The 144179-nt window shown below is 35.7% G+C and overlaps 1 protein-coding gene across 1 annotated transcript; it reads right to left on the reverse strand.

Moving 5' to 3' along the window:
* Nucleotides 1–43639: 43639 nt before the first annotated feature.
* Nucleotides 43640–46170, reverse strand: LOC131876122 (S-norcoclaurine synthase 1-like). Its single transcript, XM_059220911.1, has 5 exons — nucleotides 46093–46170; nucleotides 45603–45699; nucleotides 44154–44340; nucleotides 44063–44072; nucleotides 43640–43885 (listed from the first exon to the last, which is right to left on the reverse strand). The coding sequence occupies exons 1-5, from the start codon at nucleotides 46168–46170 to the stop codon at nucleotides 43640–43642; spliced, it is 618 nt and encodes a 205-aa protein (XP_059076894.1).
* Nucleotides 46171–144179: the final 98009 nt, after the last annotated feature.

Consider the following 144179-nt stretch of genomic DNA (forward strand, 5'->3'; position numbering starts at 1 on the left):
AAACAAAAAAATTGTTAATGATGGGGTAGTTGATGCCAACAATGTAAAGTCTAAACAACCAGTGTTGACTTTATTAGGAAACCCACCATCCAATAATAATCAAAGAAGTGCCAATCAAGGCATTAACACTTATCAATGTAGTACCAACCAAGGAAATTCAATGTCAAACAACAACAACCAAATGGGTAACGTGAACACTCCACCTCCCCCATATTGAAGAACATACACACCATTAGAACAAACCTTGGAATCAACATTTTGAGAACTATTGGCAAATAAGATCATCACATTGCTAGCCACAAGCCACTTTGAACCCCAAGTCAAGCCACCATGGTGGAATGACTCACATTTTTGTGATTATCATCAAAAATAGAGTCATAGAGCCAATGATTGCATGCGATTGAAAAATCTAGTTCAAGATATTATAGACAAGGGAGACTTAACGGTCGATGGTCATAAGAATACTGGTGATCATGAGGTTTTCAAAAATTCTCTTTCAAATTATGATAAGGGAGGAGCATCAACATCAAACAACAACAAAGGAGCCCACATCAATTACCTATACGACAATGCCATCAATCATATATCGACATGTGACAATCAAGTGAATATCATAAAAATCAAAGACAAATAGGAACATGTGCCGGTAAATGTGACAACACAGGCTCAAAAATATGTTTTGAAGGGGAGCACATCAAAAACAACCGCTATCCCTAAGATTCATTATAACTTGGTTGACCAATTACAAAGAACACCCACTCACATATCCATACTTGAGTTGCCCAAAGTTTCACCTAAACACAAGGATATCTTGGAGCAAGCTCTCATCGAAACAACTATTCCAAATGATCTAGATATTAGTCAGTTCGAAGCCATGGTGGCCCATATGATGGAGCCACATAACATATCTTTTTCTGAACATGATGATGTCTCCTCAAGTCATCCACATAACACGCTGCTACCTATTGAAGTCTTAGTCTATAAACATCAGGTAAAAGAGTATTAATAGATGGAGGAGTTGGTCTCAATATATGTACTTTGAAGCTTATCTGTGCATTGGGCTTCTTTGAGCAAGCAATTGATCCTAGAAATAAAATCACTATCAAAGCCTATGATGATGAAGAAAGATCATCTAAAGGAACTATGATACTACCCATTCGGGTAGGTCTTGTGCAAAGAGACATGATGTGCCAAGTCTTGGACATAGACTTGACATACAACATACTTTTGGTTCATCCTTGGATCCATGAAATGAAAGCAGTACCTTCTATGTACCATCAATGTCTCAAGTTCCCCTATAATGGGCAAGAAATTTCAATATCAACAGATACTAACCCTTTTCAATACTACAATACTATGGGGGCAACACAAAATGTCCTAGTTTCGTGCAATAGGGAGGCCAAAGCTTCCTCATCATCCAATCATCAAGAAGACCTCAAGTCCCTATCTATGAAATTCAATCAAAAAATGAAGATAAAGGACCAAGGCATTGGGGAATACTCTTTTGAACCCCTGTGTCTATCTAAGTTACCAGCTTCACCAAGGTCTCATGGACAACCTTCCACATTAAGACATCAGGTATTACAACCCATCAAGAAGTTTGATGCTAGATTTATCCAAATAGGCACACTGGTTGACGAGTCAGACAACAAAGACATCCTCAACTAGCTATACAAGGATGATGAACAAGTCAAAGTTGTTGCCTTAGAAGTAGTCGTACCAACAGAACAATATGACAATGGGTTCATAATCATACAATGCATGGGATACAAAGGAAAAGGTTCTATTGGTAAGCAACAAGAAGGCATCATAGAACCCATATAACCTCACTCACAACTGGCAAAAGACAAATGAGGACTTAGATATAGCCAAAGTATTCAACCTATGCAAAAGAGAAATGATCATCAAAAACCCCAATGGAAAGAAAAGGTGACACATAACAAAGACTCATGGTGAGAAGTGCTACACCATGCAGCAGAAAAGACAAAAAGAGAACCAAAGCATGAAGAAAAAGAGCAACAACAAGAAAAGATTGCTATCCAAAGGGAGGAAGCCTCTTGTAAGAAAATAGATCATGTACAAGAACCTTATCAAACCAAGTCAGAACCACAACCCAAGGATATTTCTCCTCACAGAAGAGAAACTGTGTATAAAAAAATTTAAAGAGTACAAGAAAGCATTGATCCTGAATCAAAACAAGCCACCAAAATTGTGTCAATTATCAGTGACCTGTTCTCAGCATACAACATACCTATCAGATTTAGTGACACAACCTAGGATAGTGATTCTAAAACTGATTCCAATGAGTATGAGTGGGACACTTGTTCAGATGTTATAGAGGACATTGAGGTGGACACAATCCATCCATACACACCCATTCCTTACGAATGACAAGGCTCGAACTCTAGATCATCCTAATTCGGACAATAACATATCTATGAGGCTAGTGAGAATGAGAAGATTCAATACAAAAGAGACAATATCAATGAGAGTACCATTGCAGACCTTGAGAATTTCATAAACGTCACTGATATTCCAGACAACTATGACAATATTTCTATCATGACACTTATAGAATCTGATCTTGACCCACCTAATGATCCCCTACCACTCATATATCCCAGCCTCATAGACTGGGAAGAACTCAAGCACCATAATATACCTATATTCCCAAATTATGAGACCATTGTTCAATATCTTTGCTCAGTTAACTTGGGAGATTGCTCCACTAGCAAATCACATAAGAATATTTGCAATCAGGAGAGTGCCAAGTCTCTCAGTTGCAAAATGGATAAAATTGAAAATTGATCTAATGGTGAAAACCATCTAATGATAGTATTAGATCACAAAAATGTAAAAACAAAGGACACATCTAATGGTGAAAACCTCTTTGAGGAACTTGAAGATGGGAGACTTGACACTCTTCCTTAACATTACTAGGAGAGATCACCCATTTTGATTGAGCCAACTCAATAAATAATATTTGCATTGAAATAGCAACCAAAACCATACATCTGGCAGGAATCATTGACAAATCAAGAAAGGCTAGACTACATCCAGTTCTTCAAGGAAAAGCAAATCAACTTTGCTTGGTGATGCAGGGCACCTAACACTCCTAGCATGCAATTTTGTTTTCTTTCAATTTTTGTCTATTGTCTTTTATGATGTAATCATGGGCCAACTATCTGGGACTCAATAGAGCCATGGTTGAGTTGTCCAACTTTTGGATTGTGTCATTTGTGTTCAGGATGCTGTCATCCTGAGAAGTGAAATGCTAAGGTAGATCACAAGAGTAATACTCCAGATGATTATTATCATGTAATAGGGGTCTATTGTATTGTGTTTAGGTCTTATAGGGTGTTTGAGGACCTTCAGGAGCCTTGTAATGCATTAGAGTGAAAGTTGCATTTTAGGAGTCAAAAGATGTAAAAAGTTGTTGAGCAACATTTTGCAATTTTAGCAAAAGTTGCATTTTTGGATGATGGAATTGCAAAGTTTATTGAACCAATTGAGCCATCAAAATATAAGCCAAAAAATACTTCATTGTATGGGTTGGATAATTGGTAATTCAAGAACAAGTTTTTTAGTTGCAAGTAAACCATATTTTCTTCACCATTTAATAGTTTTATTGAGTTTTCATTGCTTTGTATGGTCCAGTACGGACTTGATTGTAGAATATCATTGTTGGGAATGAGTGCTAACTAAATTTACTTTTGAATAAGTCTTATTTGGAGGACTGTTTGTCTTTAGTTGTAGAGATATCATCCATTCTTTGCAACTTGGTGTAAAACCCTTGCAAGTAGGGTTTAAGAGAAAAAATGGCTCTAACCTAAGAATTCATTAATGAAACCCATTGAAATCAAGTGTAATGCTATTTTAAGGTTTGTACATAGGTTTAGAATAATTTTTTTTATTTTTCAGGTCTTTGTGGAGGAGAAACAGTGAAGCCCTAGACTCACCGCTGGGAGTTGGTGAGTTAAGACAATGGGAGATGTGCAAATTCTGAGCACATGTGGATTGCTGCAAGACAAAATGTCACATGGCTGGAAATCTCTCTGAGTGCCCTTGAAGAATCCCTAATTTGTTTGAGCAGGTGTTTTGATTGGTGAAGGGTTTTAGAACCATATTTCCAAGTCACACGGGTAGGCCTAAACCCTTGAAATTAGTGCAGTATTGGAAACCCTATGTGTATGGATAACCTAGATGCAATTTTCCAATATTATTTGTAACTTGAACAAGGGTACTCGAATCCATAATTTATTTGTGGCCTTGTTTGGGAAGTTTCCAAATTAAGTCCCTAAAATTGCTAAGGGTGGGCTAATCCAATTAGGCCTATTTGAGCCCAGTAGAGACCAAGAAAGGCTAGGAAACCATTCCGATAGGTTTGGAGATGCTAAAATCCTCAAAAGATTTCAAAGACACTATGTAGATGTATTTTGAGTCCATTGAAGGAGGTTGGAGTGTTGTGATCCTTGCACGAGTTGTTGGAGCGTAGGAGTGGTGTGTGGAGATTGAGGTGGCGACCTCAATAGGAGGAGTTGATTGTCCAAGATTAGTGGCTACACCTTGGAGGCAAGACAAATTGGTTCAAACCTTGGAGGTCTCAATAGAAAAACCCCTACTAAGTGCCATTGGATGGGCTTTATTAGTTGAAGGGTTGAGTAAGACACGTTAATCCATAAGGTTAATTGTATCAAGCTTCAAGACTCTTTGCATCAGAGTGGTGTATGTTAAATTGTGAAGAATCAGAAGAAAGTTCAATGCCTCCAAAGGAAATGACTCCAAAAGCTATCTGACAGATGGTGGCAGAGGTGATAGAAGGATTGAAGGATGCAGAAGGAAGTAGAGGAACGTGAGACGTTAAGAAGGAAAAAGGAAAGGTTAAGACAAAATGGGGAGATGAGACTGATGAAGAAGTGGAAGATGGAGAGGAACAAGCAGTAGTAGCAATGCCTCAAGACCAAAAGCTATTTTTGGATGCAGTCAAATCCATCTCTGAAGATAACTTGGATGGATTACCCACCTATGGAGGAAATATCAATGGAGAAGAGTTGTTAGATTGCATAGAGGCTCTAAATAATCACTTTGATTATAAGGAGGTAGTAGAGGAGAAAAGAGTCAATGTGGCCAAGTCAAGATTGAGAGGATCAACATTAGTTTGGTGGAACATGATGCAAGAAGAAAGGATACAAGAAGGTAAGAAGAAGATAACCTCATGGGAGCGTATGAAGATAAGGCTTAAGGCTCAATTCTTACCAAGGGATTATGAGGTTCAAATCCACAAGAAATTGAAAAGTCTTAAACAAAGGGAGTTAGATGTCAACGCATACACTAAGGAATTCCACAAACTTAGTTTGAGGGTTAGGAAGCATGAGAATGAAGTGGAGAAACTGGCTAGGTACATGAATGGCCTTAGACAAAATGTACAAGATGAGATAAGTATCCTCACACTAGACACTGTCCATAAGTGTTTTTAGTTGGCATTAAGGGCAATGGAGAAGATCAAGACGAGAAGTGAACAAAATCAGAAACATAGAGGTGGTAAGAATTTCAGAGGTAGAGGAACCTTTGGTAGAGGGCAAAAAACATCAAGAAATAAAGAGCAGCAAAGCCAAGAAGGCAGTGGGGACTCACAAAGAGGAACATTTAGAGGATCCCTTAGAGGAATGAGAAATTTTAGGGGCAGGTTTCAAAACTTAGGAAGAGGGAATACAGTCTTCACTGGTAGGTGTTACCATTGCAATCAAGTTGGTCATACCATGAGTAGGTGCCTGGGAAAAGCCTCAAGTTCAACAAGCTCATAAATGGGGGAAAGAAGGACTCAATTGGTGCAAGAGGAGGACACTCAAAGTGAGACCTCTCTAATCAGCAAGGTAGGGCCAGTGACAGATAGAGAAAACTTAATGATGAGGAAAATAATGCTCAAGATACCCCAAGCTCAAGAGCCACCACATAGGAAAATTTTGTTTAGGACCACTTGTAAGTCACATGGGAAAATGTGTAAGGTGATTGTGGATTCACGTTCCATAGAGAATATTGTCTCAATTGAAATGGTGGATAAACTCAAACTGAAAAGGTTACCTCATCTCACTCCTTACAAGGTATCATGGGTCAACCAGTGTCAACATGTCTTAGTTGATGAACAAGCATGGGTGGAATTTGAAATTGGTGAGTATAAAGACAAACTTTTATGTGACATTTTGCCTATGGATGCTTGTCATTTGTTGTTGGGCCCTCCATGGCAATATGATGTGAGAGCTAGTCATGATGGAGAAGAGAACAACTATCTTATCACCAAGAATGGGATGAAGTACCAAATGGATCCATTGCCTGATCCAAAGGAAGAAAATAAAATAGGATCAAGTGTGATGTTGATGAGAGGTAAAGAGTTTCTCAAAGTATTAAAGTAAGAAGGTCATCATGGCCATGCTATAGTGTTGAAGCCTAGAGATGAAGCTAAGGTAGATCCAAAGAGTGAAGTGCCTCATGAGGTGCAAGGTCTACTAAAACAATATGTAGAAGTTGTAGGAGATGATATGCCTAATTCTTTTCCTCCAATGAGAGATGTAAACCATCAAATAGACTTAATACCAAGGGCAAATCTACCTAACAAAGCCGCCTATAAAATGACACCTAGTCAAAATGAAGAGATCGCCAAACAAGTGCAAGAACTCATAGACAAAGGGTTTATCAAGAAGAGTTTGAGTCCATGTGTTATTCCTACTGTGTTAGTTCCTAAAAAAGGAGGAAAAAGGAGAATGTGCACTGAATCAAGAGCAATCAATAAGATCACTATAAGATACCGGTTTCCCATGCCAAGAATTAAGGACCTATTAGACAATCTAGGAGGTGCAAGCTACTTCACAAAGGTGGACTTGAAGTCTAGTTATCATCATATTAGAATCAAAGTTGGAGATGAATGGAAGACAACCTTTAGAACCAATGCAGACCTATATGAGTGGTTGGTGATGCCATTTGGCCTGACCAATGCACCTAGTACCCTCCAAAGGCTTGTGAATGAAGTCTTAGTTGAGTTTATTGGTAGATTTGTTATTGTGTATCTTGATGACATTTTGATCTTCAGTAGGTCCAAGGAGTAACACCTCAAGCATATGGAGATGGTCTTGAAGAAGTTAAAGGAGGCTCAACTCAAAATCAACCTTGAAAAATGCAAGTTTTTGAAAACAGAGCTAATATACCTTGGTTTTGTTATTTCTCAAGGATGTTTAAAGATAGATCCAAGTAAGGTAGAAGCAATAATTAATTGGCCTATACCTAGGAGCATAAGTGATGTTAGAATTTTTCATGGAATGGCATCTTTTTATAGGAAGTTTGTGAGAAACTTTAGCCATGTTTGTGCTCCTATACTCAACACCATTAAAGGAGAGATTAAGTGGACAGAGGAATCCAATAAGGGGTTTGAAATGTTGAAAGATAAGATAGCAGAGCTTCCAACCTTTAGATTTCCTGATTTCAATTAGTTTTTTACAGTAGAATGTCATGCTAGCCAAAGGGTAATAGGAGCAGTTTTAAGCCAAGAGGGTCATCCTATAGCCTTCTTCTTAGAGAAGTTGAATGAAGCTAAGCAAAGGTACTCCACATATGACTTGGAGTTGTATGAAATGGTACAAGCATTGAAGAAGTGGTGTCATTACTTTCTACCCAAAGAATTTGTCGTTTTCACTAACAACCATGCCCTTAGTCTCCTCAATGGGCAAGAGAAATTGAACTAGAGACACCTAAAGTGGGTTGAATACCTACAATCCTATACCTTCACTATTAAACACAAGAAGGGAACATCAAACAAGGTAGATGATGCACTAAGTAGGAGAGTCATGACTATGCAGAAGATACAATTGCAAAGTGTGGGTTTGAGTGAGTTAAAAGACCTCTACAAGGATGATAAGGATTTTGTAGAGATATATAGTGATTGTTCTGATTTTTCTAACACCTCACATGTCTCTTATTCTGAATATATGATACAGGAGGGTTTTTTGTTCAAAGGTCATCTTCTTTGCATACCTCAAGGTTCATTGAGGCAATATTATCCAAGAGAAGCATCAAGGAGGTCCAGGAGGTCATTTTGGCATAGATAAGACTTTGGAGAAAGTAGGTAGGTTTTACTATTGGCCCAAGTTGCAATCGGAAGTGAGATGGTTTGTACAGAAATGTACAATCTGCCAAAAAGAGCAAAAGGATAATCAAGTAATGCAAGTCTATATCAACTCTTGGTCATACCTCAGAGACCTTGGGAATGTTTGAGCATGGATTTTGTGTTAGGCTTGCCAAGAACTCCAAGGGGATTTGATAGTGTGTATGTGGTGGTAGATAGGCTCAAAAAATGGCACATTTCATCCCTTGCAAGAGCACCAATGATGCCACCTATATTGTAGGCCTCTTCTTCAAGGAGATAGTCAGAATTCATGGTCTTCCAATCAACATTGTTAGGGATAGAGATGTGAAGTTTTTAAGCCACTTTTGGAGGACACTTTGGAGGAAGTTGGACACCAAGTTATCCTTTTCATCTACCTATCATCCTCAATCATATGGTCAGACAGAGGTAGTTAACAAATCATTGGGTAACTTGCTAAGATGTCTCACAAAACAACAAGGGAAGACTTGGGATTTAGTACTCGGTCAAGCAGAATATGCATACAATGACTCAATGAACTGAAGCACAGGTAAAAGTCAATTTGAGATAGTGTATGGATTTCATCCTAGAGGCATATTAGAGCTCAAAGATCTCAGTTCTATGGCACCTAAGAGTACACAAGGTGAGAAAATTTTCAAAGGTATTAAAGAAGTGCATGACAAGGTAAGGCAGTCCTTACAACAAAATTTCAAGCAGTATAAGGTGCAAGCTAATAAAACAAGAAGGAATGTGAAATTTAAATTTGGAGACTTAGTGTTTTCATATCTTAGGAAGGAGAGACTTCCACAAGGGTAGCCTACCAAGATAATGATGAAGAAGATTGGACCTCTCAAGGTGGTGCACAAATATGGACAAAATGTATATGAAGTTGAACTTCCTCTCACCTTGGGTATTTCTCCTATCTTTAATGTATGTGATCTCTATCCATGCAAGGGAGAGTCACCAATAAATGAGTTGGACATTCATCATAGGTTAATGAAGATTGGGTGAGAGATTTGCCACCAAGCCAACTAGTCAAGTTGGAGAGTATCTTGGACACCAAGGTAGTAAAGAAGACAAGGAAAGGAGTCCACAAGCACTATATTGTCAAGTGGGAAGAGATACTTGATTAAAATGCCATGTGGATGTCAGAATCAAATATACTTTAGCATGGAGTGGAGATTGTAGACCTCTTAACTCAAGGGACTTGAGTTCTTTGTCCCAAGGGAGTATGGTATAGGGAACCTAACACTCCAAGCATTCAATTTTGTTTTCTTTAAAGTTTTTTTTTTGTCTTTTATGATGTAATCATAGACCAAACATTTGGGACTCAGTAGAGCCATGGTTGAGTTGTCCAAGTTTTGGGTTGTGTCATTTGTGTTTAGGATGTTGTCAGCCTGAGAAGTGAAATGCTAAGGTAGATCACAAGAGTAGTAATTCAAATGATTGTTATCATGTAATAGGGGTCTATTGTATTGTGTTTAGGTCTTATAGGGTTTTTGAGGACCTTCAAGAGCCTTGGAATCAATTAGAGTGAAAGTTGCATCTTAGGAGTCAAAAGATATAAAAAGTTGTTGAGCAACATTTTGTAATTTTTGCAAAACTTACATTTTTGGATGATGGTGTTGCAAAGCTAGTTGAACCAAATGAATCATCAGCATATAAGCCAAAAAAAAACTTCATTGTACGGGTTGGAGAATCGGGAATTCAAGAACAAGTTTTTGAGTTGCAAGTAAACCTTGTTTTCTTCACCGTTTAACAGTTTTATTGAGTTTTCATTACTTTGTACGGTCCAATGTGGAATTGATTGTAGAATCTCATTATTGGGCATGAGTTTTCACTGAATTCACTTTTCAATAAGTCTTATTTGTAGGATTTATTTTCTTTAGTTGTAGAGATATCATCCATTCTTTGCAACTTGGTGTAAAACCCTTGCAAGTAGGGTTTAAGAGAAAAAGTGGCTCTAACCTCATAATTCATTGATGAAAACTATTGAAATAAAGTGGAATTATAGGTTGGGGTCTATACATAGGTTTAGAATAAGTTTTTTTGTTTTGCAGGTCTTTGTGGAGGGGAAACAATGAAGCCCTAGGCTCACCACTGGGAGTTGGTGAGTTAGGATAGTAGGAGATGTGCAAATTCTGAGCACATGTGGATTGGTGCAAGACAAAATGTCACATGGTTGGAAATCCCTCTGAGTACCCTTGAATAATCCCTAATTTTTTTGAGCAGGTGTTTTGACTAATGAAGGATTTTAGAACCATCTTTCCAAGTCACCCAGGTAGGCCTAAACCCTTGAAATTAGTGCAGTATTGGAAACCCTATGTGTACGGATAACCTAGATTCAATTTTGTAGTATTATCTATAACGCGGAAAAGGGTACTCAAATCCATAATTTATTTGTGGCCTTGGTTGGGAATTTTTCAAACTAAGTCCCTAAAATTGCCAAGGGAGGGCTAATCCAATTAGGCCTATTTGAACCCAGTAGAGACCAAGAAAGGATAGGAAACCATGGCAATGGGTTTGGAGATTCTAAAAGCTTAAAAAGACTTCAAAGACACTATGTAGATGTATTTGGAGTCCATTGAAGGAGGTTGGAGTGTTGTGATCCTTTCAGGAGTTGTTGGAGCCTAGGAGTGGTGTGTGGAGATTGAGGTGACAACCTCAATAGGAGGAGTTGATTGTCTAAGACTAGTGGCTACACCTTGGATTCAAAGCAATGTGGTTTAGACCTTAGAGGTCTCAATAGAAAAACCCCTACTAAGTTCCATTGGATGGGCTTGAGTAGTTGAAGGGTTGAGTAAGACACGTTAATCTAGAAGGTGAATTGTATCAAGCTTCAAGACTCTTTATATCACTTGGTCTTATGCAGATATGCTAGGAGTTGATCCAAACCTCATTATGCATCACCTATAAATTGTTCTAGGAGCTAAGCCTATCAAATGGAAGCTCAGAAAAATGAATCCACACGTGGCACTACAAGTCAACTTAGTTGAATTAAAGAAACTACTAGACGTCGGATTTATTTGACCTATAGACTATGCAGAGTGGATCTCAAACATTGTACCTATCTCCAAGCACAATAAGAGCATCAAGAATTGTACTGATTTCAAAGATGTAAACAAATCTTGTTCAAAGGATGACTTTCCTTTACCAAGTATTGATGTTATAGTAGACCTCATAGCAGGACATGCCATGTTATCACTAATGGATGTTTTCTTCGGTTATACTCAAATCAAGATATCCCCCAAAGATCAAGACAATACTATATTCACGTATCCATGGGGAACCTATTGTTGGAACGTCATGCCTTTCAGCCTTAAGAATGCAAGAGCCACCTATCAAAGAGCAGTGACCACTATTTTTCATGACATGATACACACATTCATGGAGGACTATGTAAATGACCTACTAGCTAAATCTTCCACAAGGGAAGGCCATATAGTGATTTTGGAGAAGATATTCACAAGGTTAGAATAGTTTAATGTCAGATTAAATCCTAAAAAGTGTGTCTTTGGTGTTACCTTAGGCAAGCTATTGGGATACAACATATCTGAAAAAGGGCATAGAGGTTGATCAAGCAAAGGTCCAAGCAATCATGGAGATGCCACCTCATAGCAATATCAACCAACTTAGATCACTACAAGGGCGGTTGCAATCCATTCAAAGATTCATAGCTTAGCTGGCAAATAAATGTCTTTCGTTCACACATCTATTGCATAAACATGTAGCTTTCAGGTGGGAAGACAAGTGTGCAAACGCCTTTCATCAACTCAAGCAATATTTAATGAATCCACCCATTTTGGTGCCACCAATAGTAGGAAAACCTCTCACCCTCTACATATCAGCAACAAAAGTATCATTGGGGGCAGTCTTAGCCCAAGAGGATTTAGTAGGAAAGGAACAGGCCATTTACTACATCAGCGGGACATTGAATGGCTATGAACTTAATTATACCTTCATCGATAAAGCATGCTTAGTTATGGTGTTTTCTTCCCAAAAAGTATGAGACTACATGTTAGCACATACCATCAAGCTAGTAGCGAAAATTGATCCATTAAAGTACATACTGAGCAAAGCTGCTCTCATAAGAAGGTTGGCAAAATCGGTTATGATCTTGAGTGAATTCAAAATTTAGTACTCTGAGCGAAGAGCCATCAAAGGACAAGTGATTTACGATCAAATGGCTGAGGCACCACTACAAGACCATCATCTAATCCAAGTAGAATTTTTGGACATAGATATTCTTAACATCAGTACCAAGTAGTGGATTCTTTACTTTGATGGATCTTTTACTCAGCATGGATCCAGAGTTGGCATTCTCTTTGTCACTCCCAAAGGAAATACCATCCCAAGATCATATAGATTGATGTTCCCCTACACCAATAATGTGGTAGAATATGAGGCACTTGTGACTAGCATCAAAGTGGCTATTGAATGGAAGATCACAAAACTAAAAGTCTATATAGATTCACAATTAGTCATCAATTAGGTCAACAATGATTATCAAATAAAGGATGGCAAGTTGATGCCTTACAAGTACATGGTGGATGATTTCAAAAAGTATTTTGTGGACATAACCTTTGAACATATTCCAAGGTTGGATAATAGAGTTGTCGATGCAATGGCCACTATCGCCTCGCTCCTGCAAATTCCAGATAAACATAATTGTAATGAATTCCTGGTGGAGCACTTATTTTTCCCATCCTATAACAACTTGGAATCCTAAGTTATCTATGACCTGATTAGTTCTGATTCCACTATATATGGGAAGGTTTATGCCTACTTAAAAGACAATACCCTCCCACCCAACCTATCTCAAAACTAAAAATGCATCTTTATCTAACAAGCAGCCCGCTACACCTTAACCGCTAACACACTTTATCATTGAGGTCTTGATGGTACTCTCCTTTGATTTCTTGATCGTAATGAATCTAACTTCACCTTACATGAGCTTCATCAAGGTATTTGTGGTATACATTCAAGTGGTCCTACACTTGCAAAGAAACTTCTAAGAATGGGATATTACTAGCTGATAATGGAAAGAGAGTCCTATCAATTTTCTAGGAAATATCCTAAGTGCCAAATTTATGGTAACCTTATACATGCACCAGCACAGGAGCCAAAACCATTTTGTACATCTTGGCCCTTTTGTTAATGGGGACTCAATCTTGTAGGAAAGATTCATCCTTTCTCTTCAAATGGACACAAGTTCAGTATCACCACTGGAGAATACTTCACCAAGTGGATCGAAGCAGTCCCAATGATCACTGTGACTGGAAAGAAGATCTCATCATTCATCCTCAACGATATCATTTGTAGATATGGCATCCCTAGTTCCATCATCATGGATAATGGACGTCCTTCCCAGAATCAGGATGTATAAGAGCTATGCGAGTGATTCAATATCCAATGTCACTTTTCCACACCATACTATGCTCAAGGAAATGGCCAAGCAGAAACCTCAAACAAAAAAATCCTGAAGATTCTCAAGAAAACAGTGAATGATGGTGGCAAATATTGGCATGTACAACTCAATCTGGCACTTTGGGTATATAGGAAAGTCTCATGAGCAATTTCCCATCGCGACCTAGCGACCATTGTAAGATCTTCTGCGGTCACCGTCTGCTCATTTCGATATGCTTGGCCTTTAATTCTTCTTAGCTGCTCTCCTACTAGGTCCCACCACTTGGTCGCCATGTCACGAGGAATATACTAACAAGAATTTTCCCATCGTGATATAATGACCACCGTTGGATCACCCTTGATCGTCGTTCGATCATCTCCGATCTGTGCCACCCTTATCTCACCTTGACCACTCACTTATGTCAGGTCCCCCCATGGTCTCCAAGTCGCAGGAAATAACATACGTGCATCTTTCCATAGCGGTAAAGTGATGACCGTTGGATTGGGATCTAAAATGCAAGTCTTTTATCCTTTCATCCATCTAATAATCGATGCTACTCCGATGACCAAAGATGACTTCATTGAGTCATCGGGATGAATTCAAACCTACTACTCTGAGCTCCGATATGTCAAGTTCATCGGCAAAGGATATACCGATAGAGTTCACAGATTTTCTTCACACTGTTTCATCGGCCAGAGTTAACCTGATCGGTATGAACAAAGGTCAAGTGAATTAGAGGCATAATTCCAACAAACTCCCACTTGATGAGGAATTCACTGGACTGCTTGGGCACTTTCCAAACATTATAGAGAGGCATGGGTACTGAGACCCATCGAGTTAGAACACCACCTAAACTTGTGAGTGCTCACCAATTTTGTTAATGCATCTGCTACATTTTCCTGAGTGTCTACGTTGTTCAGATTAACCTTTCCATATTCTTCCATGTCACACACAAAATGGAATTGTACATCTATATGTTTAGACCTAGCATGGCATGTATGATTATTCTCTAAACATATAGCACTCTGACTGTCACTTCGCACTTCAACCTGCCCTGCGTCAAAACCAATATTTGTATTGAAACACTTGAGCCAAATAGCTTCTTTACAAGCATGTGTGGCTGCCATGTACTCTGCCTCTGTAGTGGACAAAGCGACTACAAAGTGTTGCTTGCTTATCCAACTAATTGCTCCATCATTCAGAACAAAAACGCATCCACTGGTGGACCTTCTACTGTCAATGTCCCCTGCCCAATCAGAATTTGCATAACCACAAAAGCTGAGAGCTCTCTTTGAATCATTTAGATTACCATGATAACATAATGCAAAGTCTTAAGTATCCTTCAGATATCTAAAAACTCTCTTTATAGCATCTCAATGTGGTCTTCCCGGGTTTGACATAAATCTGCTTAATACTCCCACTAGTTGGGCAATGTTTGGCCTTGTACAAACCATTACATATATCAAGCTGCCAATAGCACTTGCATAACATATACTCTTCATGTCATCTATCTCCTCTAGAGATTTTAGACTGTCATGTATAGACAATTTGGTTCCCTGCAAAATAGGAACAACCTATTGTTTATAGTCAGACATATTAAACTTATCAAGAACACTAGTGATGTACTTTCTCTGGCTAAGCCAAAGTTTTCTCTGAGATTTTTCCCTCTTGATTTCCATTCCCAGAATGTAGTTTGTTGGCCCCAAATCTTTCATTTTGAACTTCAAGGATAATTGGGACTTCAAGTCTAAGATCGTACCTTTGTTATTTCCAAGGAACAACATGTTGTCAACATACAAAGCAACAATAAAGATCTTATCATCTTCAACCTTGTAGTACACACAATGATCAACTTTTGATCGCACAAAACCCAAGGAAAACAAAAATGTATCATATTTTGATACCACATTCTAGGAGACTATTTCAAACCACAAAGAGACTTCTTTAGTTTACATACCAAATGTTCTTTACCATTTTTTACAAAGTGCTCAGGCTGGGACATATAGATTTCTTCTTCAAGGTCCCCATGAAGAAATGTTGTTATCACATCCATTTTCTTGACTTTCCAATCATATGCAAATACAAGTGACAAAAGAAATCTAATAAATGTCAGCTTAGCTACATGAGAGAAAATTTCTCCATAGTCAATACCTTCCTTTTGAGAATACCCCTTCGCGACCAATATGGCCTTGTACTTGTCAATGCTGCCATCTGGACCATACTACCTTTTGAAAACCCATTTACAGCCCACTAGCTTTCTACCTTTAGGCAAGGATACCAGATTCCATGTTCCATTCTTCTTCAAAGATTTCATTTCATCATTCATGGCTTCCAGCCAAGAATCTGAATCTGACATATCCATGGCTTCTTTTATAGTCCTAGGCTCATCAGTATCAACAAGTAAAGCATAGGCACAATTTACATTCAACATTGAAAAATTATACCTATCTAGGGTAAACCTATCAGGTTCTCACCTCTCTCGTGTGGATCTTCTTATCACTTATGGTGAGGCTTTATTTTGTTCTTCTTCTGAACATTTAGAGCTATTTGAACTCTCTTCATTCTCATCTTCAGGTACATCTGGAGTTGTCACTTCTTCTCCTAGTGGAAATTCAACCACATCCTTCTCTTTTTCTTTCTCTGTTGGTTTATCGATAGACATAGGTTTCAGCTCTAGGAAGATGACACTTCTACTATACACAACCTTACCAGTATCAGGATTCCAAAGCTTGTATCCTTTAACTCCAACTCCATATCCAATGAAAAAATACATTTGACTGCTTTGTTATATAATTTAGATCTTTTAACATTAGGCACAAGTGCATATGCCTCTGAACCAAACACACGAATGTGTCTTAGAGAAGGTTTCTTACCAGACCATGCTTCCATAGATGTCTTGTCTACTAATGTTGTTGTAGGTGACCGGTTCAATAGGTAACATGTTGTAGCAACTGCTTCTGCCCAAAACTTCTATTCCAATCTAGCACTACTCAACATGCTTCTTGCTTTCTCCATCAGAGACTGATTCAACCTTTCAACAACTCCATTTTGTTGTGGAGTATAAGGTGTAGTTCTATGTCTTTTAATTCCATAGTCTACACAATACTTATCAAAATCTGTATTGCAATACTCACCACCATTATCAGTTCTTAAATGTTTTATTCTCCTTCCAGTCTGATTTTCAACCAAGTTTTTAAATTCCTTAAACCAACTGAACACTTCTAACTTACTGTTCATAAAGTAAACAAATGTCCTTCTCGAATAATCATCAACAAAGGATACATAGTACTTTGATTTAGACAAAGAAGGTACATTCACTAGACCAAACACATCAGAATGTACATAGTCTAGAATGTTAGAAGATTTATGAGGACTTGAATAAAATTGAACATGGTTTTGTTTTCTGTATATGCAATGTTCATCGAAATCAAACTCAAGGTTACAATCAGTAAGTCCTTCTACCATATTTTTACTCTTTAAAATTTTCAAAACCATTTTCACCAATGTGACCAAGCCTATAATACCAGAGCATTCTCTTTTTTGTAGGAAGTTTAGCTTCCATAGAATTTACATCATATGTCAACTCGATAGTTCTATCAGATTTCTTAGTGACTATATTACAACACAGAGGTTCAACATTTAACTTATACAATGTAACAATGCATTCACCCTTAGCTAAACTAATAGACCCTCTAGTCATCTTACAACCACTAGACACAAATGTTACCTGGACTCCAACATCATTCAGCTTGCTTACAGAAAGTAGGTTTCTTGCCAAACCTAGTATGTGCAGAACTCCATTGATTTTCTTTATTCTCCCATCAGGAAATTGGATTTTAATTCTTCCTCTCCCAACAATCTCCAGCGTTGAGTCACTTGCTAAGAACACATTCCCACCAACATATGGTTCATACTTTGAGAACCACTCCTTGTGAGATGTCATATGGAAAGATGCCCCTGAGTCAATCAACCACACATTTTTAGAAGCAAGCACTGCTAGAGATGCTACAAAGGCGTCTGCATCACTATGAGAAGATTCATTATTAGAAGAGTTCTTTCTCTTCTTCTCCTCTTTACAGTCTTTTCGAATATGACCCTTTTGTCCACAGTTCCAACATTTCACCTTAGACTTCTTTCCAGGAGACTTGGACCTCTCTTAAGACTTGGACTTGGACTTCTTCCCTTTCTTCTTGTCTTTGTCCTTTGGTTTATCTCGAACAGAGAGTGCATTTTTTATCATCTTGAAAGACCTCTTTTTTCATTTCTTCTGCTAAAAGAGTATTGACCACAGTATCCATCTTGAACTGGGTCGTAGTACTACCAATGGCCATCACCAAATGTTCCCAAGAATCTGACAATGAGCATAGTAGCAACATGCAACATTCTTCTTCTTGAATAGCCACACTGATTGATGTCAATTGAGCAAGAACCATGTTAAACCCATTCAAATGATCTACCAAGGGTGTTCCTGCATCCATTTTTAGAGAATATAACTTATTCCTAAGGAAGAGTTTATTCAGCATGGTTTTGCCCTGATAGATGTCTCCTAACTTCTTCCATAAATCACTTGCAGTCTTCTCCTCATGTACGTTCAATAGAACTGAGTCAGCAAGGCTTAGTCTTATAAATCCTCTTTCTTTCCGGTTTGCTAAATCCCAATCTTCTTGCCTCATGCTTGAAGGTTTCGATCCACTCACTGGAATCCAAAAATATCAGTCAAGCAGCCGATCCTCAATTTTAAGTTTCCATAACTCAAAATTGGAGCCATTGAACTTCTCAATATCCATTCTTCCAGAAGTGCTTGCCATCTTAATCTATAAACAAGTAGACACACTAACAGACTCCCACTGAAAAAAATTAACACAAAAAACCAACCCTACCCATAAGGATAACACAACTGGCCAGGCTCTGATACCACTTGTAAGGAAAGCACAGTCCGAAAAAATGCTTCCCTAATGTCAATTTGCAGGAGAAACAAGACTAGCATGTTTTATAAATTTACAAAATACTAAGATTAGCATATACGAAATAGAGACAATGTCAGAATTCAAACATACATAGAGATAAACACCATGAATTTACATGGGAAACCCTTTCGGGAAAAAACCCACCACCGACAACAAGATCACTTTATTCTCATCAAAGAAACTTTACAATAAAGTCTATTATCACAACACAAATGTTCACTTTGATCACTTCGGTTACACACCACAGTGTATGGCTTATCATCAGAACAATCACCATATTCAAGTCTCCTCTTGGCTTCATATACATTTTCATGTCGACCGTTCAATTGTTAGTTTGCACCAATCGGTTAGACATCTAACTATCTTCATCAGTCTGCATTCGTGAGAAAACAATTATTTCACATGCGTCTAGGAATTGAACTAGTTCATATTCAAAAAACCCCAGCTCAGACAAGTCGACTCCATCAGGTATTGGGAACACAAACAATCAGCTATGATAAATGTCTGATCGTTCTCTCTGTGCTCTGCCATGTGGCACTCCCTGATTGGTTTCAAGTCCCTGCTCTGACATCTTAGCACGACCTCACTATCCACCTAGAATTCTTCTTTTTCACTGAGTCGCGATGGAAAGTATCACGAGCAATTTCCCATCGTGACCTAGCAACCACCGTCAGATCTTTTGTAGTCACCTTTTGATCATTTTGATCTGCTCGACCTTTAATTTGCCTTAGCCACTCTCTTGTCGGGTCCCACCACTTGCTCGCCATGTCGTGACGAATATACTAACGACCAGTTTCCCATCGTTACATAATGACCACCATTGGATCAACCTTGATCGTCATTCGATCATCTCCGATTTGCATGACCCTTATCTCTCCTAGACCGCTCACTTTTCCTGGGCCCCACCATGGTCACCAAGTTGCAGGAAATAACATACGTGCATCTTTCCATAGTGGTAAAGCGATGACCATTGGATCAGGATCTAAACTGCAAGTCTTTTATCATTTCATCCATCTGATAACCGATGCTACCTCGATGACTGAAGATGACTTCGTCGGGTCATCAGGATGACTTCAAACCTACTACTCCGAGCTCTAATATGTCAAGTTCATCGGCAAAGGATATACCGATAGAGTTCACTGATTTTCTTCACACTGTTTTATCGGCCAGAGTTAACCCGATCAGTATGAACAAAGGTCAAGTGAATTAGAGGCATAATTCCAACACTCACAACATATCTTTGATCCATCTGATCTAAACCCACAACCATCACATAACACTTATCCATGCCACATCATCCTGGACATACTTAGCATAGTCATTGTCCTTAATAATATAAATCATAACCCGCCATGAATTGGTGATCACTGTATATATCCATATCAAATTAGTATTGACAGCAAGGGGCAAAATCCTGACCTCGCTGGGGGCATTTTTCTAGGCATTTGACCAAACACATAACAAAACAATAAAGATCAAGACAACCAATCAGTGACCATAGCAAAGCAAAAGGCTGAACATCAAGGATTGAACTGATTTGAGCTAAACAAAAGGATCTATTTGCAAGATGTTTTACTTGACAAGAATACTTTTCAGATAGCATGCATGCTTACATATGGTTATTGATCTTTTTGCTTATCATATCTTCTAAGTGACTCAAGGATGTCTTACGACTAGGGAAGAAAGGAAGGAATGTAATGTTTTTTCTATCTGTTGTTTGGGAGTAAAGTCTTCTACTATGCAAATTTGTCTCACGATGTGATTGGGTAACATATCACTGAAGACATTTCGGATTTGTATAGGAAAAAGGTTAACTCTTGTTTGTCTTATGCAAGTAACACTCAAGTCATCTTGGTTCAATTATACCTCAATGCTTGTGTCATCTTGCAATATCAAAAATGTATGTAAGTTATACTCAGGTCATTATGGTTTAATTTACCATGACACTTGTATCAACTTTCAACAAATCAAGGCCCGATGATGAAAACAATTGAAGCACTACCACTTTGATCACAACAGATGGCAACATTTGGGAATGAGAATGCATTAGTATTATTTCATTATCATTATCATATTAATCTATCATTTGGTTGTATATCATTTCATTTTGCACTAAGTATTACCATGTTAATATTGCATTTAGGTACATTCGCATTATCATTTTAAAATTGCATTCGATTGCATTATCATTTTCACATCTCACATCATGCATCCCATTTTCAAGATACATCTCATCATCATCATCTAATCACATTCATCATGGCATCCCTCGCATGCATATCTATCACATCATCATGCAATATTTCTTCACTTTCATATCTTCATCATTCATCCAACTCTCATCTATTGTGTCTTATATAGGATGTATCATTCCTGAAACTAGACATTTTGATCATCTTTGTCTTATACAAGAGGTGTCATTCCTAAAACTAGACTTGATCTCATTCTTATTAATCTGATTAATCTTATAAATCCAATCAATATGATCAATCTTATCAAACCCATGCAATCATCAAATCCACCCATCATTTGCATGTCACCTTCTAAACATATAGTATCATTATAATCATCATATAAGCATGTAAATCATAAAAATAAAAAACACACATCACACCATCTGCAAAAGTCAAATAGATCAAAAGAATATCATATAGCTCATCGAAATCAAAATACTTGCATATCATATCATATCATCATGCATATATGGGACCACGAACTGATCCAAAGGAAAAACAATAATACAAGTCATAACCAATTGTCGGTCAAAACAAATAAATGTCCAAAGTCCCTGGATATCATATCAATAACAAAGTCTATGAATACAGCAACATCAAAGAGAATCAATCAATCCAAGTTCCCTATCAAGAATCAATCAATCCAAGTTCCATAGCAAAAATCAATCAACCAAAGTTCCATATCAAAATCAAGAAACATATCAAAGTTCAGTATCATATCGCAATCAGTCAATCAAGGACATAGATCATGCATCCTATCAACAATTGACCCATATTGACAATCAAGACCCATATTGAATCAGGACTCATATCTAATTAAGACCCATATCGACCTTTGACCCATATCAACACGTTTGACCTATATCGACAATTTGTTTGACCCATATCGACCTTTGAAACCTATCAGAGCCTGACCCATCATAACAATCAAGATTCATACCAACACAACCTTGGTGGACGTGTGGGGCATGTATGCACTATCCACACATAATTCTACCCCCAATTTTAAATATCATTTTTACATAAAATCTATTTTGGGCAAAAAATTTCAAAAAAACCAAAAGATCATTAATTTTAAAAATCCAAAAAACATAAAAAATTTCAAAAAATCCAAAAAACATCAAAAATTTCAAAAAATTGTCCAATTTCGAAAATCGTCCTACTTCATGCTGCTCCCTCACAACACACATTTTTTTCTCAATTTATCGCCCAAGGGGGCATATCATCATTACCATACCAAATATTAGCTTCATATCAACTTGACAATATCATCAGTCTCATATCCTCATCGGTTTCATACTAGCATATCAAAATCAATATCTATGGAATCATATTGATAATTTTGGCGACAACATGATATCAAAATTTTTTGATGACAAATTAAATGTTTTTCCTTGAATCAACATGTGGTCACACATTGACTCAAAGAGGGGCAAAATGTAGACACCTTAAATCTTGCACAACTAATTAAATGCATTTTATTCATTTAATCGTCATTTATTCGTCTATTAATTAAACAGGTATAGTTAATATCCCTATCAACCTATTAATCAAATTAAACACTTGATTAAAATTCATTTCTTCTAACCTAACCTATTAATTAAACTAAGGTTTGATTAAATCCCTTTGGGACATTTAATTAAATAAATAACTTTATTTAATTAATTCTCCTTTCTCCATTTTTAATTAATTTTACATTTAATTAAATTGACCTTTACACATAAATAAATCTAATTTATTTATTAAATCCCCCACTTGTATTTATGGAAGTTGCATCTATTTTAGTTGAAATAAATTAATTTTATTTTAATTAAATCTTATTTCTCCCACTTGCCCTCTCCTAACAAATCCACTTGCATGATTAATCTTCTTCTAGAGCTTTTTAGATTCATCTAATCCTAATCAATTAGTCTTAACCCACTTATTCATATCCTTTCCCCAAATTTGAGGAGGTCACTTCTCAAATTTGGAGGGAAGTCTTTTAAATGAATTAAAGATTTCATTTATCCAACAAGGTTCCCCAAATTTGGAAAAGGTTCTTCAAATTTGTCCCCCACTAATGGTTAACTCAACCTTACCCCCTAAGGTAACCAACATCTTCTCTCAAGGCCTCTCAAGGTGACATTTGTCAACTTGGGATTGGATTGAATCCCTCACATGGATTGATAACTTTCAATCCTAGCCCTTGTTGAGATTATTCAATCTCAACCATCCATTGCCCTATTTCTCCTATCAATGGAGCTCTCCTTCTTCATTCATAAGAAAGACTTTTGTGCATCTAAATTATAGTCATTTTGCAAGTTAAGGAGCTCATCTAAGTTATCTTCAAGCATCAAGCATTCATCTCATAGCATTTTAGTTCCATTTTGCTTAAATGCATATCTTTTTCTAGCTTAATTAACTCATCTAGTAGCATTTAATCTTCAATTTGGAATTAACCTAGGTTCATCTTCATCATCTTGAGCATTTAGTCTTGTATCTCATCTTAATTCATTATCTTACCTTTCACTAGGATCTTAGTTGCATCCATTTTGATCCTAGAATCATTTAAATCTCGTTCTATAGGTTGTCATCTAAGAGATCAAGTGCTCTTCCAAGTGAGGGTCACTTTGAGTCTTAAGGATCTTTAGGGATAGAGAAGCATGAAATGATTTTGAGAGTTTTTTATTCACTAACTTGATTTTGTGATTTCTAACTCTAATGCAATGTTCCATGTGTGTATTTGTGTTGTTTGTGTCTCTTTTGTAGGTACCACAATCTGAGCATACAGGAGGGAATTTAAATTTGAAATTCAAACTTTCCTTTTCCTATGCGTTGATTTTTTAATGTTGGTTGTAGGGTAGTGGACTTCTGTATGACTCTAATTTTAGTAAATTATAAGTGGTTTGGAAAGCAACCTATGATACATGGGTTGGCAATTACTTGTTTTTTTTGGGCCCTTCCTTCAGGTTGAAGGTAGCATTTTGCAGAGATAAATTTTGGGAATGAATTTAAACCTCAGATTTTGGAGAGGAGGATAGAACTCGGTGTAGTTTTGGTTTTGAAGGGTTGAATAATTCGTTTGCCTCCAAGTGCAATTTTGGAGGAGAGCTTGAAGGAAGGCTGTTGAGAAGCCATTTGCTGCTGTTCATTCCATTAATAATTGTGGTTTCAAATCAGATTTGCATTAGTTTTAGAAATGTGTTTCGGGTGATTGTTGAAGGGTAGTTTAGCCTCTTACATCATGGCACTGAAACTACCTCTTATGTTAGTACAGAACGGGATTAGGATGCTAAAATATCCACCCCCAAAATCACAATATAGAAAGGACCTATAAGGCAGGGCACTACAACAATCACAATGTTATTAACGACTACAAACAAACACATTAACAAGGAGACTTAGAATCCTGCTTTAAAATTGTCAAATTTCTTGTATGCAAACTACTATTTTCTAGCAATTGTTAGTTTATTACTTCAAATTATAAACAAATTTGATGTACCCACTTGAAAAAATTCGCCATTGCTTGCATGCAGTATCAGGCTTTTCCAATTCCTTTTGCCTGTAGGTTTCCGAATCGCTCAAAAACATGCTCATATCAATTATGGGGATGTCCATTTGATGATGAAAGAAGTCATTTGGGCGCTCTTTCTCTGATCTGATAAACCTTTGGGGAAGGCTGTGAAGGTGCTGAGATGCCAATTCCTAAACAACAGGAATTGGAAACCTCTTCGAAGAAACCTCAGAAGGAACAAATACGGTGGTTGAATTAAACATGATGCTTATATGATCGATTCAAACAAAAGCCTGTTTTCTACTTCACCCCTAAACAGAATATATATAATGGGCTAAGTATGATAGGCACCCTCCCACATTGTTTCACCTACTACAATCTACCGCTGACTAGCATCTGCATTTCATATTTTAACAAAATGCTTTTGGAATTTCCAGTTTTCTATTATTCAATGCTATAGAACGCTATTGTTTAAACGCCCCTTGAACCAATCAACCAAATTAGAAAATTAAAAATAATACAAGGGCGCCGTTATTGTACTCCGATTGAAATCATCACCTCTGAGCAATCAGAGTGATGTTTAATACTACTAAATGTCAAGATGATAACCATCAAGCTTCAGAGTCAAACAACGTGTTAGACAAATACACTACAGATGTGCTTGTCATTGAAATTCAAGTACCCTGAGAAAATCCCACTTTAAAATCTACTAAGCAAAAGCTCTCCCCTGACGAGTATCACGTTGATTTTGCTTCTTCAGGAAAAATGATTTTATTATTAGAAAAGAAAAATTTCATGTCTCGTTTTCTTTAATGTGCATAAAGCCAAATTTCAAGTCAAATCTTTGATAGCAATAAATCTGTAGCAGCAATGTTTGACAAAATTTTAATGTTCATTGGACTTACTGACTCTACAGTTAAGTTATTCTGGACTTTCTTGAATGTTTTAAAGGTTGTAGTTAGATTACTGGTGAATATGATTGTGTCTGATTTCATCTGTATGTTTTAAAGTGAAATTAGAAAAAAAAAAAAAATAAGACAAGTCTCTTAAGAAATTGTCAAGGTTTATGGCGGATTTGAACCAAGGCCAGGCAGGAGGTTAGGTAGGCCATGGCTTCCCCGAGGATATTCCTCCAAACCTCAGGATCCTTCGTTGGTTGTTCAGAGAACTCATAGAAATCAAGGTTTTCAGAAACCAGTGCGATTCCACAATCAACATTCATATCAGGGCCCCTTTAGGCGGTAGTCCAATCGGACAGATATTCAGAAGCCTTTGTGCTTCCAGGAAAAGAATAAATTTCAGAAGCCGAATAAGAACCACACCTATCAAAGGCACTCCCAGTTGGGTTCTCAGGCAAGTCTTCCTCTAGAGAGAAAAGTCTTTCACTTCCAGTTGGGTTCTCAGGCAAGTCTTCCTCTAGAGAGAAAAGTCTTACCTCGTTGGTCTGGCACTGCTGAGAATGCAAGCTTCCGAAAATAATGGTCCAATGATGATGTCAAGCATCAACGCTTAGACTCCTAGGCTAAGAAAGTGGCAACAGGCCCAAATAAAATCCCAATTTCAGCTAGGGTTCAAAAATGCTCTCCATCCAAGGTACCCCTGTCATATAATCATGATGCTCACCAAAATCTGCAAGCTCGCCCATTAGCTACATCCACCTTGTCCTTCAAGGGCACGAAGGCATTGGGCTTCAAAAAACCATCTTCTCAACGACTAACTCCTAACTTTGTTTGTAAGGACCAGAAATGGAGCAGGAAGTCCATGGGTAGCAAACTGTTTGTTCTACCTTTAGATTATATGAACTCCATGATTGCCTAATTCAAATAAAATTCCTTTTTCACACAATGGTGTGGTATTGGCGAGAATAGCATAGATATAATCACCTGGTGGAAGTCTTCATTCCCAGGATTGATTTCAATCAGACAACTTCAAAATGATTTCTTCTTTCTAGAATGTGTTGATTCGTCTTTAAAGAGAGCAATCACGGAAGGCTATCCTTTGTTCTTCCAAGGGTGGACCTTTGACTTTATAGATTGGAAACTAGGCTTTGACCTGGTCCACCATAGATTTGAGAAAACCCTGGTCTGGTTGTCATTAGTGGGCCTCCCATCTGAGTTTTGGTGCTTGGAGGCTTTGCTGAAGATAGGCGACGCTTTAGGATCCTTGGTGGGTATTGAGGTGAATTTTCTGAAAGGCCTTAATGGAGATGTAGCAAATATTTATGTGGAGATTGACCTTAAGAAAGGCTATTATAGCAACTTAGAAATTATTTCAAAAATGGGCAGATGGAAATAGAAAGTGAGAAATATGGGAAAGGAAATCCTAGCAAATGTATCCTTCGAAACCAAATAGTCAAAAATAGCTCAGTGGTAGCTTCAATGGGTGGTATCCACCTTCCACACTCGCCTGCAGAGCTAACAACTACTGATCAAGATGGTTAGAAGATGGTCTTGGGACTAGAAAATCTATTGATATCTCCTGCAATGGTTGTGGCCCAGGCATGCAAGAATGCTTCTCAACAGTCTCAAGATAGAGCTCTTCCTTCTCCACCTGTCTCTCCAGTTCCTCTAGACTCTCAGCTCCTCCACACTCCTAGATCAAACCAACTTTCTAGAGGGAAGCTAGGCATGCTGACTCATTCTAGCCCAAGTATGGTCTCTCAGTCATCTCTTCCTTCTCCTTTTAGTTGTCCTCCTCTTATACTTTCCCCGATTGTTAAGATCCTATCTCATAAAGCTGTTAGAAGTTGGTTTGGTAAAAAAAAATCTCCTTCCCTGACTAGAGGAGCATTTAACATATTCTCCCAGCCTCCTACTAAGGTCTCAAAAAGGGAAAATAGTTTGAGACGAAAAAAGCAAAGGGGATCCCTTCAGCAAATTAAGTCCAACAAAAAACCTATGCAACTTGCTAAAATCCTGCAGGAAGAGGATGTCATTGAAAATGATCTTAAAGCTGACCTAGAAGAGGATCAAGAGCCACATCTATCTGATGGAGAGATTTATTCTTCCTCAGATTTACCCACATCAAACTAGTTTTTTAATCTTTTGGCGGAAATTCCTAATCCATTCCCATTCTCTCCATCTGTAGCTCCTCAAGACCTAGTTTCTTCTTTAGATCAGAATGCTAAGAAACTTTTTCAGGATTTTATGATTGAGGATGAAGACCTAGATACAATTTTAAATACTCCCCTAGTAGTTTTGTACTCTCAGGTTAAGGAAAAATGGAAACTAGGTCTGCATCAGAACCATGAGGGATTGGAGAAACTAGACTTTGGCTCTTCCCCTCCTAAGAAGGGTCGCAAATCCCTCATTGATGCTAGATCTCAAGATGGTGTTGCGAAGAATAAATCAAAACTACTAGATCTATGGAAAGTAGGGAAGGGTAATCCCCTTCCTAAACAACAATGAAAATCTTATCTTGGAATGTTAGGGGTCTCAATGCCCCTAACAAACAAAGGGTGATCAAAAGAACTATTCTTTTGGTTAGTGCAGACATCATTTTTTTGCAAGAAACTAAATTGGAAAGTAAGCAAGCAGACACATTTGGAAGTGGAATCAGCCCTTTGTTTCATACATCTTTCCATTTGATAGTGGCTTCAGAAGGGGCCTCAGGGGGCTTAATGATAATATAGAAGCCTTCCCAAGTTAAATTTGAGGGTATTGCTTCTAATAGAAATTGGCTTCTTGCCAAAATTTCCCATCTTCAGACAAAGACAACCTTTTTTGTTATAAACACTTATGGTCTAGTGTCCCCACTCAAAAAACGTCTCTTATGGTCCTCTTTAGATGAAGTCTTGTCTTCTTTGACTGAGGAACAACTTTTCATAGGAGGAGACTTCAATGACATCAGAAAAGCTTCTGATAAAAGGGGAGGAATTACCTGCTTAGGTGGATCTCAGAAGGACTTCAATGACTAGATTGATAGGAATGGTCTTTTGGAAATAGATTCAGGGGATTTGTTCACATGGACAAACAGAAGGAAAGGATTTAGTAATATAGCTGAAAAAATAGATAGATTCTTTTGGCAAGGTGATTTGAGGTTCTTTCCATTTTCCCCCTCCTCTTCTATTCTCCCTTGCTCAGGATTGGACCATTATCCAATTTTGCTTTCTTTGCTTGGTAATAAGGATAGTTGCAGAGCCCCATTTAGGTTTGAGAATATGTGGATGAAAGATCAAAACTTCCTCACTTTGATAGAGAACTAGTGGAAGAAAGAATCATTTGAAGGTTCAAAACTCTTTTTCTTTACTGCAAAACTGAAATTGGTAAAGCAGAAATTGCTTCAATGGAATTCCCAGCATTTCAAAAATATTTTTTCAACAGAAAGATTGATAGAAGAAAGAATGGAAACACTAAATGATAAGATTATCCTAGTGGGAATGGACTAGGAATCCTTTCATCAAGAAAAGAAACTCCTCTTGGAATATGAGGACATTTTATCAAAAGAAGAAATCTTCTAGAAACAGAAGTCAAGAGAGAATTGGCTTAGAATGGGTGACAAAAATACCAAGTTTTTCATAATGTAACAAAGATTAGAAGGGGTAAGAATTGGATATCAAAACTGGAGTCTAAGAATAACCAAACCACAGGGGACCTTGATGAGATAAAGAAAGACATCGCCACCTTCTTCTTTAATCTCTTAAATAATCTAGAAGGATCCCAATTGCCTGAGCACCAAGATTATCAGAGATGAGTAGAATCAAAATCTTAATGAGAGAATTGCATTGGAGGAAGTATTTCAAGCTCTTAATAAACTTCCCTCTGGTAAAGCTCCTGGCCCGAATGGCTTCCCTATGGATTTCTTCAAGAAGTGTTGGCATATTTTAGGTCAAGACCTTGCAGAAGCTCTGGAATGCTCAAGAAGATCAGGGAAAATTCTTAAGGAAGTAAAAAATACATTTATTGCTCTCATTCCAAAGAAGGAGAATGCATTAAATCTAGGAGATTTCAGACCCATTTCTCTATGCAATACAGTTTACAAAATTCTTTCAAAAGTCATGACGAACAAAATGAAGCCCCTCAGGGAAAGTATTATATCAGATGAACAGACAGGGTTTGTCCCAAACCGCTCAATTCTTGATGGGGAAATAATAGCACAAGAAGCAATCCATACTCTTCAAAGCACAAAAAGACTAGGTATGATAATAAAATTAGACATATCAAAATCTTATGATAGTGTAGATTGGCGTTTCCTATGCAAAGTTATGCAAGCCTTCAGCTGTGCAAAGCAATGGATTGACTGGGTGTTTGAATACATCTCCACTCCTAAATTTTCAATCCTAATAAATAAAAAGCCAACAGGTTTTTTCTCTTGTACAAAGGGTATCAGACAAGGAGATCCTATTTCTCCTAAATCCTCTATAGACACTTAAAAATAATTATTTTAATTATTTTTAATTCCTCGCATAATTAATTAATTAATTATGTTAATTCAAATTCCTCTCAATATTAATTAAATATAATTAATATTGTCACTATAGCATATGATTGATTTATTTAATAAATCAATCCCTTTCTTTATTCTTCTAATCTTCCTCTTAGCTAATTAATTTCAATTAATTAGTTAACCTACATGATTCCTACAAATCATCTTCTTAATTTATTCTTCTAGAAACTTCGTAAACTCACTTAACATTATTCTTCTAATTTTTTATTCCCTCCACTCATTCTCTCTCCTAGTCAAATTCTCCTACAAATATTAATCCCACCTAACATTTCCTCTAATCCCCCTCCGAATGAGTCGTTAATGGTTAATCATCATGATCAGTCACAAAGTCAACTCTTTGTCCTTTTCATCCAACCACTAGCTTTAAATGCTCTTTTCCTAGGTGAATGTAAGATTTTTGAAATCACACATTCCTCTGGGCATCCCCTCTCCCAAGGAATTTTTAATTCCTTTTTATTACTCCAATCCCCATGATATCCTTTTTTGGAGAATTTTTAATTCCTCCAATGCATCTTGTGGAGTGTGGAGATAAGAAATGCCTTTAAGGCATAATTCTTGGTCTCCACACCCTCTCTTGGACCTTGTGTGATCTCACAAGTAAATCTTAGCCCTTCATCTTGAATTCATCCTAAATCTTAGCCCTTCATCTTGAATTCATCCTAGCCATCCGTTTTCCTCTCCTCTTCCTATAAAATAGGGCTCCATCCCTTCATTCAAAACATCTTGAAATCCAGTAAATTTATGCTGCCCTTTTGAGCCCAGGAAATCATCTTGGCAACTTGATCATCTCATCCTTATCATTTTTCAAATCCATTCCATTTGTGCACAACATTGGAGAGCCATCCACATCCAACAATCAAAGGAGCACATCAAGTGGAGTATTATCAAGGGGCGCCTTCACTTCATCAAGCTCAATCCAAAGGAGAAGGTAAAATAGCAAGGTGAAATGGTCTTTTAATGGTATTTTAGTATTCTGCATGTTTATTTCATTATGTTTTGATCATTTGACCTTCAAATATGTTTTCCCCTCTTCATCCTCTATATAATAATGGGGGAGGCATTGGGAAGGGCAATTAAAATAAGTCATTTGAATAATTTTTTAGAGGGAATCAAAGTAACTAAGAACTTTGCAGTCACACATCATCAGTTTGTAGATGATAATCTCTTCTTGGGGGCTACAAAAATCAAGGAAGCAACCCACCTAAAAAATATATTAGAAACCTATGGGAAAGATTCAGGCCAATTAAGAAACAAGGATAAGTCTAAGGTCTATTTCTTCTTTACCTCTAATCTCCTATAGACTAAGATCCTTAGAATTCTAGATTACAGAGAAGGATCCCTCCCTTGTATTCATTTGGGCATTCCAACAGACCAAGGTCTGAGGAGCACTAAATCTTGGCACCTTTTAAAGCTAAAAGTGGAACAAACCTCAAACTCGTGGAAAGGAAAATGGCTTTCTTGGGCGGGAAAATTAGTGATGATACAAGTAGTGGTCTCGACTCTTCCTATTTATCTATTATCCATCTTATCCCTATCAGCAAGTGCCAATGCCTTTTTAATTAAGAAGATGAGAAATTTCTTATGGAAAAATACTAAGGAAAAACACAAAATAGCCCTAATTGTCTGGGATAAAATAATCAATCCTAAGATTCTAGCGGGTTTAGGCATTAAGGATCTTAAACTACAAAACAAAGCTTTAGGGGCCAAACTAGTCTGGAAGTTCATAAATAATCCTAACATCACATGGGTCAGAATGCTGGCAACCAAGTATCTACCAGATCAAGATCCTCTCAATCTTCTTAGAACAGGCATTTTCCCCAAGGGTTCTAGAACCTGGAACTCCATCATCTCTTGTAGAAATTTGATTTCTAAACAGATCACATGGGATATTCATGATGGATCATCAAGTCTTTTTTGGGAAGACTCTTGGGGAGGCTATCCATCTATTGTGAACTCCCTTAACATACCCATAAAAGAGCACTGGTTTAAGCAACATTAGGGTGTCTGAGTTAGAGATTATTTGGTAGAGGATGGCCCACCTAATTCTCAAAGCTGGAGGTGGAAATCGAAGGAAGGAGTACCAATCTTAGGGGAAGATTTAGATAAACTTTCAAAACTTCTAAAAGTAAGAAGTATTAATCCAAGAAGATAAAAAGATTCTTTAATTTTGGCATCCTCTAAATTAGGGTATTACAACCCTAAAAGAGGCTATAGAGTGCTAGTCAGTAGTTCAAATCAGGATCAATAGGATATTCTGAAGAAGTTGTTTTGGAATTTCATGGTCATTCCTAAGGCAAGGTTTTTTGCATGGCTAGCTTATCAAAGAAAGATCTTAACTGCATAAAAGTTTACAAAAATGGGGTTTGAAGGACCTTCAAGGTGCATTATGTGTAAAGCTCGGGAAGAGATAGTAGATCATCTTCTACTGAACTGCCCCTTTGCGTCCAAATGCTGGCGATGGCTCTGTGCTAAACTAGGGCTAATCAAAGCCCTGTCAAATGACATTAAATCCCTTTTTCAAAGCTGGCCTTCTCCAATTAAGGAGAGCACCTTGAGCATAATTATGGAAGTTTCCCCATCATGTTTAGTCTAGAAAATTTGGAAGGAGAGGAACTGCAGGTTATTTGATGACAAATCCAGAAGGTTAGAACCAATCCTAAATTCAATCGAATCAGTTATAGTGGATACAGTCAATTGCAAGATTGATTTCTCTTTGGAACCGCCTAAATTTTTCTCCTCATGGGATGAAAGCATTAGGAAAAATTGGCATGTAATTAGGATTCCTTCTTCTTTTGGGCAAAAAAAAAAATTCCAGGAAGGCAGCTACCTAGTCCCTTCCAAATCATGGCTGGCTAAAACAAAATTTTGATGGTGTTTCTAGAGGCAATCCAGGCCCTTCTGACATAAGATATGTAATTAGAGATCACATAGGATCAATTATAGGGAAAATGGAAAAGCCGATTCCACTAGACACTAATAATATAGCAGAATTTAAAACATTGCAGCTTGGATTGATAGACTGCCTAAAGCATGGTTTAAAAAACATTTTAGTTGAGGGTGATTCAGAGATCGCATTAAATGCAATCAAGGGGAAAAGAACTCCAAATTTGAGATTGCAAGGAATTTTAGACAACATAATAGCAAACTTGGATAGAATTGAGCATTATGAAGCTAAGCATATCTATAGAGAAGCAAATTCAGAGATAGATGCCCTCTCAAAAATCACAGCCCAAGGAACCTTCATTTATTGGTGGGATCAAGGAACCCTGCCTCTCAAATTAGCAGATTGGGTTAATCAGCAAGAAAATGCCCCTAAAGTCCATCAAGCTTAAATGAAAGAGACAAATTCTAGAGAGGCGAGAAAGTTAGTTAAAAATGCTTCCCATTCCAGAGAAAAAATTTAAAGTTCTTCTTTGGCAGTCTAGCGAAAATGACTAGTTCTCTTTTAAAATTCAAGCATCACTTTCCCTCAAGTAGAGTGGGCCTAGACCTAGTGATGTCATCTAAAACACATTTTTGAGCTAAGCCTTTCCTGAATCGCTTCTCAAGACCTAGTTGGAAAAGTTGTCAAATCTAATTAAGGTTTGCATAGCCTGAATGATATATTTGGCATGTCGGGGACAATTATCCTTTGCCACCCTAGCTAGCGAATTAAATGCAATTCTGCCCCTCATAATTTGGCATTAAAGAGAGTTCTTGATTATTTCTCCTTAATGTTTTCTGCAAGTTGTTATCATCCTTTCTTGCCATTTTCATTCCAAAGCTCTATTTGTCTCATTCCCTTTCTTTTCTGATAGCCCTTCAATTGCTAATCATGTCAACAGAGCCTCCATTCGGGTTTATTATGAGCGTCTACCCAAGGCCCACCTCCTTTTTTGGTGCAAAAATTCTAATATCCCTCTTGGCCTCGATGCACCAAGCCTCTTTTAGAAAGATAACGGACCTAAGACTGAAGCACCTCCTTCTCCATATAGAATTCCCTGTTATATTGGTAGTCAAAATGATTCTAGGTAGTGGACATTTGAACAGGGAGGAGTATCCCAGGATAACACTAGCATTTCCTCCAAGTCCATAGCTTCTTTGATGGATTTAAAACTAGCAAAGCAAGCAGTATGGAGTCTCATAAAGAAGCTATTCCTAGAAGAGATTCTCCAAGAGCTTCAAGAAATTATAAACAAGGCTATCCATGATTCAGGGGCTCCTCGGCCAAGGGATAGAATTTTGTTTAATGCCCATGGTGAGCTTATCAACTACTACCCTTTCTGGCTAGATTTGAAAGGGAAGGATTTCGATAGACATAGGGTGTTTTCCAGAGTAGGCCTTAGATACCTTAAATGGCAGTTCTTAGGGGAAAACTCAGAAGACAAGGGTAGGGAGGATGATCTTCTCCAGTTTGCAAGCTTTAACGGTCTTCTGCCTATGAAAGTAGAAGATGAGAGACCCCAGGCTGAGTAGGTTTGCAGGGGTGGTGCTAGAAGGAGTCATCATGGGTCTGGTCGTGGCCATGGTTGTCCTTCGAGCAGAGGTCATGGGATAGTGAGAAATACTACTTCTCAACCTGAAATCTCCAAGGAAACTGCGAGCTAGGTTTCTAATTGAGCTCTGTTTAAAGATACTTACTACTTTTTTAGACTCTCATAAGATCAATGTTGGCTTTATCTAGTAAAATCTCTATTAATTTTGTAGTAGAGAATCTGCCACCCAGACTTTTTATAGTTTTTTAATGATCTTAGACTGTATATGATAGATTTTGGATGGATACAATATGTTGGTTATGGTCTGCTTGTCTAGTTGCTCTCCTTCTTGAATTCTGAGAAGGCCTACAAAACCTCCCAACAAGCCTTTTGATAATTTATCAACTAGCTATATCAATACTGTAATGATGCATAATTAATATAAATCTGGCTCTACCTTTACTGATAAAAATAAAATAAAATTGTCAAGGTTTAGTGGCAAAGTCCATGATGTAGGCACCTAGATGGTGTTAAGTGAAGGTTTGAAGTTCAATCATTTGATTTAAGTGCAAGTTTGTAAGAAAAAGTGTTAAATTTAAATTTGCCTCAAATATTAAGGAGATTTATATTGTTAGAAGGTATTTTTCAAACCTTGAGTTTAGGGAAACAAATTGTAAAGCTTATTATTTTAAATTATATGAAAGTTCTACACCATCATGGTAATATAATATAAATTTTGTGTGTCTCTCATTTGAATGGACAATTAGAGTATCTATTTGTAAAGATCCTTTGGAAAACCTTTTTGAACTTTTAGTCATTGTGCACTTATTTTTCATAGCAAATATGGTGGGAAATGTAATTTCTAGTATGTTAATCCTCATTTTTTGAAAGAGATAATTTTACATAATGGTGTACTAGAATGTAAACCTTACTCAAATTTAAAGATTTGTTGAAATATGTACAACAAGGGTATGTAGAACTAAACAATATTAATGCATTAAATACTCATAGAAAATGAAGTATAAACAAAATGGAAAGAAAGATAATGAAACTCTTTTTTGGATTCAAGGTGCAGTTACTCAAGCATTTTTTCTTAGGATAAGTGGCCTTACTCAATAATGCATATCAAGGTCCACAAACCACAAAATTGTGGACAATTAAGAAACAACTTGAAAATATAAATATTACTATTAGTAAATTTGTGAATGATTTTCTAACAAAGGTAGAACATCTAGTAAGTCAAATGAAAGTTTTAAGGGAAGATGTAGATGATAAGAATGCCATCAAGAAAACCTTTAGAAGATTGATTCCTATAGTTGATGTTATGGTCATTGTAGTTGAAATTTATAAGGATCTCACAACTATGCAAATAAATGAATTTAGAGGAATCTTGTTAACTATTGAAGAAAGAATGAAAAACAATGAATGAAGATTAGAACAAGCATTTTTGTTTAAAGAAAATATAGGAGGGAAAAAACACATTTTTCAAGAATTATAATAAAGGTGATTATAATTATAAACATGAATACAACTTAGGTGAATCTAACAATTCAAGAAGAATAGTCAATAATGGAAGAGGAAGTGGTAATTTTAGAATAATAATATGAAAATGTCAAAATAATGAGGGAGAAAATAATAAAATGAATGTCCAATGTTTTCATTCCAATTAGTTTGAACACTCTGCATCAAAATGTTAGAATAAACAAGATGAAATATAAAAAAGAAATTCTCATAATACTGCTGAAGATTAACAGACTTCATTCATTTCTTGCTTTAGTATAAATGTTAGTGAAAATAATGTATGGTATGGGGTGATCTACAATAATGGGTTACACTTTTTGACTAAATTTGACATTGAAATCAACATTTTGCACCAAACTTTCACTTTCTAACACTTACACTAGCTAAACCATTAAGAATTTGAAGATGAAACAAACTACTAATTTATGAGATTTCTAACGTAGATTCTAAATATATTTAGAAAAAAAAAATAGAAATAAATTCTGCATATATTTTATGTAATTTTTAACAACTAAGTTTTTATAGTAATCAACATTTTTTAGAAGAGATGTTTATTATGTCATGCATAACATTTTTTATAGAAAGAATAATATTCTAATTTTTAAAATATAGATTTGTCATGAAAATATCTACCGTATGAATATTTTTCTCATAATCTTATGCTGCATATATTTTTTTTAGTTAATTTTGAAGTTAAAGTAATGCAATTTGGATAGAGGTGTATTAAATGTCATGCATAAATTTTTCTATGTGCATTTGAATTGACTTTTTATTTTTGTGTTGAAATGAGGATATCAATACATGGGGAAAAAATATTTTATACAATTATTTTTTCTCTATTTTCCTATTTTTCCGCGTGTGAAACAAAGATCTTAATGTTTAATGAAAAAATTACATTCATAACAAACATATTAATGAAATTAAATATATTTAAAATTATAATTTTTGGAAAACTTATAATAAGGACTATATGCTTACAGAACAAAACTTCTAATAGAATTCATTTGACCCCCAAAATCTAATGTAAAAGTTCTTTTTTATCAACATTTTCATAGGTGCAAAGGACACTCCATTGTAGATATCATTTAAGACTAGAGAGTTTCTATCCAAGGGGGTTTGATCTAGCCCTCTTTTATTAATTCTTTCAAATGGGACTTGTCAAGGCTTAAATCAATACATTTTCTTAAAAATATGCGATTTCAACAAAAATTAGAATGTACCAAAGTTTGTAATGTGCACATTTTGGATGTTCTTCACATATGACATCTAATGATAATTTATTTACCAATTTAGATAAAAAAATCATAGTGCACTTGGTATCACTAAATAATTAATCTCATGAAAGGATACTATTGATAATATGTTGAGGTATAACATAAATTAAATGAAACAAGCACTAAAAAAGAATTTATTTTCTATCAAATACATGTTTGAGGAAAATTATCAAGCGACTTTTGATGAGAATGAGTGTATAATAAGATACCAACTAAAAAGGAATGCAATTGTTGTCGGAGAAAAGCTAATGGGTGATAGGATGTTTCCACTTTATTTCACTTGTGGAAAGCAATCATAAAGGTCTAGTGAAACGAATGAAAGAAAATTTGGCATCAATTTGAGTGGGTCAATTTTACATGAGATAAAAATGGGTGAAGGTATTGATGTAGGGGACTTTCCTAACACACCCCAAAATATATGCTCTTTTACACTATATGAGGGTTACTCCAACCAAGATTCATGCATAGCATAAAGTAAAAATTGTAAGAATAGAAATAACTAATTTTCTGCTACTTCAATTATATAAAGAAACACAAATATTCATAAATTAAAATGCTTAGCCTTGTGGGCATTACCAATTGTGGAAGAAAAATGACAACTTAACTCTCAAATGAAGGAATAATTTTTCGATCAACTTCAAAGTATAACTCCAATTTGAATGATCCACACTACTCTAGATGATCCACACAACTTAAGATCAACTCTCAATGATCCACTCAATTTAAGATGCTTAAACACTAGCCCAAGCCACCCTGTTATAGCATTCTTGTGCCTCTTGGACATCCCACACCCCCTCTTGATGAACAACAAATGAAAATCAAGAAATACAACACATATCCAATAGATGACTCTTCAACTTCCTCATAAGGGCTCCTAGGAGATTTCTTTTTAGTTTTCCAAAGTGGGTGCCTAAAAAGGTGTATTTTCCCATTTTTTATGTAATCATTCAATAAATATGAATGCATGACTCTTTCCCTTCTTTGTTCTTATCTCAAAGAAGGGTATTTTTATTATTTTAACATTATAAATAATAGGTAAAGATGTCCCTTCTTGAAAATTACAATTTTTTCTACACATAAGCCACAAATATTAAATATTTTCAACCCATATGCCCCCTTGGACACTTTCCTAGGTACATGGAGACCCATAGATGCTTGCATTTATTTTTACTCAACTAATCTTAAATAAACTTAAAAATAACAATATTTTTGGATGATCCAATATTTCCCTACATCCATAGATGCTCGTGTATCAGGTATATCTATCATTGAAAATACAAGAGATATATGAAGAATGTAGTGATGAAAAAAATATAGGACTAGATTTCCAATTAGAAAATCTAGTAGAGCTAAGCAACATAGTGAGATAGTTTGTATGGATTTTTGTGGTTCTATGGAATCGCCTTCTTTAATAAGTCTAAGTATTTTCTAACCTTCATTATTGATTACTTAAGAAAGTCTTAGGTATATTGTTTGGCTACAAAATTAGAAGTATTTAACATTTTTTGTACAATTCAATCAGTTGGTTAAAAATAAAGTGGCATGTACATCAAAGTAATAAGGTTAGATAAGGAAGGTGAATACAAGGGAAATAGTTTTTATATTTTTTTAACAATCATGGAATCGAGATAGGGAGGGAGAAAGAGAGTTCATTACTTCTTACACTCCATAGAAAAATGGAGTCATTGAAAGGAAGAATAGGACAATTGTTGGAATGGAAAGGAGTGTGATGAAAGAGAAGAATTTGGATCAAATTTATAAGGAATAGACACTATGATTAACAATATACTTTTAAATTCCTTACAAATATGGTTAAAGGAATGGATCCTAGACAAGAAAGGTCTAGAATTAAGCTAAGTGTTGATTATTTGAGTGTGTTTTTTATTCACACATACCAAAACAAAAAAGCTGTAAGTTAGATGATAAAGACCTAAAATACATTTTTATTGTTTATGGACCTACAAATAATAGATATAGCATGTATGATGATCCAATAGGAAAAAACTTGAGATGAGTTGAAATGTGGTATTTAATATCTACCAATTTTGACTATAGGAAGTATAAAAATCTTACATAATGATTGAATGTGTTTCTTGAAAAATCTTCTTCCACTATAAGATGGATGTGATATTAGGCTAGTGAAGTCATTCCTTTCTATTCCTTCTATTTCATTGTTGTGGATTTTATAATACATAATGATCAACCCCACAAATATAACATCTAGCTATAGGTCCTTTTACCTAAGTAACATTAAACCTTTTTATTTTCATTTCCATTCCCTTCGCTTCCCTCTCATTTTTATCCTAATAGTTCCCCTTGAAGAACTTTTTCCTTTTTAAAAGATTTATCATTAGACCTATTGCCTTTGTGGAATTTAAATAGTATTTTGAAAAGGTTACAAAAGATTGATTAGGATCCTTAGCCTTGTCTCAATGTCTATGGAAAATTTAAATTATCATTTTTGTGGTAGCCTTGATATTTCCTTAGGAAAATCATCTATAAAGTCCTAGAGGATTGGGTAGTTAGGTATAAAGGCTCCTCATTAATATTAAGGTCATCAATATGAATAGCACACGAAGTGCACCCTTTTCTATATTCCTTCTTCATTTTTATTACAAAAATTTACCTTAGACTTTCTTATTTCTAAACACAACTAATCTTCGTTGGACTACTATTGTCACCCAAACAAGAAAGAAGCATGTGAAGTAAATTCACTATAATCTTTTGTTGAGCTAACCAGTTAATTTTAAATCTTGTTATTTCCAAATTACTACATTGTAAACAATGACTCACTATTTTCTCTACTTCATTAATGTATTGAACCATCCAACAACTAAATCTTGACCCATATGTTAAATCTTCAAAGTTCCAACTCAATACATGGTAACTAATGATCCACTATTTTCTCTACTTGATTAATGTATTGAACCATTTAAGAGTTAGGTATATATCCTACTCTCTTAGGTCACTTAGATTCATAGTTTTAGGTTCAATAAAATATTCAAATGCACTAGTGTGTATCAAAATATCAATAAGACATACAAAAATATTACTTAATAGTGCAATAGGTGTTGTCTGAAAATCAAATTTCCTATTTATCATTACATCATGTACATATTGTCGAGCTAGTTAATGTTGTTCCATTCTATTACTTTTAGTTGATTGCTATTGATATTGGTTTGCATAATGATCACCCTCACATGCATATCATGATCTCCTAATTAACTAATAAATATTCTTAGGATCACTAAAATATTAAATGCACTAGGGTGAACCAAAATATAAATACTGAAATATAAATAAGACATACAAAAGCTTAGCTAATAGTTGAATAGGTGTTTCTTGAAAATTTGACTACCTAATATCCACTATAGTATGGATATTATGTTGAGCTAACTAATATTATTCTTTTTTATTCTTCTTAGTTGATCTCTATAGATATTGGTTTGCATAATGATCACCCCCACATATATATAATCTATCTCTAGGTCCATTCTACCTACTTGGTTTAACCTTGATGTTTTCATTGCATACCTTGGAATTTGCCTCTTATTTATCTAAATGTTATCCCTTCAATATTTTTCTCCTTCATTTACTTTTTGAAGAGTTTGACAATGAATGATTAGTTTAATCTTATCCCTGCCTTGAATTTTCCTTCCTATAGCGAGTTATGTTCAACTTTTATTGTTCTAACTTAATGGATTTATCAAATACTTCATCCATAATTAAAGGAATATGGATGTCCACATCATATCCTAAATGAGGTTTCAACCCTAAAATTAATTTTCTAATTTTGAATTTCTTTTAAAATTTCTATAATGGAATATACTTTAGTAGTTGGGTGAATTTATTCCATGAAGTTCTATAACGATCATTTCTACTTGTTTGAAATTTTAAAAATCCATTAGTGTTAATTCAGAATGTAGTTGAGGAAGAAAGTGTTTTCAAAACAAGTTTAGGAATTTTTTCAATGGGATTTTATAAATGTTGTTAATTATTTTTCTATCATTTCACTATCCCAACAAGTGGCTTTTTTATCACCTAGTTGATACACTTCTTAAATTTCATTGATATTATTTAAGAGATTCACCAGTTTGAAGTATTTTTCAATATTGATGATCCAAGTCTCTGATCCATCCTTGATCATTTTTCCATCAAATTTATGAAGGACAAGCTTCTTAAGGTCCTTTTCTAATTCAATTTCAATCCAAGCATGCTTTCCACTAGGTCTTGCTTCCTCCTTCATTGGAATTTATCATTTAATACCTTGATAGTTTATATGATTTTATCAATTTTTTCTTGATTAATATTTGGGTTCCTACATTACATAGTTTATGTGGACTACTTGTTTCAAGGTGTCTATTATATTCCACAAGTCAATTAATAGAGTCAATGTTTGATCCAATTTATATTATGTTTCACTAACATTACTTGGAACCAATTTGTTAGTTCTTTTTGTGCAAACTATGATTGTCCTATCTCAATAATGTATTCATGGCAAGTTAATTAACAAACCATTGAAGTTTACTAAAAAAAATTAGTAAATCAAAATTAGATCTCATATACTTGTCATATAGAAAATCAATATTATTGTAATTTATAAAATTTAATAGAATTATAAATCTTATTATAATAAGATATATCCTTGATAAATCTCATAGATACTAGTCCAATTCAATTTCTTCAAGTTATTCATATTCTATGCCCTTAAGACTACTTAAGGTAGGATATATGTGTAAGTAATCCTATAATACCACCCTAGTTATGGTTGGTTTTCTACTTTTACTCTTATCCTCAATTTATTTACCTACTCTAGATTTTGTAATCCATCAAAACAAGGAGAAAATAAATGTTTATTTGTCTTGAACAAAATAAGAATATCATTTTATGCTAAGCACAATAGTTTGTAAACCCTAGAGTTAGGTCTAGACTCTCCTCCTACATACTACATGTAAATACCATTATCTTATAATAATATAAAATGTGTAAGTTATAAATTTTGAAACTAAATAATAGATAATATATTAATCATTAAATTTCACTAAATAAAGAAATAATTTTATTCACTATAATCATGTGTATTCCATATTTAATAAATCAAAATATCATCATCATACATCATAATTTTACAATAAGAACATATTGGTCTTTAAAAAAGACCTCATAATATATGACATTATCTCTTCAATCACAATGATTACATGATCATTGAACAATAGTGAAAAAATTGAGTATGATCTTGAGAGAGAGAGAGAGAGAGAGGGAGAGAGAGAGATCCTAGGGTGCTTTTTTACCCAACCATGAAGTCATAGATTCCCTAAACGTACTCCAAATTGGAGAAGCCTAGCTCTTCACAAATGATATAACAATATGAAGAAAATGCACATGAATGAATTTAGTGCAACATGTATTCCTAGAACATCAAACATTTATATTACTAATGCTCATGCATGCATGTCTAATCAATGCATAATATTTGTAAAACATGTTTTTCACTTTTTTCAAGCTTTGGCTAAAGCATTTCATGTGCTATATTACATTGCACATTAGGTTACATAGGCTAAATTACCTATTGTTCTCTATTTTTTCATATTCAACACATATCCACTCTCTAAGGTTTTAGCTATAGTTTGACAAGGAATAAAGTATCCTATTACCATAAGGGGGTGAACACATCAAGTTGGTTTGGCTAGAACTATTAAATTACCCATTCTCTAGCCCATGTGAAGAAATGAATAAATATGTACACTACATTATAGTTACAAACAAGAAGCAACAAAATGATTTGTCTTGAATGACGAACCTTCCAACTACCTAGTAGTTGAAATCCTTATTGTTGACATTTTGTTCCAAGGCTAAAGAAGTCCAAATATAAAATATTGTTGATGTTGCTAAGTGTGCATGTGAGGCTAACCAAAGTCATGTGTCGTGGTGCATGATGAAGCAAGGACTAGTATAGTATCATGTATGGTGATGTAGAATAAATAGTGTGTTGTGATATATGATGACACTAGGGATTGCATGCAAGGTGCACATGTTGAGGAGGTCATAGAAATTCCAAAAAGTATTAAAGCACATGTTATATTTTCAAAAACTTGCTATGTTTTGTTCAAGATTGTCAATCCAAATATATAAAAAAATCAAAGCTAACATAATTATATGTAAATTATCTACTAATAAATAGTAACTAATGCTAGTTAAAATATGTAAGTGAAGTTAGAACCAAATATCTCAGTAGAGAGAGTTATAACATAATATCTCAATAAAAAGTTACTAAATTTCTGAATCTTATCCTTATTTCTTCTTTGTCATTTTTTGTTAACGAAATAGAGTGTGTTATGTCAAGCGTAAATCATTTTAAAATTTTGATTTGAGAACGTATCTAAAAGTAGAAACATAAGAGTTGTCCATTTCACTAAAATTATACAAGATTCAATTCCAACTTCATCCCTTAAAATATGAAAGATCTTGCAAACTTTTAATTTTAACCTAGCTTTCTTTGGTCCGTATTATATATAAACGCTAGTGCTTCATTCATATACCAAGTCACTTCCCATTCTTCTAATTGGTGTAATGGATCACACTACTGAGCACTCTTCTCAGATTAAAAGCCCGAGCAGTCTTTAGGACCGCAGAAGATAATCGAAAAGTCTCTAGGTGGTGGTTTTTTTTTGGCTGATCAAAGCATAAAGACATATTGAACAAATCTTAAATCACTTGATTCTAACAAATTCAAGACACGCCTTCCCCTCAAGTTTGCTTCGAAAGAAATGCCGCATATAATCTTCATTCATGAATGTTCTGTATTGGCAAGGATTCAACTCATCTATGAGCTCTGGAGAAGGACACAATTCTGCTTCCTTACTTGGAGTATAAAACATAGCAATGGAGACTTGATCTCTGTCGATGTTTGTGACCGCTTTGTGCTCAATGCTCTTATATATTCCATTGCTCAGTACCTAGATCAAAACACAAAAACAAAGCTTTGATTTCATATCAATCAGGTGGCATCAAACACTAATTTCCATCTATCAAATCCAGGTAATACATCATCAAGAACGAAGAGAAGAGAGTTTTGTTTAATACAAAAATATTTAAATCCTACAATAATTAACAAATTGGACCTAAAAAATCACAATTACATACCTATACGAATAATCTTTAAACCAATTTAACGTCCTACAGATTCTTTTGGCCTAAAGACAGCTAAATATCCATTGTCATTACCTCATGTACGTCCCCAATATTGATAACCAGGGAACCCATTTGCCATCCTTACGGATCTGCAACCCCACTGTTTCATCATCCTGCAGCAACGGTGTCAGAGCAGTAGAGCACTTCCATCTGCATGAGGGCTTATGCCTAAAACAAGATCTGGTCTTGGGCAGGCTGGGTAGTAATTCATTCGTATTGCCTGTTCCATTTCCCCACACATGTTAATGAAAGTGTCTGGTTTTAGCCCAATTTTCTCTGATAAAAGGAAAAAATTGTCTTGCAAAGCTTTTGAATTTCAAGAGCGTATTGACCCACAGTTTCTCTGCAACAAATGGGCGGCGGAATTAGATCAGAAAATAAAAATTATGTAAGTCAGATGGATGGGAAATTGCTAATTGAACAACCAATTATTATGAAATAGACTGAAAAGGGGAATTGAAGAAGTAGATATGCTTTACAATGTCACGTACGTATAGCCACCAGCGACCTAGTGCAACAAAAGAGAGGAAAGATCGATTCACTGACATTTTATCAACATGAGATCAACAAAATAATTAACCATATTTGCTTGAATTTTATTTTATTCCTTGTATGGAAAGAGGGAAATGTTGAAAATGAGACTGATGCAATGCCACATTTTCTTGATGAACTAAGAGGCCAAAAACACACATTAATGGAAGACAGTGTCTATCCATCAAATCAATTGCAATTTCCCATACTCTGTACAACTGGCCCTGCAGTACAGTTCATAAGTATGCTCAGTGCATATGGTCATCATATTTTTTACTGTGCAAAAAACCGCTAAACGAAGGCAGACCTGAATATTTTACTCATCTGGCTCAGGTCAGTCCCATGTTGGAGGCTCTTCTACTTTTATTATGGAGTTTCAAAGAATGTTTGAGATAAAGAAACAGGTTTAAATATTAAAAAACTGAGGCAAGTTTATGGCCTGGAGACTTTGATTAGCTAAGGCATACAAGGTTCCTGCACCAGTTTAAATAAGACTCTTAACATCTTGAAGCAAAAAACAGAGGAAGGTGAACAAATAATAATAATAACAGTAGTGAACAGAAAAATATGTTAAATATCAAATTTACAAAGAGCTTCAACTCTCTTTCCCAGCAGAGCTCAAAACAACTTTGGACAGCAGACTTCCTTGCACACGATAGACATCTCTGTTCACCTTTTTTGCAGTCCCACAGAAAACAAAAGGCTCAGTTTTTTTTTTTCAGTAAACTAGAACCTTCTTACATAAGAGCTTCAACTCAATCCAGCAAAAAATAAAACCCGAAACAGAGTATATCAAATCTTTTATAAACTACCTATTATTTAATACAAGCTGAGCAGCTGCTATCATCATTCATGCGAAGACTGTCAGAAAAGTTGATGTTGAATATTGTTATGTAAAACAAGGGCTGGAAAATTTGACTAAGTCCATGCGAGGGAGAAGAAAGACCATACCAAAGGATAGAGATTCTGCAACAAACAAGAGAAAACAGAACAGAGCAGGGGAAAGAATCAATCCTATCAAATGCTTCCCATACTGAGATTTAAGGAGCTACAGATAAAACAGGACAGCTAAGTAGTGGTGGATGGGATTATAATTCCGGCACACCCCTTAATCACAACTATCGCCATTTAGAACACCTAACCGATCTTCTACATACTCAAAGATTTCCTTTCATAATGCCTTGGAGAAGGTATCTTCACATTGGTCTTTAGACTTGCAAAATTTGAAATAAATCTCTCCATTGTTGATCAACTCTCTGATGAAATGGTATCGGTGTCAATAAGCTTATCTCTCTTGTGAAATACAGGATTCTTGGATAGTGCTATAAAACCAATCTTTTACAAACTATCTATTATGTAATACATTTAGCAGGTGCTATCATAATTCATACAAAGACTATTAAAAAAGTTGAAGTGGAATATTGTTATGTAAAACAAGGACTTGAAAATCTGATGCAGATTGAAACTCTGCAGGCAAGTCCCAGCGAAGCTGTTCAGTTTTATTCTCAGTACTCTCCATGACATACTCTACTTCTGCATGATAAAAAAAATTAATACATTTTGTGAAAAAACAAAAACGGAAAAAATATATATACCCATCAATAAGAAAAACAGATTCACTGGATTAGAATGTATATGTTTCATCAAGCCAAAAAAATAAATTTATAGATAGGAACCAAAATCCTCTCCAAACTGAGAGACCAGCACCCCAAAATCATTCCTCTTACATGAACACCAAAAACTCCTAAATAAGGGGTCACGAAAAAAACTTAACCCAAAAATAGGGACTGCCTAAATCAGAAGTTACATTCCACAACCCACGAACAGCTACAAAATAGCAAACTGGACAGCTAGCAGAAATCTTAACTTCCACCTCTTCAAAAAGCCTAAACCTCTTGGTTCAAAAGAACCAGACAATGTTGCCACCCATGCGAAAGTGCAAACCTTTCAGTAGGCCTATGATCAAGGCATTCTCTTGGGATTTTCTTGGTACAATCTGAACTATTGCTAAAGTTTTCCCAGTTTTTCTTTAAGACAGGAGTCCAGTGCTGATTCCACCAATCAGTAGGACTAGTAAAGCTATGCAAAGTCCCTAAAGCAGAATCAATAGAATAATCACTACTCTATCATTAATAGACTTGAAATTTTTCCTCTCGTTCCAATCATAATTCACATCAGTGTTGTTCTATTGAGTTATATGGTCACTGTTAACCAAATTTCTCATCACACTACAAGTGAAATTTCAATATTTACCTTCTGAGGTTCACCAATAGTTGTTTTAGTTGAATTTCATTGCAGGTTAACCTCAAATTTCGGTTGGATTTCACTCTTAAAATTGTTTGTCTATTTTGCTCCAAAATTTTCATTCAACTCTCTTTTTGGCTGATCTAAAACTTCACTTTTCTCTTCAAGCTCAAATCTAGCTTTTATTAGAAGACACAAAGCTACCACTTCAAATGCTTATTCGTTCCATGCTTTTAAGAGTGTTTTTCCTTCATATTGAACCTCGCAGGCGTTCTCTCTAACAAATGACATGCATTCATTGGCACCTAGATTTGTGTGGATCTTTGGATTGAGTTCCTAAGCTTGGCCCTTGCTAAGTTGCCAATGACAAGGTAATCATTACCAATATGGTATTAGAATTTATTTAATATTATTTATTGATTAATCATGTCTATTAAACAATGTGTTTCCAAATAGTAATTAATTAAAGTAATGGATTGACTTCCTTATGAGTTTGCATAGGTTTATGTGTGTTTGGATTGAGGTCATCTTACAAGGATTCAATGTGCTGCTATGTGAGAAAGCTCCATGTGAGAGCATGGCTTTTACTTTTGTGGAGGTGCCTTCTATTGGGTCCCTAGTTTCCCCTCCTGTCTTTCAATTGGTAGATAATGTTGTTGCCATGTTATATTTGGATGTGTTGTTTGAGGTCACGTTGGTGTATGTTTTATCATATACCGATCATCTGAATAAAATATCCAAGGATATTCTATTCTCTCTTGAACAAAATCACTAGTGCCAAGATTGCGAGAAAGACCACAAGGCGGCTCCAAGGTCTATATGTGTGAACATGCCACTTTATGTGGATAGCTTCTTGGGTAGTGTGTACTGAAATACAAGGGGGACTTATGCTTGGCATCTTCAATTCACAATGGAGGTTTAGACAATGAAGCTCTATCATCTGGAACTCCAAGAAAACTGAAAAGGAGATAAGGTTTAGAAATTCTAATCTATTCCTAAGAATTGAGGAGACTATAAAGACTAGGTGAAACTAATAAGAACACTTTGTTTCACCACACTTAGGACAACTACACAAAGCATGTGCAATTTTCTAAGGTTGTGCTCAAGATTTTCACACTTATGAATAATATCAAAAATTGAACAATATTACTCAAAGTAGAAGTTAAGCGTCCACAACAAAAGCTCAAGCTAACTTTACACATTGAATGAAAATCATCCATCCAACAAAAGTATGAGCAAAAATTTCACCAATCTAAACTATCAAATCCTTCATTCATCTAACATACATGAAATAAAATCTAAACTATGATGAGGGATAAGAACCATGCAGACTCCAAAATAAGGGAAATAATCACCATCAATTCAAACAATGTATTAGTTATTATTTTGGCAATCCTAAGCAACAATTTCTTATCTCAACATGTTTTGCAACATGCTTCCATAATTTACAAATGAGGGGTGAGCTTAATTATAGGCTCCCCAATTACAATTCAATGGTCAAGATTGATTTCCAATCAATGGCCAAGATTAAAACAACCTAAACCTAATCAAAGTTTCCCAAAATAGATCAAATATTTGTCGGATGAGAGACAAGTGGCAGAAGATGACATCTTTTAGGATTGTACCCCCTTCTTTTGCTGAGAGATAGTGTGTTCAATGAACCTAGACATGTTGACTTGAATTCCCCAATTTGTGCCGAAAAGTTTGCCTAAGTATGGAAATTTGTTTGGAATACTCTTCTTGCTACCAATTTATGTTGCACGTGGGAGCTTGTCTTTAACTTTTCCAGAAATGAAATCCTTCAAGAAATCTAGTATTTCTTTCCATACTTTTGCCAAGCCTGAAGACTTTTCCTTCTTGATGCCTGGAGACTACTTCAGGTGCCTTGAATTTGGAGAAGAATGTGCTTGTCTTGTCAAATTTATTTCTTCCTAGCATAGCAGACTTGGATGAAGTCCAGCCAACCTTTGTTTATGCTTTAATCTTTCCACCATGCCTTAACATGCTCCGTATCAATTTGTTTTCCCTTGGACTTGGAATGTTCTTGGACAATCATCCTTCAATTTGCCTTAATCTGTTTTATGCCTTGGAAAGAGTTCGGACAATCATCTCCTTGTGTTTGGTGGATTTGGAAAAGTTTGGACAGTCATGGGCCTTCTTTTCTTTGGCGGATTTGGAAATATGATCAAACAATTTAATTTCCAATTTTCCTTGATCTTGATTTATGGCGATCTTGGAAGAATAAATTTCATCCTTATGCTTGCTTAGCAAATTTCGTCTTGGCAAGGTGAAATTTACACATAATGGGACAAGTTTCAATTTGTGTCTTATTTTATTAGGCAAAACTTGGCTAATCTTTTTCCTTCCAAGGTGAACATGGATTGCCCTATCTTCATGGATCAGATTTGGAAGGCTGATCACTAAGCTTTATTTATTCTTTCCATGTCATGTGCTTGGAAGATCATTCTCCAAGCCTTCTCTTTTTTTTATCCAACCTGATTGCTTTTAATTTTACACAGTTTGTTTTGCTTTATTCCTCAACGATTTTGGATAACATTCTTCCTTAATCCTGGTAGGACAGACTTTCTTGAATCTTAGACATGAATGATTTGTTCTTGGAGGATCATTAGTCATTCCTTCTCAGGCGGACTTAGAAGACAAGATATGTTCTTCTTTGTAGGCAAATTGGAATATGCTAAGACATATTACTTTGTCTTTGTGCTCATCAAACTTCCAATCTGCTATCTTTTAATTCGCTGTCTATGATGAACTTGGATGAGTCTTGGACATGTCAAAATTATTGAGTGCTTCCTTGAACTTTTTGGAATCCTTTGTTTCCTATCTCCATGCGAATTTTTCTTCCTTCAACTTTTTGGAATGCTTTGTTTTCTATCTCCATGCGAATTTTGTTGTCTCTATCTGAACTCCAACAATCTGATCAAGTTCTATCATGTTTGGAAGCTTCTTACTTTTCTCATCCTTGGTGAATTCTAGACATAGGCTTATGCTCCAGCTTTGGCAAACTTGCATGATGTCTTGACATGTTCATTGCCAACTTGGAAGGCGGCTTTGGATGAGAATTTGAACATGTCTAGGAAGACTTGGCAAAAGCCTTTTCCATTTGCTCATTCTTTTTGGCCTTGGATGAACTTTGGACAATCATCTTCCAACTTTCTTGACCTCTTCCATGCCTTATTTTATTTTCAACTTAATTTTGCTTGCTTGACCTCATGTAGGAGTTTGACTAAAACTTGCCAAGAGTTAATTAACTAATGGTAGGAGTTTGTCATGTGTCTAAAAATTTTACTTGCCTAGGCAGACTTTGCTCATGCTTGGAATGAATTCATCTTCTCCTTGTCACGCCAACTTGGAAGACTCCATGCCAAGGTGGACTTGGAAGATTGTCAGACATGTTCAAGGTGGACTTGGATAGTTCTTAGACATGGCAAACTTGGCAAAGGATTTGTCAATTTGTGTTTTCTCTTTGTCGTGACCTTCTTCATATTTTCCTTAGGTTGGGTGAAGTTTGAAAACCTCTTGCCAACCTTAATTTGTCTTCATCATGGCAGATTTGGAAGACGTATGATCACCATATTCTGATCAATTCCCATCATGCTTTTCTTTATGGCTAGCGAACTTCATTGATACTTTGTTGCCTTAACCTGCAAAAACACATGTAAATTTAATATTATTTTTAGATTTTTAATCTTTTCTGAAAATTTCACTTTCATCCTATTAAAAGGTTAAATTTATGCGAAAAAGAACACTAAAAGTGAAGGAATTAATCAAGAAATTGATAAAATAAGATAGAAAGGTAAGAAAATTCAGTGAAATTCAGATTTTAGGTCCTCTTTATGTTTGAAATTTACCTTCAACTTTGAAATTTTCTCTTAAAATTGTAAAAAGCACTTAATTTCTTGATTTGTAAAACTCAATAGAATTCACTTCTTGAAAATCTCTCCAAAATTCACAAATTTTGAGAGAAAACTTCTTCTCAATTGCTCTCCAAATTCTCAACCTAAATAATGAATTGTGAAAATGAGTTAGTTGAAAATATATAGAGTCTAGGATTTTTAAATTTAGAAGTTTTATTTTTGTTTTATTATTTTTTTAATTTTTTAATAATTTTTTTTTGTTTTAATCTTTCCAAAATGAAAAGTTTTATGTTATCTCTTAAATTCATCTTTATCAAGAAATCTTCTAGAAATTTCTTTTAATTTCCAAAATTCTTGAATTTTTTACTTTGAAATAATTCTAATTGTTGAATGATAATCCTTGAAAATAATCTTAATTTTGGAAATTAATTTAAATTTTTTTTTATGTGACAAAATTATTTTCCAACTTTCTTTACACTTCCATGCCTTATTTTATTTTATTTTTTCTTCCAACATGGTCTAACCTCAAGTAGGAGTTTAAATAACTCTTGCCAAGAGTTAATTAACCATTGGTAGGAGTTTACCAAGTGTCAAACATTTTTGCTTGGACATGATGTGCACTTTGAAAATTGTTAGACATTTTTGGTGCATGAATGAGCTTAACCTTAGGCAGGAGTTAGTAACTCTTGCCATGGGTTAGTTAACTCTTGACATGAGTTTAATACTTGTCTGAGAATTTTTCTTAGACAACTCTTCTTGGCAAACATTGATCTTGCTTAAATGTTTTCCATGCTTGACATCCTTAAATATTTTCCATGCTTGACATCCTTGGATAATTTTTTCTACCATTCCACTTGCCTAACCTTAAGCCTTGTCGAATTTGTTTAAACATTTGCCATTTTTCAACTTAGGCGAAATTTTTAATGTGCCATATCTGAATGTCATGTTGATACCATGCTGGTTCATCTGAATAGAAACCCTTCTACGCTGATTTTTGCATTTAGAAACCTCATACCCAAAATTTGAGAACATGGATACTAATGTTATATCTGATCTTCTAGAACAGAACCCTAATTAGGGTTTATATTTTGCTTTTTACCCTTAAAGACATAATTTTCAAAATCTGAGAACATGGGTAGGAATAATCTGGTATGAGAATCAAAACCCTAATCTTAGAAAAAGAAAAAAAATTATAACCCTTGCTTTTTACACTTAAACACAAAATTTCTCGTATCTAAAGACATGGGTAGGACTAGAATGACCCAAGGCACAAGGGTAAGTGCACAAAGATGGTGGTAAAAAAGGGGGGTATAAGTGGACACTTTTTTTCTGAAATCAGGTGAACCTAAAGTAAAGGGAAAATTTTGAAAGTCATCTACTCAAGATATGAAGATAATCAAACAAGAAATATTGTAGTACTCTGAATCTAGTTTCCAAACTACTAAACTTTTTCAAAATTGGATAAGATTAAGGGGGTCAAATCCTTCTCGCACAAAAAATAGACCCTGATTAAAAAAAAAAAAACGTAACATAATGTTTGATGTGCGCATCTAAAACGTCATAGTTATATTTAGTATTTTGACAAACCCTTTGGTAGAAAGATAGTTAAAAGTGAGCACTAGAAGATGTGTATTTTTTTGTAATTTTTTGTTTAGTATTTTTTTTTAATGATTTTTCCAATTGAACACATCTTGAAAATTAGCTACCTGGTCATGTGCGAAGCATAAGTTGCACTAAACAAATCAAAAATACAATTTTTTTTTTAAATTGTAAAGAATCAAGTGCACTACAAAAATATATAATTTTTTTAAATTTTGAATAAGTATATCAAAAGTTATTAAAAAAATGGTGCACCTATGTCTGTGAGAACTATGGAGACACTGGTAAAAGAAATTCAATAATAATATGTTATTATTGTTCAAATTTAAAAAAAATTATATGGTTAGAAAGCTCAGAAGATGGGTGAAAATATGGTGGCTATTTTAGAAATACCCACTTGATGAAGTATAAACCTAATGATGACAAAGTCGAGAAACCAATTTGATAAAATAAAACATGTCAAAAAGGAGGGAAATTGAGAGAAATCAAACTTCCAAACCGTAGCTTTGTCATCCAGGCCTAGTTCCAAGCCTAAACAGTCAAAAGTGTGTACAGGGTACTTATGGTATAAAAAGAGCATATAGGGTACTTATGGTGTAAGAAGCACGTACTCTCTATCTTAACTATAAACAACGTGTACACGCTATGTTTACTATAAATAGCGCATAAGCGCTAAGTTTGTTTAAATTTTGGGTGTGTGTATAATATGTTATTGTATATTTAATATGTGTATATACATATAATATATAATTTTATTTATAATATATAATATTTATATATATATGTATATAATAATATATAATATATAAAGTATATATACACACATATAAGTGTATTGTCTCCCCCTCTCAAGCATGTACAAGGTGCCTCTCTTTCTCTCCCTCTCACTCTCTCTCTCCCTCTCCCTATCTCTCTCCCTCCCTCTCCCTCTTCCTCTCCCTCTCCCTCTCTCTCCCCCTCTCTCTCCCCTTCTCCCTTCCTCTATACCCCATTCCTCTCTCTCTTCTTCTCTCCCTCCCTCCCTCTATACCCCACTACAGCTGTGTCTACACTTCTATAGAAGTAAGTGAATTTATTTCTTGTTTGCAACTTCGTCTTTGATTTTTATCATGTATGCTCTCCTAAGAAAAATGACTGATGGATTTGTGTGTGTATATTGAATGGGAGGAAGAAGGTTCTGATATTGAACCATGTGTGCATTACCATGACAAACAACGAAACTTGCAGCAATATTCTTCTTGAATGTGTTTTTAATGAGCAGAGAAGAGGTGGAAAATAGTGTCAACAAAGAAAAATGATGAGTCAGACTACCTACAATTTATTTTCAGAAGGAAATAACTGGTAGGAAGAGAAAGAGGGAGAGTAACACAAATGATGTCATGGAGAATGATAGTGGTGGGTATGTGAGAGTTCACATGTTGTTACACAATACCTGTCACCTAAAGAAATTAAAGTTTTTTCTAAGCTTGGCAGTGGTAGTATATGATGATCATCACTTATCAAAAGGCCTAGAAGGGTACACCCATGAAAGAAATCAAGTGTGTAATTCTTATAGTCATAATCGAAATCAGTCCTATAACCTTGCAAATTTAATAACATCATATGATTTAGAAAGGAAGTACTCTTAGGGTTAGGTCAAGCTCTTACACTTTCTTTTTAGCGAAGCCTCATTGTTTGTTCACTTGGAGTCTCTCTTATGCTAACAATGGTCTAACTTAGATATATCGAAACTAGACTACTGATGTTCTATTGTATGATGTTCTATTCATAACTTTAAATAATATATCATTTTATTAGCCCACCATATGACCCCTTAGGTGTCATTAGAGGTCTTATTGTTTTCTAAGAGGTCATATGGTGTCCTATGACCCTTTAAGACACCATATGACCCCTTAAGACACCATACGACCCATAACAACACCATATGGTGTCCTAAGGGGTCATAGGATATCATATGACCCCTCAGGACACCATACGACCCATAACAACACCATATGGTATCCTGAAGGGTCATATGGTGTTATGTGACCCCTTAGGACACTATTTGGTGTCGTTATAGGTCCTATGGTGTCCTAAGGGATCACATAGTGTCTTATGATCCCTTAGGAAACTCTATGACCCCTTAGATGTTGTTAGGGGTCATATTGTGTTCTAAGGGTCATATGGTGTCCTATGACCCCTTATGATACCATATGGTGTCATTATGTGTCTTATGGTGTCCTATGACCCTTAAGACACCTTATGATGCCTTACGACACCATTTGACCCCTTAGGACTCCAAATGGTGTCGTTATGGTTCATATGGTGTCCTAAAAGGTCATATAGTGTCCTATGACCCCTTATGACATCATTTGGTGTCATTAGGGGTTGTATGGTGTGCTAAGGGGTCCTATGGTGTCCTATGACCCCTTAGGACTCCATATGACCTCTTATGTGTTATTATGGGTCGTATGGTGTCCTATGACCCCTTAGGACACATGCATGGATCCCTGGGATACCGTATGACCCTAGAGAGGGAGAGAGGGGGAGGAGAGGGATGGAATGGGAAAGGAATACACCTAAGAGAGGAGGAGAGTGAGATAGATAGATAGAGACTGAGAGGGAAAGACAAGAGATAAATGAGAGAAAGAGAGATGGAGAGAGAGAGGGGGGAGACAGAGATAGAGAAAAGGAAAGGGAGGAGGAGAGAGAGATGGAGAGAGAGAGGGAAATAGAGGGAGAGATAGAGATAGAGAGTGACATAGAGAATAAGAATGAGAGAGAGAGAGAGAGAGAGAGAGAGAGAGAGAGAGAGAGAGAGAGAGATCTAAGATAATGAGATAGAGATAGGGAGGTCTAAGAGGTTGATAGAGGGATTGGGAGAAAAAGAGAGACCTAAGAGGTGGAGGGAGGGAAGGAGAGAGAGGGTGAGAGGGTGAGAGATAAAAAGAGTTTGAGTGAGAGGGAGGAAGGGATGGAATGTGAGTACAAGAGACTAGAGAGAGAGGTACGAAGAGAGGAAGAGAGGGGGAGAGGGAGAGAGGGAGAAAGATAGGTAATGAGAAAGGGAGAGAGGGAGGGGAAGGAGAGGGACATAATGAGAGAGAGATACACCTGAGAGAAGGTGAGAGTGAGATAGATAGATAGAGGATGATATGAAGAGAATTTAGAGATAAAGAGATAGAGGATGAGAGGAAGCGACATCAGAGATAAAGAATGAGAGAGAGAGAGACTGAAGTGAAAAATAGAGACTTGATTCTCTCCCTCCCCCTACTCTCCCCCCTCTCCCTCTCTCTCCCTCTCTCTCTCCCTCTCTCTCTCTCCCTCCCTCTCTCTCTCCTCTCTCTTCTCTCTCTCTCCCTCCCCCTCCTCTCTCTCTCCCTCCCCCTCTCTCTCTCCCTCCTCTCTCTCTCTCTTCCTCTCCCTCTCTCCCCTTCTCCCTTCCTCCATACCCCTTCTTCTCTCCCTCTCTCCCTCCCTCCTCCTCTCTTCCTCCCTCCCTACCCCCTCCTCTCTCTCTCCCCCTACTCTCCCCATCTCCCTCTCTCTCTCTCTCTCTCTCTCTCTCTCTCTCTCTCTCTCTCTCTCTCTCTCCATCTCTCCCTCCCTCCATTTTCCTTCACACTTTCTCTACTACAAATAGTACGTATGGGGTACTTAACCTATTAGTTTGGTGCCCTACCATAACATTTTTAAGGCATAGGAGCACATATGCAGTACTTATTACTTGTAAGCATGTACAGGGTACTGAGCCTATTAGTTCGCTACCATGCCGTAACATTTTTAAGGTGTAGGAGTGCGTACGCACTACTTATTAATAGAGACTGGAAAAAAATATCGTTGGGCTTGCCATCATTTTATGGACTAACAACACGTACACAGTTATTAATATAGTGCGTACGAGGTACTTAGACTTAGTTTTATTTTCACAAGAGCCTCAATGGCCTCAAAAGAAGTTTTTGAGGTCATTGAAGGCCCCATTGCAACTGCTTCTACACTTCTATCATTGTTTTATACATAGAAGTAAGTGAATTTTTTTTTTTTGCATGATTTCAAATGATTGAATTATTGCTCTTATTAGTTTTGTCAATATTATTATGATTTTTTAATAGTTTTGATTTAAAAAAATAATGATAAGATGCATACTTATGGTTATTTCTTTGTTTAGGAACTTTTTGTTTACATATATATGTAATATGATTCTATTTAGGACAACCGATATCAACTATGGGAAAGAACAAGCGAGGAACGATGTAACAACAAGAGGCTGAAAAGGAAAGACAAAGGCAACATATGAAGAAATTTTGTGACATGGGAGCAATGGGAGAAGAAGGTATGTCATCCTCAACATATCAATTTAATTTACCAAATGAACATAATGCACCTAATGCAATTGAAGAAGAGACATTTGATTTACCATATGAACCTAATGCAATTGAAGAAGATACCACATTGAATAATCAATTAAATGATGAACATACACCTTCTCTATTTGATGAATTGAATGTACATAATGCATCGATGTTAACACCTCCTAGAATCATTCATAGGAAACCAAAGTATCTAATTGACATTGATGAGAATATATTGAAGCCAATGCCCGATAAAATGAATGAATGAACTTGTAGGAGAATGGTTAAAAGAATATGGAAAAACTATTTTGAAAACTTAAATCAAATCACAAGATGTCAATTAATTATTCAAATGATTAAAAATTTGAATTTTAGAGAGACAATGAAAATTCTAGGTCTAAGATCATCTAAAAGTAATAGTGAAAGAACTATTGTGAGAAATCTATTTGATGCATATCAAGCTATTGGTTCAAAATCACGTTCTAAAGATTCTAATGCTACTCGACGTGTCATTACATCAACCATAATGAGCAAGAAAATAAAAAAAGATCATTTGATAAGCAAAACAAGTAAGTCATTAAACGTTAGTAGAACAACATTAACTAAAGCATTAAAGATGCGAGGAAAAATACAGGAACCTAACAATAATTCTCTTTGGGCATTCTTGAGTAGACTACCATGCAAAGACAAGGTTGTTGTTGATGCACTAAGAACATTAATTGAAATTTTTTGGCATGACAACACAAGATTTTCACCCAACCAAAGAGATGTTGTTAGAAGGCGAATTGGGTGTACAAATCATGAGACACATGCCAAACACTATTTGGATATGACTCAAACTAAATTTTATGAAATATTCCTTCAAAAGTTTCCTCAAATAATAATTTCTCAAAGATTTTTTAAAATGGAAAAACCTTTTTATATTAAGATTAATCAATTACGCACCACGTGTTGTTGTAGGATGCATATTGAATTTTCCATGCACTATGATATTTTTTGTCATATTTGCTCTACTTTGCACACTAACGATGTTTTGTAGGAATGCAATATACAAGCACCTCCTAAGTCGGTAAGAGAATTTATTTCAAGTGTGCTATGTAATAGACATGATAGTTGCATTTATTATAAGATGCCTTGTTTGGAAGGTTTTTGTGCTATATGTGGTGTTTTGCAACATTTACCAAGATGCGTACATATGGAGTTAAAGATGGAAAAGATTTGGAGAGATGTGAGCTAGTGAAAAATGATATATGTGTAGCTGAATTTATGAAAATGTTTCAAGAGAAACTAATTTATGAGTACATAATGCATACGCATAGACCTCAATGTCTAGATGAGAAATTCAAGTTATGTAAGGACACATTTCCTCTTGGCGCCATTATCTCTGTCGTTGATTTTGCTGAAAATTATACACTACAACCTCAAAATGAAGTGCAATCTATGTATTATCATTCTACACAAGTTTCTATTTTTGTTCACATAGAATTCATGCATGTAGATGATAGCATAGAGGAGGATAGAAAGGTTGTAAGAGAGTATCACTCAGATGCGCTCGTGACATCAGTTTGTGCACATGACAAACCAAATCAATTCTAGCCAATCCTATAACTTTGCATTGCATGCAACTGACAGTTTTTGTAGCAGAAAAAAATGCTACTAATATAAATTGGCTCTGAGTCATCAAAAAATGATATAGGGCATTGTAGAGGAGCCTCACGCAACCCCACAAGTTCAAACAGATTGATCATATGTGTCCTGGATTGGAAGAAATAGTCTATCAAAGTTTGACAATTTTTTGGACTCAGGGCACTTGAGAGATCGCGCTGGTAGGGTATGCCTCTCAACTTTTTGGCACTTTGGGATGCACAAGAGGGGCATGGCTAGCATAAAGATTCCCACCTAGATGCACTCGTGATGTCAGTTTGTGCACACGATGAACTGAATTAGTTCTAGCCAATCCTGCAACTTTGCATTGCATGCAACTAACATTTTTTACAACAGGCAAAAAAACGCTACCAATTCAAAATCACTTCGACTAGTCAAAAAATGAGATAGGAAATTGTAGAGGAGCCTCACACAATCCCATGGGTTCAAACAGATTGATTATATGTGTCATGGATTGGAAGAAGCAGTCCATCAAAGTTTGATAATTGTTTGGACTCGGGGCACTTGAGAGATCGTGTCGGTAGGGTATGACTCTCGACGTTCCGACACTTTGGGATGCATGAGAGGGACATACCTAGCATAAACCTGCTGACCTGGATGTGCTCGTGATGTCGGTTTGTGCACACGATGAACCGAATCATATCTAACCAATCTTGCAACTTTGCATTGCATTCAATTGATGATGTTTGCAGCAGATGAAAAAATGCTACCAATTGAAAATGGTTTGGAGTCATCAAAAAATGAGATAGGCCATTACAGAGGATCCTCACACGACCCCACAAGTTCAAACGGATCAATCATATGTGTCCTGGATTGGAAGAAATAGTCTGTCAAAGTTTGACATTTTTTTGGACTTAGGGCACTTGAGAGATCACGTAGGTAGGGTATGACTCTCGACATTCCAATGCTTTGGGATGCACAAGAGGAGCATACCTAGCATAAACCTGCCCACCTAGATGCACTCGTGATGTCGATTTGTGCACACAATGAACCGAATTAATTCTAGCCAATCCTGCAACTTTGCATTGCATGAAACTAATGATTTTTGCAGCACATGAAAAAATGCTAAAGAACATTGTAGAGGAGCCTCATGCGACCCCACAGGTTCAAACGGATTGATCATATGTATCCTAGATTGGAAGAAATATTCCATCAAAGTTTGACAATTTTTTGAACTCAGGGAACTTGAGAGATCGTGCCGGCAAGGTATGACTCTCGAGGTTCTTGCGCTTTGGGATGCATGAGAGGAGCATGCCTAGCATAAACCTTCTCACACGGATGTTCTCATAATATCGGTTTGTGCACATGACAACCAAAATTTGACCATTGCAAGCGTGAGGGTGCTCTCGCACCAAACACATATTGTTGTTTATATTCATATTATCAATTTTTGTTGTTTATATTCATATTGTTGATTACATAGGCAAATATTCATTTAAATTAATAAAATGGAAGCCACCAAATAGAGTGAATACATAATAATGAACTGCATACAAGGATTTTGAAGGGTTAATTCAACATTTTAGAAATTTTATCAAATCATATTTCACGATTGCAATGTTTTATATCATATATTTTTGTTGTTATATTCAAATTGTTGATTACATAGGTAAATGATCAATTAACTTTATAAAAGGACAGCCACAAAATAAAATGAATACAAAATAATAAACTCTATACACATTTATTTGATCGAATATCAACATTTATATATATCAAAAAAAGGCATGTCTACCAAGTCAATACAAGTACTACAAAAATGTGGCATATGGCATGTCCAAATCGATATACAATAAAAATGTAGAATATATCTACATGTATTGGTCATTCTATGACCCAAACTAACACTATATGATCCTAAACTTGTGGTGGATCATCAAAATCAAGCCTCTTTGATGCAGTACGCGGCTTTGTAGATGGCTGCAGAACCACAATTCAAAAGCCAAGTTGGAATTATTTTGTAGAAAATAGTTCACAATTAACAACATAACTATGCATTTAACTATAATTTCTTTGCAATTGAAATGTAGATTACCTCATCGGTTGATCTAGGAGCTAATGTCTTCGCTCTCCTCTACTTGTCACTCTTAGGAGTTTTCTTGAAGACATACTTAAAAGGATCCATGTTATGGTCATACCGCGAAGGGGTCTATTGTAGATTAAATGTACAATTAATATAATGTACTGACATAAATATATCAAAAACACTTAAAAGCTATAATATAGAGAACAATGGCGTACCTGTGTCTAAGATGCTTCTCCAATGGACTAAGGATGGCTCACCATCGATGGAGAAACTGTCGCTATTACCTATACAAAAAATGATCAATGATTAAATAAAATTAATATAATGATAAGTATTGTAGGTTAAAAACAATTAATGTAATATATCAAAAAAAAGTGTACCGGATCCTGAGATGCTTCTCCAGTGCACAGAGGAGGTCTTGCCATTGATGAAACAACTATGGATATTTCTTGTATGAAAAAAATATAAGATTATAATACATCACAATTTCACATGTACGCATGCATATAATCATGAAATCAAGAAAATAAAGTAGATATACAGACCTCCGCCCTCTCTTGATCCATGGGTGAATCAGGTGCATTCAACAAATCCACATAGCTCAATGACCGTTGTACATGTAAAATAGACAAAAAACACTAATCAATCTACAAACACCAACTAATACTTGATTTCAACATTTTCAGACAATTTTACAACTAAAAATGTGTTCAATTACCTTCTTTTCATGTTTTTTGCGTCTTTGAGAAATTTTTTTTCTTAGGATGAGGCCTAGACACGGAGGGGGTACCCTAAAAAAAATAAATTAACATGAGATATTAGTACAGATAATATATTAAACATAATTTAAAAAATCTAAAATGAAATGACTTGCATATTCCATCAAAACAATACATAAAAAGGGTTGTACAAAATATGATACCGAAGAGTGTGATGTCATCAATCTAGGACACTCGGTCCCCTATCAACACCTACAAACCAAAAATTGGACCAAGCATTAAAGATAGTTAGTATACCTTGTAATATTTTTGAATTCAAAGTGTACTATTCTATTTTAACATGTTACAAAATTTATACCTTAGGCATCGAAGTTGAGGCTATAGTAACTGGGGGAGGAGTATGGGATACCACTGCTTCATCTTGAAATGCATATTATTTGTCTCAATTTAAATCGATCTATAAATGAAAATTCATTTATGTAATTACAAATTTAAAGTGACTGATAAATACAATGCTATGAATTCAAATCAACACACATGTGTCTGTCGCTGATGGGCAAACACCATGTCCATCAACTCATCTGTTAGCGCGAAATCCTTAGTCATGCAGGCCTAACATCTACAACCATAAATCATGCACAGATGAGATGTGGATCCATCTGCACTGGCTGCATCATCCATCCCTGAGCATATCCCCGAGCAACTGACACACATATGCTGAATGGGCTCTCTGTCACCACCTGGAGCAACTAATGGCTCATCATCTAGTATAGTACGGTGTGCTAATGATGTCCCATGTTGGATGATGGCACCAGTCAATGTTGTAGCTACCTGAAGAGTCTATAGTTCCATCAACTCTTTCAGGGCTATTGGGACAGCCTGTTGCACCTTGGGTTTGGGTGCTAGGGGGCGACGACTCTCCGAGGCTAATTGCCTATCGGCTCTAGGTCTATCTTGGACAAAGCTGCCACCTCTACCATGGAAATCTCTCATGTCAAAATAGTTTGGCCGCACATTGAGCACAAACTCACAGTATACACTTCTCAAAAAATACAACGGCACCTCATAATTATTACAAGGTGGATCATCAAAGACCATCCACCACCCCTACCAAAAAAGATTCTTCATCTGTGCATTGGTACACCAATGTATGGGAAACCTCTTTGTATTAAGAGGTAATGACTGACCTTTTTTAGGATCAACAAAAAGGGCACATATTTGTTGTTTACTAATATTTTTGTTTTTCACTCCCTCGTATGATAACCCATTAGCATAGTATTGACAACACCTATCCCTAAAGTTTCCCCATTTTGTAATTTGTGTGGAAACAACTATGGAACAACTAGATAATGTTTCTAGGCTAGTGGCGAGGGATTTATGATGCTCAAGTTCAGATGTTTTCAATTTATCAATTAGTCAATTGATTTTAGATGTATTTTGCCCTAACTGATTAATTAATTGCTCATGTGTTTCAGGTGTGTAGTCAAAAGGAGGAATTGGGGGTGTATCTTATGGGTTTTTAGGAGGTTCTTGTTGTTCTTGTTGTTGATTATTAGAATCTAGTTTTTGAAACAAAAAATGAAAAAAATTAATCAAAATTAATGAAATTAAATTCAAAACGTAAAACAAATTGAACAAACGGGAAAGAAAGACAAAAATTAACAAAAAATAACCTTGATCCATAGTGTCTGGAGGAGAAATGAGGCACCTCGTTCATAGTTTGGAGGAGAAATGAGGCACCCTATTCGCGGTTTGGTGGAGAAAATGGGGAAAAAATGTGGCTGTCACGAGAAAATAAGACCCTGTTTTTTTTTTTTTTAAAATTTGATAGGTACCATGTACGCGGTCCTTGAGGGATTATTAGCACGTATGCACTCATTTTCCTAAAATTAGCACATACATGCTTATTTTCCTAAAGGTAGCGTGTATGCGCTCACTTTCCTAAAAGCAGCGCGTATGCGCTACCTATTCTAGGCTCGAGAACAACAGACCTAAGCACATACGTGGTGATTTCAAATTTTATAACTGTGTACGCACTGCTTGTTTTTCCATGTTTTTTTTGGGTGGTGTCCAATTTTATGACTACCATCTTTGTGCACATAACCACAAAACCCTAATCTCAGAAAAAAAATAAAAAAATTTGAAGCCCTGCTTTTTATACCTAGAGACAAGAATTTAAAATTTTGACAAAATGGGTATTAATGAAATAACTCAAGGAACAAAACCCAGATGCCACTTTCAAAAAAGCAAAAAAAATAAAAAATTTATAAAAGTAGCAAGTTGTCAGAAATGACTCAAAGAAATTGCAATCCTCGTCCTTCAGACCTTTTAAGCACTTAGACAACATTCATACATGGCTCCGAGCATGATTTCTCAACTTGGCTTGACATGAATTCTAAAAAATCTAACTCCTCATTGTGAAAATACTGGTGATTAGCAGTTGCGACGCCAAAGTAGAACCCTAAAAAGTAAAAATAGGGGGTCCCCATTTGCAATGTGGTGATGTGTGAAAAAGGTCACAACAGGGCCCTTCTATTGAACATGAGACTGGTGGTTTATTAACATTTGATGAGGATCATTTACCTAGTGATGTAGTGCCTTTTCCTTACCAAGGTGAAACTAGTTTTGTTGGCTCTAGCTTGTCATTATGGATTCCCAATGCCTTGGTCAATGAAGTCACTACTTTTATGGAGGATACACTTTGGGAGATTTTTGTAGTTTCCATCCAAATATTGACACTGTTTCTTGCTAGGCCTAAAAAATATGGGATGTTTTTGGTCACTTTTGGGTGGCTGCAATGTCTTATTGTTTCGTCCTTTTCTCTTTCAACTCCTATGACAAGAGGAAGTGTGTTTTACTTGGTGGGCCTTGGTTTTTTGGCAAATCTATCTTCTTTTTGCAAAGATGGACTAATGGACTTGAAGTGTCAAAGGAAAATTCCAATTGGGTCCCTTTTTGGGTGAGGCTCCTAGTGCTTCCTTTGGAATATTGGAATCAAGAGATCTTTAGAGGTATTGCTAATGCTCTTGTGTCATTGTTAGGAGTTGATAAACTCACAAAAGGCATGAAATGATTGGGTTTTGCCAGATTTTGAGTTTGTGTTGAGATTGGAAAGTTATCACCAAAAACTATTAAGATTTACTCCAAGTGGAGATTGTGGGAGCAGATTATCAACTATCAATTTTCCTTGTAGATTTTCTCTTCCTGCCTTTGAGTTGGGTATTTCTCCAACTCATGCCAAGATTTCAAAGATAAGGTCCTTGATCCAAAAAATTCCTTCTTCTAGGAACTCAGTCACTATTGTTTAAGGAAATAATTTGGGCCTCTCTAGTGTCCTTTGGTTAGTGATCCTTCTTTGAATTTAGGTTAGTGTTTGGACTTTTATGGGTATGTGCAGGATCATGGTGTGCCAAAACAGGCTCTTAAGCGGCAATGAAATTTCAGAAAATCAGAGTTATGCAAGTTGACATGAAAATTTGAATAAGTTATGAACATTATTTTTAAAATATGTAAGAAGAGAATCTATAGAAAATTTCAAATGTAGTTTCTAATCTACTAGTTGTTTTTTGAAAAAAATAATACTATTTGATGAAAATTTCAAATTTCAATGTCGTGGTACAAAAATTTCAGAAAAAAGATAAGAAGTAGGCATATGTCTGACCACCTTAATCACAATAAAATCATAATATTTTTTTATAAGATTTATAATATAAGTATTAAACTCATGTCCGCATGTGACACACGTTTTTTATAATCTTTAATAAAGTAAATAATTATTTATGAATTTTTTACTACAGCTTTTCAAAAATTCAAAAACTCCTACATCTGACCACCTTAACTTGAAACAAACCTTATGAAATTCAATTTTTTAAAATTTTTCCCTATAGTAGACAAAGCATAGGATGTTTCTGATTCAAAAAATATTATACCATTTGAAAGTTATGAGTGTTTTTCAATTAGTCTATCAATCAGGACTTTTGTCAAAATTCAATTAGAAAATAAATAATAATTATAGATATTAAAGTCAAAATAGGACAAGCTTTATATTGTTGGAAAGCTGAGAACATCCTTAAAAAAACCTTTTCGTTTTATCAATTTTGGCTATTAAAAAATTCGTTAGCCACCAGTGTAAAGTCTGGAAAATCAAGGAATATTGAAAAACACATTTTTTCATCTGACTTTATAGGCCTGACACTTCCAAGACAAATCCCAAAGCAAACCCAAGCCAAAATTTTGAATTTCAAATTTGTACAACAGAAATTGGATATCCGATTTTTAATAAGTAAATTTAATAACTAAATTTGCACATAATTAATCTATTGTTTATTAATATATTAATATACAATATATTAATTTATAAATATATTAATACATGATATTAGGGAGAGGGAGGGAGGAGTTGGGGAGAGAGAGAGAGAGGGAGATTAGGGGAGAGAGAGATAGAGAGAGAGAGAGATTAGGGGAGAGAGAGAGAGACAGACAGACAGAGATGGGGAGGGGAAAGGGAGAAAGAGAGAGAGAGAGAGAGAGAGAGAGAGAGAGAGAGAGAGAGAGAGAGAGAGGAAGGGAGAGAGAGAGATTAAGGGAGAGGGGGGAGGGGGGAGAGAGAGAGCTTGAGGGGGGAAGGGAGAGAGAGATAGAGAGAGGGAAGGGGGAGGGGTCATATTGTGTCTTGAGGGGTCATATTTTGTCCTATGACCTCTTAGGTGTCAAATTTTTGAAAGAAGTATTGACAGTACTTTTTATATTGTAATAATGGTTCATCTTGCCACCTTATGACACACTATGACCCATTAAGATACCGTATGGTGTTGTTAGGGATTATATGGTGTCCTAACGGGTCATGGGATACCATATGACACCATATTGGGTTGTTATGGGTCCTATGGTGTCCTAAGGGGTCATATTGTCCTATGACACCTTACGACAAAAAATTGTGTCATTATGGGTCATATTGTGTACTAAGGGGTCATATCCTTAAGACACCATATGACCCCTTACGATACAATATGACCCTTTATGATACTATATAGTGTCGATATGGGTCATATGACCCCTTATGACATCATAAGGTGTCGTTAGGGGTCATATAGTGTCCTAACAGGTCATGGAATATCATATGACCCCTTATGACACCATATTGGGTCATTATGGGTCCTATGGTGTCCTAAGGGGTCATATTGTGTCCTATGACCCCTTAGGAAACCAGATTACCCCTTACGACACCAAATTGTGTTGTTATGGGTCATATTGTATCCTATGACTCCTTAGGACACCATATCACCCCTTACGACACCAAATTATGGCGTTATGGGTCATATTATGTCAAAAGGGGTCATATATGTGTCATATAACCCCATAAGACACCATATGACCCCTTAAGACACCATATGACCCTTTATGACACTATACAGTGTCGTTATGGGTCATATTATGTCCTACAAAGTCATATTGGGTCATATGTCCCCTTAAGACAACATATGACCCCTTACGACACCAAATTGTGTCGTTATGGGTCATATTGTGTCCTAAGGCATCATATTTTGTCATATGACCCCTTAAGACACCATATGACTCCTTAGGACACACTATGACCCCTTATGACACCATATTGGGTTTTTATGGGTCCTAAGGGGTCATATGACCCCTCTCCCCTAATCTCTCTCTCCCCCTCTCCCCTAATTTCTCTCTCTCCCTCTCCCCTAGTCTCTCTCTCCCTCTCCCCTAATCTCTCTCTCTTCCCCTCTCCCTTAATATCCCATAATATTTCTCTCTCTCCTTTCTCTCTCTCTCTCTCCCCAATCTCTCTCTCTACCCCTCTCCCCTAATCTCTCTCTCTCCCTCTCCCCTAGTCTCTCTCTCTCTCCCCCTTCCCCTAATTTATCTCCCTCTCTCTACCATAATCTCTCTCCCCCTTGCATCCCCCTCTCTCCCCTAATCTCTCTCTCTCCCCCTATCCCCTAATATTTCTCTCTCCCCCTTTCCCCTAATCTCTCTCTCTTCCTCTCCCCTAATCTCTCTCTATCCCCTAATCTCTCTCTCTCCCTCTCCCCTAATCTCTCTCTCTCTATCCCCTAATCTCTCTCTCTCTCTCCCTCTCCCCTAATATCTCTCTCTCTCCCCCTCCCCTAATCTCTCCTCTCTCTAATATATGAGTACTCAAATCAGATATCCAATTTATGCCACTACCTTAATGTGGCAACAGTAAAAAAGGGTGACAATGGGAATTATTTTTGGGACCCCAAATTTATGCATTAATATCAAATATCCAATTTCTATAAATAAAAAAGAGCCTTATGGACCATTTTGTGGATTCCAAATGCCCACATTTTGGTTTCTATCGACAATCACAGGTTTTTAGACAGGTTGAGACAAATTTGTTCTTTTGAGAGATTCTTAAAGTCAAATCTTAGATTGTCAATCATCTAGGAGCATCTTTGTGGAGGTAAATGGGGAGTAGTAGTCATCAGAAGTCTAAACACAAAAGAAATCTTTCAAATGACCAAATTGAAGTGTATAGAGAAAGAGATAGAGAAGGTCATAGGAGGAGAAGAAAAGGTATATTAAATATTGCTAATGTTACATCAAGTGAAGAGGAAATTGAATTTGAAAATGTTGAACAAGTTATTGAGAATGAAAATGTAGATTTTGAAAGTGATAATGAAAATGCGCAACATGATGTGAGGATGGAAAGTGAAAATTTGGGAGTTCATAAAGAAGGTGTCCATTATTTTGGTGTAAATATGAAATTTTTTGACATTGGAGGTGAAAATGTAGAAAAGTTTGATATAGGAGGTGAACATGTGGAAAATTTTGACATTGGAGGTGAAAATATGGAAAAATTTGACATTGAAGGTGGAATTGCTCAACCAAGTGAACAATATGTAACACCTAATTACTTCAGAAATGAAGACCCTCTCATGGATGAAAGAAAAATTCCAAATCCAAGACCTTCAAAGACCCCAAAATGGTTACTTGAAATTTATGAGAACATTATTGCGAATCTTGAAGGCAAGAGGTCAACAAGAACCGTTTGATTTTGGGCTACACAACTTTTTGACCAAAATTTTAGCAATAAGACATTGGCTGAGCAGTGACAATTTTTTGTTCAATTTCTAATGATTATAAAGATGAGACCAGTGCTAAACAAATTGAAGATTTGTATGAACAAGAATATGGAGAGAAATTCTATTATTGTCAAAAACCTATTTAATGCTCTCAATTCTATTGGAAATAATACCAAGGAAAGAGATAAGAGAGCCCCTCAAAAAGTGATTACAACCTCCTTAGTAAGCCATCAATTGAGGATGGCTCGTCAAATAAGACAAACTTGTGTTGATTTGAACATATATCGTAAAACTTTGGATAGAGCTCTTGCACGAAGACAAAGACTTGACGATCCACTTCAACATGATACATGGGCTTTTGGTGGGAGGCTTCCATGTGTTGATAGAAAGTTGACTGACAATGTGAAGGAGGGAATGTAGCGTTGTAAATTGTACACACTTGCTAGGGTGGTACAATTTCACACCTAGTTTAGCACCCGCCTTGGTCATTTTGCATTTTGCATTGCATTTCCCCTTTAGCACTTAATTAATCAAATTAATTAGGTCTAAGGTTCTATTTTATCATCTCCCACATCATAAAGTTGGGCCCTTTCATTAAAGTGTGCCCTTTTCATTTTATTCCTCCTATACATCATTTAATCAAAAACCCTAATTAGGTCCTATTATGAACTTGGGGGCTTGATTTCGGGGGTCAAAACATCTCGAAATCACCTGTAACTTCGGGATTCTCTCTAAAATCATCATATCCGATGGCCCTAAAAATTTGGTGAAAAGTTGTTGGGACCATGGCGCTCGGAGTGCACATGGTCCCAGACATTTTTCCTGAAATTTTAGGAGCGTGATCCAATCATAAAATAAAGCTTAACCCCAAGAAATTGGCGGGATATTCAATCTCTAGGTCAGCCAAAAGTCGAAATTAAGACCTAGGGTTTCATATATAAGAGCTCTCTTTCTTCATTGAAAAGGATGGGAATTTTTGGCTTTTGAGGACCTTCTATGCAATGAAAGAGCAGATCTTTGAAGACTTCAACAACACTCAACATCCATCTATCAAGCATTCATTCAATTTCATTCATCCATTTTAGGGCTTTGAAGGCATTGAAGAACAATAGGAGATTACCGACTGAAGATTGGCTTGTACTCCTCCCTTGAGGGTTGGGTATGATTTCATGTTGTTTTCATGTCTTTGCATAAGCTTCAATATATCCTTTATTCATGCTTTAGATCACTTTGCATCTTGATTTAGAGCATTTACATTATCATTTACAAGCAATTAGGGTTTACTTGCTAGGTTGCTCTAGTTTGCTTTCTTGCATTTTAGGACCTTGCACACACACTAGGTCTGCACACACAATACATTTTACAATACAACTTGGCTATTCGTGGAGGTGGAAATCATCAAAGCGGGGGTTTGACTAAGGCAAAACCCTATATAGCCACCCAAACACCTTTTCAGATATAAGTGTAGGTTTCGAGACTCGGACGACGCCGCAAGTTGCAGATCCGAAAGAAGCAGGCCGAGACAAAACTCCACACCAAATCTCAGAGAAAAAGACCAGGACAGGGGCGTGGGGTGCCCTGGTCCTACCAGGACAGGGGTGCTAGGCGCCCTGGTCCTACCAGGACAGGGGCACTAGGCGCCCTGGTCCTTCTGACAGCAGTTTTCAGCATTTTTGATAGCTTTACAAAACGGTAGTTTCCAGAGCAGTTTCAGGGGCAGAATTAGGACAGTGGCGCCTGTGCCCCCGTCTCGAACATTTTCGGTCAGATTTTAACTCTGGGTATGCATTTGCATTCTTGTCTTGTCCTTGTGTTTATAGCTTTCCATTGTTTAAGTTCAATTCTGCAATCTTGTCATTAGTTCATACTTGCATTTTGGGGTTAGGAATTGAACTTGCATCATTTGATCTTCCAATTGCAACAAAGGAATAGAAATCCTAATAGGTAGCCTGTGGCTCTCTCTTCCACAAGAAGAAGTAGCCAATTGTGTGATACCTCTAGGCTCTTTCGTATTCCACAAGTGTGTGGTTGAAAGTGAGATTAGGGCATGCTTGCTTAGTGTCACTTTTTCTCCCACACATTTTGGTGAACCCGACGTGAATCTATCATTTCTTCCTCTTGCATTGCATTTGTTAGATCTAGATCTAGATTTAGTGTGTTTTCATTTCATTTTCATTAAAAAGAAAAAAAAAAAAAAAGTGTGTTTCTTTGCATTGTGTGTTTAAATTTTATGCAATTTCAAAATGTCAGATTTTTATTTGCAAGATGTTCATATTTGTGATGATTATGAGTTAGATGAAGCTTTAGATGAATTTTTGAAACCTAAATATACCAAACCTTCATTTTACCAAAAACTCATAAACATTGTTGCTATGCCATTTTGTTGTGATGAGAAAGATAAGTCGAATGATTCCTCTCAAAGGTACATTCCTATCAGCTCTTCCACTAAATCTAGTAACATGGTTGTTTTCAATGATCCCCTCTATGAAGAGATGTCTCCTTTTGAACCAAAAGATAAAGCTTTTAATAGATATGATCATGCTTTGTTGAATGATGCCCTTGATGCCTTTGTGTCTCCTAAAAAACACTCCCTTCATGAGGATCCTTTTGTGCAAAAAGATGACATTATCCCTACATTTCCTATTGATGGCATTTCCTTTTCCAACAAAATTCCCACTAGAGATGATGAATTAATGATAAATGCTTACCCTTCTCCTGAAGTTGGTCTTACCCATAAGCATCCCTTAGAGAAAGAAGATGAAATAATAAGCAATTTCCTTAATTCTCTCTCCCCTAAAGATCATATTGAACATATTTTGAGGAAAGAGGATGAGTTTAACACATCTATTGATGCTCTCCCTCCTAAGGATGAGGAATTAATAAACAATGTTATCTCCTCTCCCAAAATCGACAATACTTCAAACATTCCTTTCAACAACCTCACTATTTGGGATGAACCATTAGAAGAAGGTATAGATTATTCTCTACCCCTAGCCAAAGGGGATGAAATCAAGATTGGAAACTCCCTTGATAGTTTCTCCCCTTCCTTGAATCTCAATTATTCTCTCTCTAAAAATAAAGCATCTCCCTCTCCTCAACTTGGTTCTACTCATAAGGAAACCCTAGTTCAAAGCAAGATGGTTAACATTTCTTTCAAAGATCTCCCTCTCAAAAGTGAGACTTTAGAGAGTAGTGTTGATCCATCTCCTAGAGAGTTTATTCCCCATGTAGATCCTGTGATGATAAAGGATGATATGACCTTTCCTAGTATTACTCTTCCTACTAGAACATCAATGCCTATCCCTTGTCTCTCTCCTAAAATTGATTTGATCTGTGATAAGATTTTAGTGCAAGAGAAGACTATCAATAATTCTTCCAACACTTTTGTTCATTCCTCTAAACCATCCTCAATCAATTTGATACATGTGAATGAGACACCTAACAAACCTCTCTTCACTGTCCAAGGTGCTTGTCCTTCTCAAAATTCTCAACCTTTAAATAAGCCTATCTTAGTGGTTCAAGGTGGTTATGCTAATGATTCTTTTTGTACGCCTAAGAAACCTATTATTACTGTGCAAGGAGGTTATTCTACTAAGAGCCGTTATGAGTATGCTAAGCAACTGACTAGAGAGAGTTATCATGCGGTTGCCCATACCTATAACACAAGAAACAATAGGCAACCTAATCCTCCTCCAGTTATCCCCACTTCGCTTCGTCCTTCCCAACCTATTCTTCCTCAAGCTCCTCGTATTTCACAAATGCTTAGTAAGGACTATGATCTCATAGAACAACTTAAAACTACCCCTGCTAAGATATCCCTTTGGGATTTGATCCAAACTTCTTCTGCTCATTATGGAATGTTACAAGATGCCTTGAAAGATTTGAATGTCCCTCCACCTAATGCATCTAGTAATATAGTGTCTTTGGTTAACTCTGTGATGAATCCTAAAGCTCAAATTGTGTTTACCCAAGATGAGTTGCCTACTAGTGAAATTCAACAACAATATGATCCCTTGATGATTGTGGTTATCATAAATGACACTGCTATAAGACGAACACTGGTAGATAATGGCTCTGGCCTTAATGTGTGTAGCATTAATCTATTGCATAAGATGAATGTGGATACATCCCTTATTGAGCCTGACTCTCATCCCATTCGAGGCTTTGATAATGTGGCTAAGTCTTCATTAGGTATTATCACCTTACCCATCATAGTGGGACCTGTTACTTTGCCTACTCCTATCCATGTTATGTCGGGAAATCTAACATACAACTTGTTATTAGGGAGACCTTGGATTCACAGTATGCAAGCTGTCCCCTCTACATTGCATAGACAAGTTAAATTCATTTATAACAATAAGACATATACCTTGATAGGTGATACTAATCTTCAGGCTTGTTTGCAAACATCTACTTCCAAAGGGAGTTCTTCTAAGCCTTCCTCTTCTAGTGATGACTCGTTAAACAAGATACCTATGGATGAATCATCACCCTCTAATAATCAAAATTCTTTGGATGAGTCTGAAGCTCCTAAAGAAGATCCTTCTCGACTTGAGTCTACACATGAAAAGGCTTTTGATCCTGAGAAGGTTCTCATAGAAGACGATTGGGGATCTCTTGATTTTAATCCCACCTTTGTAGGTGAGTATAGGGTTCCTCCTAGAGATCTTAAAGGTAAAAAGAAGGAAGAAACTAGAGATCAATCAGTCTTACATGAACCTATGAGCAATAATTTTGTGGCTGCTTCTCAAACTTCTTCTCCTCACACTTCTAATTATGAAGAGTTTGATTCTTTGTCTTATGAAAAACCACCTTCTCTTCCTGAAATGGCTGATCATTATGGTCATGGTTTTCACATTTTTGCTAAGCATGGGTATCATGGAAATGGTTGTGGCGCTCATGAACAAGGGATAAAAGTTCCTCTAGAGACTAATTTCACAATTATGCCTTTGGACTTGGCTATAATCCCTGCAAACGTACCAAAGCATCTAAAAGACCATCTCTCAATGTGAATGCTATATTTAGTAGTGATGATGATCTCACTTCAACTAAATCATCTTCTACTTCTATCAACTCTCATTCCCCTCATAAGGAAATCTTGGCAATGAACAAATCTCTTTATGAATCCCCTCAAATTTCTAAATCCACTTATGAATCTTTATCTCGTATTCATCATAAAGTCCTTTCCTCTAGGGATAAGGCTCTAATAAATTACACTCATCTCTTTTCTAAGATTTCTTGTGACTTTTCTTCTTCAATTTTTATCATTTTATACATGTTTTTGATCTCACTTATAGTTGAGCATTTAGCATGTCATATTCAAATACCTCATTCAATCTATCATGTCTTTAAATAACATTAATGGCTATTATGTTGCTCATCATTATGTGACATTGGTAGCTCATTTACTGGTGGCTCATTGTCATTCATGATGGTACAATTTCAAGTGCAATCATATTTTTTGAAGCAACATAATAGCCTAATTTTCTTGCTCCTATGGGGACAAGAGTGATTTCATACATCTCTTCTTTTGCTTATGTCTAAATCTGTCCCTAGAAGATTGTGTAAGTCCTTCTCATTGTCCTTATCCTTGGGAGGCAATGATCTTTCCTTATTTTCATCTAAGGATCCACTTTTTCCTATTTCGTGGATGGTGTGGACTTTATTACTTGATGTTATGCCTTGTACGCATTTGTTGTTGTTTGTTCAAGGATTCTCTCTTACAAAAGGTGTAAGTCCTTGACTACAACCTCTTTTGCACTTGGTAAAATACATCCATAACGAATTCACTCTCCTAATTGGGTTAAAAAGAGCGTCATCCTTCATTAAGAATCACTTTCACCTCGCAAAAGAAGGAAGTATTGCATTCTTATTCTCTTCGTTGTCTTATTCTAGAAGATGTTATATTTGTCTAAGACAATTTCTCTCAGGGATAGGTGTCTTTTGTACAAAGATCTCTTCTCCTCTAAGGATCTCCTTTACACATACTACAAGATATCCCTTTTCAACTATCTTATCCTTGCTTGAAGAGTGCAAAACTCTCTTGCTTGGATCTATGACATTGTTGCATTTTTGGGGTATCTTCTTTTGTGATGAAGGTCGGTATCCTTGTTCTAATTTTTTTATGACATAAACATTACACTTTTTGAGCAATGGGTCATTCTCGGAACTAGAGCACAGACTCTTAGAGCGAGATGTCACGCTTTTTTACTATACATATACAGGTTGTAGCATACTCAGGCATAGACTCCTATGAGGTGCTTCTAACCTCCCTTACACACACATGCACGAGGTTGAGTGGAACTAGCGGCATAAGGCTAGACTTTCTCACTCTCCTCCCTTACATGGATCACCTAGACAGACTCTAGGGGCTAGTTTTCCATGTCCTTTTCCCATGGATCACCTAGACAAGATCTAGGGGCGAGAAGTCCATCTTTTCTCTCTCACTATTCTTCTCATGGATCACCAAGGTGTGTATTCATGCTTTTTTTCCTTTCTTTTCTTCTTTTTGCATTTTGTTTCCATTTACATCCTTCATCTTGTGTTAGAGAACTCTCAAATCCTCACACTCTTTGTTGTGTTGGAACTGAGATTTAGTCCTCTTTCTTACCAAATGATTCTCCATTATTTTTTGATCTCATATCAAATCTTCTTGTGAGCATTTGTCATCAATATTCTTTAACAATTCGAAGTGGTAAACATGATACCCTGTTTCAACTCACTAAAATTAGCAAGCCGAAACAGGGGGGGGCATATAGCTACCCTCGAATTTTCATCACCTTCCTTAGTAAGCATTAGGTGATTTTGTGATCTAACGTGTGTTTTGTAGGGTGCGGTTCCTAACTGTGTACTACAGATACCGCTGGGGGCTTCGTTCGACAGTCTTATGGATATATCCTTTTTCAAATAATGTTTACTTTTTTGTACTTTAGCTTGCATATGCACGTAGTGTTCATATGACCGCTAAAGTAGGGGCTAAAATTGCATCCTAAAATTGTGACACTTGCAATTTCGACTGCATTTCGATCCTCACGATGGCGACGCAACACGGAACCTGAATGGAGACCCCGAAACTTGTCCACGACACCAAAAACTGCATTTTCTTGCACCCTGGCCTGATCCTCCTTTGCACCCTGCTGTCCCAGGAGTGGGCGCTCTGGTCCCCCAGGACCATGGCGCCCAGCACCCTGGTCCCCTAGGACCATGGTGCCCAGCGCCCTAGTCCCTGGCCCTATTTTGGGCCCGGTCTCCTATGGGACTTCAGGTCTTTTTGTTTGCAAATTGGAAAATAACATTTCTTGGTCGGCCTAAGGTCAGGAAAATCAGTCTATTAACCCTAATTGACAAGTATATAAACTACATTTTCCTCTCTCATTTAGAGAGAGATAAAAAGACGGGAAAAAGCATGGAAATGACATTCAAGCATTCAAGCATTCAAGCATTCCTTCAAGCAATTGATCATTCTAAGTCTCCATTCAAGGCTAAGTGTTGCATTCAAGACAAGAATTCAACCATTGAAGAGGAGATCACATACTACAACATACAACAACATCTATACCTTCGCACATAAGGATACAAACATCCTTACAACAAGGTATTAGTACTTGTTTTACATTACAATCATTTACATTTACAGCATTTCTCATTTCTTGGTTAATTTCAGAACCGGGGTTTGACCTAAAGGAAAACCCCTAATCCCTAACCCCCCAATCGTCTTCGCTTTTCTGTGTGTAGGTTGCAGGTACGCAGCTGAAATTGAAGATCTGGAATCCTTGTGCAGAGACGAACAGATCCCCCTTCGTTTCGCGGATTTTTCGGAGGACCGTGTGCACGCCGGGCGCCATCGTCCCGTCAACTTTTGCTCAAATTTGCAGGACAGTGCCGTATCAACATTCTACTACTAATTCCAGGTCCGTAGCTTCATCCTATATCCCTATCTCAGTTTATAAGCGAATCTTTCTCACTTTCTATGCATTCCTAGCTTGATTCTTCTATCAACATTCTTTACAAAAGAGGGTAGCCTTGCTATCTTAACCCTTGAAACTCATTTAGCATCCAATCTTGCATTGTGTGGGATTGGATCTTGTGGGTTTCAACCCCTCTTTTGAATGTAAAGTCTCCCTAAGTGAAAACCATCAACCCTAGCAACCTCCCTTCTCTCTCCTTGGAGTTGGAAGAGGGGAGAGCAACTAGGGTTCGATCGATTTTCCGCTTTACATTTTGGTTAACCCGACGTGAACATCCTTTCTGATTATTCATGGTTAGATTTGAAAATTGGATTCCTTGATTACATTTTCATGTTTGATCTTTTGCAAAATTTTAGAGGTTGATTGCATAAAAACCCTAAAATTTTCTTTTTGGGTAATTGAACTTGTGAAATATTTAAATGTTAATGCTTGTTTCAGATCTACCCTTGTATTACAAATTATCAATTCATATCTATGCTTTAATTTTGAAAATTAAGTGGTTAAGTGTCAAAACCCTAATTTTTGAAACCCTCTTGATTCAACCTTTGTCCAACAATTTCACTGATCAAAACATCTCCAAATCGGCAGTAACTTTGGATTCCGCAACAAAATCATAATATCTTTCATCCCTGAAAATTTGGAAAAAAGTTGCGAGGACCGTGTGCACTCCGAGCGCCATCGTCCCCGACATTTTTTTTGAAATTTCGGGAGCCAAATCTTACTTTATTTTTCTGCTAAAATCCAGAATTTTGGCTGATTTTATCAATTATAACACTTTCAAAATTACAGTCAAAGTTGGTCTTGTGATTGCTTGGTTTAAGGCTCCTAATCATTCAAAAATTGTTGAAATTGAAATTTTGTGTCAAAATTGTGTTCTTACTGTCCTAAATCTGAAAAGTGTGTTTGCATTCATTCAAAATTTCAGTGCTTTATTCAAATTCTTGCAATTTGTGACTTTTGAAATTAAGTGCTTAATTACAACAACTTTGATTTCCGCTTTCAAAATTGAATTTTGCGTGAAATTGAGTCAATTTTTAAATTTCAAAACTTGCATTGCTTTTGGTATTCCCTCTAAAATCATAAAATTCCAAATTTCAGTTTCCCTCTCTTTTTCGACAATCTTGGTAGTGTTCAATTTTGAGATTGCAACTTTAATTTGGCCTATCTACAGATCGTAAAATCACTCAATTTTTTCAGATTAGCTTTAAAATCATCATAACTTTCATCCCTGCAAATTTTGAAAAAATTTGCTGGGACCGTGTGCACTCCGAGCGCCACGGTCCCTGACATTTTTTCTGAAATTTCGGGAGATTGTCCTGATTGTATTTAACAGCTTAAATCTAGAAGATTGGCTGATTTTACTGAAATTTGCTACCTCTAAATTCAAAATTTTCTCTCCCTCTCTAGTGCATGAGTTTTACAACAATAAGCCCTACTTACACTATTCCCGTTAGACGAAGCCGTAGAATTAAGTCTTTTCGAGGTTTAACCACCGAGGAGATGGAACCTAATTTGAATAGCCTTTTTAACAAGGACATGGGTAATTCCTCTAATCCTCCTAATGATGAAGAAGCTCTCCATGAGGTTTATGTAGAACAACTTGCGAAATTGGATAACCAATTTGACGATTTCCGACAATGGATGTCTCAAGAATACCTCGATAGTCAAGCTCTTCCTTTAATTGAGGGTCTAAAACATATGCTTCAAAATGTTAAGAATGGAATTGATATTTTGCGTGGTATTGCACACATTGTGGATTCAAATGTGATGCCTATGAAGAGTTGTGCTGAAACTTTAGGCTATACACAACCTCCCACTCAAGTCAATCATTCTATTCCTTTAACAACTTCTATTGCTAGCATACCTACCTTTACATCAAACATAATGGCTACTTCTATACAAGACATTCCCCCTATGACTACCAGTCATGGGGGCAATCCTTCCTCTTCAATTAACCCTCTTCCTTCATTTAATCCGACTTCTTCATTCATCCCTTCAATGAGTGTTCCTATAACATCTTTGCAAATGAAGTTGACGCAAGGGGGCAATTCATTCAACCATTCCATTCCTCCTTGTAGTGTTCCTCCTTTCCAATCCTCTCCTATGACTAACTATCATAGTGTCCCACCACCTTACTCTTTACCTTCTTTCAATAACATAACACCTCCATCTCAATCTAACACATCTAATCTGAATTCTTCGATTGAAGCGACCATTAATAATCTTGCACAAACTGTCTCTTCTTTACAGCAACAAATTACCTCTATGAATCAATCTAAGTTTAGTGTGCCCACATTTGATGTTGCGAGCCCACTTTCTCTTGACATTGTTCGAGCTATCCCTCCTAAACATGTTGAAATCCCGCATTTGGAGCTTTATAATGGTAAAGGTGATCCTCTAACACATGTTAAGACTTTTCAAACAATATGTACCGATTTTGCTTATGACCAAAGGTTGCTTGCAAAACTGTTTACTAGAACATTAAGAGACAAAGCCCTACAATGGTATTGCTCGTTGCCTTCTTATTCTATTACTTCTTTTGAACAACTTGCAAATGCTTTCATTCAAAATAATATAAGTCCTAAAGTTACTACAAAACACACGTTAGATCTGTTACTTGCGGCGTCGTCCGAATCCCGAAACCTGCACTTATATCTGAAAAGGTGTGGTGGGCGGCTATATAGGGTTTTTCCTTAGTCAAACCCCCGCTTCGGTGATTTCCACCTCCACGAATAGCCAAGTTGTATTGTAAAATGTATTGTGTGTGCAGACCTAGTGTGTGTGCAAGGTCCTAAAATGCAAGAAAGCAAACTAGAGCAACCTAGAAAGTAAACCCTAATTGCTTGTAAATGATATTGTAAATGCTCTAAACCAAGATGCAAAGTGATCTAAAGCATGAATAAAGGATATATTGAAGCTTATGCAAAGACATGAAAACAACATGAAATCATACCCAACCCTCAAGGGAGGAGTACAAGCCAATCTTCAGTCGGTAATCTCCTATTGTTCTTCAATGTCTCCCAAGCCCTAAATGAATGAAATTGATGAATGCTTGATGGATGGATGTTGAATGTTGTTGAAGTCTTCAAAGATCTGCTCTTTCGCTGCATAGAAGGTCCTCGAAAGCCAAAATTCCTGATCCTTTCCAATGAAGAAAGAGAGTTCTTATATATGAAACCCTAGGTCTTAATCTCAACTTTTGGCCAACCTAGAGATTGAATATCCTGCCAATTTCTTGGGGTTAAGCTTTATTTTATGATTGGATTGCGCTCCTAAAATTTCGAGACCATGTGCACTCCGGGCGCCATGGTCCTCTCCGGGCACCATGGTCCTGACAACTTTTCACCAAATTTTCAGGGTCGTCGGATATGATGATTTTAGAGAGAATCCCGAAGTTATAGGTGATTTTGAGATGTTTTGACCCCCGAAATCAAGCCCCCAAGTTCAAAATAGGACCTAATTAGGGTTTTTGATTTAATGATGTATAGGAGGAATAAAATGAAAAGGGCACACTTTAATGAAAGGGCCCAACTTTATGATGTGGGAGATGATAAAATAGAACCTTAGACCTAATTAATTTGATTAATTAAGTGCTAAAGGAGAAATGCAATGCAAAATGCAAAATGACCAAGGCGGGTGCTAAACTAGGTGTGAAATTGTACCACCCTAGCAAGTGCGTACAATTTACGACACTACATTTAGCCCCCACTTTAGCGGTCATATGAACACTACATGCATATGCAAGATAAAGTACAGAAAAGTAAAAATTATTTGAAAAAGGATATATCCATAAGTCTGTCGAACGAAGCCCCCAGCGGTATTTGCAGTACACAGTTAGGAACTGCACCCTACAAAACACACATTAGATCAAAAAATCACCTAATGCTTACTAAGGAAGGTGATGAAAATTTGAGGGTAGCTATATGAAATTACATCGGGTTCACCAAAAATGTGTGGGAGAAAAAGTGACACTAAGCAAACATGCCCTAATCTCACTTTCAACCACACACTTGTGGAATACGAAAGAGCCTAGAGGTATCACACAATTGGCTACTTCTTCTTGTGGAAGAGAGAGCCACGGGCTACCTATTAGGATTTCTATTCCTTTGTTGTAATTGAAAGATAAAATGATGCAAGTTCAATTGCTAACCCCAAAGTGCAAGTATGAACCAATAACGAGATTACAGAATTGAACTTAAACAATGGAAAGCTGTAAACACAAGGACAAAACAAGAATGCAAATGCGTACCCGAAGTCAAAATCTGATTGAAAATATTCAGGACAGGGGCGCGGGCGCCACTGTCCTTATTCTGCCCCTGAAACTGCTCTGGAAACTGCTGTTTTGCACTCTAGAAAAGCTATCAAAAATGCTGAAAATGTTGTCTATCAGGAGGACCAGGGTGCCCAGCACCCCTGTCCCAGGGACCAAGGCGTCCAACGCCCCTGTCCTAGCAGGACCAGGGCACCCCACGCCCCTGTCCTGGTCTTTTGCTCTGAGATTTGGTGTGAAGTTCGGTCTCCGTCTGCTTCTTCCGGATCTGTAACTTATGGCGTCGTCCGAATTCTGAAACCTACACTTATATCTAAAAAGGTGTGGTGGGCGGCTATATAGGGTTTTTCCTTAGCCAAACCCCCACTTTGGTGATTTCCACCTCCACGAATAGCCAAGTTGTATTGTAAAATGTATTGTGTGTGCAGACCTAGTGTGTGTGCAAGGTCCTTAAATGCAAGAAAGCAAACTAGAGCAACCTAGAAAGTAAACCCTAATTGCTTGTAAATGATAATTTAAATGCTCTAAATCAAGATGCAAAGTGATCTAAAGCATGAATAAGTGATGTAATTGAAGCTTGTGCAAAGACATGAAAACAACATGAAATCATACCCAACCCTCAAAGGAGGAGTACAAGCCAATCTTCAGTCGGTAATCTCCTATTGTTCTTCAATGTCTCCCAAGCCCTAAATGAATGAAATTGATGAATTCTTGATGGATGGATGTTGAATGTTATTGAAGTCTTCAAAGATCTGCTCTTTCACTGCATAGAAGGTCCTCGAAAGCCAAAATTCTGATCCTTTCAAATGAAGAAAGAGAGCTCTTATATATGAAACCCTAGGTCTTAATTTTGACTTTTGGCCGACCTAGAGATTGAATATCCTGCCAATTTCTTGGGGTTAAGCTTTATTTTATGATTGGATTGCACTCCTAAAATTTCAGGAAAAATGTCTGGGACCATGTGCACTCCGGGCGCCATGGTCCTGACAACTTTTCACCAAATTTTCAGGGCCGTCAGATATGATGATTTTAGAGAGAATCCCAAAGTTACAGGTGATTTTGAGATGTTTTGACCCCCGAAATCAAGCCCCCAAGTTCAAAATAGGACCTAATTAGGGTTTTTGATTAAATGATGTATTGGAAGAATAAAATGAAAGGGGCACACTTTAATGAAAGGGCCCAACTTTATGATATGGGAGATGATAAAATAGAACCTTAGACCTAATTAATTTGATTAATTAAGTGCTAAAGGGGAAATGCAATGCAAAATGACCAAGGCGGGTGCTAAAGTAGGTGCGAAATTGTACCACCCTAGAAGTGACACTAAGCAAGCATGCCCTAATCTCACTTTCAACCACACAGGGAATTCAACAATTTTGGCATTCTAATTCTAGAGTATCACCCAATGTAAACGATGTTTTGAAATTAAGAATTGAAAACCAAGACTGCACACCACATCCCAAACATTTCTTGGAATCAAGCCAAACAATGTTGTACAAAAAAATTTGTGAAGTACATCCAACTTTGCAAATATCACAAAGGGTCTTTGAATCTTTGAAGCCATCTTATTGTGTACCTCTTAAGATTTGTAATACTTGTTGTTTCAAGTACCATGTGGAGATTTCAATGTACCATGAACTTTTATGCCATATTCGTTCTATGATGCATACTAATGAGATGTTGCAGGAGTTTGGTGTAATGCTATTTTCAAGATCATCAAGAGACTTTCAACATCTATTTTTATGCCCTAGAGATGATGGTTTCTATTTCTATAGAAATGATTGTTTGAATGAGAAGTGCTCACAATGTGGTGGGTTGTTAAAGTTTGTTTCATGTTTACATGAGGGCAGTGAACATGAGTTTGGAAATAATTATATTGAGAAAAAAAGATATGAGACAGTGAAATATACTTTTAAAAGTGGAGTTGAAGGTTCTAGATGAGAATTAGTCTCAAGAGAAGTGAGTGTTGCTGATTTTATTTTGGATTTTAAGGAAAATATTTTCTACAATTATGCAAGGCACACCCATAGGTCTTAGTGGTTGGATCAATAGTTTGGGATGTGTAAGAACTCTTTCCCAATTGGCACTATTGTATCGGTGGTTGATTTTGCAGAGAAGTATACATTGCAACCACAGAATGAGGTACAGTCTCAGTAGTACAATTCACTCCAGATTGTTATTTTTGTGCACATTACATATAGACATGCTCTTGATAGTATAGAAGAGGATAGGAAGATAATCAGGGAGTATCATTTTTATATGAGTTATGATAGATCACACTCCTCCGAGTATGTGCAACAATCTTTCAAGAATTTTTTTTATTTTTTGCATGAGAAAGATATTTCAATTGATTGACATCTCATATGGTTAGATAACTGTACGGGTTAATTCAAGAATGCTCATGTGTTTTATTGGTTGAGTAGAATGTATGTAGAGAGGCATATAAATCATGTTTGGTGTTTTTTGAGGCACGACATGGGAAGGGGGAGCATGATGGAGTAGGTGCATGTTCGATGAGAACTCTAGTTAAGGAGCAATTGAGGATTTCAAGTGCAAATTTATCTGATGCACGTTCTATTGTTGATTGGTTTAGTTCAACACTGTCACATGGAGGTACTCTTGATTCAGTAGTGACTAGATTCTTTTGGTTGGTTGAGGAGGGCATAGTGGGAGATAGATTGGATTGTCAAACAATTAAATATTCTTCAAAGATAAATTCATTTCTCAGCTCAGATGCAAGTACATGCACCATTAGGACACAAGTGTTGGATTTTTTTTGTCAAAGGTGTTTAGTGTGATTGGGATCAGTGCAAGTCAAGTGAATGGGTTGATACGTGGGTTCCACAATATCTAACTACTTTATCTCAAACAATATCCTTGTCAAACGATGACATGGAAAGTTCTCTTGAGTATGACCGTCTATCAGATTTGTATAGCTAGGACATGTTTTTGCAGTTGTTGCATCGCAAGGGAATGAAGAGAGATCAGAATATTGGTTGGCATAATGTGTACAGGGAAAATAGAAGCTAACACAACCAGTGACAGATGATGTTGGGTTCACATATCCTACAGGTTCAGTTGTTGTTGTGGGAACTTGGTTGCGAACATACATGATTAGCAAGAATGGCATACCTACATTTGAAGACTATGAGAGACACTAAACCATTCTCATGTATTCACACCTTATTATAGCTACAAATGTCAAGTTATTGAAGCATCAAACAAAATCAAAGACCAAAGAGCTATGGCCAGTGATTGTTGTTGATCATGAAGCAATACTGGATACTCTTAAGCAAAGAGATGACCCTTCAGGAAAACTTGAGTAGTAGGTCTTTAATGGTGTCTTATTTTTTTTATCATGCATTTCATTTCAAACAATGATCATAAAACCTTGATGTTAAAGTTTGTTATGTGTATCTTGAGGATGTGTTCAAAATTCAGGTCTATTGATGAACCTTTTTTTTGTAACATGGTTTTGGCATGCACATAGCAGGTACACTCAATATAATTCGAAGGGATGTATTTTCCAACATGCCTTATTATCATGCATTTGATGAGAATTAAATTATTTGATAATAGACAACACTATTTGACAATTTTTGATGATATAATTATCGCAAAACTTTTATGCTCATGCAGGTATTTTTGATGATATACAACACTATCGCATTATGATTTTTGCATCAACATAGTGGGTTCACTCGATATAATTCGAAGGGACATATTTTTATGGTATATAATCCCACCTTTTCATTTATTATCATGTAGTTCAGTTAAAATGATTATCATAAAGCCTTTATGTTCATGCATGCATTTTATGTGTAGACTAACAATTCTTTAAAATATAGGTTCATGCTAGATCATTTGTCATTGACTAGTTTACCCTTGTTGATGGTGCATATTCCTTGGGGTTATCAATATTTAGCTACTTTTTAAGTTTTCTTTTCAAGAGCTGCAAAAATTTATAGCCAAAAATAACATCGTATGCTCTGTGTGCATTAATGAGATTACATTTTGTGTGTAAACACTAAGTCCCTCACTTTGTCAATGTGATTAAATTTTATAAAATTTCACAAACTATGTCAAGTGAATGTATTGCTATTCAGAAATGAAAATATCTACCATCGTCTTCAACCAAGCAGAAAATGCAATGAGAAATGTATTCAGAAGGGCTTTAATCAACATGGTTCTTTCTTCAAAGTTATGCTTGTAGAATTTGCAGAGAAACTGGTAAGTTTCATAATTATACAATCTTGTATGTCTTAAACATGTTTCAAATGATCTATTTATAATTTGACCAAATAATTTGTATTAAGTGTTCTAATTTGTTTCTTGTAGCACATTCATTCTGCATAAAAAGGTTGCTTATTTTGGTCTTCATTTATATGCAGGCATTGCTCTACGTAACCTTTTCTCTTCGGACATGAGGATGTCCAATACAGATGAAGTGGGATGTTGTATTTATATATGGATGTGAATTTATGTAACTTTGTTATGATGATATACGATGTCCATGAGCAAACTGGTTTAGATATATTGATGATATACAATATATTTATACATGAGTACATTGGTGTAGTTGTATTGATAATGATGAAAAATCATGTTTGCATATTCATTCATGGATGTCACATGAAAGTGTAATGGTAATTGAGTGTATATAATACATGGAAATATTGATGATCATTATGTGTCTACAGTGTAATGCTTGTTTATCTATATTTTTTCATTGGATGAGTCTGACGATTTTTTCATCTACTGAAAAATGCTTCCCTAATAAAATCGTAGGGAATATTGAAAAAATGAGATAGGATTTTATAGGGATCCCTCTCTTGGCCTTGTGGGTTAAAACAGATCATTCGCAGGTGCCACGGATTTTGATTTAGGGCCCATCAAAGTTTGACAATTTTTAGCACTTAGGGCACTCAAGAGACGACGTTGGTAGGGTATGACCCCGAGCATTCGAGCGAGAGGGGGGGGGAGTAGGAGAATACATAGGGTAAGAATACCTAATTGGACATTTCGGAATCAATGGTTCATGATCATGACTAGCAAAATGAAAAATTGGCCACACAACAACATTTGATTGAATGAGACTGACGATTTTTTCACTAAAAGAAAAAATGTTGCCTTAATAAAACCATAGGGAATCTTTAAAAAATGAGATAGGTATTTGTAGGTACCCCTCTTGTGGCCTCGTAGGTTCAAATAGATTGTTCACAGGTGCCACGGATTCTGAGTTAGGGCCCATCAAATTTTGATAATTTTTAGCACTTAGGGCACTCAAGGGATGACGTTGGTAGGGTATGACCTCGAGCGTTTGACCGAGTGGGGGAAAAAAATTGGAGCATGCATAAGATAAGCATGCCTAACTAGACATGTTAGAACCGACAGTTTGTGATCACGACAAGCAAAATGAGAAATTGGCCATGTGACAACATTTGATTCAATGAGACTAACAATTTTTTTACCAACTGAGAAAATGTTACCTTAATAAAACTGTCAGGAATATTGAAAAACTGAGATAGGCTTTTTTAGGGACCCCTCTCATGGCCCCATAGGTTCAAATAGATAATTCACAAGTTCTATGGATTCTGAGTTAGGGGTCATCAAATTTTGACAATTTTTAGCACTTAGGACGCTCAAGGGATGACATCAGTAGGGTATGACCCCAAACGTTTGACCGAGTGGGGGGCAGAATAGGAGAATGCATAGGATAAGAATGCCTAACTAGACATGTCAAAACTAACGGTTTGTGTTCACGATGAGAAAAATGAGAAATTGGCCACACAACAACATTTGATTGAATGAGATTGACGATTTTTTCACCAACTAAAAAAATGTTGCCATAATAAAACCATAGGGAATATTGAAAAACTGAGATAGGCTTTTGTAGGGACCCCTCTCATGGCCTCCTAGGTTCAAACAGATCCTTTGCAGGTGCCATGAATTTTGACTTAGGGCCCTTCAAATTTTACAATTTTTAGCACTTAGGGCACTCAAGGGATGACGTCGGTAGGTTATGACCCCAAGCGTTCGACCGAGTGTGGGGGGGAAATAGGAGCATGCATAGGTAAGAATGCCTAACTGGACATGTTGGAACCAACAGTTCATGATCAGGACAAGCAAAACGAGAAATTGGCCACTTGACAACATTTGATTGAATGAGACTGACAAGTTTTTCACCAGCTGAAAAAATGTTGCTTTAATAAAATGGTAGGGAATCTTGAAAAAATGAGATAGGATTTTGTAGGGACCCCTCTCATGGCCATGTAGGTTCAAACAAATTGTTCGCAAGATCCACAGATTCAAAGTTAAGGCCCTTTAAAGTTTGACAATTTTTAGCACTTAGGGCACTCAAGGGACAATGCGAGTAGGGTATGACCCCGACTGTTTGACCGGGTGGGGGAGAAAATTAGGAGGATGCATAGGGTAAGAATGCCTAACTAGAATTTTTAGAACCGACGGTTCATGTTCACGATGAGCAAAATGAGAAATTGGCCATGCGACAAATTTTATTGAATGAGTGACAATTTTTTCACAAATTGAAAAAATGTTGCCCTAATAAAACCATAGGGAATCTTGGAAAACTGAGATAGGCTTTTGTTGGGACCCCTCTTGTGGCCCCTTAGGTTCAAATGGATTGTTTGTAAGTGCCACAGATTCTAAGTTAGGGCTCATCAAAGTTTGACAATTTTTAGCACTTAGGGTGCTCAAGGGATGATGCCGATAGGGTATGATCCCGAGTGTTTGAACGAGTGGGGTGGAAAAATAGGAGTATGCAGAGGGTAAGAATGCCTAATTGGACATGTTAGAACCAACGATTCATGATCACGATGAGAATAACAAGAAATTGGCCACACGACAACATTTGATTGAATGAGACTAACGATTTTTTTGCCAACTAAAAAAATGAGATATAATTTTGTAGGAATCCCTCTCGTGGCCTTGAAATGGATCATTCGCATGTGCCATGGATTCTGAGTTAGGGCCCATTAAATTTTCACAATTTTTAGTACTTAGGGCGCTCAAGGGATGACATCGGTAGGGTATGGCCCCAAGCGTTTAACTGAGACAGGGGAAAAATAGGAGCATGCATAGGGTAAGAATGCCCAACAGGACATGTTAGAATTGACAGTTTGTGATCACAATGAGCAAAATAAGAAATTGGCCACATAACAACATTTGATTGAATGAGACTGACGATTTTTTCACCAACTAAAAAAATGTTGCCATAATAAAACCATAGGAAATCTTGAAAAACTGAGATGAATCATTTCGACACATGAATGCCCCATTGACAACTTTTTACAACTTTTGAGCAATCGTGAGCAATTTTGCCAATATGAGTAACCTATGACTAGACATAACAAATATTGGTCTAGATAACCTTATAACATAAAAACTGATTATATTTCACCTTATTTGCTTTGAGAATCCATCAATACACTTGTCTTCCAAATTTGACCTTGTTGAGGCCCGATGAGCAAGGAGGTCATTAAATTTGGTGAAGTTTCCAAAGGCAACCAAATTTAACATGATTTAGATGAAATGAATTATATATAATCTGAAGATTATACAAACAACACTTACGATGAAATGAAATGAATAGTATTGTTCATTAAATAACCATTATTAACCATTTTTTAATTATTGGATTGAAGATTAAAGTTTAAAATGATAACACCATGCACACATGAGCAACAATTTTTATGATCAAATATCAACTTTTGTATATATGAAAATGTCAAATGATTACAAGTGTATGTCCATACACAAATATGGCATAAACACTAGCTCGAACAAAATGTATGTCTATATACGTGAATGTATGTTCATATACAAAATATACATGCCAACTAGACATGTAAGCATCCCAAAACTATCTATATAACCCCAAGCTACTGATGGATCATCAAAATCGATCCTCTTCGCTGCACTGCCCGGCTCTAAAGGATCCTGCATAAGAAAAAATAAACCACGATTAAGATTAGTTATATTATATAACTCACATTCAAAAAGTTAACATAAAAATGAGCTATAATTGAACTATTCTTTTTTACCTCATCTCCACATTTTCTCTTCATCTTTGGAGGACTCTTGATGTATGTTTTTGGTAGAGGAGGCATGTTTTCAATATTTTCATACACAACCTACATATGTTCACAAACATGATATTGATACAAGTTAGCATATAATTGTCACTGATAATAATGAATTATATCTACTAAATACAAAATAAAATAAACACATGTACCTAAGGCATCTCTTATTCTTATTCTTCTTCTTCTTCATCATCTTCAGGTATAGTGGGTGTAGTCAACAAGGATGTGAAGCCAAGAATTTTTTGTACATATAGACAACAAGTATGTGAAACTATCAATCTCTTTCTAGACATGTATAATTATTATAAGTTATTTAAACTATTCATTCAATCATATTTGCATACAATTACCTTTCCCTTGTCTCCAGCTACATTACCAGATCTCAAATCGCACAACCCCACACTCATGCTACTTGTGCCCTACAAGAGTAAAATGAGATATACTTGCAAGTTACTACATATTCTAATTAATTCCAATATGAATGATGAGAATGTATCTACAATAAAATACAAATGACTAGGTGCGATAATATATGTACCCTAAAGCTATCAAGGCAAAATGAAATGGTTGTCAAGGTGCCCTCCTGGATCTATGTCAACTCCTCCTCTGTCATCAACTGTTAAATAGATCATGTAAATAAACATTAGTACTTAATATTATCTAGATTATAAACATTCATTTAAACTACATAATGAACTGGGAAAATACAAATCTTACCACTACATCATCAATGTATGATGAAGGTACCTCTTCGCTTCTAGCATGCGAGGACTCTCCAGGGTATCCTGCAGTCCTTGTCATAAAATCTGGTGCATTGTGCATCTCATGCACCTCATAATTTGCAGTGTCCATAGGAGGATCAACCAGATGTCCAAATTGATCCAAGCATAGGTGCCCACATATGACACAACTATGGGGCACATAAATGTGTGGAGCCGAGGAGGACATGTCAGCGCCACTGGATGCATTGCTACCATCAAAAGAAGGCTAAGCTACTACCACAGCCTGAGAAACCAAAAGGCTACTCAAAGAGTGAATAGACGATATGGTACGTGATGCCGCCTCACAGATGATATCTGGATGTCGTGCTGGAGGTGGGGGATCAAAAGGAGGGGGGACATATGGGCCTTGGACTACTCTGACTGCCCCAGGTCTATCTTGGCACATACCTAAACCCACACCCTAGAAAGGTTGGATGTCCAAGTAGTTCACATGTTTTCCTAAAACAAGCTCAACATACAATTTTTTGATGAAGTTTAAAGGGACATCAAGATTGTTGTTGGGTGGTTTATTGAAAACCATCCACCAACGATCCCAAAGTTTTTCACAATATTTATTAAAAAAATTTATTTTTGGGGGGTCTATGGGTTTACCAGAGTGGGGATTCACAAACAATGCGGTGATATCAGCTTTGGCTATCTCGAGATCCTTGATCTCCTTATAGGACAAGCCATCTGCATATTTCTCCCTCATAGAAACTCACCACAAAAGAGCAGCATTGTGCTCATCAGTGACGATTTCTATACTCTTTATGATGGACATGAGCCCGGATCAAACAATGGGTTCAGGCGAGGGATCCTACGATAGACATCTGTAGTCCCTCTCAATTGGTTCAAATTTTGTGCAATTAAATCCTAAATTGAGAGGGCGTATGGAAAAGGAGGGTTTTGTGCAGGAGGGTTTGGTTGTTGCGGTTGTGGTTGATCAATGTTTTCACTGTTATCCCCCATTTTAACCTAATTGATTGTAAACAATTGAATTTAGTTATTAAATTTGAACAATTTTGTATTTGATTTAAAAAAACCTAGTTTTCATGAAAAAACATATTTTGAATGAAAAACAAATAAACATTAAAAAATTGCAAAATTTTGAATGAAAATGATGAAAAACAATAAAAATCCTACCTTCTATTGGATATTTTTGCAAATTTGGGTCACAAAATCGGATATCGGATTTCCTTGAATTCGCATAGCTCGTGGGCAAAACATAACCCATGGGCTATCATAGTACTCTTTTATTGTCTCAGAGAAATCGAATATCCGATTTTTATAGTTAAATTATTTTAAAATAACAATATATTATATAATACGTATTATTATATTATATTATATATTATATAATATATTAAATATTATATATAATTTATTTTTTAATTTAAAATTATCTATAAAAATCGGATATCCAATTTTTCTAGGTGTTTACCATGCCAAGGTGTACTGACACTGGGCCAAGCAAAAAGTCAACACAGATTTTCGCATTTTTAGGCAAGTGAAAAAGGCTATTTTTCTTACATCGCCACTTTTTGGTCCCCCATGATCCTGCACTAACCTGATGCTATAGATTTGTTGAGGACTTGAGAAGACCCTACTTTAAGATATAAATATTACACATGCTTCTGCTTTGACTGAGATTGGTTTTTCAAAGAAAATATGAACGATCCATTTGGGTCAAACTTATCTTCGGAGCTCTTTGGACAACGTTGGCTTCTTTCTGTGCTATTGTTCTACTATTTTGTTTCATGGGGCCTTTCTAGTCTTAAAGCTAGTTCCATAGTGTTTCCATGTGCTTTATTGTTGTTGCTTTCTCTTTTTTTTTTTTTTTTTGGTTGTACAAGGCTTTGGGTTACTTTGAAAACCCTTTAAAAACCCCCTCCAATTCATAGTTCTAGTGAAAAGTGCTTAAATTAATTAAACACAAAGAGCTTCAACTCTGTTTACAAACAAATGTTTATAACAGAATGCTCTATTTCAGATCAGAGCTCAAAATAAGCTTCAGACAATAGGCTTGTTTACACACAATAGACAACATTGCTCTTTCTTTTTACAGTCACATAAAAAACAAAAGACTCAGCCGCCTTATATAAAAGCTTCAGCTCCTTACGTCGAAAACAAAACTGAAAACAGAATATATCAAGCAATAGAAAACAGGACAAAGCAGAGGAAAGAGTTGAATCCTATTAAATGCTACCCATACCGAGGTTAAGGAACTGCACATAAAACAGGACAGCCAATACACAACTGTAGTTGGGATTATAATTCCAACACATCTGAAATAGTTTAGCGAGGTTTTAAAGGCAGATGGTATACTTTGTAGAGATTTTTCCTAAAAAATCTTTTGCCCGTAGTGTTAGATGCAGAGTTCTGAAGAACTGGGGAGTTGAGCTTCAAATTTTATTGTACGAGTGTACATTACCCACTCCAAAACAAAATTCAGCAACAATTTTATGAGAAAGTTATTATAATTGCCTAAATGGTATGATTAGTTGAGTATGCCCATTAAATTATACAGCACCATATGTATATCATGGAAAATTAGATTCGTTCGACATTGCAAATACTCGATTCAAAATCATATATAAATTAAACGTGATGTCAGGATGGTATGGCTGCTGCCTGAATTAATAAATATTTAGGTACCTGAAATCCGCTGGTGTTGTTGGCCAAAACTTCATCTTTCTATTCTCTGTAGGGAGACTTGTCAAGAACACGATGTCTGACCAGTTTAGAACTTGGTCATCTGAGGCTACAAAGAGCTGGCCATACCCTTCAGCCTCTTGCATTTCGTACTTGAGCTTTTCTTCTAACGGTAGCTGAACGAATTCCCTCACAATTTTCTTCATTCTTTCCATCATAGACACAGGACTTCCATGATTGACAGCCTGCCATAATGTCATGTATATCTCTCAGCAAAGTAAGCAAGGCAAGAGGATAGAGAATTTGGAAACTAATCCCATTATAAGGGCAATGACATCATAATTATGATAAATAGCTTGTATTACTACAAGGTTGACAACTGTAAGGATCTTCAAACGACTCCCATATTCTAAGACAGGAGATATTTTCTAAAATCCTTCTGTACACAAGGAAGGCCTCTCCTGATTTTCTTATTGGAAAAAATAAAATTCAAAATCTTGAAGTAATATAGGATGGATCATCTTCTAGAAATTATAGGTGTACCACGGAAACTACCTCTTATGCTAGTTCAAAACGGGAGTAGGATGCTAAAACATCGACCCCCAAAACCGGATTACTGAAAGGACCTACAAGGCAAGACTCTTAAGGATCCTGCTTTAAAATTGTTGTCAGTTAGAAACATAGATACAAAATATACACAGTTTCTCCCAAAACACTTGTTTACTCTACTGTTTAATTTATAATTAATTTTGAAGGTTCCCACTTGAAAAAATCCCCATTGCTGGCATGCGATACCCAATTTTTCCAATTCGTTTTGCCTGCAGAGCTCCGAATCGCTCAAAAACGTGTCCATATCAATTATGGCGATGGCAATCTGATGAAGAGGAAAGTCATTTGGGCGCTCTTTTTCTGACCTGATATACCTTTCAGGAAGGCTGTGAAGGTGCTGAGACGCCAATTCTTGAAAAAACAGGAACTCGAAACCTTTTCGAAGTGCCCTCAGATGGATCAAATACCGCAGCTGAATTAAACATGATGCTTATATGATTGATACATACTAAAACCCGTTTGCTTCTTCACCCTACACAGAATATATAATGGGCTAGGTATGGTGGACATCCTCCCATGGTTTTCACTAACTTCAATCCACCGATGAATCGCATGTGCATTGACATTTTATCAAAATGTTGTTTAAAAATGTTTGTTCAGTTGTATACAACCGTTCTGCTATAAAAAAATAATATTTGTAGCAATTGAATCAAGAGACAAATTAGAAAATAAAATTTGAATCAATCAGTCAAATTTGAAAATAATTTAAAAAATGAATGAAATGGCAGGACATTAAAGTAATACAAAAATGTCATTATATCACAATGCATTTGAAAATTGTTACTCTAGTTGTATATATATTTTTTCACACAAAAGTGGTAAAAATTTATCAATCATGGGAAAGAGTTACAAAGCAAGAATGGCTAATGGTCCAACAAAGATCAAACAATTACATATTTCTATCTTCCACAACTAATTGCTCAAACACATGAGATAAATCAAAAGACAAATATCCCCTATCCACTATATACCACCCCTGCATTTGTTTAAATGCCCATTTGGCCAAACAATCCACTACCCTATTCCACTCCCTAAGAATGTGAGAGAAGGTAATAGATTTAAAAGATCCACTCAATCTTAGAATTTGTTTAATAATAACACCTAAATGCCAATTAGCATCCTCCAATTGCTACTCATTCAACATATGCACCATGACTTGTGAATCAGATTCTCAAAGAAACCTTTTTCCAATCAAGAGCACCACCTCTATCCATATCATAGAAGATGGAAAGAGCCTCCAAGAAATTATTTGTGTGAAGCCTTTTATAAACTGAAAAGAAAAACTTCACATCAACCAAACTATCCCTACCCAGACCATCTATACCAGCATGACTAGGATTCTACCCAAGAAAAACCATAAATATTTATCTTCAAAACTCCTCGAGGGGGAGGAAGCCATCCACCCACACGATCAATTTTTCTCTTAGTCTAATTATCATGTCGACATCTTACACTCATAGAAGTACCCATCCTCTGAGAAAAGAAGCTAAACCTTAAAATATCCACATCATGCTAGGATCCACAACACCAAAAAAGATCACACTTAGCTGAGACAATCTCCTAAATAGATTGAATAGTTTTCCACCACAATTGTTAAACAGACAATTTATTTTTCTGAAAGATCTTGTGATTCCTTTCTAACCAAAGATGTTAGATAGTGAGTGAAGGCCCAATACCCCAGGCAACCTGAAGAAAATATATCCTAGTTGGAGGCTTACCCAAACAATCCCAAAACTCAGTCAATGAAGAAACATGCAAACATGCTTAATTTGAAACTCCCCACCAGAGATGCCAAATCTCCCTAGAGAAAGAACATTCAAAGAAAAAATGAAGAGTACATTCCTCATTATTAAAATGCAATACACAATAAGAAGGCCCCTAAAAACCGTGTTTGAGTAAATTATGCCAAGTGGGGCATCTATTTTGAATAACCAACTACAAGAAAAAATTTGCATTTAGGCCAAGAAAACTTGTTCTACACTTTTTTCTAACTCCAAGTATCCTAAAGACACAAAGTACTTACCTATACAATCTCGACCCCATGCTAGAATATCCCCCCTTGTAAGGGAGTTGTACTCCCTACTAGCAAGAATCTAATATAACTCTTGTCAAGAACCCATTGCTCCACTAGGTGACCATTCTTGGGGATCTTTCCATATACAAATAGACATTTGTCCCAAGTACTAAACAATCTTGCAATCAACCAACTTGTGTTGTTCAACTGTAGTAAATATATCATAGAGGAACTACAATTACATATACATTGAATGGATTGGAGGGTGGTCATCCTAGGAATCAAACCAAAATAAAGATTTTAAGTCCTTATTACATATCCAAAAAAGCCCTTGTTTAATTAGCTTTGTTCCAATATTTAGAGTATGCCAAATCATAGATCCCTTTCCTTTCATATGACATCAAGGAACATCTAAATTGTCAGACCCTCTTAGATACTAAGTGGTAAGAATTCTCACCTAGACCCGATCTTATCTTGTGTACCATCACCAATATAATTTAGTAGCAAGTACTTTCCCATTCAAAGCTACTAAATGAAGGCCAATCCCTCCTTGACCAAACAAAAGACTCCCACTTAACTAAGCTCCACTTAGAATTAAGCAAGTTTCCACTCCAAAGGAATTGTCAGGAAAGTGTGTCAAATTCCTCAATAAAGTACTCAGGATCCACCTAGACAAAGCACTTGTACATAGGGAGATCCCAGGAATCATTGATTTCTTAAAGAGTCGCCCTTCCAGGAGTGAAGAGCCATCTACAAGTCCAGTGATTAAGCTTCCTAGGTAACTGATTCAACAACTCCTACCAATACCTCCTAAGCTGAGTGCACACTGCAAGAGAAATACCAAGATAGACTAAAGGAAGGGACCCAATTTAAAAACTCAAAATATTGGTGATCCTTATTTGAATAGGCTTGGGAATATTGAAAAAGTAGATAGAATATTTTTGTTTATTGCCTTTTTATCCCGATGTAGCTAAATGAATATCCAATATTTTTCATGAAATTCTCTGCTTCATGAATTTGAGCAACCCTGATTACACTAGAATCATTCACAAACTGTAAATGAGAATGAACTGACAAGAAATTACCTCAATTCCAGCCCTAAATTAAACCTTGTGAAACTCAAAATTTAATGAATCTTCCTAGTCCCTCTACCATAAGAATAAACAAACAGGGAGATAAAGGATCCCCTTAGCGGAGCTCCTAGAAGCCCTGAATAACTTAGATGACTCATTATTCATAATGATGGAGAAAGAGGTAGAAGTCACAAAACCCATAGTCCATTTCACCCATTCATTACTAAATCCAAAGGTAATAAGAATTTTATGCAAGAAATATCATTTAACCTTGTCATAAGCGTTAACCATGTTTAGTCTAATGAACATGGGTTTTTCCTTAGACACTGCCATAGAGTGAATAGCCTCAATAGAAATCACTACTCCATCTAGAATTCGCCTTCCAACAACAAAGAGAAATGAGTCTAAATTGGTCCAAACTCTTATCCCCTTCTTCTTTCGAAATAAGAACAAGTAGAGTTCAAGGCACGGAGAATTTCTTTTCTATGTGGTGACTCCTGAATCACCTCCAAAAAATGAAATTTAATAATATCCCAAAATTCTTGAAAATATGCTTTTGGGAAACCATCAAGACTAGAAGCTTTTCCTTTAATCATCCCCAAAAATAACCTTTTCCAATTTTGAGAAGGTGACTAGATGAAGTAATGCTTCATTCATCTCACTAGAGACTAAAGATGGAATAAATTCAAAATCAATTCTCCTCATCTCTAACAAGAGGGGAATCCTTAGTCAACGGACTTGAATAGAATTGGGTAGCCTCGTGAGACATCTCTCACGAAGATGTCAATTTATTACCTTCCAAACTAAAAAGGGATAAATTATAATTCCCTTTCCTCTGATCTTTAATCGAGTTGTGAAAGAAAGTTGTAATTTTATCACCATTTTGAAGCTAGTCAATCCATTCCTTTTTCTTCCAAAAAATTTCGTCACAAATTCCCCACTCCTCTAAGTCCTTCAAAAATAGAGACTTTTCTCCACATAGATCGACTGTTAACACATGATCTTAGATTTGGTGGGTGATATCATCCAGATGTGTTTGAATTGCCTGTTTAGTGACATTAAGATTACCAAAAGACTATCTATTCCACCTTTTAAGGTTGTAAGTCATAATATACCACTTCTTAACAAAGGAATACATTGTTGTAAAATAATAAAGATTGCCTTGTATCTACCAATCAATCATTAAATCCTTAAATGAAGAGTCTCAAAGCCACATGAATTGAAACTTAAATGAGGGGTTCTTAGGAATGCTAAAAGAGGTCACTAAAAATTTGACCAACCAATGATTAGACTCCCTCAAATCAATAATGTCAGAAGAGGTGTTCCATCTATCCCCAACCCAAAAGTAAGATACAAGATATCTATCCAATTGCTTAGAAATAGACTTACCCCACAACTTCTATTATTCCAATTTTAGATACCATTAGATAGTTTCACATCAATTAAATTGAATAGCTCCATATTCTCCCATAGGAAAATAGAAGAGGGTTATAACCTAGCAACCCCTCCCCTTTTTCCATCCAAACTAAACACAATATTAAAGTCACCAACCATAATCCAAGGAAGAAAATGAGCAAGAGACCAAACATACTTTATGTGAGATGAAAGAAAATATTTTCCATGGAGATCAGCCAGGGCGTAAACATTAGTAAACAAAATAAGTTCTCTAGAATACAAGCTTGATGCTAGCTATCATTGAAATAGAGGAACAACTAGAAATCCACCATAATGAAGAAATCTTCTTTAGATCCCAAAAGAAAGCCAAACCTCTTGAACAACCAAGAGCCCTAATGCACTAGGATTTGCCAAACCTCCAAATGCTAGTAGCTCCTTACATCATGCTATTTACCGATAACTTAGTTTCTAGAATACAAACAATATGCAAAGAATGAGAAATAACCAAATCCAGAATAGCCTTTTTTATAGGAGTGCTATTCAACTTCAATTCATTCCAAGAGAGTACAATCATTGGTGACATTGGGAGAAATGAAAGTCACTTGGTTGCGTGGACCTTGATTCTACAAACAAATCCCTAGCTAATGTGATCTTCTCTTGATCCTTCTTACGACCAACCTTAGAAGGTTTCTCTAAAGGAACATTTTTGAAATATCTTTGCTACAATCCTAGAGCTTGTGATGATTCACTTCTTTTGCTTGAATCCAAAGTCTTCTTAATGATATATGCCATAACTATATCATAACTTGCATTTGTAGAACCAATTGGCACTAACACATTAAGAGTGTTGGAAGGTAAATAAGGTTCCTGAATACTAATAGAAGGTAGAATTTCATTATCATTTGCTTAGTCTTGCAAAACATCCATTCTCATGGTAGCAGCCCCAAAATACAAATCAACTAGAATCCCTTTTTCTTGAGTCAGAGCCTTTAGCACTTCAAAGCGATTAAATACCTCATCATTCTACTTGTCCTTGAAGGTTCTCTTCTAACCCCTATCATAGCCTAGGTTTTACTTTATCCACCTTTGGAGCAATGGTAGAAATAAGATTACTAGAAATGGAGGACTTCTTAACCCTAGGGAATTTTCATTAAAGGTGACCATACTCATGACAAATTAGACAATGAAAAGGTATAGTTTCATAGTCTAGTTGTTGAATCCAATAAGAAGAGCCTAGAACTTTTTGTCTAGTTGTTGAATCCAATAAGAAGAGCCTAGAAAGTTTTTGATTGACTCTCATAAATGATACTCAAATTCAATTCTACACAAATACAAGAATAGGTAATTACTTTTATGTCTCTATGCTAAGCTATTTCAACTATCTTCACAAGAAAAAGAGCAATCCTTTGCACAATGTCATATCACTATAATTCCAACAAAAGTTGCAAAAGACACACCCATACAGGTACCCTTGAAGGGAGCTCCTCAACCAAGTTGAAACCTATATCCTAGGGTATGATAAATAGACCAATTTGACTGTAAAAGTAAGGGCCACCCTCAAAACCTTATTTCAATTAGCCATGCAGGAAAAAACCACCATAAAATAATTATTTGTAGCCAGCATGACCTCCATATTCCCTTCAATTTGCCAAGTTTGACGAATCTAAGATTCTAATGTTGTCAAACAAGTATGGAGACCCATAAATTTACAAATTAGAGCATGGTTGGTCAAGTAAGAAACAATCTTCCAAAACTAAATTCAATGGATGACCAAAATAGGATGATCATGGCTCCTCTCCAAACAATCATTTTTTATTTTTTTATTTTGATGCACCACCCACATAGAAAGACTTTGTTGACCTAGCATACATACTAGAAGAAGAACCTTCCTACTCCAAGGCATCCGAAAATGCTAGACTTGAAATATCTGATTATTTGTCCATGAATGCCATAAACTTAAGGTATTGGAATACCTCCCAATAGAAGAAATATCTCCAGAAGCCAATAGGAACCCCACTAACTCTACACAAACCACAAAGCACCAAGAAGAAGACCACATAAAAATATTGCAAAATTGAATGCCTCCAACCTTACTAATGATCTACGAAAATACCCTTGATGCAATTTGTGTTTGATGCAAAAGTAAAACAAGAGACGCAAAGCGTCAAGTTCCTGTCATTAGAGTGATTAGTTTAGAGTAGATAAAAATAGAGATAAAGATAAAGGGGGTGAGGAAGAGGGAGAAAAATAAATAGAGATCTAGCAAATTTTGTGTAATTTTTTCTTGAATTAATTATGCTTTTTATTATTATTATTAATGTCCTAATTAGACATGTGTTGCCATTGATTGCTCATTTCATGTTTTATGATGAGAAAGATTATATGAGAGATCTTCAAACATGTAAGATGATTGCTAATGAATGCATGCAATACTAACATAAATTGAAATTTTACAAAGCATGCACTTAGTTGGCTCAGGGTACAAAAACAAAATGGCAATAGTGGGCTAGAGTTTGAATTGAAGTTTTAGAAAGGCAAGGGTCAAGCCCATAGTCACATTAATATGGACCGATAAACGGTCGAATCTTGGTAGATAATAGCTATATTTCAGTAGGTGTATGTATAAATATAATAAATATAAGGATTAACTATGTAATAAATATAAGGATTAGTTATGTATTAGAGTATTAAAAAAAAACAAATTAAATATATCCAATGTACAATGTATACCATGCACATAAATGATAATTGCTAAATTAAATAGAAGATGAAATTATTTACTCCCAAGTTAAAGATGCAAACTAGTTACTTAGAAGGTAAAATACTTAAGTTAAATATAAGATAAAAAATAATTACTTAATAGGAAAACAAACTTAAATTAAAAAAGTAAAGATAACAAGAGACACGTCAAGTTCCTGCCAATAGTGTGGCTAGTTTAGAGTAGAAAATGAAAAAGGAGGAAGAGAGAAACAAGGAGATAAGCATATATACAAATAAATAGAAAGTATAGATATAGAAAGAGATATGGAGAGAGCTATTTATAGGGAGGCCATCGAGTTTCTCCAATAGTGTGGCTAGTTTAGAGTATAAAATCAAAAAGAAGAGAGAAACAAGGAGACAAGTACGGATATAAAATAGAAAGTAGAGATATAGAAAGAGATATGGAGAGAGATAGTTATCATTTGTGATGAGTATTCTGAAGTTGCTTGTAGCTGTGTATGTACAAACTAGCATTGGTCATCAATATAATTGATTCCCTTGCTTTAAGTGTGGACGTAGGCAATCTACCAAACCGCGATAAATTATGTGTCTCTTTTGTCTCTGTTTGTGAATTCATTGTTCAGTTTTCTGCTCTTCTAATTCGCTTTAAATCCTAACAATTGGTATCAGAGCGAGGTTAGATCATTGTTAAGATTTCGGTGGTTGAAATTCCAAAATCATGGAAGAAGTGAGGATAGAGAAGTTCTTCGGTCAGAACTTTGGGTTATGGAAGGTGAAGATGGAGTCTTTGTTGATAAAGCAAGACCTTTCACTTGCACTTGAAGGGAAAGAAAAGAAGCCAACTACAATGGCTGATGAAGAATGGGAAAAATTAGACAAGAAGGCAAGAGCGACAATTTTTCTCTCATTGTCCAACAATGTTCTCTTCAATGTCATGGGTGAAGCAACAACGAAAGATGTATGGGATAAACTAACAACCACGTCGACTGCCAATAAAGTGTTTATCATGAAGCGGTTGTACAGGCTTAAGATGAAGGAAGGTTGTGCAATGGGGTGAACTCACAAAGCTGGTTCCCACTTTTGCCAACGAAGGAAATTGGCGAAAGTGAAAAAAAAATTTTACGAAGGGTTCGAGCGAAGTGGGGGTGTTCGAACGGAATACCCTTTGGGGTTCGAGCAAAGACCCCACTTCGCTCGATCCCCATCTTTGAAGCGAAGCACCTTTAATGCCCTTTTATGTCATTTTTCAATTATAGCGCGGGGGTTCGATCGAACCCCCCTTCATTCGAACCCCCCTAAAAATAGGGGGTTCGCTCGAACCCCCCTTCGTTCGAACCCCTTTTTTAACACTTCTCTGAAAATTTCTACATTTTTTTGTAGATTTTTGGCCTTGAAACCTCTAGTTGAAGGCTCAAATGGAATGATCTTGACAACCCAAAATGTAGTATTATAGTCCTCGAAGCAAGCTTTCCAATGAATATAATTTTATTACATATTGATTTTATTATGAACTTATTTTTTTAATTTTACCAAATATAGGTTTTTCATCAAACATGAACTTCTCTGTTCAACGCATTGGGAAAAATAGGAAACTAATTTTAAAAAAATCTGAAAAATATCTAAGCCCTGGGTATTGATGTCTTCTTTCTAACAAAAAAAATAAAATTGAATTTTGATATATATAGAATAAGTTATGTGTTCAAACGTAAACCTATGTCTGAATTATGACTAGTCGGACTTCAAAACTTAATAAAATGAAAAATATTGAACATATCACTATCAAACCAACTACAAGCCTTGGATATTGATGTTACAAACCAAAATTCAAAAAAATTGAGTTTTTATCATTTATAGAAAAAAAGTTATGAGTTTCGGGAGACACATCACTCTTAAAAAATGTAGTTTGTTGTAAAAAACTACTTTTCGAGGGAGATGGAAAAATTTTAAAAAAATCCTTAAAAAAAATTTGAAAAAAATATATACAGAATCTACAGACATAATTCTACAAATCACTAATTTACATCATCTTCAAATTCTTAATAGTTTAAAAGTTATAGTTGTCGGAAGTTGAAGATTATTTTAAAATTGTTCATCTCAGTGTCAAAAGTGGCAAAAAAGTGGGAACCATTATTGTGAGTTCACCCAATGTCAAATCACATCAATGAACTTAATACATTGATTAGTCAAGTAACTTTGGTGGGGATGACACAAGATGATGAGAGAAAGGATGTTCTTTTATTATGCTCTTTACGAAGCAATTGGGATGGCATTGTAATAGTAGTTAGCACATCGATATCTAGTAAAAGTAAGCTAGTTTTTAATGATGTGGCAGCTACTCTTCTCAGTGAGGATTTGAGAAGGAAAAATGAAGAAACTTCATCTGGTAAAGCCTTAACGATGGTAAGCACCAAAAATAGAGGTAGGAGCCATAATAGAGGCAAAAATAATTATCATAGACGTTCGAAATCAGCAAGGAGATTGAAGTCTAGAAACATAAATGGTGATTGTTGATTTTGTGGCAAATCTGGTCATGTAAAGAAGGATTGTAGAAACTACAAAAGGGCACAAGAGAAGGTGTGAGAAAGAAAAGCAAATATAGTCTATGATAAAGATGATAGTGTATTAATCCTATCAACAACCAACCTTACTCCGAATTCATGGGTACTTGATTCCGGTGCCTCCCATCATGCTACCTCATTTCTTGAAGCATTCATTAACTACAAAAAGGTCATTTTGGAAATGTTTTCTTAGGAGATAACAAAGCTTGTGAAATTATAGGCAAGGGTGATGTGTTGCTACCATTAGAAGGTGGTAAAACATGGTTGCTCAAAGATGTTCAACATGTCCCACAATTGAAGTGGAATTTGATATCCGTTAGACAACTCTTTGATCAAGGTCTTAATGTGAATTTTTCTTCTGGATACTTGGAAGGTAACTCATGGTACCATGCTGATTGCAAATGGCAATAAACTGGGTAGTCTATATTTATTTAAGACTCATGGTGAAGTGGGAGCTGCAATAGTGATTGAGGACATCAAAGTGGATATTTGACATCAAAGGGTTGGGCATATTAGCAAGAAAGGGCTCCATGTTATGCACACAAGAAATCAACTTCTAGGTCTCAAACTTGTCGACTTAGCTTTTTGTGAACATTGTCTTTATGGTAAACAAAAGCGAGTCAGTTTTTTGAAAGGTGGGTGTGATACGAAGACAACACCACTGGAGCTTGTATACTCAGATGTTTTTGGGCTTACCGAGGTAACCTACATTGGAGGAGATAACTATTTTGTCACCTTTCTTGATGATTGTACAATGAAAGTATGGATTTATATGATCCCTAAGAAATTTAAAGTTTTTTCAAAATTTATAATTTTTAAAGCTTTAATTGAAAATCATATTGGGCATAAGATTAAGTGTCTACAAGCAGATAATGGTAGAGAATTTTGTTCACATGAATTTGATGTTTTTTGGGTTGACAATGGCATTAGAAGAAGTAAGGTTGTTCCTTTCACTCTTGAAGAAAACGGTGTAGCAGAGAGGATGAATAGGACAATCCTTCAAAAGGCACAGTGTATGTTATCAAATGCAGGTCTAGGAGAGGAATTTTGGGTAGAGGCTTGTAACAAAGTAGTATATTTGATCAACTGAAGTCCCTCATCTAAATTAGACTTTGGTATTATGGAAGAGGAATGGAAAGGGAAGAGGATTTCATACTCGCATCTTCACATGTTTGGATGTGAAGATTTATCACATATACGCAAGGAGAAAAGAACCAAACTGGATCCCAAGTCATAGAAGTGTATTTTCATTGGGTATGGCGAAGAGCGATTTGGTTTTAGGTTGTGGTGTCTGATTCACAAAAAAATTATTCGCAGCAGGGATGTAATTTTTCATGAGACTTCCCTGCGCTGGAGGGTTTAAATAAAACAGATAAAGAGTATGTTCCCTTGTCTTTGTTTCAAAATTATTCTACATCTACCAGTGCTTTGCCTCATATATCTCATCTAGTGGGAGCCCCTATGTCATCTATCATGGTTGAATACAATTCTCAGACTAGAAATGATGAAGAAGAAAGCATTTATCATGACTGCTCACTGCCATTTGAGATAGCACACCTTGGAACAGGGGGACCGGCTAACATATCACAACCTTCCTCAAAACCATCACAAGCTTGCAGGAAGACTATTGAAGAAGGCATCTTCAACTCAGTTGTGTCACGGTCTGCATAGTGCCACAAACTAACTCATTGCAATGCCACCCCACACCGCGCAAGTCTCCACACCTCACTCACAGTCTCATCACCTCACTCTCTCTTGGGTTCACTGTCTCCCATGGGCTTACCACCTCAACAAGCCTCACATGCTATCAGTGGTGGTCTCGTGGAAGACCATTCACGTGGTCTCTGCTCACAGTACCACTGAGACACATTAGCCATAAAGGATGCTTCTGTGGCTGCTTACTCCTGTGACTTGCTTCCTCGTAGTGTGGACAAGAATCCACATGTCTCGTGTGGACTTCATCCACCCTATCTTATGCAAAATACTGAGAATGATCACCCTACAGAAAGTAAAATCCACCATGGGCATAAACCATTAAATGTAAGCAAAATTGATTTGCATAAATAGAGAACAAATGAATTGAATGATTCTAGTACTCCAATAGAGAGTCAATTGAGAAAATATATCAGGAAGAGGCAACCTCCAGTTAAGTTCTCTGACCATGAACTATTATTCTATGAAGAAGCTGAGCCCACTTTGTTAATCTTTGATCAAACAAAGCCTACAAATATAAAGAAGCTTGTAAAACTACAGATTATGATAAATGGCACACTACAATGTGTGAAGAAATGGTCATGTTATTGCAAAATCAGACATGGGATTTGGTGCCAGTTCCACTTGACAGAAAGGCATTACGTAATAAGTGGGTGTATAAGCTGAAAGATGATGTTGGTGGTCAGAAAAGATTTTGAGCAAGACTAGTTGTCAAGGGATACACTTAACAGCAAGACCTCAATTTTAAAGAAATTTTCTCGCCAGTAGTCAAAATGACTACCATCTGAGCAATATTGGGATTGGTTGTAGTCTGGGATCTTGAGCTTGAATAGTTGGATGTGAAGACGACATTTCTCCATGGCGACCTTAATGAGGAATTATTTATGCATCAGCCTAAAGAATTTATTAAAAAGGGTCAGGAACATCTCTATTGTAGATTGAAATGGAGTTTGTATGGGCTTAAGAAAGCCCCACGACAGTGGTATCTCAAATTTGACAAGTTTATGATTGATCACAAGTTTACTTGTTGTGAGTCTGATCCTTGTATCTATTTTAAAAAGCTTCCCAATGGCGAATTTGTTATACTTCTCCTTTATGTGGATGATATGCTAGTGGTTTGCACAAGCATGAAGATTGTTAGTGAGCTTAAAACTCACTTAGCTAATGAGTTTTCCATGAAAGATTTATGGGCAATAAAGAAAATTCTTGGGATGACTATTTTTCGAGATAGGAAAAAGAGAGAACTTAAACTATCTCATCAAGACTACATTAAAAAAATATTAGATAGATTTGGTATGGTGGATGCCAAGTCTGTATGCATCTCCTTAGCCTCTCATTTCCAGGTGTCTCCAGAAACACAAGAAGATAATGAGTTTATGTTCAAAATTCCATACAAATCTGCACTTGGAAGTCTTATGTACACTATAGTGTCTACTAGTTTGGATATTGCTCATGTTGTGGGAGTGGTGAGTAGATTTATGGCTAATTCGAGAAAACCACATTGGGAGGTGGTTAAGTATATTTTGCAGTATCTGAAGGGTACTTTAGACCTTTTCTTATGGTTTGCGAAGGGAAAGGCACACTTGCAAGGGTTTACTAATTCTAATTTTTCCAGAGATTTAGAAAAAAGGAAGTCTACTTCAGTTTATGCTTTCACATTTGTTGGGGCAGCGATTAGTTGGGCTTCTAAATTACAACATACAATTGCTCAATTGGCTGTAGAGGCTAAATACATAGCTCTTTCTAAGGGAGCCAAGGAGATGGTATGGTTGCAACTCTTGTTCAGTGAGTTGGGTTTGAAGCAATCAAATTTTGCCTTGTTTTGTGATAATAGTAGTGCCATCTTTATGACTAAGTATCAGACATCTCAGCCTTGGTCAAAATATGTTGATGTTCACAATCATTATGTTCATCACATGGTCGAAGAAGGCAAGTTTCATGTAGATAAAATTCACACTGAAAAGAACCCTACTGATGTGCTCACTAAAGTTGTTAAGTGGGAGAAGTTTGATTTCGTCGAGCTTCTCTCGGCCTTTCCAATATCGGATAGCATGACGGACTCCTTCCACTTTGCCTCCAAAACCTTTAGCTTTTCATCTTCTATTTGTAAAGCTCTTTAAGATCTGTTTCAATATCATTTGTGATGAGTATTTTGAAGTTGCTTGTAGCTATGTATATACAAACCACTATTGGTCATCAATATAATTGATTCCCCTGCTTTAAGTGTGGACGTAGGCAATCTGCCGAACCACGATAAATTGTGTGTTTCTTTTGTCTTTGTTTGTGAATTCATTGTTCAGTTTTCTGCTCTTCTAATTCTCTTTAAATCCTAATAGTAAATAATTTCCATCTTTTATTTAATTTAACAATTATCTCTTTCAAGTGAATAATTTCTTCTTCTTTTTTTAAGTTTTACTTATAGCAAATGAACATCAATTTAAGATAAATACTTATTATTATTTGTATAACTATTCCTTTGTAAAAATAAAGGTAAAAGAAGATGGGTAATTATCATGTATGGGTATATTTAACTGGGCATGTATGGGAGTTTCTATAGATGTGAGTGGGCATGTATGAGAATACACAATTTGGCTAGGCGAATAAACCTAACTTCATACATGAATGTGTCATTTGTCAATATACACATGTATGAAGACATTTCTTTAAATTAGACCAAAATTAAATAAAAATGATGTGAACATTTAAATTTTTACATTAAAATACTTGAATACATCACAATGACATTTATATACTTTCTCATTGAAATGTATGAAAATCACTTAAATTATTAATATGTACTTAAGTTAAACAAATCTTTTTTTTTTAATTCCTTATATTTAAATAGAATTTAATTAATCAAAATTTAATACACACATCCACATTATTTCTATATTATAGATAAAAAAAACTAATAGATTATAATATAAAGAAATAACATATTTTTTTCTGCATATAATGAAGTTGCAACAATTTTAAATAATAGTTATACAATGTATGGGTAAGTGCACAAAGATGGTTGTCAAAAAGGGAGGTATAAGTGGACACTTGTTTTCTCAAATCAGGTGAACCTTAACTTGGAGGCAAAATTTGAAAGTCATCCACTCAAGATATGAAGATAATCAAAGAACAAATATTGTAGTGCTCTAAATCTAGTTTCCAAACTACTAATTTTTTTCAAAATTGGATAAGATTAAGGGGTTCAAATCCTTTGTGCACGAAAACTGACCCTGATTTTTTCTGAAAAACATAACATAGTGTCTGACGTGCACATCAAGATAGTTAAGAGTGAGCACTAGAAGATGTGTATTTGTTAGTAATTTTTTGTTGAGTATTTTTTTTTTTTTATGATTTTTCCAATCGATCACATCTTGAAAAATTAGGTACTTGTTCGTGCACGAAGCATAAGTTGCACTAAAAAAATTGAATATACAATTTTTTTTATAAATTGTAAAGAATCAAGTGCACTACAATAATATATTCAAAAAATGGTGCACCTATGTCTGTGAGAACTATGGAGACACTGGTAAAAGAAATTCAATAATAATCTTATTGTTGTTCAAATTGAAAAAAAATTATATGGTTAGAAAGCTCAGAAGATAGGTGAAAATATGGTGGCAATTTTAGAAATACCCACTTAATGAAGTGTAAACCTAATGATGACAAAGTCGATAAACCATGTTGATAAAATAAAACACATAAAAAATGAGAGAAATGGAAGGAAATCAAACTTCCAAACTGTAGATTTTTCATCCAAACCTATTTCCAAGCCTAAACAGTCAAAAGCGCGTACGGGGTACTTATGGTGTAAGCAGCGTGTACGTGCTATTGTATAATATGATATTCTATATATAATATGTGTATATACATATAATATATTTAATATATAATATGTGTATAATATGATATTGCATATATAATATGTATATATATTGTATATATAATATGTTTATATACATATAATATATAATATATGTATATATATAGTATATTAACATATATATACACATGTAAGTGTATTGTCTCCCCCTCTCAAATGAATACAAGGTGCCTCTCTCTCTCTCTCTCTCTCTCTCTCTCTCTCCCTCTCTCCCTTCCTCCATACCCCATCCCTCTCTCTCTCCCTCCCTCTCTCCCCTTCTCCCTTCGTCCATACCCCATCCCTCCCTCTCTCCCCTTATCCCTTCCTCCATACCCCATCGCTCTCTCTCTCACTCTCTCCCCTTCTCCCTTCCTCCATACCCCATCCCTCTTTCCCTTCTTCTTTGCCTCCCTCCCTCCATACCCCATTGCAACTATGTCTACACTTCTATAGAAGTAAGTGAATTGATTTCTTGTCTGCAACTTCCTCTTTGATTTTTATCATGTATGCTCTCCTAATAAAATTGACTGATGCATTTGTGTGTGTATATTGAATAGGAGGAATAGGGTTTGAAATTGAACCATGTGTGTATTATTGTGACAAACAAGGAAACCTACAGCAATATTCTTCTCAAATGTGTTTTTAATGAGCAGAGCAAATGCGGAAAATAGTGTCAACAAAGCAACATGATGAGTCTGAGTACCTGCAATATGTTTTTCAGAAGGAAAAAATAGGTAGGAAGAGAAAGAGGGAGAGTAACACAGATGATGCCCTGTATAATGATGGTGGTGGGTATGCAAGAGTTCCCATGTTGTTACATAACGCCTGTCACCTAAAGAAATTAAAGTTTGTTGTATGCATGGCAGTGGTAGTATATGATGATCATCACTTGTCAAACAGCTTGGAATGGTACATACCCATGAAATAAATCAAATGTGTAATTCCTATAGTCACAATCCAGATCCGTCTTATAACCTTGCAAATTTAACAACATCATATGTTTTAGAACTTAGGTAGTACTCTTATGGTTAGATCAAGCTCTTACACTTGCTTTTTAGCGAAGCCTCATTGTTTGTTCGCTTGGAGTCTCGATGATTGATGGATTTATGTGTGTATATTGAATAGGAGGAATAGGGTTTGAAATTGAACCATGGGTGTATTACTATGACAAACAAGGAAACCTGCAACAATATTCTTCTTGAATGTGTTTTTAATGAGCAGAGCAGATGTGGAAAATAGTGTCAACAAATCAACATGATGAGTCGGAGTACCTGCAATATGTTATTAAGAAGGAAACAACAGGTAGGAAGAGAAAGAGGGAGAGTAACATAGATGATGTCCTTTAGAATGATAGTGGTGGGTATGTGAGAGTTCCCATGTTGTTACACAATGCCTGTCACCTAAAGAAATTAAAGTTTGTTGTATGCATGGCAGTGGTAGTATATGATCACCGCTTGTCAAACAACTTGGAACGGTACATACCCATGAAAGAAATCAAGTGTGTAATTCCTATAGTCACAATTGAGATCAGTCTTATAACCTTGCAAATTTAATAGTATCATATGTTTTAGAACTTAGGCAGTACTCTTAGGGTTAGGTCAAGCTCTTACACTTGCTTTTTAGCGAAGCCTCGTTGTTTGTTCTCTTTGAGTCTCCTTGTATGATGTTCTATTCATAACTTTAAATTTAATATATCATTATATTAGCCCACCATATGACCCCTTAGGTGTCATTAGAGGTCATATTGTTTGCTAAGAGGTCATATGGTGTCTTGTGACCCCTTAATACCCCTCGAGACACCAATGACCCATAATAACACCATATGGTGTTCTAAAGGGTCCTATGGTTTTCTATGACCCCTTAGGGCACCATTGGTGTCGTTATAGGTCCTATGGTATGCTAAGGGATAATATAGTGTCATATGACCCCTTAGATGTTCTTAGGGGTCATAATGTGTTCTAAGGGTCATATTGTGTCCTGGATTTGATATCTCTTCCTCTCCCTCCCTCCCCCTTCTTCTTCTCTCCCTATCTCACTCTCCCCCTCTCTCTCTCTCTCCCCTTCTTCCTTCCTCCATACCCCATCCCTCTCTCTGTCATTCCCTCCCCTTCTCCCTTCATCCATACCCCATCCCTCTTTCTCTTCTTCTGTAATTCCTATAGTCACAATCGAGATTAGTCATATGGTCTCCTATGTCCTTTCTCTCTCCCTCTCCCTCCTTCCTGCCCCCTCTTCTCTCCTTCTCGCCCTCCCTCTACCTCTCTCCCTCTCTCTACCTTCCCTCCCCCCTCTCCCTCTCTCTCCCTCTCCCTCATTCCCTCTCTCTCCCTCTCCCTCTCTCTCCCTCTCCCTCCTGCCTCTCTCTCTCTCCCTCTCCCCTCTCCTCTCCCTCCCTCCCCCCTACTCTCCCTCTCCCTTCCTCCATACCCCTTCTTCTCTCCCACCCTCCCCCCTCTTCTCTCCCTCTCTCCCTCCCTCTCCCTCTCTTTCTCTCTCTACCTTCCCTCCCCCCTCTCTCTCTCCCTCTCTCTCCCTCTCCCTCCTTCCCTCTCTCTCTCCCTCTCCCTCTCTCTCCCTCTCCCTCCTTCCCTCCCCCCTCTTCTCTCCCTCTCTCCCTCCCTCCACCTCTCTCCCCCTCTCTACCTTCTCTCCCCCCTCTCTCTCTCTCTCCCTCTCTCTCCCTCTCCCTCCTTCCCTCTCTCTCTCCCTCTACCCTCTCCTCTCCCTCCCTCCCCCTACCCTCCCTCTCCCTTCCTCCATACCCCTTCTTCTCTCCCACCCCCCCCCCTCTTCTCTCCCTCTCCTCCTCCCTCTACCTCTCTCCCTCTCTCTACCTTCCCTCCTGCCTCTCTCTTTCTCTCCCTCTCTCTCCGTCTCCCTCCTTCCCTCTCTCTCCCTCTCTCTCTCTCCCTCTCCCTCCTTCCCTCCCCCCTCTCTCTCTCTCCATCTCCCTCCTTCCCTCTCTCTCTCCCTCTCCCTCTCTCTCCCTCTCCCTCCCCCCTCTCTCTCTCCCTCTCCCCTCTCCACTCCCTCCCTCCCCCTACTCTCCCTCTCCCTTCCTCCATACCCCTTCTTCTCTCCCACCCTCCCCTCTCTTCTCTCCCTCTCTCCCTCCCTCCTTCCCTTCCACCCCCCCTCCTCTCTCCCTCCCCCCTACTTCCCCCCCCCTCTCTCTCTCTCTCTCTCTCCCTCCCTTTTTATTCACATCTTTTCTAATACCAATAGCGCATATGGGGTACTCAAACTATTAGTTCACTGCCTTGCCATAACTTTTTTAAGGCAAAGGAGTGCGTACATGGTACTTATTACTTATAAGCATGTACGGGGTACTGATCCCATTATTCGTTACCCTGCGATAACATTTTTTTTTTACTTAGGAGAGAGTACGCACTACTTATTAGTCCAGAATGGGAAAAAAGAATACTGTTGGGCTTGTCAACATTTTATGGACTAACAACACATACACGGTTATTAATGTAGTGCATATGTGGTTTATAGACATAGTTTTAGTTTCCCAAGAGCCTCAAAGGCCTCAAAAGAAGTTTTTGAGGTCATTGAAAGCCCCACTGGAACTATGTCTGCACTTCTATTACTATTTTATACATAGAAGTAAGTGAACTTTTTATTTTTGCATGATTTCAAAAGATTGAATTGTTGTTCTTATTAGTTTTTTCAATAGTATTGTGATTGTTTAATAGTTTGATTCCAAAAAATAGTGATAAGATGCATATTTATGGTTATTTGTTTGTTTATGAACTTTTGTTTACATATATATGTAATATGATTCTATTTAGGACAACTAATATCAACCATGGGAAAGAACAAGCGAGGAATGATGGAACAATGAGAGGATCAAAAGGAAAGACAAAGGTAGCATATGAAGAAATTGCGTGACATAAGAACAATGGGAGAAGAAGGTATGTCATCCTCAACATCTCAATTTGATTTACCAAATGAATATAATGCACCTAATGCAATTGAAAAAGAGACATTTAATTTACCATTTGAACCTAATGCAATTGAAGAAGATACCGCATTGAATAATAAATTAAATGATGAACATATTACACCTTCTCTACTTGATGAATTGAATGTACATAATGCACCGATGTTAACAACTCCTAGAATCATTCGTAGGAAACCAAAGTATCTAATTGACATTGATGAGAATATATTGAAGCCAATGCCCAAAAAAATGATTGAATGGACTTGTAGGAGAATGGTTAAAAGAATATGGCAAAACAATTTTAAAAACTTAAATCAAACCGCAAGATGTCAATTAATTGTTCAAATGATTAAAAATTTGAATTTTAGAGAGACAATGAAAATTCTAGGCCTAAGATCATCTGAATGTAATAGTGAAAGAACTATTGTGAGAAATCTATTTGATGCATATCAAGCTGTCGGTTCAAAATCACCTACTAAAGATTCGAATGCTACTCGACATGTCATTACATCAACCATAATGAGCAAGAAAATAAAAAAAGATTGTTTGATAAGAAAAACAAGTAAGTCATTAACGTTAATAGAACAACATTAAGTAAAGCATTAAAGAGATGGGAAAAAATAGAGGAACCTAACAACAATTATCTTTGGGCATTTTTGGGTAGGCTACCACGCAAAGACAAGGTTGTTGTTGATGCAGTAAAAACATTAATTGAAATTTTTTTGGCATGACAACACAAGAGTTTCACCCAACCAAAGAGATGTTGGTAGAAGGCGAATTGGGTCTACAAATCATCAGCCACATGCCAAACACTATTTAGATATAACTCAAACTAAATTTTATGAAATATTCCTTCAAAAGTTTCCTCAAGTAAGAATTTCTCAAAGATTTTTTTAAATGGCAGAACCTTTTTATATTAAGATTATTCATGTATGCACCACGTGTTGTTGTAGGATGCATATTGAATTTTCCATGCATTATGATATTTTTCATCATATTTGTTATACTTTGCACACTAATGATGTTTTGCAGGAATGTAATATATAAGCACCTCCTAAATCGATAAGAGAATTTATTTCAAGTGTGCTATGTAATAGACATGATGGTTGCATTTATTATAAGATGTCTTGTTTGGAAGGTTCTTGTGCTATATGTGGTGGTTTGAAACGTTTACCAAGATGCGTACATTTGGAGAGCACACATGAAATTGGTACGAAACTAGTTTCTTTTGGAAAATACAAGACAATCACATATGGATTTAAAGATGGAAAAGATTTGAAGAGATGTGAGCTAGTGAAAAATGATATATGTGTAGCTCAATTTATGAAAATGTTCAAGAGAAACTAGGTTATGAGTACATAATGCATACACATAGAGCTCAATGGTTAGATGAGCAATTCAAGTTATGTAAGGACACATTTCCTCTTGGCACCATTCTCTATTGTTGATTTTGCTGATAATTATACACTACAACCTCAAAGTGAAGTGCAATGCATGTATTATCACTCTACACAAGTTTCTATTTTTGTACACATAGAATTCATGCATGCAGATGATAGCACAGAGGAGGTTAGAAAGGTTGTAAGAGAGTATCACTTCTACATAAGTGATGATTGTACTCATTCATCAGAGTTTGTACAAGGATGCTTTAAAGTTTTCTATGATATTTTAAGGGAAAGGAACATACGATACAACAGACACTTAATATGGTCAAATAATTGCACCGCACAATTCAAGAATGCAAGGATGTTTTATTGGTTGAAAAGGATTCATATGACAAGTGGTGGACAACATTTTTAGAATTTCACTGAGGCTAGACATGGTAAGGGAGAGAACGATGGTGCAGGAGCACATGTGAAAAGAGCCCTAGCTAGGGAAGAATTGAAGTACGAAGGTGGTGCTGAGTTGATAGATGCAAAAACAATTATGCGATAGTGTAAGTCTATGATGGGTCCACGTAATCTAGGTACATATATATTTTTGGTTGATAACTGAATCTAACATTGAAAACTCTCTAGATTGTTGTATAGTTGCAGGATCGAGTGACATGCACTCATTTATGAGTTCAAATTCAAGTTCATTGGTAATTTATATGAGACAGATGGTATGTTTTTGCTCTTCATGCATGTATTGTTTGTGGGAAGAATGTCAATCACAAGAGTGGGTTGACAAATGGTCTTGTAGACCGTTGCTTCCCATTGATTCATATCAAATACCCAAAGCACTACAATTGAGCTAGATGGAGACATCAGTGGATTTTGACCATGTATCTGACCTAGTGGATTCAGGTGATTTTTTGAGTTAATTTTTTTGCAAGTATTTTTTTTGGTTCATTTTGTTGTACATCATACTTTATTTTTTGTATTAATTAACACTTTATAAAATGTAGGTCATGTGTACGTAGTTGTTGCAGAAGAGAACAATGAAGAAGGAACATATTACTATTTGTGTCATTGTGTTGAGCCTAAAAGAAAATTGACAACCATAATCATTGACAGAGAGGGTATTGAGTACCCAATAGGGTCTGTTGTCATGAGAGGAACATGGCTTTAGAGATACCCTATCAAGAATTCTGATGTTTGGTTGTTTGAGGACTTTGAAATACACAGACATATTCTTCATTTCTCTAACCTTGTTGTTGCAACAAATATTCATTTGATGAAGTATCACGGTAGACCTCATAACAAGATTTTATGGAAAGTTCGTGAATCTGACCATGAGGCAATACTTGACATAATATGGGTTAGAGCCAATCCTGAAGCCTCACTTGATTGATTCTATGGTTCAGAGTAGAATGATTTTGAGAATTTTGTATAAATCATCGACAAATTGTTCTATATTCATTTTTTGTATATATAAATGCCCATGAGCTGATTTTTAAAAGTTTAGGGGCATAATTTTGTATATTTAAATGGCAATGAGCTGATTTGTACATATGTACATGCCAAATTTTGTATATTAAAATGGCGATGAGCTGAATCACACATATTGTAATGCCAAATTTTGTATAAAAGCCCATGAGATGATTTGTATATTAAAATGGCGATGAGTTGAATCACACATATTGTAATGCCAAATTTTGTATAAAAGCTCACGAGATGATTTGTAAGAAATTTTTTTGTATAATCAAATAGGTAAGAGCTAATTTGACCATATTTAGAGGCAAATTTTTTAATAATATGTGACAATGTTTTGTGACTATTTTGTGTGTCAATGTTTTGTGAATATATTTTGAGTATATGTGATGTGTCCCTGGTCAATCATGAGCATTCTTGATTCTTGTATAATCATGGAGAATTATTTGAGTCATTATCGGGTCATAGGGGTCATAGATTGAGACTAGACACAATTTGACCAAAAATTGTCATTGTTGTCAAAAAGTTGTCAAGCAACTTCTACATTGCATCGGTACGGTATGACTCTTGACGTTGTGATGCTTTGGGATGCACGAAAGGGGCATGCCTAGCATAAACCTACCCACCCAGATGTGCTCGCGATGTCAGTTTGTGCACATGACAAACCGAATCAATTCTAGCCAATCTGGCAACTTTGCATTGCATGCAACTGACGGTTTTTGCAGCAGGCCAAAAAATGCTACCAATTGAAAATAGCTCTGACTCGTCAAAAAACAAGACAGGCCATTGTAGAGGAGCCTCACGTGACCCCACGAGTTCAAACAGATTGTGCATATGTGTCCTATATTTGAAGAAAAAGTTCGTCAAATTTTGATAATTTTTTGGACTCAAGGCACTTGAGAGATCACACCAGTATGGTATGACTCTTGATGTTCCAATGCTTGGGGATACATGATAGGGGCATACCTACTGTAAAACTTCCCACCCAGACATACTTGAGATGTCGATTTGTGCACACGATGAACTGAATCAATTCTAGCCAATCTGGCAACTTTGCATTGCATGCAACTGACAGTTTTTGCAGTAGGCAAAAAAATGCTACCAATTGAAAATGGCTCCGACTCATCAAAAACCAAGACATACCATTGTAGATGAGCCTCACACAACCCCACAGGTTCAAACAGATTGACCATATATGTCTTGGATTTGAAGAAAAAGTCCGTCAAATTTTGACAATTTTTTGGACTCAGGGCACTTGAGAGATCGCATCGGTACAGTATGACTCTTGATGTTTTGATGCTTTGGGATGCATGAAAGGAGAATTCCTAGCATAAACTTGCCCACCTAGATGTGCTCGCGATGTTGATTTGTGCACATGATGAACCAAATCAATTCTAGCCAATCTGGCAACTTTGCATTGCATGCAACTGAAGGTTTTTGTAGTAGGCAAAAAAATGCTACCAATTGAAAATGGCTCCGACTCGTCAAAAACTGAGATAGGCCATTGTAGAGGAGCCTCACATGACCCCATAGATTCAAACAAATCAACCATATGTGTCTTGGATTTGTAGAAAACGTCCATCAAATTTTGACAATTTTTTGGACTTAGAGCACTTGAGAGATTGCACCGGTATGGTGACTCTTGATGTTCCAACGCTTTGGGATGTATGAAAGGGGCATTCCTAGCATAAAATTTCCCACCCAAACATGCTTGTGACGTTGGTTTGTGCACATGATGAACCAAATCAATTCTAGCCAATTTGGCAACTTTGCATTCCATGCAACTGACGGTTTTTGAAGCAGGCAAAAAAATGCTACCAATTGAAAATGGCTTTGACTCATCAAAAACCAAGACAGGCCATTGTAGAGGAGCCTCACATGACCGCACGGGTTCAAACAGATTGACCATATGTGTCCTGGATTTGAAGAAAAAGTCCGTCAAATTTTGACAATTTTTTGGACTCAGGGCACTTGTGAGATCACACTGGCATGGTATTACTCTCGATGTTCTGGCATTTTGGGATGCATGATAGGGGCATTCCTAATGTAAACCTTCCCACATAGACGTGATCATGACATCATTTTGTTCACACGACTTACAAAATCTGACCATTGTGAGCGTGAGGATGCTCTTGCACCAAACACATATTTTGTGTTTATATTCATATTGTTGATTACATATGCAAATATTCATTTAAATTTATAAAAGGGTAGCCACCAAATATAGTGAATACACAATAATGAACTGAATACAAGGAGTTTTGTATGGTTAATTCAACATTTTTGAAATTTTATCAAATCATATTCCACAATTGCAATATTTTATATCATATATTTTTGTTGTTTATATTCATATTGTTGATTACATATGCAAATATTCATTTAAATTTATAAAAGGACAACCTTAAAATACAACAACTACAAAATAATGAACTTAGTTCACATTTATTGGATCGAATTTCAATATTTATATATATAAAAAAAGGCATGCCTACCAAGTCAATACAAGTATTACAAAAAATGTGGCATATGCCATGTCCAAATCGATATACAAAAAAAATGTAGAATATATCTACATGTATTGGTCATTCTATGACCAAAACTAACACTATATCATCCTAAACTTATGGTGGATCATCAAAATCAAGCCTCTTCGATGTAGTACGTGTCTCTATAGATGGTTGCAAAACCACAATTCAAAAGCCGAGTTAGAATTCTTTTGTAGAAAATAGTTCACAATTAACAACATAACTATGCATTTAACTTTAATTCCTTTGCAATTGACATGTAGATTACCTCATCGGGCGATCTAGGAGCTAATGTCATCGCTCTCCTCTCCTTGTCACTCTTAGGAGTTTGCTTGAAGATATACTTAAATGGATCCACGTTATGGTCGTACCGCGAAGGGTCTATTATAGATTAAATGTACAATTAATACAATATACTATTATAAATATATCAAAAACACTTAAAAGCTATAATACAGAGAAAAATGACGTACCTGTGCCTGAGATGCTTCTTCAATGGATTGAGGATGGCTCACCATCAATGTAGAAACTGTCGCTATTACCTATACAAAAAATGATCAAAGATTAAATACAATTAATATAATGATAAGTATTGAAGGTTAAAAACAATTAATTTTACATATCAAACAAAAGTGTACCGGATCCTGAGATGCTTCCCCAGTGCAAAGAGGAGGGTTCGCCATTGATGAAATAGGTATGGATATTTCCTCTATGAAAAAATTATAAGATTATAATATATCACAAGTTCACATGTACGCGTGCATATAATCACGAAATCAAGAAAATAAAGTAGAGATACATACCTCTGCCCTCTCTTGATCCACAGGCGAATCAGGTGCATTCAACAAATCCACATAGCTCAATGACCATTGTACATGTAAAATAGACAAAAAACACTAATCAATCCACAAATCCCAACTAATACTTGATTTCAACATTTTTAAACAATTGTACAACTAAAAATGTGTTCAATTACCTTCTTCCCACGTTTAGCATCTTTGAGGAATTCTTTTTCTTATGATGAGCCCTAGACGCGGAGGGGGTACCCTAAAAAAACAAAATTAACATGAGATATTAGTATAGATAATAAATTAAACATAATTTTAAAAATCTAAAATGAAATGAGTTGCATATTCCATCAAAACAATACATAAAAAAGGGTTGTACAAAATATGATACCGTATAGCCTTGTAGCCCTAAATCGATCGCTAAGAGCGTAATGTCATCAATAAGGGACATTTCATCCCCTGTCAACACCTACAAACCAAAAATTGGACCAAGCATTAAAGATAGTTAGTATATCTTGTATTTTTTTGAATTCAAAGTGTACTCTTCTATTTTAACATGTTACAAAATTTATACCTCAGGCATCGAAGTTGCAGCTATAGTAACTAGGGGAGGAGTATGGTATACCGCTGCTGCATCCTGAAATGCATATTATTTGTCTCAATTTAAATCGATGTATAAATGAAAATTCATTTATGTAATTACAAATGTTAAGTGATAGATAAATAAAATGCTATGAATTCAAATGAACACACCTATGTCTGTGGCTCATGGGCAAATACCATGTCCATCAACTCATTTGTCAGCGTGAAATCCTCAACCATGTGGGCCTGACATCTAAAATCGTAAATCATGCACAGATGAGATAAGGATCCATCTGCACTGGCTGCATCATCTATCCCTAAGAAAATGACACACATATGTTGGATGGGCTCTTTGTCATCACCTAATGTCTCATCATCCAATACAATAGGGTGTGCTAATGACGTCCCATGTTGGACGATGGCACGAGTCAATGTTGTGGCCGCCTGAAGAATTTGTAGCTCCATCGACTCTTTCAGCTCTACTAGGACAACCTGATGCACCTTAGGTTTGGGTGCTAGGGGGCGGCAACTCTCTGTGGGTAATAGCCTACGGGCTCTAGGTCTATCTTGGGCAGAGCCACCACCTCTACCATGGAACTCTCTCATGTCAAAATAGTTTGGGCGCACATTGAGCACAAACTCACAATATACTTTTCTCAAAAAATATAATGGCACCTCATAATTATTACAAGGTGGATCATCAAAGACCATCCACCACCTCTGCCAAAAAAGATTCTTCATCTGCACATTGGTACACCAATGTATGGGAAACATCTTTGCATTAATAGGTAATGGCTGACCAGTTTTGGGATCAATAGAAAGGGCACATATTTGTTGTTTAGTAATATTTTTGTTCTGTACTACATCGTATGATAGCCCATCGACATAGAATTGACGACACCTATCCCTAAAGCTTCCCCATTTGGTAATTTGTGTGGAAACAACTATGGCACCACTAGCTAATGTCTCTAGGCTAGTGGCGAAGGATTGATGATGGTCAAGTTCATAAGTTTTTAATTTAACAATCAGTCTATTGATTTTAGACGTATTTTGTCCTAACTGATTAATTAATTTCTCTTGTGTTTCAGGTGTGTGGTCAAAAGGAGGAATTGGGGGTTGTTCTTGTGTGTTTTTAGGAGGTGAATTTGGTTGTTCCTGTGGGTTTTGAGGATGTGCATTTGGTTATTCTTATTTTGGATTAGAAGAATCTAGTTTTTAAATCAAAAAATAAAAATACCTAATCAAAATTAATGAAATTAAATTCAAAATGTAAAACAAATTGAACAAACGGGAAAGAAAGACAAAAAAAAACAAAAACTAACCTTGATCCATAGCTTGGAGGACAAATCTAGCACCCCGTTCATAGTTTAGGAGAGGAAATGGAAAAAAAACAAAGTAAAAAACATGCTATTCACGGGTAAATGAGACCCAATTTTTTTAAAAAAACTTTTTTTACCAGGCACTGCGTATGCGGTCATATTTGGATTATTAGTGCGTAGGCGCTATCTTCTCTAGGCTCAGGAAGAACAAACCTAAGCGCGTACGTGGGAATTTCAAATTTTAAAACCACGTACGCGCTGCTTGTTTTTCCATGTTTTTTTTGGGTGGTGTCCACTTTTGTGACCACCATCTTTGTGCACATATGCGTATAATAAATTATAAATATCATTAAGATTAATAATTTTAAAAATAACATAATTTTTTCATATATAGAGAAATTATAAATATCATTAATGTAATTTGATATCAACAAAATTAAATATTACAATAATAAATAAGAATGAATAAATCTGAAAATATGATCTGAATTATTTATTTAAACTTGATTGTATATTTTTTTGATTATTTTATGACTCTTTTATAATTAAAAGCTTTGATATATAGTTTCTTGTTCATAGGTGAGTAAAAAATTATAATGATTCCAGCATGCAAGATAGTTGGGAATGAGGGTGGGTATTAACTTCCATGCCCACTATATGATATATGCATAGCTTCCGTGCAAACTAATTTGTACAGGAGAATTATTAGCAAGTACTTCCCTGCTGCAAAGGCTCATACATGTATATGAACGGAAATAAATTGCATTGTCAAGAAAAAGGAAACTTTTATTTCGTATAATATAATAATAGCTATGATGTCAATAGTAATATACTAGCTTACATATATTTGATTTTAATCACATATATATATAATACACCGAGAGTTATCTTCTTGAGGCGCCTATTAGAGTTCGGGGTACATGATAAAAATAGGTGCCTTGAGAAGGATATCTCTCGGCATATTATATATATGTGATTAAAATCAAATATACATAAGCTAGTAGCAGTCGTAGCGCAACGTGGGAAACAATAAAAAATTCAAAGTAGAGCTATATAATATTATCTTATTAATGTTTGTTGCAATAATATATAATATTACTATTGTAATTATTATTATTTTTTATTCGTTTGTGTAATAATATTATAATATACTATTATTATTAATTTATATTGTTTTGATTATTATGATATTATTTTATAATTTATTTAAAATAATATTCATAATATAAATTTGAAATATTTTAAATGTACTCAATTGTTTATTGCCCAATGAACCATCCCAACTTGAATCTTCCTGGTAAGTTGGGAGGGATTTTAAATGTATTATATTATTATTTTAAATTATATTTAGTTATAATATTATTTTTATAGTTTTATTAGTAATATTATATTAATAGAGTGCTATATGATAAGTATAATACTATTATATTCTTATTTTGAAATTGTAATATCGTTTTATAGTTATTAAGTGTATAATATGAGGGTCAGGGTATAAATCTTGGTTAGAGTTAGGGTTAGTTTTATGGTTAGCGGTGGGACTATGGTTATAGATAAGATTATGATCATGATAGAATAAAAATTATGATGGGCTTTAGTTGAAGATTAGGGTTAGGGTTAAGGCTAATATCATAGTCAATTTATGCTTAGGATTTGGTTTTGCATTAGAGATATAATTATAATAAGGGTTAGGGTTATAATTATAATGACGGTTAGTGTTATACTTAGGAATAGGGTTAGGGTTGGGGTTGGGGTAAGAGTTAGGATTGGAGGTAATCTTAGTGACTGTAATTAGGGATGAGGTTAAAGATTATAATTATTAATTATAAATAAAATTAGGATTAGGGTTAGGGTTAAGATTGCAATCAAAGATAGTATGTGATGAAAGCTATAAGATTTAGGGTTTGGGCTAGGATTAAGGTTGGGGCTAGAATAGGATTAGGGTCAGCGTTAGAATTATAAGATTAAGGTTATGGTTTAGGTTAGGGTTTAAGATTAGGATAAGGATTATAGATAGGATTTATTCTTAGGATTAGGGATAGGTTTCGAGCTATGGTTAGAGTAAGGGTTATGGTTAGGATTATTGTTAGGGTTAGGGTTTATGGTTATGGTTATGGTTAGGTTAGGGTTAAGGTTTAGAATTATGGTTAGGGTTATGGTTTATATCATTGTTGGGGTTAGAGTCAGGGTTAAGTTTATGGTTATGCTTAGGGTTACAATTATGGCTAGGATTATCGCTAGGGTTAGGGTTTACATCATGGTTAGAGTTAGGGTTAACGGTTATGATTAGGATTATGTTTCAGGGTTAAAGTTATGATAATGGTCAAGGTTATATCATGGTTAGGGCTAGCTTCAAGGTTAGGTTTTCATTTAGGTTTAGGATTATGGTTAGGGTTATAGTTAAGGATTATAATTAGGGTTAGGGTTAGGGTTATTGTTAGGGTTTATTGTTAGGGCTAATTTTATGGTTAGGATTATGTTTTATTATTAGTCTTACAATTATGTGTAGAGTTTATATAAAATTTAGGGTTTAGTGTTAGTGTTAAGTTTATGGTTAGGGTTTATTGTTAGTGTTACAATTATGTTTAGAGTTTATATCAATTTTAGGGTTAGGGTTAGGGTTAGGATTAGGGATAGGTTTTAGTGTTAAGGTTAAGCTTATGGCCAGGGTTAGGGTTTATTGTTAGTGTTACAATTATGCTTAGAGTTTATATCAAATTTAGGGTTAGGCTTATGGTTAGGGTTAGGGTTTACTATTAGTGTTACAATTATGTTTAGAGTTTATATCAAAATTAGGGTTAGGGATAGGGTTATAATTATAATTGGGGGTAGGGTTAGGATTATGATTTGATTTATGATTATTTAAGGTAGGGTTAGGGTTAGGGTTTAATGTTAGGGTTAAGGTTAGTATTACGGTTAAGGTTAACGTTTACATCATTGTTAGGGTGAGGATTAGGGTTATGATAATGGTTTGTGTTTGCTTTAGGTTTAGGATTATGGTTAGGGTAATGGTTGGGGATTATTGTTAAGGTTCATTTTATGGATAGGGTTAGGGTTAGAATGATAATTGGAGTTAGGGTTGGGGTTAATATTATGGTTAGGGTTAAGGTTTACATCATGGTCAAGGTTATGAGTAAAATAATGGTTTAGGGTTATGATTAGGATAATGACTAGGATTTACATTATGGTTAGTGTTAGGGTTATAGTTAGTCTTAGGATATACATCATGGTTAGGATTAGGTTTAGTATTATGTGTGGGGTTAGGGTTTATGATTATGGTTAGGGTTAGAGTTTACATTAGGATAAGGGTTAGGGTTAGGGTCATAATTAGCTTTTAGTATTAGGGTTGGAATCATGATTAGGGTTAGGGTTAAGATTATGGTTAGTGATAAAGTTTAGAGTTAGGGTTTAGTGTTACATGGTTTACATCACGGTTAGGGTTATGAATAAGATAATTTGGTTTAGCATTAAGATTAGCATAATGGTTAGGGTTATGGTTAGCATTAGGATATACATCATGGTTAGGGTTAGGGTTAGGGTTAGGGTTAGGGTTAGTATTTAGTTTAGGGTTAGGATTTATGATTATGTTAATGGTTAGGATTTAAATTAGGATAAGGGTTAGGATTAGGGTCATGGTTCTCTTTTAGTGTTATGGTTAAGACCATGAGGGTAAGGGGTAGGCTTTACATCATGGTCAAGTTAGAGTTTACATCATGGTTAGGGTTATGAGTAAGACAATGATTTAGGGTTAAGATTAGGATAATGGTTAGGGTTAAAAATATGGTCTGGGTTAGGGTTAATGTTCGCATTAGGATATACATCATGGTGAGGGTTATGGCTAGTATAATGTTTGGGGTTAGGGTTTGTGATTGTGGTTAGGGTAAGGGTTAGGGTTAGGGTTATATTTTAGGGTTAGAGTTTAGTGTTATGGTTAATATTATGGCTAGGGTTTACATCATGGTTAGGGTCATCAGTAAGATAATGGTTTAGGTATAGGAATATTTAGGGTTAGGGTTAGGATTATATTTAGAGTTAGAGTTTGCATCATGGTTATGGTTCAAGTTAGGGTTTACACCATGGTTAGAGTTAGGGTAAGGGTTGGGGTTATGATTAAGATAATGACTAAGGTTAGGATTAGGATAATGGTTAGGATAAACATTATGGTTAGGACCTTAGGTTTAGGGTTATGGTTATGGTTAGCATTAGGATATATATCATGGTTATGGTTAGATTTAGTACTATGTTTAGGGTTAGGGTTTATAATTATCGTTAGGATTAGGGTTTACATTAGGATAAGGGTTAGGGTTAGGGTTAGTGCTAAAGTTTAGGGTTAGGATTTAGTGTTGGGAGTTTACATCAAGGTTAGAGTTATAAGTAAGATATTGGTTTAGGGTTAAGATTAGCATAATGGTTAGGGTTAGGGTTAGTATTATGTTTAAGGTTAGTAAATTTATGATTATGTTTATGGTTAGGATTTACATTAGGATAAGGGTTAAGATTAGGTTCATGGTTAACTTTAAGTGTTAGGGTTAGGACTATGGGGGTAAGGGTTAGAGTTAAATATAAAATTAGGGTTAAGGTTAGGGTTACAATATCATATAGAAATAGATTTAGGATTATGGTTAGGATTAGGGTTAAGTCTAAAGATAAAATTGGGGTTAGGATTTGAATTATAGTTAGAGTTAGCTTTACAATAAGTATTAGGATTTAGTTAATAAATAGATTCAAGGTCATTGCAATACGCCTGCAAATCTTTGATGTTCTCCTCATAATAACTACAAATACTTGATGTAAAAGTATTGTAAATCTTTGATGTGCTTCTCATATATGCTTTCTTTTTTTCTTCTCATATATGATTTCATATTTTAAGATGCATAATATGGCAATCTTACATTGATTAAAGTGGTTCATAATATAAATCCATATACTCTCTAAGTTTATCGTCAAATATCAAAAGAAAATAATAATGCATGACTATTCTAAATATAGCTATCAATGCTTCCTTTTACTAACTTCTAAAGAAATGAAACCATTAATTTAAGGATCCTAATGGTTTAAAAACAATTAAAACACATATTATGGTATTTATATTATAATCTATATTTTTAATAAATAACTTTAAAGTAAAATAAAGTAACACTTTTACACTAAATAATAATATTAAATGAATATTGTCAAATACTAATTTGATATTTCTATTTTTTATTATATTTATTCATATAAAATATATTATTGTACATTTTTGAACTGAAGTTTAAACTTATGTTGTGTAGGTATTAGTATAAATCAACTAACTTTAAACAATATCCTTTTACTTTTGAAATTTTAAAAAATTAGAAATTAATCTAGATATATAACCAACATTTCTATTCTATTTTTTCTTTTTGCATATAAATCAATTCAATTTCAAAAATTAAACTCAATTAATTTTTTTTTTTTTAAATTGAATCAACAATTAGTTTTACAATAAATTTAAAAATAAAGTCTAGATATAAATAGAATATTTCTAAAAAAAAAATGTAGATATATAAATAACATTTCAATTCTATTTTCCTTTTTGCATGCAAATCACTACAAATTCTAAAATAATTTAAAATTTATTTTTAATTTTTAAAAAATGAATCATCAATTAGTTTTAGAATAGATTTAAAACTAAAATCTAGATTTAAATGGAAATTTTCTATATTTTTCTAAATACATCAACAAGATTTCTATTATATTTCATCTTTTTGTATGCAAATCATTTCAAAATCTAAAATTAAACTAAATCTATTTGTTTCATTATTAAATGAATGAACGCTTAATTTTAGGAAAAAATAATTTTATAATTGATTTTTGAGATTTACAAAGATTAGTAAGATTCTTATCATCAAATTTAAGACAATCTAAAATTGAATAATTGAATTTAAACAAAATCATAATTTTTTTTTACCAAATTCAGGACTAATATATATTTTTATATTCAATTTTTTAGTCATTAAATTTTTTCTCTATGATAAACTAAATTAATGTAGATTAATTTCAAATATATAAAAAAAATAGTAATAAAATTCACAAGAATCTAATGTCTAAAAAAATAATTTTAACTAACATTTAAAAAGTGACTTTTTTTTTAACATTTATCTCTTGAAAAGAAAGGGAAAAAATAAATCTTTAAATTTTACCATACTATTATCATGCAACGGCTAAATAGAAGATCTGCAGTCAAAATGTACAATTAATAGATGAGTTAAAGAGAAAAAAATAGAGTTATGATGAGTTGCAACATCCATGGATAGTCGCATTCTTTATTCAACATCTCTCATAAATTTGATCAATAAAGAAACACCAAATTTCAAAGAATGGAAGAATATTTTAATTATATAAATTCTAATTTACAAAAATCCCAAGAAAGTAAGTCTTCATAAAGATGATGAAAATATTTTATAAAATACAGTATCTTCTATTTTATCAAAAATATGAGAGCTTTAGAGACTCAGATTTTTGTATCGCTATAGCACAATGCATCCATAAATCCCTTCAACAGTGACCTGTCAAATGGAGAGCTTTAGAGACTCAGATTTCTGTATCGCTATAGCACAATGTGAAGACATGAAGATAAAAAGCTCGCCTGGAAGACATGAAAGCGAGCGTCAAAATATTGCAGTTGTTGGATACATAAGAAGAAAAGAAAACATAAATCATATAATTGAATTTTAAAAGAGGCATCCAAATGAGGGATTAAACAAAACCAAATTTACACTATGATTTCATCGCCTCTATTGTATCAAAAATATGAGAGCATAGTAAAAGCATGAGCAACTTTGTAGCTACCAAAATATGAAACTATTTGCTTACTTCTTGTAGATTACAACTACATCGATAGGCAAGAGACAATTTATTTGCTCAACCACTAAGTTACATGCTTAGTTTAATATATGACTCGAACAAAATCATTTTTGTTTGAAAATTGAGGCAATCTGTGGCGCTAGGAGCTCGTACATCCCTCCCATTTGCATAAAATTAAAACAATGGAAATTCATAAGTGATTACAGAGGAACACAGAGAAGTAGATTCTATATTGGTAATGCAATGCAAAGGATATCTAGAGGAATTTGAGATAAGGTCAGTATTGGCATTGCTGCATACATATGATAATAAGAAATGCTCGTACTGAGGGATTGATATTGAGATATGTCTATGCAGGGTTGAAAATAAATTGTTGATGATAGATAAGTTTGTACCTGACATCTTAGATCAAGTTTCTATGTGGCCACCAACTTAGGGTGATCTATAGAAATGGTTTTGGAGATTACAGAGAAATCTTCTTTCCGTAGTAGATTATTGGCTGGTGTAAATCCAAATTGTACGCCTTTTTCCTAACATTTCCTTTGCCAATACATATGTGGAATGTTGTAGGAACATTCACGAATGTATTTAAGATACACGCAATTCTGATACAGAAAGGAAATCATTGCTGTGATACAATAAATACAATTTGCAAATAACTCATCTTAATTTACCTTACCAATAATGGGATGGCAACTATAATCTGTATTTGTAGTTGCATAATAGAGATAGAGGAATGCAATGGTCTCATTTAAAGAGATCTATAGCTCATCTTCCAATCTTTTACTACCATTTCAAAACAGATCTATACATGCATAAAAAAGCTTTTGTTGTAGAATACGAACAAAATGAACCTAATGCATAGCCAAACTATAGCTATTGGCACATTAAAAACTGATCCAGAAATCATAAATAGCATTCAACAGTGACGAATAAGAAAGTTAATAGAATAGAATCGATCTTACCAATAATGGTGCACCCTAGGATTCGATAACAGAACCGCAAAGCCAAGTCTTGCTGAGGTGTCAAAGCACAAGCGTGATTCAATTTGCTTAGGAAAAAGTCTGGTAAATATGTAGGGGATTGGCAAAGACTTTCTTCAGAAGTTAAATATAAGAATAAAACAGATATAGCTCAAAATCGAAATGAAATCAAGTCCTCGAAGGATGTATATGTAGCATTCGTACACCAATTGCTTCATTCGTTTCATCTTCAACATTAATGTTCTTCATTAGCCAATCGGTTCAGTCACTTCATCTTTAGTAGTTAAGTTCTTCATGAGCCAGGCAATCCAGCGTTGAATTGTAATGGCAAGAGCATCCAGCCTTGAATGTGTGATTGTAATTGCCAAACTGCACAATTGTTACTATCAGACAATCTCTATTATGTACACGCATAGGCAATCTCCATCCCTGCTGCCACTGTAGGGATGCCTCTCGATGTAATGAACAAAAATTCAATTTGAATTTTTTAAATTATTTTATTGTTTTGTTTGTACAAGCAACAGTTTTTTTATCATTTCAGTGACATCATTTATTAAATGTACAAAAAAGAGAAGTTTTTTGTTTCAAAAATTGAATTTTCTACCTACGATTTTCAATACAATCCAATCAAGTAAAGAAAAATGCTATTTTTATAATTATATAAAATCTTAAATAAATATGAACTATAGACTTGTTTAAAATTCTTAAATCTGATTGGTCAGCTAAAAAAAAAGTGACCCAGATGAATGCATAAGTATCCCGCTTAGGATAGGAACTATTAAGAAACCATGAGCTAGAGAAATCTGTAGCTCACATGATAACCAAAACCCCAACCTTCATTCATTCACAGCAACAACAAAACCAATACCCACCAAGTAATGAATATTATGTAACCAGTTCTTATGGGTTCAAAACCCACTCTAATTGTATATTATTATACTATAAAACAATAATATTTTGATGATAATCAAATCAAAATCAAATTAGAAAACAATTTCACGTCTTTAAGAGAAATAGCTTTATGAAAAAAAAAAGTAGTTTAATGTCTCATGCTTCTTCTTCATTTTAGGTATTGATCAATGTAGGAATAAATACAATGAAAATAAATAGTAGTCTAATGGGTTTGCACATGAAACACTATATAAATTTAACCAAATAAACAAGTGTTGTTATGCATCATCAAGAATTACATCCAGCTAAACCAATATAGCTCATGATACAAACCAATATATTGCATTTGTAGTTTGCCTATATACCCATATATACAAGAAGTGTAATATAACAAAGCTACATCCAACTAAACCAAACTTATGAAATAAATTAGTATGCTATACATGAAATTTGAACAGGTCTTGTAGCTGTCTAACACATTTGATGTCTCATGCTTCTTGATTGGGCTAAAGTCAAGAAACAATATAAATCTAGCCTCATAACAATGATTATATAACGGAGGATTAATGTGACATTCACTGAGCAAGCAACCTAAAATTATATAAGCCATCCAATTAATGGTTCATTCATATGGTCTTATCAATCCTTCCTTTGAACTTTTTAAGCTCTTAAAAAGTATATGAAATTTTCATTAAAAAAAAGAGTTTCTACTTTTTAATAAATGCCAAACTTTAATCTCTAGTTTTTAAAGATTATTATGAGTGAATTAAGAGTTCAAAACTACTATTTAATGTTAAGGGCATTGGTGACTATTATGTGATGACTTGTTATGTGGAGAGTGATGAATAATGATGAACAATAGTTACTGAGAGCGGGGTTGGGGGGGGGGGGGGGGGGGCAATCAATACAGACAAAAAATTCTCTGACAACTTAAACTACAAAGACTGCACTAACTGGTAAACACCATCACCGATCTAAACCAAGACAATACCGATAAAACATAGTGACTATGACAAGACATAAACCGGTAGCATCTAGATCTTCTAAAAACCTAATATCTCATCTCCACTTCACCCATATGCTTAAAAAAGTAATACATCAGAAATATATGACCAAAGGATTAGCTTGCATTACCGCTTAACAGAAAAGACTAAAACATCACATGAAAAAACATTACACATAACACACTTATTTTTCATGTGGAAACCCAACCAGGAAAAACCACGATGGGGATAAATACCCACAAGTTATTCTTGAACTCTTTTGAAGTTCGCTCTGTTAGGAGCCTAGTCCGGTTAAAGACTTTACAATAGGTTTTGCTAGGAACCGATCCTGCTAGGGATCACTCGGTTAAGGGATGGCTAAATACCTGGTTAGAGGTTAAAACCCTGTTAAAGGTTACATTGTAAGAGGATTTGAAGAACTCAATGATTTTGAGTCATCTTGTTCAAGGATTTACAAAAGGCCTGTTAAAGCTACCCGGTTAAGGGATTTTCCAACTACTGAAATGGTTAGAAGTCAACAGGCAATACACTGATTTGATAACAACACTTAATGCCAAGGTAGATCCACTTTAGTTCCTTCACATCTGCAACCACACTCTACAAATCTCTACTCACTTCTTCGGTCTGGCAAGAATCACCACACATACATTCATTTTCCAATAACTTCAAATGAAAACCATCATCAACCTTATCGATAACAATTAGGTCGATGGCCAAAATCTAAAACTCTAAGCATCTAGGTTAACAATACAGTCAGTCCAATCCTAGCCATTTAAACAAATTACATAGGGTAAAATAGTCTTCAACAAATCTCAAGACTTTGTCCATCATTGGTTCTTCACCACTTCTGGAAGCTGATAACCCATCACACACTCTCCACCGTATACTGTGATTTTGCACATTCCTGAGGTAGATAGAGTCAATCTTCTTTATGCAAGATCCTCAAGCATATCCTTCACGCGCACAAGGCTTACGTGGCAACATGATCTGATCTTCATTTAAATGCTAACTCATCACAAGATGTCATCGGTCGAATCACACAGACTTGGAATGCATCAATCGGAAACCCTGGAGCTGAGACTACCAACTAGTAGTCATATCAAATGAAACACCGATACAAACTTTGCATATACCTGTTCACACTTCATCATACCAATTCACTTTGTGCACATACCGGTTCACTTTTTGCACACACCGGTTCACACTATCATATGGGTTCACTTGCCAGTTTGCTTACCTCAGTATACCTATTCACACTTCAACATATTGACATCAATGACAACATACATTATCATCATTTCATCAAACTATGCACATAGGCCAACAATCTCCCCCTTTGGCATTGATGGCAATACACAAAGATATCTCTCACATCTTCTTCCATGTTAGTCTGCTTCACATATGTCTTGAATACTGCAGATTTCTTCTCTACTTCACATCTTCTCCCCCTTTGGCAGCAATGCCAACGTAGAGGCACAAGCTTCCATGTTCCACTATGCTGGTCCCCCTGAGGAGTAGCATCCTTCATCACATCAATCCTGAAAAGATTTGACAATGCAATACCTGACTGATGTGGAGCACATACCTTTAGTTCACCTCTTGAAGGGGCATCACCCCTAATTCACCTCTTAAATAGGTAAATGTAGCCTTCGGTAGAGGCCTGGTGAATATATCTGCTAACTGCTCCTTACTGGAAACATGTTCCAATACAACCTCTTTGTTCTGGACTTTCTCCCTCAAGAAATGATACTTGAGCTCAAAGTTCTTGGTTCTACCATGCAATACCGAATTCTTGGAAATATTAATTGCACTTGTGTTATCACAAAATATACTCACCGGTTTAGATGCAGGGACTTTGAAACCACTTAATACATGCTTCATCCAAATTGTCTGAGTGCAGTTCATAAATGCGGCTACATATTCTGCTTCTACTATGGACTAAGAGATACAACTCTTCTTTTTGCTCATCCATGAGACTAGTCTACCACCAAGAAAGAATGCACCACTGGTTGTGCTCTTCTGTTCATCCACATTGCCAGCGCAATCGGCATCGGTAAATACTTTGAGATCAAAATCATTATTGTATGGATACAACAATCCATAATCTATAGTTCCCTTTAGATATCTAAGATTCCACTTGACTGCTACCAGTGGATTTCCCTTGGACTTTTCTAGAAACATGCAATAATACCATTGCATGTGCTATGTCTGGTTTGTTGTGTACTACATAGTGTAACTTACCAATCATTGACCAGTAATCCTTCTCATTCACCAATGTTGAGTCATCTTCTTTTGACAATTTACAACCGATCATCATCAGTGTACCAACCGATTTGTTGTCTTCCATGCCAAAGGTTTTCAACACCTCTTTGACATACTTGGACTGAGTGATAAAGATACCATCTTTCATTTGTTGAATCTGTAGTCCAATAAAGAACTTAATCTCTCTAATTAGTGACATCTCAAATTCCTTCATCTCATCTGCAAATGCATGACTCATCTTGTCATCTCCACCAAAAATTATGTCATCAACAAACACTTCACAGATCAGAATCTGATCTCCTTCTGACTTCAGATAGATATTGCTATCTTCACTTGTTCTTTCAAATCTAATCTTCATAAGATGGGAGTGTAAACATTCATACCATGCTCTAGGTGCTTGCTTCAATCCATACAAGGCTTTATGTAGCCTACACACCATATCACTATCTTCTGATAGGGAAAACCCATCTGGTTGCTCTATATACACTTCCTCTTCAAGTATTCCATTCAGGAATGCAAATTTTACATCCATCTAATACACTTTGAATCCCTTGAAGGCTGCATATTCTAGAAGCATTCTAACTCCTTCCAAACTAGCTACTGGAGAAAAGGTTTCTCCATAGTCTTCTCCTTCTTCTTGAGCATATCCTTTACATACCAATCTTGGTTTGTTTCTTACCACTGTGCCATCTTCATTCAGCTTGTTTCTAAAAACCCATTTGGTGCCAATAACATTATTGTGCTCAAGTCTGGGTACCAAAACCCATGTACCATTCTTTTCTATCTGGTCAAGCTCCTCTTCCATAGCCTTAATCCAGTCTTCATCTTTGTGTGCCTCTTTAAATGTTTTGGGCTCAAATTCAAAAATCATGCAAGAATTATGATCAGCTTTGGATCATGATGCAGCTTTACATACCTAGGAATGATCTTGGCTGATTCCTCTTGCTTTTCCTCTTCATCCTCATCTTCATCTTCATCTACATCAGCGTCTACTGGTGTAGGAACACTATTACTTGTACTTGGTTGTTTTGCAACCGGTTCCCAGAAGGTTACAACCATTTCATCTACTTCTTGCTCACTGTCGGTTTCCTCAGGTTTCTCAGATGTCTGATCAACTCTAACATTGATACTTTCAACAATTATCTGAGTCCTATTGTTAAAGCACTTGAGAGCTTTGCTCTTGGTGGAATACCCTAAGAATATTCCCTCATCACATTTTGCATCAAACTTTCTTTGGTGTTCACTTCTCTTAATATAACACTTGCTACCAAACACTCTAAAGTAGCTTACTACTGGAGTCTTACCTGTCCAATACTCATAAGGAGTTTTATCCTTACCTTTCTTGATGAGTACCCAGTTCATAGTGTAGACTGTAGTGCTCACCACTTCTCTCCAAAAAGTGTGAGCAACCTTCCCTTGAATCAACATCGTTCAGGCTGCTTAAACTACAGTCTGTTTGTTCCTTTTTGCTAGGCCATTCTGCTGTGGAGTCCGGGGGCCAAATAGTTGCCTCTTGATGTCGTTCTCTTCACAGTACTTATTGAACTCACTAGAAGTGAATTCACCTCCTTGGTCAGTTCTAAGGCATTTAATCCTCTTACCACTTTCCTTTTCAACTAGTGCTCGGAAGGCTTTAAACTTTCCAAAATCTTCAGACTTATCTTTCAAGAATATGACCCACATCAGTTTAGAGCAATCATCAGTAAGATTCGTAAAGTACCTATCTCCCTAAACACTCCTAGTTTTCATAGGACCACATAAATCAGTATGTACAAGATCAAGTAAATTATCTGTTGTGAAAGATTTACCTTTAAAGGTTGAGGAAGACATTTTCCCCAGTTGACATTCTCTGCACAAAGGATTCTCTGATTTGTTCAACACAGGCAATCCTCTAACTGCCTTGATCTTGCTGGCCTTCACAATATTATCAAAATTTACATGGCAGAGTCTCCTATGCCATATCCAACTGTCATCAAACTTAGCCATTAGACATTGACTGATATTTGTATTTAACTGAAATAAGTTACCTCTGGTGTGCATACCGGTGGCCATCAGTTCACCACTCTTTCCTTTTATTTTGCATACTCCATCTTTGAATTCTAGAGTGAGTTTTTTATCATTCAGCTAGGCTACACTCAAAAGGTTATGCCTGAGACCTTCTACCCAATACACATTATTAGCACTGATTTTTCCATTTAGAGAGATGGACCCTTTACCTTTTACCATACATGGTGCATCATTACCAAATCGAACTACACCTCCATCATACTCTTCTAGAGACAAAAGCTTTCTCCGGTCACTAGTCATGTGGTGAGAACAACCATTGTCAATAATCCACTCATTAGAATTATCAAAGCGGGAGACAAGAGATTTCTTGTCTGACACATCTTCCTTAATGGCTACAAACACTATGTCTTCGCTTTCTTCATCTTCTGATTCATCATCAATGACACCTTCATCAACTGCAACAAGACAGTTTCTCCTATTTCCTCCTTTGAACTTTTTGAACTTCTCCAGTTTGTCCTTGTTATCACTATTGGGATAGTTGACAGCAATGTGTCCTATCCTATTACAAGAAAAAAATTTCAAAGGGAGCTTACCTCTGTATTTTCCAGTTCCCTTAGGAAGTCTCTTGGCAAGAAGAGCTTCAAACTCCATCAGGATCTCCTCATCATCCATATCCCTACTTTTTCTAGGCTCACTGTTGGTACCAACTTGTTTTCCTTTTCTAGATAGTGCAGCAGATGCTCTAAAGGTTGATTCAGTTTTCTGAACACTACCATCATAACTATTTAGCTCATATGTGGTCAACTTAGCAATGATGGAGTCGAGGGATACCTTTGTCTTGTCAATACTCCTGAATAGCTGCAACCCTTATTGTATAGACAGGTAATAAGGATCTCAAAAATTTGCTAACAACAGTGGGATTGTCTATTTTGCCTCTTGTACTCTTGATGTCTCCTACAATAGTTTTAATTCTTATCCCATATTGTTGAATGGTCTCTCCTTCAACCATCCACCTATCTTCAAACTTTCCCCTAAGACTCTCTTCCTTAGCTTGCCTCACATGCTCATCACCACCATAGATAGTCTCTAGAGTATCCCATACATCTTTGGGATTATCTTTGTCTTGAACATCTATAAACTCAATATCAGATAGACTATTGATAAGAGCTTCCATGACTTGCCCATTCTTTTGAATTTCTCTTCTTTGATCATCGGTGAGAGTACTGGTAGGAGCAACATAAGTATTCTCAACATAGTTCCAGTGTTGAGCACCCATGCTTTTAATGTATATCTTCATTCTATCCTTCCATATCTGAAAGTTATCTCTGTTGAACTTAGGACCTGCCCTCTTCATCATTAGAATAGGATCTTTTCCTCCAGTGGTTAATCTTATAGCACAGAGGACCTGGAGGACGCTCTGATACCAATTGATGAATAATGATGAACAGTAAATACCCAATAGGTACTGAGAGGGGGGGTGCTTTAGTACAGACAAAAACTTCTTTGACAACTTAAACTACAAAGACTGCACTAACCGGTAAACACCATCACCGATCTAAACCAAGACAATACTGGTAAAACACAGTGACTATGACAAGACATAAATCGATAGCATCTAGATCTTCTCAAAACCTAATATCTCATCTCCACTTCACCCATATGCTTGGGTGAACTCACAATAATGGTTCCCACTTTTTTGCCACTTTTGACACTGAGATGAACAATTTTAAAATAATCTTCAACTTCCGACAACTATAACTTTTAAACTATTAAGAATTTGAAGATGATGTAAATTAGTAATTTGTGGAATTTTGTCTATAGATTCTATATATTTTTTTTTGAAATTTTTTGAGTGGTTTTTCTTTAGTTTTTCCATCTCCCTCAAAAAGTAGTTTTTTACAACAAACTACATTTTTTAAGAGTGATGTGCCTCCTGAAATGCATAACGTTTTTTCTATAAATGATAAAAACTCAATTCTTTCAAATTTTGGTTTGTAACATCAATATCTAAGGCTTGCAGTTGGTTTGATAGTGATATGTTCAATATTTTTTATTTTATTAAGTTTTGAAGTCCAACTAGTCATAATTCAAACATAGGTTTACGTTTGAACACATAACTTATTCTATATATATCAAAATTCAATTTTATTTTTTTTGTTAGAAAGAAGAAATCAATACCCAGGGCTTAGATATTTTTTAGAATTTTTTTGAATTAGTTTCCTATTTTTCCCAATGCATTGAACAGAGAAGTTCATGTTCGGTGAAAAACCTATATTTGTTAAAATTAAAAAAACAAGTTCATAAGAAACTCAATATGTAATAAAATTATATTCATTAGAAAGATTGCTTTGAGGACTATAATACTACATTTTGGGTTGTCAAGATCATTCCATTTGAGCTTTCAACCAAAGGTTTCAAGGCCAAAAATTTGTAAACAAATGTAGAAATCTTCAGAGAAGTGTTAAAAAAGGGGTTTGAACGAAGGGGGGTTTGAGTGAACCCCCCATTTTTAGGGGGGTTCGAATGAAGGGGGTTCGATCGAACCCCCGCATTATAATAGAAATATGACATAAACAGGCATTAAAGGTGCTTCACTCAAAAGATGGGGTTCGAGCGAAGTAGGGTCTTCGCTCGAACCCCAAAGAGTATTCCGTTCGAACACCCCCACATCGCGCGAACCCCCTATAAACAAAATTTTCCACTTTCGCCAATTTCCTTCATTGGCAAAAGTGGGAACCAGCTTTGTGAGTTCACCCGCTAATAAAAGTAATACATCAGAAATATAATGACCACTGGATCAGCTTGCATTACCACTTAACAAAAAACACTAAAACATCACATAAAAAAGCATTACACATAACACAATTATTTTGCATGTGGAAACCCAACTGGAAAAAACCACGGTGGGGATGAATACCCACAAGTTGTTCTTGAACTCTTTTCAACTTCGCTTTGTTAGGAGCCTAGTCTAATTAAAGATTTTACAATAGGTTCTACTAGGAACAGATCCTGTTAGGGATCACTCGGTTAAGGGATGGCTAAATACCTGGTTAGAGGTTAAAACCTTGTTAAAGGTTACGTTGTACGAGGATTTGAAGAACTCAATGATTTTGAGTCACCCTATTCAAGGATTTACAAAAAGCTTGTTAAAGGTACTCGGTTAAGGGGATTCCCAACTACTGAAATGGTTAGAAGTGAACAAGTAATACACTGATTTGATAACAACACTTAATGCCAAGGCAACTCCACTTTAATTCCTTCACATCTGCAACCACACTCTGCAAATATCTACTCACTTCTTTGGTCTGGCAAGAATCACATCACATACATTCATTTGCCAACAACTTCAAATGAAAACCATCATCAACCTTATAGATAACAATTAGGTCGGTGGCCAAAACCTAAAACCCTAAGCATCTAGGTTAACAATACAGTCGGTCTAATCCTGGCCATTTAAACACATTACATAGGGTAAAACTGTCTTGAACAAATCTCAAGACATTCTCCATTGTTCGTTCTTCACCACTTCTGGAAGCTGATAACCCATCACGCGCTCTCCACCGTTTACTATGATTTTGCACATTCCCGAGGTAGATAGAATCAATCTTCTTCATGCAATATCCCCAAGGATATCTTTCACGTGCACAAGGCTAACGTGGTAACATGATCTAATCTTCATTTCAATGCTAACTCATCACAAGATGTCATCGGTCGAATCACACAGACTTGGAATGCATCAACCAGAAACTTTGAAGCTGAGACTACCAACTGGTAGTCATATCAAATGAAACACCAATACAAACTTTGCATATACCCGTTCACACTTCATCATACCGATTCACTTTATGCACATACTGGTTCACACTTCAGCATATTGACATCAATGACAAAATACATTATTATGATGTCATCAAACTCTGCACATATTCCAACAGAGAGTGTTCATTAAGTAGTCATTTTAAATTGGTAATTGGCATCTATGTAGTGAAGGCCCAAAAATTGTGAATTATGACCCCCAAAAAATAAACTAAACCCTTGATTTATGCATGTATAATCACCCATTATTAATTAAACTCGCACTATTTAAATCACATATGGAGTCCATTAAAAATAGGTAACATATTTTAATATATGAAAGTTGATTACAAGTTTACTAACTACATTTTAAAATAGTGACATATAACATGATACCAAATCAAATATAATGTGGATACCCTTTGACTTTCATATTTTAACCCAAATTTTAATTATCACTCTCATTCATTTACACGTTTTTCTCTATCCTTACCAACTCCATCTCTTCCTACATGTTTTGACAGCAATGATATAGTCTCCTACACAGTAGGATAGACACAAGAGTAGACAATTTACACTATAGCAATGCAACTTTCCATTATGTATGTTTTTTTTTTTTTTTATGATTTGATCATTCTAGTTTATGTGTTTTTGTATACATTTTACAAGGGACTTCTTTATTTCGTTAGTGATTTCATGGGCCATATACATACATTACTTGTAGGGAATAATTTTAAAATTAGTAGGTGTTTTGTTTATGACATTTTCATTTCAAATTATACTATGCATGTGGCTACATATTCAACCTCTTGTAAAAATAATTTTAATTTTATTTAGTTTTCATCTCTAAAATTTAAAGGCTACATAATTGAAAATATGATTTCAAAAAGCACTCTTTAATAGGGTTTGATTTTCTTGCATATTTTAGTGGGATTTTTTAGTATGGATAGTAAGGTGGGGGTCCCTTGTGAGCTCCCTATACCATGAATGCTATTTTTGACGTATGTGTTGTTTCTCTTTTTTGACAAGTTTAATAATGGTATTATGTCTAAGGTTTTGGAGCTAACAACCATTTCTACTTGTCCTACTAGTGAATTGTTTTTTAATGGAGTGGGTATATCTTCTAGGATTGATAAAATTATTGGATTTGGATATGCAAAGGCTAAAGAGAATGAATATGTGGAAAATGCATGAAAAATGATATGAGATAATGCAATTATTCAAATATGTATCTCAAATAATCTTCATCCTCCTAGATGAGTTTGAAATATAATGCACCCTAGTTGTATTTGATTTTCTCTAGATTGTGATGTGGTTTGCTCAATATAAAAAACTAGCACAACCTTAATATAACAATGATAAAATTATCTTGATTGATTCTCTCTCTCTAGTTCTCTGAAGATTATGTAAGTGTTAAATGAAGGATGAGAACCTCTATTTATAGAATTATCAATAGCTAAAATCAAGGGTTATGATAGATTAAGGATTAGGGTTTGGCTCAAAGTTGTAGACATGTGAAAAGGGTTAATGATTAAGGATTAGGATTATCTTTAAGGAAGCATCCTTATTTAAATGGACCGGATGAAGAGATTTACTTTGAAATGGATGGATAGGATATAAATTCAGTTTGACTTTTGGAAAGTATCTAGGTTCAATGAATATGGACAAGGCTTAGTTAAACATGTGAAGGGGACATTTGTCACATGATAGCAATTTTATATGATCTATGTGAACAAATTTAAGGATATGGTTAAATGGAGAAAGATAAAGAGATAAAAATGAACTATGAAATTAATTAAATAAATAATAAATATGTATTAATTAATGCCTTGGGATAGGGTGAAATTATGAATGGATTATTTTTGGCATTTATATTTTATCTCTCTTTGAGATGATGTTGCAACTAAGAGAAGTAATTATTAGGCTATTTCACCTCTAGGCCCAAATAGTCTTTGACAAGGTCATGTGCCAAGTTTTAAATGATTTCAAAATTGAAATTATCCTCAAAGGGAAAATGTTTATTAAGTGTTTTGTCCATGCAGTAGCCTTTGAGTCATGATAATATATTTGAGAGGATTTTAATGCTCAATAATATTTCAAAATGTCTTACATTTAAAAAAATTCCTACAAGATCTCATTGTTTTTACAAAGACTACATACATGACCATCAAGTCTATGCGTGTGAACACTAAAGACACATTACATGTGTGAAGGAAGTTTAATGAATGAATTTTTCTTAGCTCCAACAAGATTTAAGTTGATGTTGTTAGGGTTTCATTATGTTTAGGTTCCTTTTTTGAAGCTTGCTAGTTTCATAAGAAGAAAAGAATGTTACGATGTGCATAAAAAAAATACTAGTGGACTTTTTCAGCCATGATATCAATTGGGACAAAGAATAAAATATTTTTGTGTTTCCTTTCTACAGTTATCTCCAAATTTCAGTGCTACAAATTGTTGGCAACAAAAATAAAGGATAACTAAGAGGGGGGGGGTGAATCAATTTTCACCAGATTAAACAAATTAATCACAACTTTAAATCTGATCAACAACAACAATAGAAAAGATGAACACAATAACAACAACACATGTAACACACAGATTTTGATGTGGAAAACTTGGTAAGGGAAAAACCATAGTGGGAACCTACCCACAATAAGATGATACTCTATAGTAGTATGTAAGAATATTACAATGGGGAATGCACATGCATTCAGGCACACTGCCTAGAGCTCACAGCTCAAAACAACAAGAAGGCCTACAACCCTGGGAAGGCCCACTACCTTACAAATATTAGACACCAATCTAGATTACATGAACTGAAAGAATAGCATCTCCAAATGCCTGATTACAATTCTAGTTAAGAATATTTGGCTGCTCTGCAACACTTCACTCTTTGCTCTTCACTTTACCAAAAGTTCAATTCGCTTGTTCACACATACAATACTCTCTAATAAAACAAAAACACAATGTCCATCCAACTTACATGAATATAACACCTATTTATACAGATCATCAACCTTGACCTCAAGGTCGGCTCAACACATAAGACCTAATTATAAAATTACATCACACAATACATAGATCAATCATCAAACCAATACAATATCAGAAAGGACATAGCATGGACCCAAATCAAATCCTCAAATACACAACACCAAAAAATAACAGTCCAAGATCATCTACAACATGCTACACCATCGAATAGGTCGCATAACATGAAGAACACCACCGAACCAATAAAATACTAAATACCATGCACAATGATCAATGCGAACCAACAAAACAAATAGGACATGATCAAGACACATCTGCAAGAACCTTAGAACCATCTACAATAGCTGCACCAACACCACTTAACCGAATCTTCATCTATCAACACACTGATACTTAAGAACACTCAACAACAACAACTGAAACTAGAAAGATAATTTGTGGAGAACCAAATCATGACCCATCTAAATTGAAGACACACAAGAACATCCCAAACACTCTCCCAAATCTGCAACTCAAGATTTGATCACACCAAAGCAATATGAACCAGAAATCACAATTCTGTAATACAAAACTAGAGACAAACCAATCTTCATACCAGACCACAAAACATGATCAAATCACCTCAGAAAATATTGGAACTTATGTTGAATCAATTAGAGATACTTATCTCAATATCCATTAAATCATATGCCAATGCAGATTAACACTCTATAACATACTAACCAAAACAACTCTCTCCAACACCGAAGCATAAGAACACAAGAATATGTTGACATCAATGACAACAACACATTCATGCAACAAAAATATCCAACAATCTCCCCCTTTTGCATTTATGGAAACATATGAATGTGAAAAAAATCAATGCAAAAAAATAAATCAACACCAGAAATATCCCCCTAAGATCATACACACATAGCAAGATAAGATAAATTTCACATCCTTCTCTCCCCCTTTGACATCAATGCAAAAGGCTTATATGTACATCATGATTTTATCCCACTTAGAATACACAAACACTAACCGAACCACATATTGACTACTCTTGAGTAATAGTACTCACTCATCAATCTAGATATCAAAATAAGACTATGAAGTCCACCAGATTGATGCATGTCACTACACCTAGTTCTCATCAGGAGGGGCAGTAACCCCTCACTTATTTCTCAAATATACAAATGTATATGCAAGCAAAGGCTTAGTAAAGATATATGCAATTTTTTCCTTTATAGATACATACTCCAATCTAACTTCTTCCTCACTAAATTTCTCCCTCAAGAAATGATACTTGATTGATATATGCTTTGTCTTTGAATGAAACACCCAGATTCTTAGAAATATTGATAGCACTTGAATTGTCACAATATATAATAGTAGGATCATCATAAACAACTCTAATATCCTTTAGCATCTACTTCATCCAAAATACCTGAGTACAATTACTGGCAACAACAATGTATTCAACTTCAGCAGTAGATAGAGAAATAACATCTTGCTTCTTAATTACCCAAGAAACCAACTTCTTTCCCAAAAAGAATGCACCATCTAAAGTACTCTTCCGTTCATCAACACCACTTACCCAATCAACATCAGTATAAGATCATAACCTAAAATCATCATTCTTCGGAAACCACAAACCATAGTCAACTATTCCCTTTAGGTATCTGAATATCCTTTTCACAGCAATAACATTCCTTTCCTTAGAATCAACCTAAAATCTTGTTGCTAGACAAACAACATGCATAATATCTAGTCTAGTATGAGCTAAATAAAGCAATCCACCAACCATAGATCTATACAAAGTTTGAATAATCTTCAGAGATTCATCATGCTTTGACATCTTATATCCAATTACCATAGGAGTTTCAACAGGTTTGGAGCTACCTAACCCAAACTTCTTCAACAATTCCTTCACATACTTGGATTGAGATATGAAAATGCCTTTATTAGTCTGTGTAATTTGCAAACCCAAGAAAAATTTCATCTCACCTATCATAGACATCTCAAACTCTTTTTGCATATCATCAACAAACTTCATACTCAAATCATTATCTCCTCCAAAAATAATTTCATCAACAAAAACTTCAAGAATCAAAATGTTATCATTATCAACCTTGAAGTATAAGTTACTATCAATAGTATCTTTACAGAATCTCAATTTCATCAAATACTTATCCAATCTAGAATACCAAGCTCTGGGGGCTTGTTTAAGTCCATCAATGCTTTCTTCAATTTTCATACCATGTCTCCTTCATCTGAAAATGAAAATCCATTCAGTTGGTCAATGTAGACTTCCTCTTCCAAGTCACCATTCAAAAAGGCTGACTTCACATCCATCTGATATACCTTGAAGTTCTTATAAGAATCATATGGAATAAGTAATCTAACAACTTCAATTCTAGCTACCAGAGCAAAAGTCCCTTCATAATCAAGTCTTTCCATCTGTGAACATCCTTTCCATACCAATATTGCTTTGTTTCTAACAACCTCACTGCTTCATTCAGTTTATTCCTGAATATCCATTTAGTGCCAATCACATTCTTGTCTTTAGGTCTCGGAACAAGTTCCCATGTATTGTTCTTTTCAATCTGATTCAACTCTTCTTCCATAGATTTTATCTAATTTTCATCTTTGCAAGCTTCAACAATATCTCTAGGGTCAATCTTGGAAATCAAACATACCTCTTCAACAACAATTCTTCTCCTAGGCATCACACCTTTATTCTTATAACGAATAATCAAATTCTCTGAATAATTTAATCTTACATACCTTCAGGTCTTCTGATTATTTTGATTTTCAGTTTCTTAAATTCTTCACTAGAAATAACATCTAGATTCACTGAGTCTATCGGGTCACTCTGCTTTATGCTCTCAGTCTGCACTTGCTTTGAAATAACATCCTGGTCATCAGATTCATATCCATATGATCTGATTTGTTTCTCATGACACTCATCAACCTTTACATTTGCACTTTCCACTATCTTTCTTAGTCTTTTTTTGTAACATCAGTAGGCCTTGCTCTTTGTAGAATATCCCAAGAAGATTCCTTCATCACATCTTGCATCAAATTTGCCTATATCCTCATCTTTTTTGAAATAACATTTGCTTCCAAATATTTTGAAATATCTAACTGTAGGAGCATGACCAAACCATAACTCATTAGGAGTCTTACCGGAATCACCTTTTATATGTATAGGTTGAATGTGTATATAGCAGTGCTAATAACTTCTCTCCAATAGGTATGTAGAACATTTCCTTCGATCATCATAGTCCTAGCAGCATCCAAAATAATTTTATTCTTCCTCTCAACAACTCCATTCTGTTGTGGGGTTCTCAGAGCATATAACTGTCTCCTAATTCCATGCTCTTCACAAAATGAATTAAACTCACTGGAAGTGAATTCTCCTCCTTTATCAGATCTCAGACACTTCAGTTTCAGTCCATTCTTTGTCTCCACTTTAGCTTTGAATATCTTGAATCTCTCCAGTGCTTCAGATTTCTCCCTTAAAAAAGTGACCCACATCATT

The sequence above is a fragment of the Cryptomeria japonica genome, chromosome 5 (assembly GCF_030272615.1).
Source record: "Cryptomeria japonica chromosome 5, Sugi_1.0, whole genome shotgun sequence".
In the NCBI taxonomy this organism is placed as follows: domain Eukaryota; kingdom Viridiplantae; phylum Streptophyta; class Pinopsida; order Cupressales; family Cupressaceae; genus Cryptomeria; species Cryptomeria japonica.

Excerpts from the sequence above, each read along its gene's own strand:
- LOC131876122 (XM_059220911.1), bottom strand. The coding sequence starts at position 46,170 with ATGGAGAGTACTGAGAATAAAACTGAACAGCTTCGCTGGGACTTGCCT. Across the intron at positions 45,700-46,092 it reads AATCTGCATCAGATTTTCAA|CTCCTTAAATCTCAGTATGG; the intron begins GTCCTTGTTTTA and ends TTTTATCTGTAG. Across the intron at positions 44,341-45,602 it reads TGCAGAATCTCTATCCTTTG|GCAATACGAATGAATTACTA; the intron begins GTATGGTCTTTC and ends GAAATGGAACAG.